The sequence below is a fragment of the Gracilinanus agilis genome, chromosome 4 (assembly GCF_016433145.1).
Source record: "Gracilinanus agilis isolate LMUSP501 chromosome 4, AgileGrace, whole genome shotgun sequence".
NCBI lineage: Eukaryota > Metazoa > Chordata > Mammalia > Didelphimorphia > Didelphidae > Gracilinanus > Gracilinanus agilis.
The window spans coordinates 475,053,381-475,174,417 of record NC_058133.1 but is presented as its reverse complement, the minus strand read 5'-3'; the positions used below and the strand labels follow the sequence as shown (position 1 = coordinate 475,174,417).

Genomic DNA, 121,037 nt, shown 5'->3' with positions numbered 1-121,037 from the left:
AGAAGAGAGGGAGTGGGGAGAGGGAGTGGAAGAGAGAAGAGAGAGGGAGGGGGAGAGAGAAGAAGAGAGAAAGAGGGAGGGGAGAGAGAAAGAGAGAGAGAAAGAGGGAGAGAAGGAAAGAAGGAGCGAGAGAGAGAATGCAATGTCATAAAAATCAGAGAAGCAAGAATATTCCAGAAGAAAGGGTGGTCAATATGTTGTAGAGATAGTTTCCAGGAAAATGGTAACCTGAGGGAGAAACTTAGCAAGAAGGTTGGTATGTTCTTGCTACTGCCATAGGGTTTAGATGTCCTTAAGAAGTGCTATAAAAACTAATATAAACTAATTATATAAACTAATTCCATGATGTTTGACCTTCTTTATAGTAGTCTTCAAAACTTGCTCTCTTTCAAAGGATATGAATAAGCAATTTTCAGATGAAGAAATCAGAGCCATCTTTGGTCATATGAAAAAAGTGATGTAAATCACTCTTGGTTAGAGAAATGCAGATTTAAACAACTCTGAGACATCACCTCACACCTATCATATGGCTATTATGACAGAAAAGGAAAAATGATAAATGTTGGAGGGAATGTGGGAAAATTGGGACACTTAATGTACTCACTTTTGGTGGAGTTCTGAACTGATCCAACTTTTGTGGAGAGCAATTTGGAACTATGCCCCGAGGGCTCTAAAACTGTACATGTCCTTTCATGCAGCCAATACCACTACTACGCCTCTGTCTCAAAGAGGGAGAAGGACTTATTTGTACAAAACTATTTATTGCAGCTTTGTGGTGGCAAAGTGTTGGAAATTGAGTTGTTCATCAACTGGAGAATGGCTGAAGAAGTTGTGGTCTATGATTAAAATGAAATACTACTGTGTTATAAGAAACAATGAGCAGGATGATTTCAGAAAAATCTGGAAAGACTTACATGAAATGATGCAAAATGCCATCTGACTCAGAAAGAACTGATGGTGTCAGAATGCAGACTTTTTTTTTTCTCTTCCTTTTCTTCTTCCTCCTCAGTAAGGATGGATGGGAAGGAGGAGGGAGAAAATTTGGAACTCAAAATTTAAAAAAAATGCATGTAGATTGTTTTTAATGTAATTGGGGGAAAATAAAATATTATGAAAACAAAACAAAAATTTATCTCTTTCAAACAGAAAAATCTCAGGAACTACCTCTAGGAGCTGTTAATCAATGGCACCATCATGGAGTCCTGAGTTCTATATGTCAAATCCTCAAAGGTAGTTCAGAAGAATGGGAAAATTAAGATATATATGTATTTCTGGGCCTTATGGATAAGGGAACTAAAAGAATATGAGGAAGGAGGGAATAAGATTTTATTAAATGCCTACTGTTGAGATAAAAATTTTTGATGAAGAGAAACTGAGGAACAATGAACAACTTTAGCAGAGTTGCAGGATACAAAATAAACCTATGAAAATCATCAGCATTTCTCTATAATACCAATAAAGTCCAACATCGAGACAGAGAAAGAGAAATTCCATTTAAAATAACTGTAAACAATATAAAATACCTGGGAGTCCATCTGCCAAAAACAACCCAGTATTTATATGATCTCAACTAAAAAACACTTTTCACACAAATAAAGTTGGATATAAACACTTGAAATAACATTAATTGCTCATGGATAGGCTGAGCCTATATAATAAAAAAGAAAATTCTACTTAAATTAATTTACCTCTTCAGTGCTTCACCAATCAAACTACCCAAAAATTATTTCATAGAGACAAAAAAAAATCCATCTTGAAGAACAAAAGGTCAAGAATATCAAGGAATCAGTGAAAAAAAAATGAAGAAAGGTGACTTAGCTGTACCAGATCTCAAAACAATCTGGTATTGACTAAGAAGTAGAGTAGCTGATCAGTGGAATAGATTAGGCACTCACTATGCAATAGTAAATGACACAGTAAAGTAGTGTTTGATAAATCAAAAAATCCAAGCTTTTGAAAGAACTCATTATTCAACAGAAACTACTGGGAACAGTAGAAAACAATATGGCAGAAACTAAGCACAAACACCTTACATCATATATCAAGATAAGGTCAAAATGGATACATGATTTAGAAATAAAGGATGAAACCATAAAAAAATTAGAGGAGCATGGAATAGTCTGACTGTCAGATCTATGGGTAAGGGAAGAATTTACGTCCAAATAAGTCATAGAGAACATTATGAGATGTAAAATAGAACATTTTGACTACGTTAAATTATAAAGGTTTTGCCCAAATAAAACCAATGGAACTAAGATAGAAAGGAAACAACAAACTGAGAGAAAAATGTTTATAGCAAGTGTTTCTAACAAAGTCCTCATTGCTCAAATATAGAGAACTGAGTCAAATTTATAAGAACACAAAGAATTGACAAATGGTCAGAGGATATGAACAGGCAATTCTTAGATGATGAAATTAAAATCATCTTTAGTCATATGAAAAAATGCTCTAAATAACTATTATTTGGGGAAATGCAAATGAAAACAACTCTGTATGCCTTATACTTATCAGACTAGCTAATATGACAAAAAAAGGATAATAATAAATGTTGGAGAGAATGTGAAAAAATTAGGATTCTAATATACTGTCAGTGGAGCTATGAACTGATCCACCTGTTCTGGAGAGCAATTTGGAACCATGCCCAAAGGGCCACAAAACTGTGCATACCTTTTGACCCAGCAAACCCACTACTAGGTCTATCCCAAAGAGGTCAAAAATAGGGGTAAAGGACCTACTTGAACCAAAATATTTATAGTAGCTCTTTTTTTGTGGTGGCAAAGAACTGGAAACTGAAAGGGTGTCCATTATTTGGGGCATGGCTGAACAAGTTGTGGCATATGATTGTAATGGAATACCATTGTGTCACAAGAAATGATGAATAAGATGATCACACATACACATAAAAAAAAACCAAACCTGGACTTATATGAAGTGATGCAAAACCAGGAGAATGGTGTTCATAGTAACAGCAATATTGCACAATTATTGGCTGTGAATGAGTGAATTATTATCAGCAATGCAAGGATCCAGAACAACTCCAAGGGACTCCTGATGAAAAAGGCTATCCGCTGTCATAGAAGGAATGCCATTCTTCACTTTATTTTCTCCATGGGTTTTTCTCTAGTGTAAAGGATTTGTGTCTTATTTCACAACAGGATGAACATGGAAATATGTATTGTATAATAAAACATATACAACTTATATTATCTGTTGTCTTGGGGAGGATGGAGGGAAGGGAGAGAGGGAGAGAATATGGATTGCAAAATGTCAGAAAACAATGATTAAATATTATATCCCCATGTAATCTGGAAAAAAATTTTAATTTAACAAAGAGACACAAAGTTCCAAGCACAACCAGTTTATTAGCAAGGCTAGTAAGTGCCACTAAATGAGGTCAATGGCTCCTCAGTAGCCAGAGACACATCTGACAATCAGAGAGGCTTTTTATACAGTTGGTTACGGAGGGTTCAGTAATGCCAACTAAATGAAGCCTGTGAGTGGTTCAAAAGAAAGATGAAAGGTGGATCTGCATTTTTCTTATTCATGCTGACTTGTAAGAGGGGTCTCCAATGGTAATGGGAAAGCATAGCTGGTTAACATCCTCTGGAAACTCCCATGTCAAGCATCACTTACCACCAGTTGTCAAATTTGTGGCTTATAGGCTACGAGGGCCCATAAAATTCCTGAGTGCCTCTTGAATCAGATTAAAATTTAATTGGGAAATGTTTAACAAAACAAGTTAAAATATAACATAGATAATGGTAACTTGTGGTTTTCTAGGGATGTTCCTATCTGAATTCAAAACTCTTACTTTAGAAGACATTCCACAAGAGCATGAGAAAAGGATACTTTTGGGGATTAGATCATCTAGAAGCTGTCTAAAAACAGTCAATGGACCAGTCCTAGTTATGTTGGTCCTCTGTCATGTGGCAAATTCTGTGGAGGAGCTGACCATTCCCATCACTTCTACCACTAACTGCTGACCAACTACTATTTTTTTTTGTTTGTTTAAACCCTTAACTTCTGTGTATTGGCTCCTTGGTGGAAGAGTGGTAAGGGTGGGTAATGGGGGTCAAATGACTTGCCCAGGGTCACATAGCTGGGAAGTGTCTGAGGCCAGATTTGAATCTAGGACCTCCCGTCTCTAGGCCTGACTCTCAATCCACTGAGCTACCCAGCTGCCCCTGACCAACTACTATTGATGGGGCAGGCAAACCAGTTTGGCTGAGGTAGCTAGGGCTGTGCTTAGTGGAGGCTAAAGGACAGTGCTGGCAGAAAGCACTATATAAACAGTGAAAACTTAGTAGTGCACCTCAGGTACTTCCTAACTTCCAAGCCAATTATTCTAAGATATAAGGGAAGGGTTAATTCTGTCCCATAAATCTGTAAGACAAAATGCAGTAATATTGCACTTACTCCCTGGCAGCCAAGACTACAGCAAGTTGCTATATCATAAAAGAAAAAAGGACTAGATTTTTATGTAAAAGGGAAGTGTCGTTTCCTGGTCTGATTTACCTTCATTCTCAGGGATGGGGGAGCCACAATGATGGTACTTGACTGGTAGTGTGGTATGAAGTGTCCTATGACTTAACATATGTCAAGTGTCACAACTTTGAGTCTCACACTAGGTTCAAGTCCTTTAGTAGTGGCATAAAAGTTCAACAATCCTACTTGGATTGGTATGGTCTTTTTTTTGACTTTGTGCTCCATGGCACTATTCAGTTTCTCATCAATCCCAATGGGACAGGTTGGTCTCCATGACCTTGTGCTTCTTGCAACTGTATGATGGCTCTGTTGTTCCCTTCTTCTGGAATCAGAGAGAATCATTAATCACAGTCTTATAAAATTTAACAATAAATTACAGGTTATCATAGTCTAAGGCTTTGTGGGTATGCATTAATATTATAGCAAATATATTTTAAACATATTACTACAGAATCAAAACTCAATATTGATTATATGTACTTTAAGTATAAGAAATTTTAAAAAAAGGAAAAAAATCAAATATTCCATTAGAAAAGTAAAAGGCAATAGCAAAATAAAAATTCAGGAGTTCAATGTGTTCCCAAAATTGGTGTCCACTTTTCTATGGACTATTATCTCCAATGCTTGTGATAGGATACAGTCAATCAGTTTCAACAGAAGATACAAATTGTGGTAAATGTTGGTGATGGAATGCTATTGTGCTCAAAGGAATAATAAACTGGAGGAATTCTATGTGAACTGGAAAGACCTCCAGGAATTGATGCAGAGTAAAAGGAGCAGAGCCAGAAGAACATTGTACAGAGACTGATACACTGTGGTAAAATAGAATGTAATGGACTTCTGTACCAGCAGCAATGTAATGACCCAAGACAATTCTGAGGGATTTATGGAAAAGAACGCTACCCACATTCAGAGGAAGAACTATAGGAGTGGAAACACAGAAGAAAAACAATTGCTTGAACATATGGGTTGATGAGGACATGATTGGGGATGTAGACCCAAAAAGACCACACCAATGTAACTATCAATAATATGTAAATAAGTCTTGACTGACCATACATGTTAAAATCAGTGGAAATGTAAGTTAGCTATGGCGGGGGAGGGGGGTTGAGGAGGTGAAGGGTAAAGTAAAAACATGAATTATGTAACCATGGAAAATTTTTCTAAAAATAAAAAATTATTAAAAAAAAAAGAAGATGCTCTCTTTACATATGAGCAATGAATCCAAGAGTCCTTTCCTCCAATTTTTATAGCTGTTGGAGTGGTTAACAATATTTAAAATGGACCTTCCCAGGAAGCCTGAGTTGCTCCAGTGTGCTGGAAATTTTTTATATACACTTTGTCTCCTGGGTTCAGGTCATGAAGCAAAAAATCTATTGGTCCTGCTTGTACTGCAGCTCCAGATTCATGGAGTTCATGCAGTTTGTGCTGTAATTCCTTATTATAGGAAGCAATAGAAGTATCTCCTCCTACTAGTGATGTATATGCAGGAGAAAAAGGCTTAGCCTGTAGAGGGGGATGTCCAAAAAGCATCTCATATGATGAGATGTGTAAATCTCCTCTGGGCCTGCTTCTAAGATAAAAAAGTTCAATTTTGGATGTTCTTAGGCCCCTGAGGAATGGATCCCCCCAAACTACCACCTCACCACTGCCTAACCTTGTATCCTGCTGGAGACAAGCCAGAACTCTGAGCCTAAGACCCGACATCTCTTCACATATATTTCTCCTCCTGCCCCTGCCCTGTTCTGCTTCCAACCATACCCTGCACCCATGAAGGAGGAGAGCAATCAATAGATGCTCCATAGGTGATCTGGGTCCTTCTTCCTCAGGTGCCAGTTACTGAAGGTCTGAAAAAGAAAGTTCTTACTTCCGAGGTAAAATGGTTCAACGTTAGAAAGTTCTAGTTCTATCATTGAAAATAACATTAAAGAAGCATACCATATGCTTTGTTGCTGCCATCTTGGGTCCTCTAGGCATTTCCTTCTGACAACTCAAGTTTCCTATATGTACTGTTTCATTTTTCTATTTGTATTCTCAGGACTTAGCACAGTTTTCTGCACATTCTAAGCACTTAATGCTTTTTCATATTCATTCATTCATGTACATAGGCTACATAGTATCGTAGGGTGGGAGGGTGGAATAAGTCCTGACCCTGAGAAAATAGAAATGCTTATCATCTGGCAAATACAAAGTCTTGACAAGGATTGAAGATGTTTCTAGAATTTGTGGCTATTACTGGACATTTGTGGAAAATTGTGTCATCACTGCAAGTGATGACTTGCAAAAAATTGATGATCTCACTCATGAATATATTGTCGAGAAGAACCATAAGCAGAAAAGTAGAAAGGTAGAAATCTGGCCCGTGGTACACTCCCTGCCAGCTTTTGGAAATCACTGGGATAAGAGGCGATTAGGCATTTAAGAACTGGTTATCTGGCTGAACCAAGATGCTCCCCTCATGTTAGCCTAGATGGATTGGGGGTCAATTTTGTATCAGTAGAGATATGGTTACTAGAATCCTGCTGGGTACTCAATGGTAGTAAGACTTATCAATCAATGGGCATTTATTAACTATTAAATTTTTCTGACCAATGAAAATCCAACTTTTCCCCTTCTCTTTTCCTTCCTCCACCTTTCCTTCCAACTCTCCTGAAGAAGGCAAGAAAAAGAGCACCTATTTCAAACATGTATAGTTGAACAAAACAAGTTTCCACATTGGCCATGTCCGATGCAGGAGAGAAGAGGAAACAGGTCCCTTCTACTAGGATATTTGGTGCCTTGTTTAAAAAAGGATTTAGGCCAAGATATATGTAAAGAGGAAACTATGGGATATCTTCTTAGGGGCTGGGAAAATCTACTCAAATGGCTATACCCTGTGAGGGTGGTGAATCTATAAACTATCCCTTTTCTGTCCAATACTCCGGCTATGGACAAATGGAAAGTGACCCCTCAGAGGCTAAAGATGGCATCATTCAGCCCAAGTTCATGCATGGACACAGAAAACTGGGGCTGCAGGTTAATGGGCTGGAGATAACCTATTTTTATCATGCCACACAGGGAGAATTAATGGTCAGAAGTAACTTCAGAGCACCCTAGAAATCTGGCTGGTGATAGATACATGATGGATGCATTGAGGATCAGAGGCTGAGATGTACAGGGGATGTTTCTGCTTTATGCTCTTGGCCTGGGATGAAAGGACCTCATTAAAGACAATGTCAAGGGGCCACAGAACTGAAGGCAGTGGTGATGGCAGCAATATGGATGGCAGACAGAGCTGTCAAATAGCAGTGACTGGTAGAAAGGAGGCTGGACTTTTACCTCCTAGGGGACCCACAACTGCGGTGTACCCAGGCTTCTTGGGAGTTCCCTGGGATATCCCTTCTTGGTGTTGTGAATCTTTCTGGAAGTGAAATTATTCTGTGGGAAGAGGGAAGGGCAAGAAATGGCATTTACCTGCAAGTGAGATAGATATTCAATATTCTCTGGCTAAGAGGCCAGGATCCTAGCTCCATCTCTGTCAATTACCATCCGAAATTCTGAGTTTAAAGGCTGACTGGAAATCTTGGTTTATTACTTGTGGGAAGGAAATTAACTTATCCCCGGAAAAAAAGTAGAAATGAGTCAGATTCTGGTTTTTCCTAGAGTGATTCTGGAAGGGAGCACAAACCAAGGATATCAATTACAGAGAACTTCCAAGATCGAATCTGGGGCCACATGAGCCCAGGTCTGTGGGAAGCAGGAGATGGGATAATAGTGTTTTTGCTTTCTGTTTGTGTTTGCTATTTGGTGACTTGGGTGAAGATAGGATTGACTCTCTAGCTGCTAAAAGTCACTTTTGATTTGGGCTGTATTAATTTTAAAATCAGTAACCACAGTATTAATTTAGAATTCTCCTATATTTAGTCCAACTCCTTAATTTAATTCTTTACACTTGTAAGGAGTCTTGGTCCCAGGCAGGGTTATTGTCATTGAAGAACCCTCATTTTCCAGTGGTTCCTATTGAGAAGTAAAAATGCCACTAGGAGCTGTTGTTTGTCTAGGCAGAATTTGAGTCTACCGAAGGAAAGGACCTCCTACGTGTTCACTGGAAAGTCAAATTCCCTTTGAATGTCTGAATACATGAATTAAAATGGAGACAATAAAAACAAACCTTCCACAAAACTGATTTTATTTTATTCACACATAGCTTCTCAGGGCCCAAACCAATCAAAATATGGGGGAAGAACAGTTACTAGATAGCTCTCTGAAGAGAAGCGATGCTTTAGAGTTTTCATAAATTAGTGGTACAGGAATGTAGTTAATGAAAATGAGTGGGGAAGGTTAGAAAGGGAGTGAGAGAGAGGAATGAGGAAATGGAAAGTGAAGCAGATATCAAATGCTTCCAGTTGTCACTCCTCTAGGTCTGCTGGACTGGAGTCCCTTCTTTCAAATCAGTCAATCCCACAAACCCCGTCAGAAACCGAAGTGAAGTTGTGTCAAACACGCAAAGAAGAAGAGCTTTACTGGACCATGAAAAAACTGGATTGGATGTAGACTGTGATTCACTCTTAACCCATCTCTGACAGTCCTGAAATGAGAGCCAGCGGTCCGGTGCCTGGTGCCGGGGAGAGTTCCTCTGGCTGCCTTTACACTCATCATGGTGGAAGTCCTGCGGCGGCCGTGGTGAATTGGGAGGCTGCCTCGTTCCTCCCCGCTCATCGCCTACTTGCCGGCCTCGACGTTATCTGAGCCGTCTCTGTGCTTCGCCGGGGCAGCCCCGTGGCCGAGACTTCCTCTAGGAAACTGACAGACACACGGGAGATTATTCCGGGGATGGAACAGGCCCCCGAAGGGGAGGCTCTCCTGCCCGACTCAGAAACAAGAGTCGAGTGGCCGGCGCTGTCTGGGCTGAGCCGAGCCCCGACATCTCTTCCTAGCACTTGTAGGGCGCGATACAGCACATAAATCTCCAGACCACTACGATAATTCTGAATATCTAACCTAAAATTCCAAAAGATTATCCCTTCATCCTTTAATCACTGCACTATAAATGGATGTCCAGGAGAGAAGGATGCCTACTGTGGGTCTCTCTGTAACGCAGGGAATGCTGAGATACGATTCTTTGAAAAAAAAAACCCTTAAACTTCTGTCTCAGAATCAACACCACATACTGGTTTTTAGGCAGAGGAGCAGCAAGGATTAGGCAAGGGGGGGGGGGGGTTAAGTGACTTATCCAGGTGAGTCCCAGCAAGGAAACACCTGAGGCCAGATTTGAACCCAGGACACCTTCTGTCTCTAGTCCTGACTTTCTGAGCCACCCAGCGATTTCCCTTAGACACCACTCTTACCTACACCCGGATTTCCATTTTCACAGGAGCAATTTCATAGCACACAAGGAGTGGGAAGAATGGACGCATACCTTTATTCTATTTATTAGATTTTTCCATTTTTGTGGTGCCAAGCAGCACACAGAAAATGCCAGGCAGGCTTGGAGGGCCGACACTTGAAGCTGCTCTGCAGAGGCACAAGTGGGGACAGGGAGAACAGGAGCCGATGCCAGTGGATCAGCTGCCCCAGCCTCCTTACTGTTCCTCACACAAGATACTCCATCTCGGTCTCCATGTTTTTGCCCCCCACTGCCTCCCATTCCAGGAATGCTCTTCCCTTCTCACTTCCATCTGCTTCCTTTGAGCCTCGGCTCAAATTTCACCTCCCCCTCCCGCTAGCTACTAATGCCTTCCTCTCTGAGATTACTCGCTCTATATCTTGTCTAGAACATATTGACTACTTCCACATTGTCTCCCTCGTTAGAGGATAGAAGCTGGCTTTACATTTTTATTTATTTATTTAAAAAAGCCTCGCCTTCCATCTTATAATAAATACTGTGTATTGGTTCCAAGGAAGAAGAGTGGTAAGGGCTAGGTAGTTGGGGTTAAGTGAATTGTCCAAGGTCACACAGCTGGGAAGTGTCTGGGGGCCAGATTTGAACCCAGGACCTCCTGTCTTTAGGCCTGGCTCTCCATCCACTGAGCCACCCAGCTGCCCCTGAAACTGGTTAAAAACAAAAAACAAGAACAAAAACAAAAAACCAAACCTTCTCTGCATCCCCATATTTTCAGAATTTAGCATCCTGCCAGGCAAACAACAAGCACTTAGTAAATGCTCACTGCCAGATCACCCATACTGCTACTTCAGCTACCAAATTGATAAGAAATTAGAAACTGATTGGAAATAAAATAAGTAATGAGTAGAAGTTACAGGAAGATAGGTTTAGGCTTGATGTCTGGAAAAACTAATAGAGTTGTCTAAATGCATAAGAGGTTTCTTGGGAAGAAAATGGGTCCCTTTTTATTTACTGGAAGTTTCTGAGGTGAGACTGAGTGACCAGAATCATAGAATCTGAGGGTTGGTTTGGAAGGAGCCTCCAAGAACATCTTGTCTAATCTGTGACTTGAATAAGAATCAATTCTACAACATACCTGGCAAATGGCCATCTAGCCTCTGGTTGAAGAATGCCAGGAAAAGGGAGCCCACTACCTCCCAAGGCAGCACATTTTATTTTTGGACGGTTCTCATTTTTAGGAGATTTTTTTTTCACTTTTACTATTGGGTCTAAATATGGCTCTCTGAAATTTGTACCCATTGCTCCTATTGCTGACCTCTGAAGTCAACAGAGCAAATCTCATTAATTTTCTTTCTTTCTTTCTTTCTCTCTCTTTCTTTCTTTTTTTAGATTTTTGCCTTCTGTCTTGGTATCGATTTCAAAGCAGAAGAGAAATAAGGCTAGGCAGCTGGGGATAAGTGATTTACCCAGGGTCACACAGCTAGAAAATATCTGAGGTCATATTTGAACTCAGGACCTCCCATTTCCAGGCCTGACACTCTATCTACTGGGTCACCTAGCTGCACCTCTAAAGAATATTCACTTTTTAGAGTGCCGTATCACCCCTCCGAGTCATGTAGAAGTTGCAGTCTATTAAACACTCTTCCCTCCCAAAATTTCTCAGATAGGCTATTGCTGTCTAGCCATGCTACCAACATGATGTACTTATAAAATTGATTTTTTTGAACCCAAGTTTAGGACACATTTACTCCTATTCAGTTTCACTTTAATAGATTCTGAAAATGAGGCCAACACTCCACCATTGAGTTCTGCGGCACCTTCTCGGTTCTCCCAGGTCTTTCAATAATTACTGACAGTGAATCAGTAATAATATCTATCAGCACCGTGCAATGTAGCTTGTTTGGGCCCAAGGATGGCAAATCCTTCATGGTGGCTGGGTGTTTTCTTATCATCTTCCCATTGATCTTATATATCAACTTTCTATCAGTAAATTTTGTTTGGCCTTTCCAGGGGTTCTGTCTTCCCTCTGTTGCCTGTTTTCATTGTCCCATTTGCTATATATGAGCAATAATGAGGGTTTCATCTTTGATTCTTTCTTCGCTCCCTACAATTTTTTTTTAAATCCCCCTTTTATCCTTAGTTTTCATTTTGAACTTTAGCATTCCTGCTATTATTTATACAGGGCCATGTCACCATGTGAATTCATCCTTAATTACCTGTTCTTGCTTCTCTTTTCTGTAAAGATTTCTTTTCTTTTTTTCTGGACAGCCCTTACCTTCTATTTGAATATAACTTCTAAGACAGAAGAGTGGCAAGGGCTATGGGTTAAGTGACTTGCTCAGGATCACAAAGCTAGAAAGCTGAGCTAGATTTGAACTTAGGTCCTCTAGCCTGGCACTATCCATTGTACTATCTAGCTGCTTCTGTAAATATCTTTTTATTTTTTTTAACCCTTCCCTTCTATCTTACAATCAATACTGTGTTGTTACTCTTGTATCCTCTCTTTTGGAATTGTTTCTCTTTGTATCTTTAGAATTTCAATCTTGAGACTTTTTCATTCTATTTCCCCTACAGATTAAAAATCACACCTACCCTTTTTCTGAACTCTAATCCTCTAAAAGTGTAGGAGACTGCAGTTCACTGCACCCAACTTTCTCCTCTCCTCTCATGCATTCCAAGATGGACAGTTCACATTTGCCTAGATTCCCATCATGTCAAGTCAGTAACACGTTCTCTCTCTCTCTCTCTCTCTGAGAATCTGGTCCTTATTAACAATTTTCCTCATTGGTTCCTCTCTATTTTTTTTTTAAAGGCTTCTCCAAATGTATTAATTTCTGTTGAGTTCAAAGTAAGCAAAGTTCCTGAGGCTGCTGGAAAACACAGAGGTGACTTGGATGGAAGAAAGAAAAAAAATGTGGTTTCTTGTCTTCATTTTTGGTGTTTTGCTTTTGCTTTCCTTTACAAAACACACACACACACACACACACACACACACACACACACACACACACACACACACACACACACACACACAGCTATTTCTGTTCTTAAGCACCCTGTCTAATCTAAGGGTGAGGGCAAAGGGGAGGAGGGAAATGGGCTCAGATGCACTTCAGAAGTGGGGAGGGGCAAGGAAGGTGCTGTTGCTCACGCACAAGGTTCAGGACTAGTCCTGCTGGGCTCGGTGACCTGTGGTTTCCTCCTGATCTCCTGACAAGGTCACTGGTGACTCTGCCATCATCAACCTGCAAAGGTCCTGTGTGCTCTGGGGATTAAAATATTGTCATGGATGGCTCAACTTCCCAGAGAAGCAGCTTGCCCACCACTGGCCTGGGCCTCACTGTTGTGTGTGTGTGTGGGGCCACTTCCTCAGAGTACATGCACTTGTCATAGGAGCTGTGCTGGAGGAAGAACCCAGGCACTTCTGACAGTCATCATGGGTAAACCACTGGGCAGGGCTGCCATGTTGGTCATTCCTGCTTCCTGGGTCCTGTCAGGCAGAAGACTGGAGCAGACATCATCAGTGACTTAGCATCAGGGCCACAGAGCCCATTGGTACAGAAGATCACAGGAACATACCCCATGGCAACAGAAAATGTGAGAGTCCTTTGTTTGGTTCCTCCACTTTGTAAAGGACAAAATTATAATGATCAAATGTATTTTTTATTATTGAGAACAGTGGATAGAGCCAGTCTTGAAATCAGGAAGACATGAGTTCAAGTCTTGTCTCTGACATATACTGGCTAGATCACTGGTAAATCATTTTATCTCTTAGTGCTCTAGTCAACTCTTGGATGAGAATCTGCAGAGAAGGTGCTGGCCTGCATTAGTGGTGAAAATTCTTTATAGAGCACTAATAAAATCACAGGTCTGGTCCTAAACACCTTCCTCATTCTTTTTAAAAAATTTATTATTGTTATTATTTTAAATTAAAACCCTTACCTTCCGTCTTGGAGTCAATACTGTGTATTGGCTCCAAGGCAGGAGAGTGGTAAGGGTAGGCAATGAGGGTTAAGGGACTTGCCCAGGGTCACACAGCGGGGAAGTGTCTGAGGCCAGATTTGAACCTAGGACCTCCCATCTCTAGGCCTGGCTCTCAATCCACTGAGCTATCCAGCTGCCCCACTTCCTCATTCTTAATACAGTTCTTGAAGACGTTCTAGAGGCTATGCCAGATTAGACTAGAGACTCTTTAGACCCTTCTAAGTCTAAAATCTTCTGATTCTATGAAGACTGGGGGAAACTCAACTTGGAGAGCAACCAACTTCTATACAAAGTAATGAGAAACCACTAGATCCTGCCAGAGGATCTTTGTTTCCTATTCCATGCCTTGACTCTATCAGGACTAAGTAATTAGAATTCAGTGACTTGCCTGCCCAGAGTCACACTGCCCACATCTGAACCCAGGATCTTCCATCTCCAGGCCTGTGTGTAGTTTTCTTAGGAAATTAAATTGATTTTGATTCTTGGGGAAAATGCAGAATATATCCTTAAAGGGATAGCTGATGAATATCTAGAACTGGAAGCAGAATTGGGCATGCAACATAAAAAATTAGAACTGGAAGCAATGATTACAAAGGGCCAACATAGCTTCATCAATAGGTTATGCCAGATGAATCTCATTTCCTTTTTTGACAGAGGTAGTTAGATGGCATAGTGCACAGAGCTCTGGATCTGGAGTCAGAAAGACCTAAGTTCAAAACCAGCCTCAACTATTTATTTATTTAAAATAAAATAAAAAAAATTTTTGACAATTGTTTTCTGACATTTTATGAATCAGATTCTTTCCTTCCTCCTGTCCCTGAGGCACTAAATAGTCTGAGGTAGGTTACAGCAGTGCTGTCATACAATTCATGTTCCCATATTGCTCATGCTGTGACAGAAGATACATATCACACATTCAATAAAAAACTCATGAAGGGAATAAAGTGGAAGATGGCATGCTTTGATCTGCAATCAGACTCTAACAGTTCCAGCTTTGGTGGCTCAGCCATGTATTAGCTATGTGACCCTGGAAAAGTCACTAGCCTCTTGTTAGCTTCAGTTTGCCTTATTAGCTGTGTGACCCTCCCTTAGCTTCTTGTTTGCTTCAGTTTCCAAAAGTAAAAAATGGCAATAATAATAATACTAGTACCTTACCTTGAAGGGATGTTGTGGGGGTCAAATGAAATAATATTTATAAAAAGTGGCATGAAGTAAGCACGATCTAAATGTTTATTTTCTTCCTTTGACAAGATTACAAAAAGAATATGAGGGAAATACTTTGGACATGGTTTTAAAGTTTTCGAGATGGATTCAGAGCTGGTTGGATGGGCAGCTATTAACAGTTTAATGCCAAGGAGGTGTAAGGGGGAAAAAGGGCCAGGGGGTCTCTAGCAGAATAGTGGCTGTTAATATTATTATTGATGTCTTGGATAAAGGCACAGAGGGTAGAGTCACCAAATTTGCAGATGACACAAAGCTACAAGGAATAGTTATCCCATTGGCTGATGGAGTCAGGATCCTGGATCCTACAAAGCACTGGATTAAAATTCAATAAGCTAACATAAGTATAACATGGTGGGATCATAGATAGAAGTTATTCTGAAAAAGATCTGGGGTTTTAGTGGATGGCAAACTCAATATGAATCATTAGTTATATGGAGTCAAAAGGGCTAATTTGATCTGGGATTGCATTAAGAACTTCCAGGAATAGGGAAGTAATGGTCTCACAGTCCTCTGCCCTCATTTGGAGGCCTGTGTTCAGCTCTAAGCTGTGGAGTCTCTCTATACTTAGGTAACTAAGATGGTAAAGGATACTGAATCCATGACAGATAAAGACTGGCCAAAAGAACTGCATATTTACATTGTGAAGAGAAGACTCAAGGGACATGATAGCTGTCTTGATGTATTTAAAGGGTTTAGTCATCTGGAAGGATTAGACTTGTTCTGTTTGGCCTCAGAGGGCAGAACCAGGAGCGATGGGTGTCAATTGTAAAATTTGGGCTTGATGTCAAGAAAAAATTACCTACTAATTAGAACTGTTCAAGAGTAGAAGGGTCTGCCTTTAAGTAGTTTTCTCCCTTTTTTGGTTGGATATGTTTAGAGTGGGGATTTCCTTTTGAGTAAGGGTTGGATTAGATTGTCACTGAGGTCCCTTTCAACTCTAAAATTCTGTGACTCTGAAATTATTCTTAAGAGACCCTTCTATACAAATGGGCAAAACATTAGGTCCCTGATCTCCTACATAGGCTACTATCTCACTGTACTTGTACTTCTCAGGCTGGATTTCGTTTTCTGAAGCCATTTTACTTTATTTCTTTAAAAAGTCTATTTAGAGGCCTGTATTATAGATGAGTCATTGCACAGGATGCTTAAAAAAGTTATGAGCAATGAATATGTTGGTGTTTGGACCCCAAATTTAGATCTTGTTTAAAAACACAAATAGTAGACTGACTTTTTTCTTTTTCGATTTATTTAAACTAAATCATCCTCATTTTAAAAAGAAAAAACTTATCCCCCCCCCCCCATCAACTTCTTTTCATGATACCCACAATAACTTGGTGAGGTGGGGATGGGGCATCAGAGGAAACAAAAGCCCCACTTGTAAATTCAAAAAAACAGCCTTAAAGATTACAGGATTCTCAAAAGCATATTTAAACTACTTAGAGCTCTTGGTAAGGAAAAAGGCCATAAAGCAGCAACATAGGTAGGACTAAATTTTTATAAAAATAAATTAAAATTCAAGATATATTTTCCTGTCTTTTTAGAAAACACTACTGATCTAAGCAGATACTGGCAAAGAAATTAACTGGAAGGTTGGCTAGATCAGGATTGAATGGTGGATACAGTGAAGAATAAAAAGGACCTTTTGGTTTAGGGGTTGGATGAATCAAAAGAAAAGAATCTTGGGAATTAATGATTAGGAAGAACAGAATATGCCCATTAATGGAGTAACAAGCTCCCAATTATAGCTAAATATTGTCACCAAGTGAGCCCAGGGAGCTGGTGTTTTTCAGCACTGAAAAATACTGAAGGTTGGAATATGATCTCATGGTTTGGAGGAACTTAATAGCCTCATTTTCTCAAACTTTTCTTCGTTCTTTCCCCCAACTTTCAACAATAGATGAGGGCAAGGGGAAGGGCCTATGACTTCAGCCAACCCTGGGAATATGCAACAAAGCTCTTGTAAAAATCCTCTAGGCATGTTTACATTTTACAATGGTCTACTGAATGCCTACTATGTGACTCTTTTGGGGGTATTAGTAGGCTCTGAGATTGGAGTTAATTCTTGTTTCCTGACAAGAGTTTCTAGTAATGGCTCCAGGAGGAAAAGGGTAACTGTGAGAAAAGAGAAGACAGGAATAATGGTTTAGTCTGTCACTTTAGAAGGTGTTAAATATTAAGACAGGCACACCTCTTCTTGGACCCCTACCCCACTCTTTGTTCTCACCAGGTCCTCTAAGCTCTCTACCTTTCTCAGGATTTTCTCAGGATGTCCCCTTTGAATTTTCTACACCCTCTTCCTATCCTATCAGCCTGACCTGATCCACTACCCTCAAATCCCTTGCCTTCTCCTATCACTGATCACATCCTATGAAATCCCATCTTGGACTCTCCCACCATCTGCCTCCCTTGGTCTTTTTAAAGAAACTTTCTTCCCAAACCAATTCCTTTCCTAAACTCCCTCATTACTGTCAAGGGTACCCCCATCCTCCCAGCCATCCAGGCTTGCCACCTTGGGGTCCTCTCCATAGATCCAATCAGTTGCCAAATCTTGTTCTTTCTATCTTCATGGCACCCTTGGCCATATCCCTTTCTTTCCATGCACACAGTTACCACCACAGCTGGGGTCCTCATCACCACTTTGCTTGACTGGCTGCAACAGACCCTGTTCTCAGGTCTCCATTTATTTTCCAATTATCTGACCTTGTCAGCCCCTACTCCATAAGCTCCAGTAGCTCCCCATCACCTCCAGGATAAACTATGGAGCTCTCTGGCCAGGCCCCTTCCTACATTTCCAGCTCTCTTACACTTGGATCCCTTCCCTGGCTGTCTTGCTTTCCTGACCTGACCTGCTGCCATTCTCTGTGCACTGCTGGCTATTCCTCACATCTGGGATGCTCTTCCTTGTCATGCCACCTCTCAGAATCTCTGGTTTCCCTCAAGATTCAGCTCTACTGCCACCTTCAGCAGGAGACCTTTCTGGGTCATTTTCCATTCATTCTATGTGAATCTTGAATGTACTTATTTATATACACATTGTCTCCTCTACTAGAATGCACACAGTATAGGCTACTGATGTATTTCCATTAAAGAAATCAAGTAGTTTTGGGGTCATGTGGCAAAAGTATGATGAGCTTGGCCTGCATCTTCTCCTGAGGAAACTTCATCTGCTCTGGAGTGAACAAATCACTCCTTTCAAGCAGTTAGCCACAGTAAATACAAACAGGCCACATGACACTCTTATATAAATCCATCTTTCTCACCTGGCCCAAATTGAACAAACAAATCATAGTTGATATTATTTAATCATCTCAGTCCTGTTCAATTCCCTCAAAACTTTGGGGTTTTCTTGGCAAGACACTGGAGCAGTTTGCTATTTTCTCTCCAGCTTGTCTGACAAATGAGGAAACTGAGGCAAACAGAGTTAAGTGACTTGCCTGGGATCATACAGCTAATAAGTTTCTGGGGCCAGATTTGAACTCAAGTCTTACTAACTCCAGGCTCAGTGTTCTATCCACTGCACTCTTGATTACTGCTCTGAAAGAAGGAACTGAAAGAGACATTCTAGAGGGCATTCCTGAAGACTGAGGTAAAGTCTGCTTGTTTTGTCAGCCCTTTCCACACATGCTTTTAAGACTTAAAACTGAGTAACCAGTGGCTGCTGAGAAACATTTGGGTTCTTTAATCTTGGTCCCCAGTGCAGGCCATATATAATAGTTCCCCTTTTTGCTTCACACAAATAGCTTCATTACCAGAACTATTTCCTCTATTCTAGAAATCAAGCTATCTTACATGTGCTAGGGTTTTTCTGAGGCCCTCGGATAAATGATTGCCTCCAATGACCCCATGGCATGTCAAATAATCATGGTTCTGGATGGTTTTTTTTGAAGTGACTTCTAAAATATGAGATTCTGGGGCTATAGCTGAAAAGGGATTTTAGACATGGCTAAAAGAAAAAAAGGGGGAAAAAGGATGCTCTAGCAAAGGCACAACTTATAAAGGGGAGAGATAAAACAGAGGGAGGAAAAAGTTAACCTGCCAAGGCCAGGACTGATGGGGGTTTGAAACCTTCCAGCCATTGCGAAACCATACCACCTTAAGACCTGTAGACCTATCTTGGAGAGAAGACAGAAAGGAATCAGGTCTGGAATCCTACAGTGATGAAGACAGGATGACTGTTGGCTTTTAGTTGTTGAAGGCTCCTGCTACTGACCGAGTCTGGAGTAACTAACACTAGAGGAAGCTCAGTACGAAGGATGGAAGGCCTTGTCAGTGGTGAGCACATCTGCCTTTGGGCACATAGGGGCATCCTGATTGGTGATCTCAACTCTGTGGTCCTTTAAACTGTTGTTTTAAGTGGGCCAGGTGGTATGTTTTCTTGGTGAAATCAATAAAGCTCTGCTTATCAAGCATTTTACACCAGTTATTCATAGCCTCCCACTCAAGGAATAGGGTCAGCTACGATGGAATTTCGAGGGAGAATCACTCTTCTACTCTCAGCCTCCTGTAAGTGAGGAGAGAAGGGAGTATGATTAAAAGCTGAGCCTTTTTGGCCCTCTGTTAGGAGGATTTTAGAAGGTCAGCTCTTCTAAGCTTTAGCCTCCGAGAAGTATCTACACCGAAACTACTCAAAATGATGGAGGAGTGGGGAGGGAGATAGTAGTGAAGGGGGGAAAAGGAAACTAGGATTTATCTTATTCTTAGACTCTATCCCAGGGGATTTTGGCCTTCTTTGATTGCTAATTCTAAATCACTTCTGGGAATTTTGTCCTTATCTCTAATCTAAATCTCTACTATTACAATCCAAGATCATCAATATTGAGTGTGTATGTGTTGGTGGTTTCTCTAGTTTTCTTGTTGCTCATGCTCCTAAATTTTTTTTCCTGTGATCTAAAAACAAGCCAGCCAAATGGGCCCCCTTTCTTTTACTGACTAATCCTGCTGTTGCCAGATATATTGAAACTTCCACAAGATTAATTTTATCTCGGTTGGCAAACATACCACAAAATGGCCCTATAACAAGCTTTGGTGGTATAATGTGTAGGTCTGAGACCTCAAATCAAAACGATTTGAAGTTAACTTGAATCCTTCTAACACTTCCCTAGTAATTATTCTCCTTGCCTGATATGGCTTTGTCTATATTGAAATTTAACTTTTCTTTTTGCCAGTTTAGTAATGACAAGTGCTAAGAATGAATTCTCTAGGATTTTCTTCCTAGATTGGCTTCTTGGATGGATGCCTTTATCCTTAAGTCTTGGTTTTATTTATTGGCAAAAAGGAATATTATCAATACTCACTGTGTTTCCTGAACCAGAGAGAGAGGAGCTGAGATTCAAATGACTGAGGAACAAAGGTATATACTTGGAATAATACAATATTCTGAAATTTTTAGTTAAATGTTTTCTGTTAAGTTTCATCACCATTTAAGAATCTGAAATATGAACATCCATTGATATCCTAAGTTGACTATCTGTGCCTAAATACCGTACATGCATTGTCTTTTCTGTAACCTAAGGAAAAAGATAACATGTTCGTACAGCTGAGTGCACATGCCAGATCTCTGACTTCCTGTACCCAAATACCAACAACAAATTCTACAGTCATTTCTGAAATATATCTTAAGATACCAAATATTCTCCTGGAAGCCTAAGTTCCAGGGGGACTGACTTTTCCCTTTGATACCTTCTTGGAACAAGAGAGCACATTCCTGCCTCACCTAAAACATGACTGCTCCTCTTCTCACCCTTACATGAACATGATTACAGACATCTGAACAGTGCAAGTAAAAGAAAGGAGCAGCCTCGCTGTTTGCCGTTTTCCTGCACAGAGCAACAGATGCAAAAATGTAACTAATGGCATGTACATAGAGTTCTACATGCAACATTCACTGGCATATCATGTGAAGGGAGGAGACAGATAACCCTCAAGGCCTACAAAGCCAGCAGATGGAAGGGATCCCTTGGGGAGAGGACAGCCTAAGATATCAATTACAGGGGGGCTGAAAGGAGGTTATCTCTTGGGCATAAAAATAGCTATTGATGTACTCTCTTGCCAGCAAGAATCACTGAGACAGTAACAGTTTGTTGGGACAACTACAACTTGAGGGCAGAGACTGTTCCTTAGAACAAACTAAAAAAACCCAACACAGAGAGTCCATTCAGGGGATCCTATGAAAATGGTTAAAATCCTTTAGATGTAGTTTGTTAACTCCTCAGAATGGGAGGGAGCAGAGGAAGAGGGAGAGAGAGAGAGAGAGAGAGAGAAAGAGAAAGAGAAGGAGACAGGGAGGAAGGGGGGGGGAGGAAGAGAAAAAGATAGAGGGGAGGAAGAGAGAATGTGAGAGTGAAAGAAGGAAGAGACAGAGGGAGGGAGGGAAGGAAGAGGAAAGGGAGGGGGAAAGAGAGAGGAGGAGGGAAGGAGGGAGAGAAACAGAGAGGGAGGGAGAGAGAGGGGGAGGAGAAGGAGAAGGAGGAGAAAAAGGAGAAGCAGAAAAAGGAGAAGAAGAAGAAAGGGGAGAAGAGAGAGAGTGTGTTAGTTACAAACTTCTTTTCTTGACAGTATCATAAATGCCAATTTCATTACTGTTCTCAATAAATATTTCTATTTGGGCTGGTATCGCCATCTCATAAATGACATAAAAGTCATAAAAGACTTTTTAAAATTGTGGTTTTAAACCCTCACATTCTGCCTTAGAATCAGTACTGTGTATTGGTTCTAAGGCAGAAGAGTGGTAAGGGCTAGGCAAAGAGGGTTAAGTGACTTGACCAAGGGCACACAACTAGGTGGTCTCTGAGGTCACATTTGAACCCAGGACCTCCCAAATTCAAGCCTGTGTGCTCTATCCACTGCGCCACTTAGCTGCCTCAAAGCATTACCACTTAAATAACTCCAGTGGAAGTATGGCCCAACTTGAGCCAGGTGACACCACTTCAAATCAAAATTCTAGGTTAAAATTTGGCTTGTTTCAGGGTGTCCATAATGTGATTCCAATACTTAGGAAGAAGGCTTTTTAATTACTAAGAGGGATTTACTTCTTCACCATAGTTCATACCCATCTACACAACCCTTAGTGACAATCTCAACAGTGAAAGCAGTGGCTCTGATAGCTGGTCCTGAAATACCAACATATAGGGAGTGTCCTCTGGATTTCTCTCCTTTTGAAATGCAAATTTAGTCACAGTATCCTAATTTTTCTGTAAATAATTCAGAGATTGAGCCAACTTGCGGTCACAAGAGAAGCTCCAAGTTTCTAGTATTACTTGTTCAGGTAGAGATCTACAAAGTACCTGTTGACAATACGAATTTGCTCCTCAATTCAAATTTACTTACAGTAAGCGTGTATCAGCTAGGTTTTTTTTTTTTTAATGTCCTAAACCAGTGATGGGCAAACTTTTTAAAGAAGGGGCCAAAGGAATGGAAATGCTCATTTGTCAGTCTGTTTCTAAGGCAACTCTTTCGAAGTTTCATTGTATTGTATCCTACTCATTGTGTTCGTCAGATTACGAATAATGTCCCGGCAGGATAGAACATTTCAGGGGAGCTGCATCTGCCCACGGGGCATAGTTTGCCCATCACTGCCCTAAACCAAACCCTTTGGCAAAAAGTTCTGCCTGACATCTGCCACTGTTAACTGCTACTAGTATTCAGATGACTCTTTGGGAGGCTAACCTAAAAGTGGTCACTTTTAATGAAGTTTAGAACTTTAATTTGAAAAGAATGCTTATTACTTTGCATTTTCACCCTCAATGATACCTGGAACAAAGTAAACCTTAAGATACAACTGAATGCTTCTCTATAACTCCCCTCCTCTAGGCTTTAATAACCACCCTCTGCTTTATTTACAATATTCCTTAGAAGGCAGAAAACTTAAACTGTTGGATATTTGACAAAAAAGGGGGGGGGGCGGTTTGCTAATGACATTGCAAATCAGCAAGAGATTCTTTAAAAAGGGCATTTTACTCCTCAAAAACCTTCAGGTAGGATTGGAAGAAGACATAGAACAGAAGCATCTTCCTTGTTTGTTGTCTGGAATCATTTGTTTTGCTGATAGTTAAGAAATTTAGGGTAGGCTCTTACTCCTTGTTTTCTGTTTGATTAATTGAGTTTTGGTGAGGGTGGGTGTGTTTATAATATAATCCCGCCCTCCCCCCCAAAAGCCTCTCTCTCAGCCTGCACACCAGTGCAATCTCTGTTTTTAACTTGTATAAATTCAGAGATGTGGCCAATAAGCCAAATGGGCAACAGAATTTGGCACAAATAGTTACCAACTCCTGAACACATTTATAGTTAGCCCATGAAGCTTTCAAGCTTGGAAGGGAATCCGACAAGTGGAAGATCTTTGTTCCAAGGGACACCTCCTGCCAGGTTATTTCTTTATTCCAGGCAGTTTAGTGCTTGGGAAAAGTGCTGAACCAACAGAGCTCTGAACTGACCTGCTGCCCATTTACCCACAGCTTAGGCATGATTTGGATGGTGGCGGTGGCGCAGAACAGTTGCTCTGAACATTCATCCAGTGCCTCTTTTCTCTGCCTCCCACATCAAGGTCAGGCATGGAAGGATTTCTTCCAGGGGATGAGCAGTTCTATCTGTGTGGTTGTTTGTTTTTTTTTTTTTTTGCTTCTTGGCCTCTCTGCTCACCCTGCCAACTCAAGGTGTCAACTGATACTGGCAGGGACTCTGCCTCTTTAATATTGATTGAGTTGTGAAGTGATAAGGCAGACCAGACCATCTTAAAGCCCAAACCAGGATACATGTTTTGTTGCTAGGCAGGATCATTTGATGCGGAAATATGAACTACATCCAAAATGAATATCTCTAGGGCAGAAAAAAATGAGTGGTTTCATATCACTGTGTAGTTAGGGATTTACGCTTTTACAATATGCTTAAGTCTATGAGAGATAGAAGGAAAGATTTACTGAATTCATTTTTTCTTCCTACTCTTCACGTCACCCAGGATTTTGACTTCTAAGGTTAGTATTGTGTAGGTTTATCTAGGCTGTGAATGGGAAGATACTATATATGCTCTATATATTTTACTCGCCTGGGTAACAGGCTCTAGGAGGCCTAGAGAAAAATCACATTAGTGATACCAAAGCCAGGTATAACATGAATTGGACATTTAGCAGTTTTTCTTTGTGAATATCCATCATGTAGGTTAAGGGCATAGCAGAACCGCAAGTGGAGATGGGGCAAGTCCTGAGATGCTCTAATCTACAAAGGACTCTGGGGGACCAGGGAAAGAGCTATGTTTTCAGCCCACTATCACTGAAGCCCCTACTGCAGCAGGTTCTTATCCTTGGAGGGGAGGGGGGGAAGCATGAAGGTTATATATGGAAAGCTCTGAGCAGCTGCTGTTGTTTCTTTGTATTTTGTTGTGTATAAAGGGGAAAGAAAAAACAACATGACTGTTAAATCTCTCACTGACTACACATAAAGTAGAAAATATTTATTGCCTCTGTGTTCAGAAGATGATTTTAAAAACTGATGGTCCTCAGAAGACTTCTAAATTCTGTGATATCAGCTAAGTGGCACAATGGATGGGCACTTGACTTGGAATCAGGAAGGAAGTAAAAGAAGAAGAAAGGAAACAACCATTTATGAACTGCCTACTGTGTGCCAGACACTCTGCTAAGTGCTTTACAAATATCCTCATAACTATCCTGGGAGGTAGGTGCTACTACTACTTCTCCCATTTTATAGATAAGGAAACTGGAGCAAGCGGAAGTTAAGTGACTTGCCTAGGGTCACACAGCTAGTAAATATATGAAGCTGGATTTGAACTCAGGTCTTCCTGACTCCAGATCCAGCGTTCTAGTCACAGTGTCACTTCACTGAGTTTGAATTTTGACTTAGGTACTAACTGTGTGAACCTGGGCAAGTCAATCTCTCTTAGTTTCAAATTTCTAAAATGAAGATAACAGTATCACTTCCCTTCCAGCTGTCCTGAAGATCAAATGAGCTAACATGGGTAAAGTGCTTTGCAAACCTTAAAACAGTATGCAAATCCTAGCTATTATTATTATGTATAGCTTAAAAGGAAGTAAATCATTTTACCTTCTGTGGCTTTTAAATCTGAACAAATGTAGGCACACATATACTTACTTCATCAGAGTAGTTCTACAGAAACAAATGGCATATAAACAGGCACTATTCTCTCTCCCTCTCCCTCTCCCTGTTTCCTTCTCTGGAACTCATCCTTGAACCACTGAAGAGATAAACACCTGAAGAAACCAATCAACTTTTTAAAATGGGCAAATAATACAAAACTGCATACTTTTTGATCCCATAATACCAGTACTAGGTCTGTATACCAAAAAGATCATTTAAAAGGGGAAAGGACCTACTTGTTCAAAAATATTTATAGTTGTATTTTTTTTAATTTTTTTTTTGTGGTGGTAAAGAATTAGAAATTGAGGGAATGCCCACCTATTGGGGAATGGCTGAACAAATTGTGGCATGTGATGGTGATGGAATACTACTGTGCTATAGAAATGATAAGTAGGATGATTTCAGAAAAAGCTGATAAGACCTACATGAACTGATGCAGAGTGAAATAAGCAGAACTGGGAGAACATTAACTGTAGAGTAATAGTAATGTTGTACAATGATCAAATGTGAAAGATTTAGCTACCCTCAGCAATACCATGATCCAGGACAATTCTGAAAGACTTAAGACAAAGAATGCACTTTACCTTTAGAGAAAGAATTATTGGGAGCTGGATGTAAAACAAAGCATATGATTTTTCACATTAGTTTCTTCATGGTTTTATTTTGGGATTTTGGTTTTATATGAGTATTCTCTTATAACAATGACTAATGTGGAAGTATGTTTTGTATGATAATACATGTATAACTCAGATCAAATTGCTTACCATCTCTGGGGGGGTGGGGAGGCAATTTGGATTTTATAATTTCAGAAAAAGTATGTTGAAAATTGTTATTACATGTAATTGGGAAATTAAAATATCCTTGAATAAAGAAAAAATGGGCAGCTTAATCTGCATAACCTCAAAAGGCAAATTAAACTTTGGATTCAAATAATGTACATTCTCCTTTAAAATACATGCTGTGGGGAGGGGGTGGGGCAGCTAAGTGGCTCAATGGATTGAGAACAAGGCCCACAGATAGGAGGTCCTGAGCTCAAAGCTGACCTCAGACACTTCCTAGCTGGGTGACCCTGGGCAAGTCCCTTACCCCCCATTACCTAGTCCTTACCACAATTCTGTCTTAGAACCAATATACAGTATTGATTCTAAGATGGAAAGCAAGGGCCTCAAAATAAATAAAATAAAATAAAATAAAATACACGCCGACAGAAAGCTTATACTATAATACTAGCTTATGCTAGAAAGAGTAATCTTGATGCATAGGTCTTGATTTCTTACCAGGAGCTGAATGAATTCCCTTCTGTATATGAGCAAGTATGGCTCATGGCTGAGAGTACAGGTTATTGACGTATATAGGGCAGAAACCCTATGTGTGAGGATAGCTGCTGGGATGTAAATGTCCCTGGGTGATTGGTTACTTGAACTGCAACCCATGGTGCACAGTGGTCATGTAGATATGATTTTCTGGGGACAAATGGGATAAATCTTGACCCTAGTAAAGAGAATTTCCAAGTTATTCTCAACTTCTTTCCAAATAGGGATTATACTCAATGGCTCTGGATTATCTGTCCCAAATGCTTTCAACTGGCCTTATATTCTCTCTCTCTTTCTCTCTCTCTCTCTCTCTCTTCACCTTCTATCTTAGAATTGATACTAAGTATTGAAGTATTGGTTTTAAGGCAGAAGAGCAGTAAGGGCTAGGCAATTGGGATTAAGTGACTTGCTCAGAGTCACCTAGCTCAGAAGTGTCTGAGGCTAAATTTGAACCCAGGACTTCCCATTTCTAGACCTGGTTCTCTATCGAGCTGCTCCTGGACCTTATAGTTTCTAAACCACCTCAGAAGGTTATGGGAAGATTATTTTCAAGGTGAAACAAAACATACTAAGTCACAACTATTTTATCTTGTCAGGGGCAGAACCCCACAATGACATGAGACTGAATGAGAGCCACAGGCCAAAACTAAAAACAGGGACAAAAAGGCCTCTCTCCCTTGCCCCAGTCTATTGTGGATGTTGTTTCTGTTGACAGAAGGGCCATCATGCCTATAACTCAACTTCAAAGTTCTGTTTAGGTCTTGCTTTAAGGTTCAGAGAGAGGTGAATATGTTGTCTGATCAGAGCTGCCCTGGGAAAGGGTTTTCCATCCTTTATGGAGTGGTTCCTATAGCAGCACATGAAATCCACAGCTACCAACTGTTAATTTCCTTCCTATTCACTGGGGTATCTCCCTGTGCTGACCCTGGGATCTGCCTATACTCTCCCCATTGCTCTTTGTTCTCTCCCTTCTGAATGGCCATTTCTTTGCAAAAAGTTGCCATTTGACCATAGAGTACTTATAATTAAGCCTGGATCTTTGCTAACCTGTTGAAATTGATATTCCTAATCTTCTTGTAGTTTTGCTGAAAAACAAACAAAACTTCAAAGTACTGTATCAGAATGTGACGTTGGTGTAGCACAACTAGAAATATCAGAAAATAAAATTAAAAAACCCAACTACCCAGTAAAACATATGATTACATTTTCTTTTTACCAAGATTTGGCACCTTTGGTTCAAACCAGTCCCATTAAACCAAGGTTTATAAAGTGTTATTTCAATGTTAACTTTCCTTGTTAAGGGAACTGGGAGTTGGAGGTTTACTGAATCCTAATCACAAAAGTGGCATTCATCATGGAGATTAAGTCTCAATGCTAAGAACTTCACACTACTAGCTAAAACTGCCTTGGTGTGGTAGTCAAATACTTAAGCATTTGCAATAACTGATCTCTGCAATGCATATTTTACAATTTACTGCGTTCTGTAAGAAGGAAACAGCCTACAGGGAGTAGAGATTTGCAAGTGATGATTATAAAGACTGAACAATGAGTCAGGTGAATTTATCCAAATTGACAATTATGACAATTCTTAAAAAAAAAATCCCATCAGGGATCAGTGGTTCAAGCTTGACACCATTCAGCAAACTGGAAGACTTCGCAGAGATGGACCAAAATGGCACCAGTAAGGGAAGATGTGGTCAAAAGAATGTTTGAGGTTGACTTCCTAAAAGTTATCTGTTTTGGAATTCAGGCATTTTCTTCAGGGAAAATCTAATTGCTCAGTTGTGTTTTTTTTTTTTAAATTTTAAACCCTTAACTTCTGTGTATTGACTTATAGGTGGATGAGTGGTAAGGGTAGGCAATGGGGGTCAAGTGACTTGCCCAGGGTCACACAGCTGGGAAGTGTCTGAGGCCGGATTTGAACCTAGGACCTCCCGTCTCTAGGCCTGGCTCTCAATCCACTGAGCTACCCAGCTGCCCCTAATTGCTCAGTTTTAAACTCTGATTTTAAGTGAAAAGCAAACTTACCCTTAAAAACAGGTCAGAAGGCAATGCAAGAAAAATACATCTTTGAGAGTTTTTTTTTTTGAGCAGGGAAATTATATAACTAGAGATGAATAGATTATTCAAATAAGCCTAAACATTAGGGAAAAAGTTCCTCACATACCTCTCCATGGTCAAAACCCCTAGATTCCTAAAGTGGATTTACATTATTCAGCAAGCAGGATGATATCATCCAAGCAATAATTTCAAAGAAGCATTTTTCTCTGCAAAGGGAAGCAGATGAATGGCACAATTTGGATGGCTTAGGAATATTAAAAAGTGTTCCAATTTGGGATAAAAATCCAAGTTACAACCACAAGAAATATTTATATTTGACTTCTTCTTTAAACTGTGGTAGGAATATACTTTCTTCTTTCTACCTGGCTTTGAGATTATAAGCAGAACACTTCAATCATTCTCCTAACTAAACATATTAGCTATCTACCAGTTAGAAACTGTTCCTTCTCTTTAAATCAATCAGGGAAAAACAGTCTACCTTGACTATCTGTTTCGTGGCATATTTAATTTAATTTTTAAAAAACTCTTACCTTCTGTCTTAGAATTAATACTGTGTATTAGTTCTAAGGCAGAAGAGTGGTAAGGGCTAGGCAATAGGAGTTAAGTGATTTAACCAAGGTCATACAACTAGGTCAGATTTGAACTCAGGACCTCCTGTCTCTGGGCCTGGCTCCCAATCCATGTCACCCAACTGTTCCCCACATGATTATTTTCAAAGAGAAATAAAACACACTAAGTCACAACTGTTTTTATATTGTCAAAGGTAGAACCCTCAGTGACAATTTTACTCTTTGTAGCATCCTAAAGAAATTCTGAGACTGAGCAGCTGCTGAATAACTTCCATGGTTTGGTCAGCAAGTCTTTAACATGGGTCTTTGGTTTCACCATGTTTCTACTATGGCAAATGGGAATGGGTCACCTGTTTCATTCCTTCTCACTTTCCTCTTCTGTTGAGTTATTATTACTGTCCAGCAGCCTGAATGATTTCATTATAAGATGAGGGAGTTTTGTATATTTGAAAGGTGGAGGGAGTGAAGAATGGAGAGAATCTGGAATCTCTGCTTGGTTAGCAGCTGGCAGAGGAGGGTAGAATTATAAAACGGGAGCATGGAAGGCTGAAGATACAGAATACAGCTTCTCAATTAGCCTACTATGGCCCACCCACTATCACACACAGAGTGTCTTAAATTGCTTTCCCTTAACATACTCTCAATCACCACTCTCTTAATGTTCAGCTGCTATGTGCTATGGGAATGCAAAATCATGTTATCATTAGCCAATGCTAAACATAATTAAGAACATAAATTATCTTCAGGAAAAGTAACAAGGCATTATGAAGTCAACATTTTCTAACTTTTGGATTACGTATGATACTGTTCCTATTCTGTAGTATGGGGGAATCAAGTGATGACTATATTGTCATTTACTGAAAAACCTCTGAGGGTGTTGGGGAAGCAGAACCAGATGGAAGGAAAGGATGAATAAAAAGCAGTTTGAAGTTTACCATCAGAATGGGGAAGCCCAGAGATGTCCAACATCAGCAGGTTGTAGTAGAAAGAGCACTAATCTTGGGAGTTTGCAGAGACCTGGGTATGAATCCTACTACCAACACATTTATTAACTATATAGTCACATAGACAGGAATCTGAACATTTCTTATGACCACACTTATTCCTATTTCATGGGGCTATTGTGAGAAAAGTGCTTTTAAAAAGTTAAATCGGTAGAGTATTAGAAGCTATTAATATTGCTTGGAATTTTCAATGATCTAGAGCAGGGGTCGGCAACCTTTTTGGCTGTGAGAGCCATAAAAGCCACATTTTTTAAAATGTAATTTCGTGAGAGGCATACAGTGCTCACAGTGCCGCTCCTGTAACAGCGCCTGAAAAACAACTGACTTTATGGCTCCTGCAGAAAGAGCCATACGTTGCCGACCCCTGATCTAGAGCCTGTGATGAAGTTTTTTAAATAAAAAAAATAACTTTTACCTTTTGTCTTATAATACTGAATATCAGTTCCAAGGCAAAAGAATGGTAAGGGTTAAGTAAATGGGATAAGTGACTTGTCCAGGGTCACACGGCTAGAAGTGTCTAAGGCCAGATTTGTACCCCAGACCTCCTATCTCCAGGCTTGGCGCTCTATTCATTGAGTCATATCACTGCTCAAACAATAGCTTTCTTACATGAAGATGCTGCCCTGACCCCTACACTCTAGACCTGTGCCTTAATCAAGTGATTAAGAAGAGTCTCAAAGGATAGATTCTGCCTCGATTAACTCCAAACTGTGAACTAGTCCTCCCAGTACAATTGGCTTCCACTTGAGCAAACATTTCTGGTCCAAGGGAGATGCGAGTCAGTTGGTGGTGTTGTTTTTTACCTTTTTGTGTTGTGTATTGTGGTTCCTCCCAGGACAATCCTAACTCCAGGAGTAGAGCGGTTTAAGTTATAAACTGTCAGGGCCTCTTCATAGGTGGTCCCTCCAATTATAAACACGATGATATCTTGAGGCCTGTAGTAAAGAAGAAGGTTAGTACTATGGAATAGCAAAATGAAGGCCAGATTCTACATACACACAGTCTCAATTTTTTGGAAGGGAAAAAGCTAGAGGCTGGGGGGAGGGAAGAGGAACACTAGGACACGACAGTACACTAGAACATTACAGAAAGAAAGGTTTCAAGGAAGTTTATTTATCTAAATTGGCAGGAAACAGATTGTTGGAAATGTCGAATAATCATTTACTCCCTATTTATGAGCGGATGTCCTATAATCTCTATACAGTGGGTTTCAAAATAGCACACTAATGGTTGCAGTAGCAAAATGAAGAAATAATCTTTTATATTCAAGAAGCTCCAGAGTGCTTTATTGTAATGTGGAATCAGCTTTCAATGTAAAAATAATTTATGCTTGTGCTAAACATCTTTCATGTATAAGCAGTTCAGCAATATTTGGTAGAATGTAGCAATAGCAGCCTCTATCCAAAAAACCTCAAAAAGCACTCTAGCTGGTTCTGAGGCACTTGGTCTTCCCTATGAGATAAGAACATTTATTATGTAGCAACCTCGACTTTCTCCCCAAATCATCACACTAGAATCCTTTGCTGAAATTAAAACTAAATCAAATATCCAATGCCTGGGGAATATTTTTTTTCTTTTGGCTAGCTAATGACCCATCTGTCAGGCTGGTTTAGACACCATTGAGATGTTTCACTGATTTTCCATTTTTACCAAAGTGACTCCAAATAAAATTGTTCTGGGTCTCCTGATCATTTTTTAGAGCAAAAAAGGAAAAAAAATTGGTGTGAATGTCAAAATCACCAAGGTCTGCTTTGTTTTGCCTCTCCTAGGATTACTGTTTCCTGAGCTATTGCATGGAGAGAACCACTGAAATCAAAGTGTTTGTGTCAAATCATTTACTGCACATTAATTAAAACTATATCCATGAATCAAGTGAAAAAATCTACTGCTGTAGTTATGTATTTTCAATCAAGGCTTATGTCAGCATGTGACTCAAAAAGCAAAAGCCATGACTCTCCTGTAATGGCTTCAAAAACACTTCAAAAGAGTCAGTAAGGGCATTTTGTAGCATTCATTTTTCTCTTGTCAAACTATGAGAAAATAAAAGCAATTGATGATAGCTATAAACACCTATTAAAGTGGCTACTGCCTTATGGGGAAGCCATGAAAGGAATTAGTCCTCTTGGATAAAGCTTTTTAATTTGCAAATCATAAAGGACCAGGGAGTTCTTTCTGAAATTTTGCTTTGAGACCTGAACTTACACTTATATTACTACCAATCCAAAATTTATTTCATAAGACCAAAACGAGATTTATTTCATGCAACATAGGCATGTACTTCCCATTTATTTATTTTATTTATATTTAAATTCTCATACAATATTGAAATGTTACATGGTCAGCAATTATTTTAAAAAAATACTCAAAGCTTCTTTTTCTCTTTGGTAATAACCCTATTCCTTTGGTTCTCATAGTTTTCTCCTTGGCATTTTCTCATGTTCAATGCATGGTCAAGTGTCTACAATCTGTGCCTTCGAAAGTTAAGGCTTTTGATCTGGGTTTGAAAGGACCATCTGGGGGGAATGGGTCTACAACAGCTTTGGGACTTATGAATAAATCCCTGGAATTGCATATAGCTTGCCTCTGAGAGTAAACAATGAAAAAAGAAGGCTGGACTTTGCAGAAAAACAGCTGCAAGGCTGAAATAGCAAGCTGTCTTCACCTCCACAGGCACAGAGAACAGGGGGTATGTCTCAGCACATTTTAGTTTACCAAAGAAGGGCGTACCTTGATGTTCTTCCAAGAAGAAAAGATGGCTCTGCATTTTTAACACCTCCATCCCACATACCCCACCATTTGAATTCTGCCTGAGTTTCACCTCTGGAGATCTAGCATCTTAAGGTGAGTAGCAGGAATTTGGTTTTGCAGAGAGATCTAACCACACAAAATGGTCATGTTAGGGAAAGCTAACAACCCTTCACCAGTCAGGGAAGTGCTGACACTATCATTACATAGTTTTCCTCTTGGCTGGTAAGAGAGTGCCCTTATTGAAGCTGGAGAGCTTCCTCTGGTATATCACCGGCTCTTAGTCTTAACTCAATAACTCTGGATTCTGGGTAGGTTACTTCCTTCCAAATACTCATTTTTGTTCTGTGGTTAGACTGTAATATTAATAGCTGGAACTGTTTGTTGTAAGACCTCTTAAGGTGACAAGTGCTTGTCTGCTGTCACAGTCCAAGTCGTATAGGCAAATGAGAGGGAGAAGTGACGTTTAACAAATATGAGTGGCATTTCTTAATGCTTAAGAGATATATTTTGTTCTACCCTCTAATTTGTATAATCTATTGCCTAGTTACCAAACTGAAGGGGGAAAAATCCTTATTAGAGACTAAGGTTTGGTAGTAACCTCACATTTACCCAAAATAGAACCACTAAATTAAGGGATGAGAGAGATTAAATCATTAGCTAAGTGGAACCTCATCGCAAGCCCAATGACCTTCCCCATCATGTGCACACACAGACATATATAAGCAACTTAAAAACTGTCTTATCTTGAATTATGCCTAGAACATCTCTTAAGTACTTCATAAACATCTGTGCTTCTATGGGAATCATCTCCTAAAGGTAGCCACTGAAGGGGTAAAATGCAATTGTTGTTTAATTGCGAAAGCACAAGATCGGGCCTCTGTCTGGAAGAAGAAAACCTCGTATATGTTTCCTCTGACTCAGAGTGCAAGGGAAGTCAGAGTGGGGAAGTCAGAATGCAATTACCATTTTGGAACAGAGCCTCAAATCCCAGGCTAAGGCCTTCTGCTCAAAAGTATCCCTTTCCACATTCTCCTTTCTCCTATCAAAAGAATCTTCCACCATTACAAATGACCTTGTTCTCAAAACTGCCTTGAAAGATGGCATTGTGGATAAGATATTACTGTAATACCAACTTGGGACTTTAGGCTCCAAAGAGAGAAGCCCTTTAGAAATACAAAGAAAAGCATTATTATTTTCCATGCGTCATTAACACTTCCTGAAGAATCTGGACTTGTTCCTTCCTGTTTTCCCTTTAATTACAGACAGAGCCTCTCCTTGCTCAGTGTAGTCCCACTGTAGAGTAGTATGGCTTCAGGATTCATTCTTTTTTTCCTTTCTTTCTTTTTTTCTTTCCTTGCTTACTTCTCTTACCTTTGTATTAACAAACAGAAGGGCCACCAGGGCTAGGCAACTGGGGTTAAGTGACTTGCCTAGGGTCACAGAGTGAGGAAATGTCTGAAGCCAAATTTGAACCCAGGTCTTCCTGGCTCTAGGGCCAGTGCTCTATATACTGAACCACCTAGATGCCCTGAGGAATACTTTTTAAAAAAAATAAATACTGTGAATTTGCAGCTGTTCAGGGGCAGAATTATGCTGTGATTTGTGCAATAGACCTGTTTCTTCTTTTTCCATTGGTTTGGGCCTTTTCATTACTAATTTATGTTTCCATTAGAAAGAGGGAAGAGGCTGAAACTCAAGGTCTGTCTTCAACTTCTCTAGGAACGTGAGGGGGAGTGGGCTGAATAATCAATGTTGGATTTAATTAGAAATGTCTCCATTGAGTCATGAAACCTTTACCATACTTCCTATGGCAGATGTATAGAAAGTGAATTCTCTTCATCTCTAGATTTCAAAAGTCTTAAAATTGTTTACTATGCTCATGAAATTTGCTCTGCCTAGCAAGATCATTGGCTTAGGATAGCAATCAAAATTGTTTCATCAAAAAGGACACATTCTGATTCTGAGGGTCATATATATGAGTACAAGAACATGAATGGGCCTGAAGGCAGTCAACTAGAAGTAAAATTTAGAATGTAAATATATGGGGGCAGATATCAAATTTTAAAATGATCTGTTAAGATGTTTAGAACAGTAGAAGTCTTTAGGATGCAGAACATGTAACATTAGAAAGAAGATCCCCTAGTACCATTTTCCCACGTGCTATGCTATTTCTAGTGAGCAAAAAGGCTACACTAGGTCATTAAAAAAAATTAAATCCCTACAAATCACATAAATTATTACAACGAAGAGAAAAGGAAGGATGCTTCGGTCTCTGAACAGTTTAGTGACCACTCTCCAATAGAAGGTAAAGAGTTGGTAATGACTTTACTTCATACTATTAAATTAACTACCTGGTTTTAAAAAAAAAAAGGACAAATAGCCTAATGAAAGCTGCCAGGAAACACAAGGCTAATTCTCCATGGCTGAACTCTGACAACTACCTGCTTCTGGGGTACATTTGTCTCTTGTTGGAAAGAAAGTTTATATGGAACTTGGGCATGAGAAGGAACAGAAGTGGGCTCTTCGTACCACCAGAGCATAAAGTACCATAGCCTGGTAATTTTAGGATGTCAGAGCATTTTTGTGAGTTCCATTTATTTGAAAGGGAAGAGAATACTCGGTATGGTAAACTGTGGGTGTGAGTTACATAAATGTAAGAGAAAGCACAGATACAAGAGAAGTAACAGGGAGAGGTTGGTTCCCCATGTGCCTAACAAACATGATTCTGTCACCTGATTTGGCTACAGAGATACTAACAAACATTTTCCTGAGCCTCCCACATCTTACTCAAGGGAAATGGAGGAAGAATGTAAAATAACAATGATGATAATAATAACATTCCTGTACCCTCCCACCCCACCCCACAACCTTGATAACTCTCTTTTTTATTCCCTTCTCTTGGTGATTTTAGACATGAAAGAAGATACTATCTGTGCTGATGATGCCAGGGGTGGGATATACAGTAAACCTTTTGGCATGATGGTCAAATCCAAGGAGGGTATACAAGTTCACTCCTTTGTGTACATCTCCCTGTGCTCAGTAATTTACCATGGCAACTAGAAGCATTAATTAATGCAAAAAGCAAACATCTGAAAACAGCAGTCAGAACACACAAAAGGAGTGAGCTACCAAGAGAAACACAAGGACACCCTGACAACCCAGGTGGTTTTGCATCCAAATGTAAAAAAAAAAAAAAAAAAAAAAAACCAAACCACAACACCAAAAAACTTTTACCTCCAATTCTCCTAGAAATCAATCCTGCCAAATATGGAAAACAGGAGCAGAAAGCCAAGTGCTAATGAAAAGTACCATTTTTAATAGCTTTGTGGAAATATTAATTTTAAAGATACTCATGGATTGTAAGCATAAGCACTTAACTAAAGTTGACAAAAGGTGCCACAGCTAAAAAGACTGACACTTTCATGGGACCCCAAATAAACTGACGAAGATGGAAATGTTTTCTCTTTGAACTGAATACCCCAGCAATGCATGCTCACATTACTGTATTTTTTCTGTTGGCCTCTCAGAGTGCTTGTTTCTATCAAGGACAAGTAGTAAGCAGTTTCAGAGTAAAAAAACAAACTAATAAAAAGGATTGATGGAAATCTAACTTCAGGATGACTAAGATTTTCTAGGCAGCACCTACCTCAAAACTCAACTTGTAGATGTGAATATTCTGTGATCTAATTTAATAGCTGAATGTTTGAAAACTTCACAGCAAAGAAAAAGTGTTGTTTAAAGAAATAACCTCAAGTAGGAAAGTGCCAGCACTTAAAAACACTTGTGAAGTTTCCTCACTCTCTAAAAAGCCTATACCCTAGATTTGCCCACTTGTCTTCACTGTCATCAGTCTCAGCCTAGCCTCTGAGGAATTAAAGGTGAGCTCTTCTAGTCTAGAGATGGATGAAAATCTTTCTTCCTTTAATCCACCTGAGATACAGTATTGTTAAAGAAAAAACCCCAAAGGCTCTATAGGATAATTAAGGGGGAAGGAAATGTAAAACAAAATCAACAGAGCTCCAGATGGTCACGATTACACAAGCATTATGATTTAATCCTATTCTTCCAGTGCCCACTTCATCAAATTGTTGTGGTAAAAACTTACAAAGCGTCATATAAAATGTGGGCTATGGATACTAGGGGGAGGAGCCAAGATGGTAAAGAAAAGGCAGGATCTTGCTCAAGTTTTCCCAAATTCCCTTCTAAACAACTTGAAAATAAAGCCTTGATATGAATTCTGGAACAGTAGAACTCACAAAAGGATGGGATAAAACAATTTTCCAGCTTTGGTCATAGTTCCAGGTAGAAAAGAGTGTTTGTGATCTCTCACAGATCATGATACAGGCCAGGAGAGTAATAAACACACCTCTCCTTAGATCATACCACCTTAGAGTAACTGAAAATTTACAGATCTCCAGAGCTATGTCTGAAAACAGCTACACACAAAACCTGAAGCTTGGCACATTGCCCCCTGCAACCCCAGAAGCAGAGGCCAACTTTCAATAAAGTCAAAAGTCAAGAAATAGGCTGAAAAAAAAAAAAGAGCAAACAACAAAAAAAGGAATCTGACCGTATAAAGTTACTATAGTGACAGGAAAGATCAAAACATAAACTCAGAAGAAGACAACAAAAACTGCCATATCCAAAACTTCAAAGAAAAATGTAAACTGGTCTCAGGCTCCAAAAGAATCCCTGGAAGAGTCCAGAAAGGATCTGAAAATTCAAAAAACAAAGGCAGAGGAAAAACTGGAAGAAAAAATAAGAGTGATGCAAGAAAATCATGAAAAAAGTTGACAGCTTGGAAAAGGAGGCATTAAAAAATACCGAAGAAAATAATATCTTAAAAAACAGAATAGGTTATATGGTAAAAATCTACTGAAGAGAGGAACTCCTCAAAAAAGCAGAATTAGGGGGCAGCTGGGTAGCTCAGTGGATTGAGAGCCAGGCCTAGAGACGGGATGTCCTAGGTTCAAATCTGACTTCAGACACTTTCCAGCTGTGTGACCCTGGGCAAGTCACTTGATACCCATTGCCTACCTTTACCACTCTTCTGCCTTGGAGCCAATAATACATAGTAGTGACTCAAAGATGGAAGTAAGGGTTTAAAAAAAATTAAATTAAAAAAAAAAACAGAATTAGCTAAATGGGGAAAAAATACAAAAATTTATTGAAGATAAAAACTTCTTAAAAAGTAGAATTGGTCAAATGGGAAAGGAGATATGAAAGAGTTGAAGGGATTAGAACAGCAAAGTAGGAATTGAGTGAAATACACTGACTCCATCTTGTGACTCAGTTTTGGAGCTAACTTAGTTCCTTTTCTATTCAATTATGGGTCTAGTCCAGTGATTACCAAAGTGGGTGCTACCACCCCTTGGTAGGTGCTGCAGCGATCCAGGGGGGTGGTGATGGCCACAGGTGCATTTATCTTTCCTATTAATTACTATTAAATTTTTTAAAAATTAATTTCCAGGGGGCTAAGTAATATTTTTTCTGGAAAGGGTGCAGTAGGCCAAAAAAGTTTAGGAATCACTGGTAGTCCAAGTTCTGTCCTGTGAGAAAGCTTAATTCAATTGTGAAAACTGGGAGAAAAGCTTATTGTACTATTTGAACCTAGCCCTGTGTGGCTAGAAAACTGGGCCACTTGTACCTGCTATTTTGAGATGCTTAACTAAGGACTCAAGTTATACTGATCAGAAAAAGTCAGATCTTAAGGTTAATGTAAGAAGTTTTCTCGTGATTTTACATCTCAATGTCTTATCTGAAAACTGGCCCCATAGGGATCAATCAGTTCTTGTTTTCACATTCCTTTGTTTACAGAAACTTGGGAGGAGTGGGATATTTAATGAAATAGACCAGGGGTTGGCAATGTATGGCTCTTTCTGCAGGAGCCATAAAGTCAATTTTTTTTCAGGTACTGTTACAGGAGCGCACTGTGAGCACTGTATGGCTCTCACGAAATTACATTTTAAAAAATGTGGCGTTTATGGCTCTCATGGTCAAAAAGGTTGCTGACCCTTGAAATAGACTTTCAAGCATTCCTAATGGAAAGACCAGAGCTGAATAGAAAATCTGACTTTCAAAATATAAGACAAGAAAAATCTAAAAGGCAAGTTTCTCTAATCATTTCTCAAATATATAGAGAACTTAGTAAAATTTATAAGAATACAAATCATTCTCCAATTGATAAATGGTGGATGTAAACAGGCCATTTTCAGACAAAGTAATCAAAGTATCTATGAAAAAATGCTCTAAATCACTATTGATTAGATAAACAAAGAAAACAGAAAAGGCTCTACATGTAAAAAAATAACTATAGAGCATTTTGGGGGATGGCAAAGAAATGGAATTGAGGGGATGTCTATCAATTGAGGAATGGCTAAATGAGTTGTATATGATAGTGACGGAATACTATCATGCAATAAAGAAATGACAAATGAGATGCTCTCAGAAAAAACTGAAAAGACATGTATGAACCAATGCAAAGTGAAAAGGGTAGAACCAGAATGTTGTATATGGTAACAGAAATATTGTATAAATGACTTAACTATTCTCAGCAATACAATAACCTAAAATAATTTTGAAGGACTTATGGTGAAAAATGCTATCTACCTCTGAAGAAGACACTGATAGAGGTTGAAATATACATTTTAAAAATGTGTTTTAGTTTTGTTTTTGTTTTCTTTCACAAAATGACCAATATAGAAATATGTTTTGCATATATAACTTATATCAAACTGTATGCTTTCTATAAGAAGGAGAAGGGGAGAGAAATTGAAACTCAAATTTAAAAAAAAGATTAAAATTATTTTCACATGTAATTAGAAAAATAAAATATTAAATATTTTAAATTTAAAAATATGAGTTATAAGCCAATGTTCAGCTAGGTTTCCCCTCTACCTGACTGGGATTGTTTCTTCTTGTCTATTTGGCAGTTAAAAATGTAAGTTAGTTAGAAAATTTTCAATATGTAACTAATTTTTTGGTGAAGAATTTTCCCCCTTGCAATATCTGATAATAAAACTGAGAAAGTTCTATCAGTGATAAGGTACAAAGAGAGGATATGAAAGCTACTGGAATAATATATAAATCATATAAAAGCTCACACTTTATGATACCTTCTAAGGTTTTCCAAACTGTTCCCTTCCTAACCACTCAATGAGGTCTGCTGTATAACCGTTATTATTACTAGGTTATAGATGATGTTATTATGGACTTGGCACAGGATTGGGACAATAAGAGACAAATGCTTGTTGACTAACCAAGTTCACTGATCTGCCTACAATGTGAGTTGGTAAGTGCTGGAACTGGGTGGAAGAACTCAGTTCTCTGGGTTTCAACTTCAGCACACTCACTCCTGAGCAATCTCCTGATTCCCTATACTGTACTCTCATCTAGTGTGGCCCAAGTCAGTGACTGGGATTCTGTCAAGAACTGCTGACTGTGATGGTCCAAGATGGCCCAGAAATTGAATTTGCAGTCTGAAGACCTGAGCGTGGACCTCAGATTCTACTCCTTATTACCTGTGAGGCTTTAGACAGGTCACAATCTGAACATCAATTCCCTCACCTATAAATGTTCTTTCCAAAAGACAGGAGACAGAATATAGTAGTAGACTCAGGAGAGAACTAGATCCAAATATCGTCTTTGACCTTTGCTAGTTGTGTGACTTTGGGGGAACTGCTTAAACCCTCTGAGACTGTTTCCTGATCTATAAAAAGGAGATAATAAGCTTTGTAGTATTTGCCTTTCTGGGTTTTTATGAGGATCTAATGAGATAATACACACAAAGTACTTTATATACCTTAAAGTGTTATATGTCATGAAAATTATTACTACAGTATATTATACTACAAAGATATATTATTACCATATAATATACATATTATACTATGTAAGCCCTGGGTTTGAGGTTTGACTCTGCCAGCCAACCATATGATACTGGGAAAGTGACATCCTGTCTGAGTCTTAGTTTCTTCAGAGATGAAACAGAGAGACTGATACTTGCTTTCCACATTCACAGGATTGTTATTGACTACACAATGTATGAAATGTTTGAAAACATTTTATAAATGATAAGCCTAAATAAAAACCCAACTTGTTTAAAGTAATTCTAAAGATCAGCAAAACACAATCCGGTCACCCCCACCCCACTACCCAGGATGGCTTGAAGGGGTTTCTGCTGTGTATTTTGATTACAAATGACTTAGTGTGTCTCTTGTAGTTTAAAGGGCACTTCTTTGGCTTTTAATAACACAGCTGGAAATGAGTGCCAAGAAAAACTTGATTTTGACTGTTCTGATATATTTCTCTCATCAAATTGTCTTCTAAGACTTCAAATGGCAAAAAGAATCCAATGGTAACCTTGAAGGGTGGCATGAGCGTGTGTGGCGTGTGTGGCGTGTGTGTGTGTGTGTGTGTGTGTGTGTGTGTGTGTGTGTGTAGTTTTTGAGCTTATATTTCACAATGAATGAAGAACAATGCCAGGTTTGAGGGCCCTCTGCAGACATCCTGCTGTAAAGTAGTTGTGTTATTGTCTGGAAACACATTCAGGTGAGTGGTAGGAACCAGCAAGAACTGTACATGCTGTTAGAACAGTACTACTTTGAACTTTGTTAGAAATTAATCCCAAGAAAACAGAGAGACTGGTTGACATAAACAAACTGCAAGCAAATTTTCTTTTGTGACCTAGTTTTCCATTTAGATGTAAATAATATTACTGATGTCCCATAGTTTTTCTTACATGAAAGTCATTGTAAAATAATAGTTTTTACTTTGATCCGATTAATTGTAATGCTCCATAATACATCTAGGAATAATGAATGGAAAGAAAGGCAAGCCTTATAATGTATTTCTCAAATCATCTAGCAAATGGATAACTAGACTTGGACTGGTTTCCATTCTTCCCACTCAGCCAACATTTCTGAACCTTGATCCTGAAACTAATATATTTCATCTGAATGACTACACATCCTAAATTTAACCCCCAACATTCTGCTACCAGGTCCTGGATTTATAAAAGAAGGTCATTTCCACCATCTTTCATGAAAATTGCAGAGATTTTTAAGAGAGGGCAGACAAAGCCCTATGGAGAAAAGGAATTACATATTTCCAAAAAAAAATTCATCTATGTTTACCATAATACTAATAGGAAATGAATCATGTTTTTAAAGTCTTGTTCTTTCAAGGATTTTGAACTACAACTATTATGTAATAAAAAATTATCATTCAGGTCCCATGTAAATTTCCCTGACTAGGTTATATATAATAAGCTCTATTGAGAATATATTGTACATATGATCTCAATTTAGACTACTGGCACATATTTTAGTACTAGGTATTACATGTATACACACTTTATAATTCAGGTTGGTCTAAGCTGTACTGGACAAGTTTTTGTTTTTGGCAAAACAGACCGACTACTGGATTAGAAGGATCATTTCAACCAAATGCTTCCTCGGGCCATCCATGAGCTGTGTATTTAACAACTGTGACTTCATTAAGTAGGGCTCTCAGCTTGCATGCTGGCCACATTTGGCAAAGTCCAGGCACAACCCAAAATAGCAACAACCTGCTTTGGATCATAATCAAGTAGTGAATCTATTTTTGGCATTTCTGCTACAAGCTTCAGATGCCATGGGGCTGAGTTTGAAGGGTACAAGGAGATATATCAGATTCTAACAGGTAAATATGACACTGTTTGGTGGGCTCACAGGAGTATCTAATGCTTGACTTAAAAAAACAACAACATGTGTTTGAGGACTGGGCAAATGTTTCCTGCAATTATATCCCAATCTTGGCACTAGCTCCTAGAGCCAAAAGGATTGTCACTTTTCTTGACCCTACTGGTACCAATTTGCCTTAGTTTTTTTCTTGGCTCATCTTTTCTGGTCTGGGTCATTAGGCTTTTTGATTTTGTTCTTACCTGTCTCTCAGTGTGCTGGGGCCTAAGTAAGGGTACTGATTTTCCTTAAGCTTCCCTTTGATGAGATGGTCCAGTGTCTCATATAGGAAAGGTTGATGCTGTGTATAAACATTTTCCACTCCCTAAGACAGAGGGAAATGGTTCTTATGTCACTTATGGGAATATTTTGCAATACAAACACATGAATGACACTCAGATCAGAAAGATATAGAGAGTTTTATGAGATAGTTTCAAGATTGAATTCTAGGAGCATTTTAATATTTACCTCATCATCAGGTGTTCCTACCTGTAGAAAATACTATATAATTTAGGGCTAGACATGGAAAAGGATTTCTATAAATTTATCATCCCCTCTTCAACAACTTCCCTTGGAGAAGTTATTTGGTATTAAAAATGTTAAGTGGAATAGAAGGGAAAAGGAAAAGCATTTGAGATAATTCACTATGTGGAGGCACTTTTTTACAATTATCATTTTATTTGATTCTCCCAACAACCCTTTGAGGGAGGTATTAGTGATATCTGCAGTTTACAGGTTAAGTGACTTGCCCAGGATGACATAGTCAGTAAGTGCTGAGGCCAAATTAGAACTTGAGTCCTCCTGACTTTAAGCCCTGTGCCCTTTCCAATGAGTCACCAGCTGCTTCAATCTACTACAACTTGTTTTAGCTATTTCCTACTCAGTTATTAAATCCTGTGCCAATACTATTCCAATACTGAAAACTTCTAAATAATAACAGTTAGCATTTAGATATGATGTTAAAGTTTGCAAAACACTTTACATGTTAATTTATTTTTTTCTTACAACTTTGAAAGGTAGGTGACATTACTGTCTCTATTTTATAGATGAGGTTCAGTGATTTGCCCAGAGCCATAGAACTAGTGAGTGTCTGGGGTCATATTTGAACTCAGGGTTTAGACTCAAAGTTCAGTCTGCTGTGTCCCACACTACCTAATTGCCTAGATGAAACATTCTTTTGGACATCTATTCTAATTTAACTGGCATGGTATTAAATCAAGAGCAATTTTAAAATACTTTGAAGTTTATATCTATTCATTTGTTCACTTACACCCTACACCCTCTTGACCTTCAGCTACTTCCCAACTAGGGAAACATGATAAGAGATTTTAATACCTTCAATCCTTTGAGGAACTGCTTAGTAATAGCTACAGCATCTTTAGGGCTAAACAGGTCACTTCCTCTTGCTCGTTTGCCACCGTACTCAACAAGGGCAGGTACCAGCTTTAGAAAAAAAGAAGAAACCTTAGTTATCGGGCAGTATCTTTGGAGAAATCTCACCAATGACTAGTTCTAGTCATATTCCTTTTTTAAAGGGGTAAAGTTACTTATAGTATGTAGTCATATTGTTGTCTTCAATGTATTTTTTGGTAGTTGTTTTAAATAAGTTTTTATTGGTGTATTTTGCTTTTTATGTCACCATAATTTTCCCCAGTATTACTTCTCTTCCCTTTCCCAGAGAGCTATTCAATATAACAAAGTATTTTTTAAAGACTAAAAAAGGAAAAAAAGGGAAAAAAAAATCAGCACAATTGGCAAATGTATCAAAAAGTCTGAAAATAAGTGAAATGTTCAACATTTGTACCTCTACAGTGGTAGGGGATGTCTTCTCATATCTCTTCTCTTGAGCCTATATCTTTATAATTTTGCAACATTCACTTTTGATTTTGTTGGTGGTTATGCTGTCCATCATTGTAACTAGCATGCATGTTTTCTTAGTTCTTCTTAATTCACTCTGCATTTGTTCATATAGACCTTCCCATGCTTCTTGGCATTCATCATATTCATCCTTCCTTACTGCACAGTAATATTTCATTACATTAATGTGCCACAATTTTTTATTTGCATAATTCTAAATTGTTTTCCATTAATGGTTGTATTGATTCATAGCTCTACCTACAACACACCAATCAGAGTTTCTTCCTCACTACTTCTCTAACACAAAACCTTAAAGTTGTTTTGATTTGCATTTCTCTTATTATTAAGGATTTGGTGCATTCTTTAATGTAATTGTTAATAGTCTATAATTCTTTTGAGAACCATTTGTTTATACCCTTTGACCACTTTGGGGAAATGGCTTTTCTTTTGGTTTAATCTATTAATTGTTTATATATCTTAGAAAAAAAACCTTACTCCCATTTGATTGTTTTAAATCTTACGTAGGTACTTTAATTTTGTTTGTGCTGATGCTATTTAGTTAAATATGATCAAAAGTTATTTATTTTGTCTTCTGCAAACTGCCTCTACCATTGCTTTGTTAAGAATACATCTCTTACTTCACATGTATAATCCATATCAAATTGCCTTCTCAAGCAATGGAAAGATATAGAAGGGAAAAAGAGAACTTTGAACTCAGGATTAAAAAAAATTAATGTTAAAAATCTTTTTACATGTAATTGGCAAATATTCAACAAAATAAAAAAAATTAAAAAAAAGAATACATCTCCACCCTTAATCGTGAGAGGATTATGATTTGTTTTTCTTCTGATTTTCTAATAGATCTTCAATATTAAGGTCATATCCATGTAGAATCTGTTATAAAGTGTTGGTTTAGACCTAATTTCCACCAGACTACTTTTTAGTTTTCCCAGAAATTTTTATCAAATAAAAGGTTCCTTCCTGTTTGGAAAAACAGGAAAGTAGTTTATGTTTTCCAGTTTATAAAAAAACTGGATTGAGTTGCATTGTTTCTGATTCCTCCTCCTACAGTCTATTCCACCAATACAACCTTCTGTTTTTTAACTATTACCTATGCCTTTCTTACATAATTTGATGTCTAGGATGCTTAAAAGGCAAATAATTCTTTCAGGTCTGGGTTTCTCTCTATGGATGCTTCAAATATTTCTTTTTTATTGAACAATCATCTTTTTAAATTGTTATTTAGGCTTAGATTTTCAGAATAGACTATAAGGGGCTGTATCTTTTCTAAACAAATTATTCCATTACTTCCTGTGGTTTCTAGTGAGTGTGGAAAAGTCTTGTATTATTTGAATTTCCTGGTCTCATGCAGAATTTGTTATTTGTTAATGGAACTTTTAAATTTAACTACTGTGTGTCTCATAGTTTGCTGCATAGAGATTTCTGAAATTATCTTTTTTGGAGGTCTGTGGATTCTTTAATTGGCACTTATTTTTGTTTTCATATATACATTTGGGGAAATTTTCTTGTGTTATTTTTTTGTACAGTGGTGTTCAGGTTTTTGATTTATTGTCTTCTTCTGGGAGTGCTAAAATTATTAAGTTGAGCCTACATATCCTGTCTTTGATACCAATATATATATATGTATTTTTAAACCCTTGTACTTCGGTGTATTGTCTCATAGGTGGAAGATTGGTAAGGGTGGGCAATGGGGGTCAAGTGACTTGCCCAGGGTCACACAGCTGGGAAGTGGCTAAGGCCGGGTTTGAACCCAGGACCTCCTGTCTCTAGGCCTGACTCTCACTCCACTGAGCTACCCAGCTGCCCGATACCAATATATTTTGCTGGTATAGGAATTGCTTTATTTAAATATTATTGCTTTTCTGCTTCTCTTCTTCAAGATGGTCCTTTATTTCTGTATATTTGCATTTCCGATCAGCTATTCTTGCCTTTGTTTCTTTGGTGAGACTTGCTACCATGTATTTACTTTTTAAAAAATTCTGCCATTTATTTTTGTTGTGCAGGCAATAAATTCTGCTTTCATGATTCTTATTTCTCTTTCACATCTTCCAGAAACAACCTGCTGTGGTTCCCTGCTCTCTTGGGAATCTATAGAGTCTTCTACCTCAGCAGATGTCAATATATTTTTCTTTGCCTTGTAATATTTTTATACATTTTAATTGTATTGTATTGCAATATTTTATTCTTTGAGCTTATCTGATGGACATATTACTTTTTGTTATCAATAGCTTCCCTGTTGATTTATCTGCTTATGCTCAAGTCTTAACTGAGTTTTCTTTCTCCTTAGATTTCTAGTAATTTAAGTCTTTCCCCCTTATTTTTCCTTATTGCTTACTTCTGATTCCTTTTCCTTTGATTCCTGTTTCCCTGGAGGCTGGACCTCAAAACCATCTCAAGTCTTGTGCCATGCTGAACAATTAAATTTTCACAGTCCTCAGTCTTCACTCCAAGTGATTTCTGGGGTGACAGAACTGGCCCCCAGCTGGATGCTGGGCTCTTTTCCTCAGATTTAGTAAGGTGACAGATAGCCACACATATGATTTATTCCACTTCTCTCTGTTCTTCAATTATCTAGGGGAGATCTGTTGTGGCAGAACACTACCACACATCCCAGTCTGAGTAAGATTCTGCCTTTTGGCTTTCTAATAGCACTGAGAGAAGGGATATGGTGGGTAGAGTTGAGTTCTGTTGCCAGGCCAAGGGTCTACTTGCATAGCCCTATTGGAGCTTGGGTGAAAGAGAAGGCACTGAGTGAGTCTGTCAAGGGTTAGCCTTCTTTGTAGTTCATTGAATTATTAACTCTTTAAGGTTCTGGACATAGCTGAAACTGCTTTATCTCTTGCATATAATTCTCATCCTGGAGAAGTTTGAGTAATTGTGAGAATCAGAGTAAATGTATAGTCCTCTGTCCTCTTGGTTATGTGCCCCAGAAGTTCCATACTTAAAAGATTTTCCTTATGTCTCAGTCAAATCCCAAGTCTTTCAACCAAGGAACTAAGCCCAATGCCACATTTTATACTTTTGTCTACTGGATTGTTTCTGATAACTCAGCATCAGAAAACCATGCTTCTGTTTATAAAAATAGGTATTTTCTAAGTTGGCATTTTGTGGTTAAATTATTTTCCCAAAAAGCAAGCTACTTTACCATACCTCCTCTTCTCCTCCACCCCTCAATCCAATTATAGGGCCTTCTGTAAGGGTTACCTTGCGATACTTCTCTGAAACACCTTTATTTCTGAGGTCCATCATCAGTCCAGGAAGGCTATTACTGCTATGTCGTTCATAATGCAGGGCATAAAGCATCACCAAGCGTGCGGCATCAAATTCAGTTACTTTGGGATTCTGCAGGAGCCTTTTAATATTCTGAAGGGAGATAAGAGGTTCTGTTATTTCCCTTCACTTGGAAAGTGAGATGTAGTGCAGTGTCTCAAAGGTGCTTTCACTGAAATGCAATGATACCGCTGAGTCTGTGATGATGGAAAGCACTAAGAACATGGTATGTTTCACATACTTAACTATTAAATATTCCTGCTTGGAATATACACTGCATGACTTTTGACTAAGACCAGAATTAAACAAAGGAATAAGCCTCTTTTGTTTGATATTTACTGCTCAACAAGAATTTATGAAGCACTGCTTATGTGTGAGGCACTGTGTTAGGTGCAGGGCCAGGAAGACAAAAATAAAGGAGTTCCTATCCTCAAGGAACTTCTTTATTCTAAGGGAAGACAATATGTTCATGGATAAATATATACAAAATAAGTACAAGATAAGGAGGCCCTAGCAGCTGGAGAGAATCACAAAAGACCCCATGAGGGAGAGGACGTTTGAGCTGAATTTTGGAAAGGAGAACCTCTAGGAGGCAGACATGAAGTGGGAGTGCATTCCACACACTGGGGATAGCCTGATCGTAGGGAGATAGCCAGAAAGCAGAATATCATGTGTGTTAGGTGTATCAAGAAGGCCCAGTCTGGTGAGACCTTTGGAAAAAAAGTGATTCAAGTAATCCATAGGTATTTTTTCCTCTCCTTTATTTAAGCCCACCTTTTTCAGTAAAACAAGGAACAAGTAATTGGCCCACCATTAGCACTGGCACATCCCACTGGCACAACAGTAGCACTGCCTAGCATTTAGCATGGTTAAGTCTTTACTGACTGACTGACCAGTTGAAGGGACAAAATCCATGTCATATAAACATTGGCTGAGCTTAGAGAAAGGAATATTCAAGGAGAACATGAGAATAGTCTTCAAGTATTTGAAGAAGTGGCATGTGGCAGAAGGATCAGACCAGTTCTATTCAGCACCAGAAGGAAAAATCCAGAGCAATGGATGGAAGCTGAAAAGAAGCAATATAGGCTTATTGTCGGGAAAAAACTTGCTAATACTTAGTTTCCTTGGGAAGTGGTGGATTTTCCCTCACAGGAGGTCTTTGAGCAGATGACCAACAGTCTCGGTTATTATATTAGGCCCTCCTACCACGTTTTGGTTGATTAGGTGCTTCTAGGGTACCTTACAATCCTAAAACTTAGTGTTTTAGATGTGAAAAGCATCATCTCTTCACTCAATACTGGCAATTACCACCAAATATTCAAGAGATTAAAAACAAATTCTAGAGTCAAGCATGTATTATCTAAATCTCTCAGCTTTATGACCCTTGGACTATAGATATTGTTGATGGAGGGAGCCAGAGCTTTCCACAAAGTACATATATGACATTTTTTTTTTTTTACCTTTTTAAAACCTTAACTTCTGTGTATTGGCTCCTAGGTGGAAGAGTGGTAAGGATGGGCAATGGGGATCAAGTGACTTGCCCAGGGTCACACAGCTGGGAAGTGTCTGAGGCCAGATTTGAACCTAGGACCTCCTGTCTCTAGGCCTGATTCTCAATCCACTGAGCTACCCAGCTGCTCCCCATATATGACATTTTAATTCTGCAACATAGAGAGAAGAAAGATTCTTGACATGACCCATGGATGCTAGCTGCTAAAAGATATACTTTTTGGTATACCTATCCCTCCCTAAGAAATCCTTTACTATGGTGGTATTTTTAATATGCTGAAAACCCATGAATGATTAAATAAACTTAACTGTAACTATAATGCCTCTTTCATAAAGCTCTCTTTGACACACCAAATCTTTTATATAGAAGTGGTTAAGTGCAAAATTTTGTGCCTTTCCTTTTGTTGGTACAGCACCGAAATGCTGGAGATACTCAATATATCAGAATATAAGTACAATATAGCTTCTAGAGTCCATGTTAGAAGAATACATTATAACAAAAAAAAGTTGCAGGAAGGCTCTCAAGACTTAATGTCTAGGAAATAGAGACAAGGGCCCTGAGGCAAGAGAGTATTCAACTTTATAAAAATGAGATTCTGTGTAGCACCACTCAATGAAGATGCTAATGTAGCTAGATTTTACCCTTCACATACCACTTTTATATACATGCATAACCTAATGTGCAAGGACCTTTGCCCTGCTTTCTTATAGGGTAGTCCTCAAGTAGAAGACTCTCCTCAGTTGGATTACTGAAGCTATATTCTGAGTTTACTTTCCAGTGTTAATATCTATGAGGCCAAAAACATAGAGGAATTTATTCTAAAAAGTTCTTGTCCCTGGACTTACAATCTTTTCTTCATTTTTTTATTCTTTGTAGCTGCTATTTGGCCACTGCAGTCATAATGTTCAGAACCTATTCAAGTATATAACTAAGTCTTACTCCAGTGTTTCAGGATTTTGGTATACAAACTATAAATAGCTAAGGAACATTAGAGGTATGAAATTAGCTTGCTACTGGTTTAAGACATTAAGCCATCTCGGTCTCTGGCTCTCTCTTTTATTTATCATTCTTCTTCCAATCAGCAGGTCTCTTTGCTAACCCCTATCTGTGGAGGTCATTGTCTTTCTTTATTGTCAGTATTGTGCTGTGGAAAGAATGTGCAGCTCAATATCAGGAAAGATCTAGATGTGAATCCTATATGTGACATTTAATAGTTGTATGAACAAGTCACTTAACCAGTCCTCTCTGAGTCTGTTTCCTAATCAGTAAATTATTACTTACTCCAAAGAATTTTCCTGAGGATCAAACGAGATCGTGTATATAAGGCATTTTAAAAACTCAAAACAGTAAATAAATGTCAGTTCTTTTGCTTACTTAGTGCTTGAGTCTGGGTGGAGTTCTTCCCCTAGGTCTCTTAAGAAGCAAGACATTTTTCTGTCTGTAGCCCAGGTCTACCCCTCAAATTTTAAGCTGGAAGTGCTCTCCTGGTAGCTTCTTGATTTGCTGACTGGCTGTGTATCCTGGGCTCTGCTGGCAGAAAACTGCTGACAAGCCTTTCTTTTGGTTCCAGACATTTAGCTAAGTGACTTGCTCCATCCATACATCCCAGTCTTCCTTTTGTATCCTTTATTTCTCCTCCTCAACATTTACTGAGAGTCTCCTATGCAAAGGGCATTGGTAGGTGCTGGGAATAGAAAGATACATAAGAGCCTTTACCTAAAAGAATTTAAAACCTAGTTGGGGAGATTCTGTACTCTTCTAATGTTTCACATTCAGTATTTATTAAGCACCTACACTGAGCTAGGCACTGGGGGAGAAATGAGGATATACATATGACTGGTCCTTGTCTTCAAGGATATGAACATCCGGGAGAGGGAGATAAGAAATGTGTATAAACAATTATAGTACAGATGAGAATGTTAAGTGTGGATGGAGAATGAAGTGCTGTAAGATCAGAGGAGGAAGACAATTCCCAGGCAGTTGAGATGTTGGGAAGGCATTAAAGGATATATAGGATGCCAATAAGCAGAGATCTAGGAGGTGAGAGGACATTTCAGGTGCAGGGAACAGTAAGAGCAAAGACAAGGTGGCGGGAAAGCACAAGACATCTTTTGGAGTTGCCAAGCAATCCACTTTTGCTGGAAGTGTGTTGAGGAGAATTACCACAGCAGTTCTTTGGGGGAGCTGGCAACAAGAGCTACTAATAGGAATGAAAAAGGAGTGAGGACTTTGTGCCAACAAAGTATGGAGAAAGGCAGTGAGGTGGCCCATAAAGCCAGGCCTGGAGATGGGAGGTCATGGGTTAAAAACTGGGCTCAGACACTTCCTAGCTGTGTTAAGTCACTTAATCCCAATTTCCTAGCCCAGGGGTCGGCAACGTATGGCTCTCGAGCCATATCTGGCTCTTTTGAAGGCCAGATATGGCTCTTTCTGCAGGAGCCATAAAGTCAATTTTTTTTCAGGTGCTGTTATAGGAGCTCTCACTGTTACAGGAGCGCGCACTGTGAGCACTGTACAGCTCTCAAAATTACATTTTAAAAAATGTGGCGTTTATGGCTCTCACGGCCAAAAAGGTTGCTGACCCCTGGCCTAGCCCTAGACCATACTGCTCTTCTGCCTTGGAACCAATACTTAGTATTAATTCTAAGACAGAGGATAAGGGCTTCAAAAAAAAAAAAGAAAAGTAAAGAAACAAAGGCAGTATGGAAAGCAGGAATCATTTTGTAATGATCTGCAGGGAGTATGAAATGTTTGTTCCTTTGCTATAGCCAAGTAATTTTTATCTTTATTGAAAGTTCAAGTTAGTCTCCCTCTTAGAGAAGATAAGAGATCTCCATTTTTTAGATTATCAGAAAGTATGAAGTATTCCTAGATAAACATCAATGTGAAAACAAAAAAGAGACCTGAAGGAAATCAGGAGTATCCTGTCCTTTGACAGGTACTAGAAGTTGGAAAAATAAGCAGAAAGGGAAGAAGTATCACTGAACACTTGGAGCTAAGTAATAAATTTTTTTTTCTTGATGAGCTCAATCCTCCAAACAATGGCCATGGATCCACTGGTGTTGACAGGTTAGAACTTCATTTAACAAAGGTCAAAGGAAGGAAAGTTAAGTAGTCATAGTGGTTGGTGACTCTCTGCTGAATGGTAATGAAGAAGCTATACATCAGATAGAGGTTTGTGGATATGCTGAGGCATTTATCCAAGATCTCACTAAGTGTCTCCCAGGACTTCTCAAACTAGTTGATTCCACTTCCAGTGATCCAAATGGAAACAAATGCTACCACCATAAGGAAACTAGAAATCTAATTTCTAATCCTTACAGAGTTTGGGGCAAGAAAGGGAAGACCTTAGAGGGCACAGGTGCTATATTTTCGTCACTGCCCACTGAAGGCAAGTGATTCAAAAAAGAAAAGCAAATTTAGAGAACCAACAGTTGGCTAAGATGATGATGTCTAAGAAAGGGATTTGGATTAAAAATGTAGGAATGATAGACTCCTGCCCAAGTATGGAGGTGCACCTAACAAGGATTGGTAATGGTGTATTTGCCTGGACTCTAGCAAATCTAATTAAAGAAAAGGAAGAGGTGGGGGACAGAAAATAACCTTATTATCTCCATCTCTACCACGTCAGGTAGAAAAAAATTAGACAGATTAGCAGTAAGGAATATCAAATCAAGAAAGAGGTCTATAATAAAACTCCGTGGTCTTAAATGTCTACAAACAAATGCAAAAAGTATGGGTAACAAAAAGGTAAATTAGAGGTCCTAATTCAAGGAAGCACATTTATCATCAAAGGTGTCTATGACTAGGTAGGATGGGAACTATGCCTAGAATATGGTACTAGAAGGCCTATTTCATATACAAAAGAAACAGCATAGGTAAATTGGAGAGAGGGGAAGAGTAGCAATGAATATTAAGAAGATACATTCATGTAAAGAAATAGTTTGAAAATGACTTTCCTTATAACACCCTTGTCATGTAAATAGGAGAAGTGTTATCTCCTCTATACAGATGAGGAAAATGAAGCTTGGAGAAGTTAAGTGACTTGGTTAAACCAAGTTGTTTTTTTTAAAGTAATGTATAGAATTTATTCTATGGTTTTTTTCTTTTACAGTTAAATTTCCTTAAAAAATGAACAAAAATTGATTTTCTCTCCTACCCACTTCCCTCACTGAAAAAAGAAAAGAGAAAAAAAAAAGAAAAAACAATCCTCTTCCCCACTCCCTGAGGATATATATATATATATAGTTATATAGTTATATATAGTTATATAGTCAGACAAAGCAAATTCTTGCAATGAATATAGCCAATAAAAATCTATGTCTCATTCTGCCCCCTGAGTCCATGACCTCTATGTCAGTGGGTAGATAGGAGGTTTCAGCATATATCATCTGGAATTATTGTATTGATCAGACTTTTTAAGTCTTTCAAAGTGTTCTGGACTTTCTGGACTTCAAAATCACACCTTTGATACTATTTCATACTGGAACTTCTCTCAAGACCTGGGGACTTTTTTGCCTGGCATATCCTACCATTGCCAAGGCTTGTTTACCATGGAATGACCCTACGTATGTCCTGCCCCCCATTCTCCCAGTGGCAAATTTCTCCAAGAATCTCAAATTTGGAGAGATCTAGACTGGCCTACCTTTACTTTCCTCCTGGCCCTGTTCTTGACCTTTTAAACTTCAAAATCATGCCTCTATTGCTATATCTCCCTAGAACTTGGAATGCTTGGGGTTCTCCTTCCCCTGGGGCATCCTACCACCATCACAGACTTGGATTTGTTTGTGTGAAAATTACTTAATTTTATGTAGTTAAAATTGTCCATTTGATCTTTTGTGATCCTTTCTGTCCCTTGTTTAGGCATGAACTCAGGCCAAGGTTAAACAAAGTTAAACCATGGTTTCATGACTAGAAAGTGAGGGAGCTCAGCCTTAATGCGAACCCATGCCTTTTGAAACCCGATGCTTTTTCCACCACATAAAGCTATTAAACTGAAGTCCATCAGAAGCCATACAGGATACCCCTTATAATGGAATAAATCATTATGAAGTTCTAATGTGCTAACTAATAATGACATGGACAGAGATTGTGGATGCCTTCCTATTACATAGCAGTTGTGTGTCATATGGCAGAATTTATATGACAGAAATATAACTGGATTGTACTATGGGAAAGCTTAAAATAGATGTTGGAGTCATATAAAAGAAAAAACCCAAACACTCATATATATAATAGCATTGAGTAAGCCTGAGAATAACAGCAAACACTTTTGTCTACTCAAGAAGATCCAAAACCTTCTACTGAGCCTTCTACACATGTACAAGCCTAATCAAAGAAGGGGACAAGAAAAGTCAAAGATGCTTTCTTTGGAGAGGAAGGTCTTAAGAGGAAGTAATACTATATTGAGGAGGAAAAACAATCTTCTTCTCCTCTAATGTTGGGTGATTCATCATTTTGGGTTGACTGTTTTCTATCTCTATCAAAACCATGATGAGGAGAGTACAAGAAAAAAGCTAGTGAAGATAATCACCTTTGCTATTAAAATGTTACCTTTCATTATATGATTTAGGAATGAAGTCAGTAATCAGAAGCTAGCTCTGATAAGTATTCCACATTCCCTTATTATGTAGTCATTAAAATAGGGATGCAATAGATGACAAAAAAGACATAAAAGATTAGGGCAACAAGATGAAGCTGTTCAGTATTTCTGACATTCATATAATAAAATTTGACAAAGTCCAAATCTAAAAGGACAGTGACTGGGGAATGTCCAGTCCCTATTTAATTGAAATCACCGGAAAACAGGGAAGATATAATGCCTATGATTAGATTTAACAAATACATTTGATTTAATATGTTTCTTCTTGTAAAAGTACCAGAATTCACCTTTTGACCCAGAGATCTCACTGCTAAATATATACCACAGAGAGGTCAAAAACAGGTAGAGAAGTTCCATTTATAAAAAATATTCATAGCATTTTTTGTGTTAGAACTGGAAACAAATTAGGTGCTTAAACAATGGGGGAAAGGCTAAACAAATTGTACTATATGAATGCAAAATAATAATACTGAAACAAAGAATATAAATTGAGAGAAACATGGGAAAGACACATGAATTAATGCAAAACGAAATAGAACTAGTTAAACAATATATTCAATATCTACAATATAAATGAAAAAAAAAAACATCCCTAAACTCAAAACTAAATGCAGTATGATTATTATGATCAATCTTAGTTCTCAAATCAAAGGACAGAAAAAGTGGGAGACTTCTGCCAGGGGATATGGAATACTTCATATGCTATCAGACTCAGTCGATATGCTGGCCAGTTTTTGTTTTTTGTTTTTTTTAATAACTCTTACCTTCTCTTAGTATGAATTCTAAGACAGAAGAGTGGCAAGGTGTAGGTATTTGTAGTTAAGTGACTTGCCCAAGGTCACACAGCTAAGAAGTGTCTGAGGCCAGATTTGAAGCCAGGTCCTCTTGACTCCAGGTCTGGTAATCTATCCACAGTGCTACCTAGCTGCCCCTCTGGCCAGTTTTGTTGAACTGCCTCCCCACTGCCCCCAACCCCTACTTCCCCATTGTTCTCTAATCTTTGTTACAAGAGAAAGCTTTCTTGGTAGGTAAAAGGGAAGACTTTATACAATTCCACTTACACACATCCATAATGAACACATACATATACACTGCCTTCATTTCCATATATGCATCTATAAACTATATATACAATTTAGAATATTTAAATTATATTATATATGTATATGGAAATAAAGGTGATATAAAAATAAGATATCAATACATTTTTATAAATATTAGTCATAGAATAATATTATTAGAAGGGACCTTAAAGTTTATTTAATCAATGATCTCAACCAGTGAAGGCCAGGAGGTCATCCATCTGTCAGCTTCTACTTTGAATGCCTCAAATGGGAGGGAAGTTTCTACTTCATGTGGAAGAACATTTCATTTTGGGGCAGTTTTCACAGTTAGGAAGCTCTTATTAATGCAGTTTAGGGTCACATTAGGTCTTTTTTGTTTGTTTGTTTTTCAGCAGCTTTCAGATCCAGTGCCAACCCAAGTTGGTAAAAGGAATTTCTTATAGCAAAGAAATTATGGGTCTGCACCCCTACAGGCCCTTTCTCCTGAACATTTTTAGTTAAAGATTCAGAAGACATGATTATCCAGTTTTGGGGGGATGGGGATTAGCTGATGCTTTAAAGCAGTGGTATCAAACTCAAATAGAAACAGAGAGAGCCACTACTTCATATATAAGGATCCCTATGGACCTCATATTGTTTTAAAACATAATGTTACCTATGTTTTGTTTGCTTTTATTAATTTTGCTAAATATTTCCCCGTTACATTTTGATTGATGAGGCCATGTGTTTGACATCTCTGCTATAGATACTATAATCAGGGTTCAAAAATACTTTGACAGAATAGAAGAATAGGCCAAAACTAACATGATATTTAGTAAAGATAAATAGGTCTTGAACTTTGGCTCAAAAAATAAGTAAAGATTGAGGGGAAGCAGGACTAGTATCAACAGTTATTCATGAATGAACAGTTTTGTTGTTGACCATGATCAATTAAGTCTGTGATGTAGTTAAGTGACTTCCTCTTAGCCTTTTTTGTTTTGTCCTTTCTAGTCCACAAATCACCTTCCCTAACAGACAAAACAGAAACAATGTAAGACAAACAGCTCTACCTTCTCTTATCCTCCATTACTGTCATTCCCTCTACCTGGAACAACATTCCTAACATTTTTTTTAAACCCTTGCCTTCTATCTTAGAATCAATACTATATATTGGTTATAAGGCAGAAGAGTGGTAAGGGCTAAGCAGTGGGGGGTCAAGTGACTTGCCCAGGGTCACCCACCTAGGATGTGTCTCAGGCTGATTTTAACCCAGGATCTCCCATCTTGAGGCCTGGTTCCCAATCCACTGAGCTACCCAGCTGCCCCCAACTCCTAACATTTTTGTCTAAGCTTTTCCCTAAATATGGCCTTTTTTGTTGTCCCCTTGAGTCACAGCTTTGACTCATTTTGAGCATAGTGAGCACTGTTCCAGAGGGACTGGCTGAGGAGGAGCAGACTTGTTCTTTTTATTCTCTCTTCATATTATATCCCTAAAATCCTCCTGCAATAATTCATCACAGTGTGGAGAAGGCCCTATATTCTCTCTCTCTCTCTCTCTTTTTTTTTTTAAACATTTTTTAAACCCTTAACTTCTGTGCAGTGGCTCCTAGGCGGAAGAGTGGTAAGGGTGGGCAATGGGGGTCAAGTGACTTGCCCAGGGTCACACAGCTGGGAAGTGTCTGAGGCCAGATTTGAACCTAGGACCTCCCGTCTCTAGGCCTGACTCTCAATCCACTGAGCTACCCAGCTGCCCCCAGGCCCTATATTCTCAAAGGCTTCATCAATTGAGTAATAGTTCTGCTAGATTTTATTAACCTGAAAAGGTTTAATGGATGGGTCCAGTGAGGAAAACTGGATGGCTGCTGTCCAAAGACTGGCCCAGCTCAAGAAAGAATCTATGAGATTCTGAGATCAATGAAAGACTCAAGAAAAGTTCAGGACTCTCCCCAAATGAGAAGCTCTGATGTAAGAACACGAGTAAAAATCCCAAATAAATGACATATTTTGAAAAAAATGATATTTTTGAAAATGTTTCATTTTCATGGTATAATAAATAACTCTCACTAATCAAGTGGGATTAATGACCAGAAATGATAGCTACTTAATGGATTTATATTAATGTTTAAGTATTTCAGTGTATATGAAAAATACATTATCCCATAAGATTATACTAGTCAACAACCCCAATTCATTGCTTCATGACGTACCATGAACCTAAGGTCAAGCCTAGGAATGCAAAAGCACATTTAGGGGTTGGAACACTGGGATTAACTCATTGTCAAACAAAAGTTCCCTTTTATGGGCTATTTACATCACGCCACCAAAGACTCTCTTTATCTTGGTGACTTCAAATCAACCACTCACTGCAAAAACCTACTGCCATGGGGAAGAAAACCTTTAAAAGGATCATTCTTAAAAATTGAACTGGAACATATATGGATTGGGCATTTTTAATGAATCTACCCTTTTATATGAAAACAGAAAGTAAAAATTCAAGCAAAGAAATACACTCAATCATCTGTATAATGAAACCTCCCTCCCTCCCTCCCTCCCTTCCTTCCTTTTCCAATAAAATAATCAAAAAGACAAGATAACTTAAGAATACCCCCATTCCAACTTCAAAATCCTAAATTTAATAACAGGCAGAAAATATTCACTGAAATAAATAAAATTGACTTTCTAGGGAAAATTCCTGCTAAGCTCACAGGACTATGCAGTACCTTTTTAAAAAAGCAAGTCGGTCAAAGATCCAAAACTACCAGCTGGGTTTTTGTGTAGGTTTGGAAAACCTGAGGCTAAGTATAAAGACTAACACGATAGGAAGTCTACATAGAAAACCAAGTTTATTTTCTCCTTTCTTTAATATGGTGGAGCTTCCATAAGAAGCTATGGGATTCATTTAATAAAGATTCTGGTCAACCTAGCGCATTTTATACAAAAATCTTTCTCTTCAAGCTGTATCATTATATAAAAATGAATGGCAATCTGTAGGTCATGCTAAATGACACAGCGGCTTTGAAATGCCCCCTTTTAGACTTTTTTACCTCCCAAATAAATTCTGGAACATATTATATGTAAAAGGAAAAAGAGATAAATTTCTAGGATCAAAGTCTCTATTTAATGAAAAAGGGAATCTTTAAATAAGATGCATTTTTACTTCAAATCAGTCTAAGTGGTTAATCCTTTTTACAGCTGCCCATCTATAAATGGTACTACTATTCTTCCAGGCTTCCTAAAGACCTCTAAGTTATCACTGAATCTTCTGTCTCCTTCATCACCTCTAATTAATCTGTTGCCTATGTAAGCCATTTTTTTTTCCTTTGAAATGTCTTTTGGACTTGCACCTTACCTCTCTACCTCTCATTCTTATTCCAATCCCAAGGGATGGGAATGTCTAAACTATTATTGCGATGGTCTCCCAGCCACTCTCTAACTCCCATCTCTCCTTCTTTCAAGGATATTCTCATTGCTTCTGGATTAATATTCCTAATCAACAAATATTTAATAAGTGCCTATTCTATGCCAAGAACTGTGGTAAGTGCCAGAGATACAAAAAGAGGCAAAAGACAGTTCCTCTGATCAAGGAACTTATAATTTTGGGGGAGACAACATACAAACAACTATATACAAAGAAGCTATACACAGGATGAATAGGAAATAATTAATAGAGGGAAGAGGACACTAGGATGAGGGCAGGTTGGGAAAGTCTTTTTGTAGAAGGTGGGATTTTAGCTTGGACTTAAAGGGAGGCAGAAAATCAGTAGGTAGAGTTGAGGAGGGAGAGCAATCCAGGCATCAGGGATAACCCAAGAGAATGCCTGGAGCTAAAAGATGGAGTATTTTTGTGTGTGTGTGTGGACATCAAAGAGGCCGCTAGATCAAACAGTCAGGGAGAAAGGTGTAAGAAGCCTGGAAAGGTAGAAGGGGCCAGGGCTGTGGTGGCGAACTTATGGTACACGTGCCAGGGGGGCACTCCCGCTCTGTGGGCACGAGCACCATTGTCCTAACACGGTTTGCCAGAGGGATGCAGGGCAGGCTGCTCTCCTCCCCCTCTCCATGCATGCCTGAGGACATCACCTACCCTTCTAAAAGGTTCACCATCATTGGCCCAGGTCACAGAGTTTGAAAGCCAAATAGAGCATTTTGTATTTCATCTTGTAAACAATAGGGTGCCACTGGAATTTACTGAGTTGGGGAGTGACATGGTGGGACATGTGTTTTAGGAAAATTGCCCTGGTGACTAAACAGATGGACGGGAGCAGGGAGTGACCTGAAGCAGGCAGATCCACTAGGAGGCTATCTGCTTTCATCATTTCATTCTTCTGCCCAGGAATCTAGAAATTCTGCCTATTATATAAAGTCCAAACTCTACTTCCTTTCAAGATCCTTCCACAATCTGGCTCCATTTTATATAGCAATGCCTCCTGCAATTTCTCAGCATGCATCTTTCTCATTCACTTGGGCCAGACTATTCACTCATACAGTATTCATTCCAGCCTTTGTTCATCATATAAATATCCCTGGAAAAATCCTTCCTTATTTCTCTCTAAATCTATTCATCCAAGGATGATCAACTAGAGATGAAAATACCAGGCGTCTTAAGAGGTGAAGCTCAGCTCAAGTCCCATTTTGTACCAATGAGCTTTTTCTGACAATTTTGGCCCACACTGATTTCTCCCTTCTCTGAACTTCTGTCAAAACAGCTCAGCACACAACTGTATAACCCACCTTGTACTGTTTTCTAAGAATGTCATATGTTTTCATCTTGTCTCCTCAAGTGAACTGTATTCCTTGAATGCTGGAATGACACCTTACACTTCTTTTTATATCTCCCATAGCATCTACCATGAGTTAAACACATAGTAATTCTTCACCAAACACAGGCTGATCAACTGACAGATACCTGGAGAGCAGCAGAATGATCATTCTGGCAGGCCAGCTCTTGTTCAACCTCAGAAACTTCCAGCAGATTCCTCTCACTGACCAGTCGAGACAACTCCCCTACCACAGTCACATGCTTTGACACAGTCCCAGACATCTTCTTGAACTGTGGATAATTCTCCACAAAGGCCTGTCACAGGAAAAATTGGTGGGAGATTCTGAGTCATCATTTCTCAGCAGTGGATGAGTGAGAACAAAAAAGACAATCTCTACCCACCCCTGCTGACCAGAATAAGATTTCTCCAGCTCATTTTGCAATGCATAAATACAGAAGAGCTGTTAGAGCTTGACATAATGAGTTTTAGAACTGTGCAATACAACTAATGGGTACAATGGGTACCAAGGAAATTAGGTTTTAACTGAGAAAGAGCTAGAAAATACGTATCAAAAAAGAGAGGCTAAATAGATGACATAAAAGCTATGCACTAAAGATTCTGGATTTTTCCAACTTACACCAGAACACTTATGAATTGTAACCATCTCCATAGCAACCCATTAGTCTCACATGTTTAATTTACCTTCATATCTGCTATTGATTCTAGTTTTTGTTGTTCTTTTGGTTTCTTTTTCTGGAAGTCTTCCATGAGATTCTTGATGTTGCTGCCAATTTCAGCAAAATTCAGGTACATGTTCTATGTAAAAGCAAGGAAGAAAAATGGTTTGGTAACACATGGTTTGACTATCCTATAATTTAAAAACTAGATATGACCAAGAACCATGGAAATGTAGCTGGAAATGAATGGAAAATAGAATGCTACCATAATTACCCAACTAGGACTTGGGCCAAGATATCTGAAACCAACACCACTACTATTCTCCCAAAGTGCTACTGGATCATGAGGGACAATATCAATATGGTTTACTGAATTCATATTGCTTAATATAAAAATTGATTTTTCAGAGTATTATTTTTCTAGAATTTTATTCAATATTATGTATACAGTTGCTTCTCCAAGAAATGGTGTTAAATAGGGTCAGGATGATAGTTTAGGTTTCCTTTGGAGATGCAGATCACATACACACAGATACATAAATACATATATATAATATATGTTCATATATAATATATGTATACATATATATAGCTGCATTGCAGATTATATCTATTTATCCTTGCATATCAAATCCTGCCTGCTTCTACTAACACCCACTAACAATCCAATGACACTCTTCTTATAATTGAAAAAAAAAACCACCTACATTGGCATAGAATTCATCATTGTCAGCAGACAGGACCACCTCTCTCAGGTCTTTACTGATCCCTGGTACTCGAGAAAGGTCAATCCGATTGTTGTTTATGCCCAGCAGTTCATGGACCATGGCCTGATATGTCCACTAAATAAAAGGTTTATGACAAGAAAATAAGTAACTAATATAAACCAAAGAAATCTTTAAAACATAGCCAGCTCAAAAGGGCCTTAAATTAATAACTCACTTAGAACTTAAAGTATATATATAACTTGTCAATGCAGATTAACCAGCACTATTTGTAGTATAATGAACATCTACATTGTCATTTGAATTGGTAAAACACTAAAAATTCAAAGTGCCTCTATATTTTGTATTTTACATTTCTAGAAGAAGGGCAACAAAGATTAGCCTCCCTGAAAGAAAATAAATGCTATATCTAACATGAGTTCCAAATCTTTGCCTGCAAATTACACATCTATTTTTGGTTTCACAGACAGAGCTATACTGGTCCTGCAGTTACAAGCTGTACCATTTCCTGTGAGCTTTTGTGGTTTTCTGCCGCACGAGGAGTGTGCTCTTGCAGATCTGTGTGGTGCTATATTTATCCTGGGAACACTAATATTATCAGAAGGAAGCTCGTGAGTGGATCAAAACACTGGCATATTCGGAAGTTTGCCTTTGCATCCATTTTATTTTACATTTCTGTTAAATTTTAATTGAGAGGAAAATACAAATGCTTACTGAGTGTGAATTTATCTGGTAAAATTGGTCAGAACCCCTGTCCCTCTCCTGCATTATTGTTATTTGTAGAGAGCAGATTATTGCCCACGAACAATATTCAAGTTCCTAGGAAATAGAGTTTGTCCATCAGCTCTCCAAGTTATGGATATATAAAGGAGCATCTAAACTTAGTACAAGTCTTTTTTTTCATTTCACATTACATTGATTAATCACACAATTAATATGAATGATGAATTGTGTGAAGTAGCTGAATTATTCTAATTTGCATTAGAGATTTCCACTGGGCTTGGGCTAATGATAATATTTTACATAATTGTAAGTTTGAAGAGTACAAATTTGAATTTATGCAGCCACTCCACAGGATTCATTAATCTCCACTATTGGGGTCTACTTATATATTTCCAATATAACAAACATAAAATGCCCGTATATTAAATTTTAAGTCTTGATCCCACTAGTGAGTGCAACTTGGGTATACTTCACTTAAAATAAAATTGATATATGAAAATCTAGACTTACCAAAAATAAATCAGGAAGTGATTAATCATATGCATTCAGGGAACTTGTGTTTGATAGAAATCTTATGACTAGCTATATTTTAATAAAACTAAGATCAAGTTTATAGTGTTTGAATCATTTATAGTCCTTTGATTTGCACATAATAACTCAATCACATACACCAATGTAAATTTGTACTATAGATGCTTCATTTATCACAGCAACAGATTCATGATTTCATGAGGTGGAGTTTCTCCTCACATCCAAATCACAATCCAACCACTGTCTTCATCAAAGGGGTGTTTAGCCATTCTTTCTGAAAACCCACTAGAAACTTTCCTATGTTTCTTTTCTTTTTTTTTTTTAAACCATTATCTTCTATTGTGGAATCAATAGTAAGTATAGGTTCTGAAGTAGAAAAGTGGTAAGGGCTAGGCAACTGGGGTTAAGTGACTTGCCCAGGGTCACAGAGCTAAGAAGTGTCTGAAGCCAGATTTGAACCCAGGACATCTTGTCTTCAGGCCTGGTCCTCCATTCAGTGAGCTACCTGGCTGCCCCCTTCCCCTTATATTTCTTTTAATATTTTCTGGATGCCAGTGTAACATTTTAGTTGTCCATCTGTTATCTGTCACTCTTGTTTGATGATCAGCTCATTTTCTTTTCTAAATAGAGATATCCTTGATGATGGCTCTTATATCATTTCTTACTGGCAATCAAAGCTGGTAACATTCTGTAGAATCTTGCGCCTATTGTGTCTTCCTTCCTTCCTTCCTTCCTTCCTTCTTTCCTTCCTTCCTTCCTTTTTTCCCCTAAAACCCCTACCTTCCGTCTTAAAGTCAATATTGTGTATTGGCCCCAAGGCAGAAGAGTGGTAAGGGTAGGCAATGGGGGTCAAGTGACTTGCCCAGGATCACACAGCGGGGAAGTGTCTGAGGCCAGATTTGAACCTAGGACCTTCCATCTCTAGGCCTGGCTCTCAATTCACTGAGCTACCCAGCTGCCCCCCTATTGTGTCTTTCCATTGCTCACTGGGTGATCTTGTAATTGTGATTCTTTGGAGAATATAATATTCCATTATTTGCAACCATATAGCATCACAAAAAGAATAAATATTGGCTTTTCTTTAAAAAAAAATAGGCCTTTGTGGCAATGAATAGTATGGAATCATTGAAAGTCCTGTATAATTTCTGCAATTACAATCCATCCTGATTTTGTCTTTTGATCAGTTTTGAAACTGGTTCACTATTCCTTCAAAGTACCTATTTAATAATATGCGTACTGGTGGACTAAATTAAAGGGTTGCCTGTCCAGTTGCACATTACAATCTGGTTAATATGTGCTGACTTGTTTTTCCTCTCTAGACAACCAAGCTGACTTCTGCAGTATCCTCTGATTTCAATTGTAACATTCTGGGGCTGGATGAAATCAGCACAATATGTTAGAGAAACCTCTGCAGAAACTCCTTCAAAATGGAATTCCTCTTCCATTCTAACTAACCCCCTGCAACCCATGAAACAGATTTGACTTTATAGCTACAAATTCTCCCTTAAAAATCACCGTATAATAGGAATAAATTGATGTTATGCCTTTGATGACAAACTATCAGTGGTGTCAAAGCACACAAAAACAAGGACGGCTGAGAATTAAGGTGGCAAAAATTGGGTCTCTATATCTACTCTCAGTTTCCATTTCCACATCTAATTGCCAGAAAGTTCAAGAGCTCTTGATTCTTCCCTTTTCATCTGCCCACAGAGGCCATAGCACCTGGTTTAGCAGTGGGGTTATGGCATCATCGCAGCGATCCAAAATCAGCAGCAATGGAGGGACTTCAGTTCTTCGGAATTCAAAAAGCTCATACTCTTTAGTTATCACTTGCTGTGTGCAAGAAAAAGAAAGTTTGGTCACCAAATGGCTGTAGATGGAGATGATGTAAATAGGAAAGGAGTGAATAAAGAACAAAAGTGCTGCCTGCACCAGCATGGGCCTTTCAGACAATTATTCATAAACTCCTTACAAAGGGAATATAGTAGCAACCTATTCACATGAAACTGAGGGAGAAACCTTGTTTTATAGTTAGTTAATCTGAGATATAAAGAAGTAATATAACTTGTATGTTGTCAATAGAACCAGAAACAGAACTAGGAAGTTTAATTCTCGTTTTCTTAGTTTTAGTCCTTTAGCTAGGAATATATTACAATCTAGACTCCTTTGTTAGTGAATCTAGGTCATATTTTTAGTGACTGTTTGGAAGTAGAGCCACTTAAACCTTTACTCTAAAAGTCTGTTTCTTCACAGAAGAAAAACAACTGCTTGAATACTTGGGTTGATGAGGACATGATTGGGGATGTAGACCTGAAAGGACCACACTAATGCCAACTATCAGTAATATGTAAATAAGTCTTGATTGATCACACATGTTAAAACCAGTGGAAATGTGAGTTAGCTATGGGGGGGGTAGTTTGAGGGGGTGAAGGGGAAAGTAAAAACATGAATCATGTAACCATAGAAAATTTTTCTAAAAATAAAAAAAATTAATAAATTGAAAATAAAATTAAATTTAAAAAATAAAAGTCTGTTTCTTAACTAAGAAACAGGGTATAAAAGAATCTCTTCAAAATCAACTTCTGTTGACAGCTGAAGAGCCTAGAGAAGGGATGATCTGGCACCCGTCCTGGGCAATGGCTCACCTTCACACATTCGGCAAGTCTTTTTGCTGAGTCTGATGAAAGCTGGTAACGTATCATGGGACATTTCTTCAGGGACAACAGAAGAGCTGTCAGTCCTTGGGTTGTCCTAGATAGCTGGGCTGGATCCCAATTACGACCCTGCAGTTTAGATGATTGGCCCAAAAAAGTCATTTTCATTCCTTACACGCCCAACTTCTAGCCCTGAAAGTTCCCATCAGGTAAAATAATGGAAGTATTTACCCCTTTTCATACCTGGCAACAACCCAAGATATTGAGGGAAAACAAATGTGGATTCACGGCAATGTAATCACCATAAAACTCCTGCAAAGAGAGAACACCAACATCAGTCTTCACACCAACACTCCTAGGCCTTGAAGTAACACAGCAAATCAGAGGTGCAGATGTAAATTAGATTGATTCAATATTTATTATGAGTCTGTTATGCCCAAAGCATCTTTCTCATGCTGGCAACACAAAAACCAAACCATCCTGGCCACAGGAAGCTTACATTCTACTCAAGTCATGAAATGACCTTCCTTGGGAAAACAGCAATGAATAAGAATAGAAGAAGTAGTGAGAAAAGTGGCAATGTAGAGAGAGTAGATAAGGGAGTCAAGAAGACCTAGATTTGGGGCAGTGAGGTGTAGATAGAGTGCCAGGCCTAGAGTTGAGAGGGCCTGGGTTTAACTCTGGCTTTAGACACTTCCTAACTGTGTGCCCCTGGGCAAGTCACTTGACTCCAATTGCCTAGCCTGTGCCCTTCTGTCTTAGAATTAACAGTAAGACAAAAATAAGTGTTTAAAAGAAAAAAGATGACCTGGATTCAAGTCCTACCAGTGACAGATAATGACATCTGGTCAACCATAGACAAAAGCTTAATTTTTGGGTGACCCAAGTCTTTTATATCAACCAACAAGTACTTATTAATATTTACTCTGTGCCAGGCACTGTGGTAGAGGCTGGCAGGATAGAGACAAAATGGAAACAGTCCCTTCCTTCAAGGAGTTCCAATTCTATGGAAAATGACAATATGCACACATCTAAGTATGTACAAAATGCATGTGAAACCAACTTACATCAGTTTGTGGGGTTGGTCATTTGATGAACTTTCACTAAGTGCTTTCTGTCTGCCAGGTTCCTGGGCTGAGTCCAGGGAATACAAAAATTAGTGAAAACGGTCCCTGCCCTTAAGGAGCTCAGAGTCTCCTGGAGACAAACATGACAAAAATGAAATACCAATAAGGTATAAAAGAAGAGAAATAAAGGAAGGGAAGGCACAAGCAGCTGCGGGAACCAAGAAAGGAATCCTGTAGAAGGGAGCATCAGAGCCAAGTCCTGAGGGAAACAGGGAGACTAAGAGGCTGAGGGCATGGCAGACAGTCAGTGGGATTGGACTGTGGAGTTGGCCAAGTCCAGGAAATTGTAAGCACCTGGGCAGGCAAGGAAGGCCTGGGCTGGGAGGAACTGTAAATGCCCAAAAGAGGATTTTGTACTGTCTAGGAAGAATTTAGGCCAAGGGTATGACTGTGAGTGTGTGTGTGTGTGTGTGTGTGTGTGTGTGTGTGTGTGTGTGTGTGTGTAAATGGTCAAATCTTGATCAGAGCATGATCACTCTGGCAGCTTGGTGCAGAAGGGATGTGAGTAGGGTTATTCATGGGACTGGATGACTGACTAGATGGCTACTGAGAAGAGTTCAGGGGAGAGGGAATGGATGTAAACCTGGGTGGTGGCTGTGAATAGAAATAAGGGGACGTAACAAAAAGAGAGAGTGATGGTAGAAAGGACAACATCTGGCCATGGTCTGGGTAGGTATAAGATGAAAGGGAGTGAGGAGAAAGGCTTTGAACCTGGGTGTCGGGAGGATGAGAGTACCTTCAATGGTAACAGGGAAGTTCAGAAGAGAGGAAGGGAAAGATAATGAGTTCTACTAGGAAAATGTGAAGTTTCAGACATCTATGGAACATCCAGTCTGAGATATCTAAAAGTTAGTCAATGATGAGGGACTTGAGCTCAGGAGAGAGACTAGGGCTGGTAATGAAGATTTGAGAATCCATTACATGGAAATGATAAATGAATCCTTCGGAAGCTCATGAGATAGCCAAGTGACACAGAAAAGGGGCAGAAGAGGGCTCAGGAAAGAGCCCCAGGAGACATATACTATTTGTGGGCATGATCTGGATGAAGATCCAACAAAAGTAGTCTGAAAAGGAGCAATCAGACAGAGAGGAGACCAGGAGAGAGTAGTGTCATGAAAACCTAGAGAGGAAAATGTATCCAGGAGGAAAGGGTGATCAATAGACTTCAAATCTACAGAGATCAAGAAGGATGAGGACTGAGAAAAGGCTTAGATTTGATGATTAAGAGAACATTGATGGGGACAGGCAGGTGGCTCAGTGGACAGACTGCAGGCCTGCAGTTGGAAGGGCCTAAATTCAATATGGCCTCAGGCACTTCTTAGCTATTCTATCCTGGGCAAGTCACTTAACCTCCTCCATTGCTTAGCTCTTATCACTCTTCTCCCTTAGAATTGATACACAGTATTAATAGTATTAATTTTAAGACAGAAAGAGTAAAAAGGGTTTAAAAAAAAAGAGAGAACTTTGGTAACTATGGAGAGAACATTTAAGCTGAATGATGAGATCAGAATACAAATCACATAGGTTTTAGAAGACAATAAGGAGAAAGGAAATAAAGACACCTAGTGTAAACGGCTTTTTCAAGGAGTTTAGCCAAGAAGGGGAGGAGAGATACAAAAAGATAGCTAGTGGCAATGGGCCAATCAAATAAACATTTTTTTTCTTTTTCTCTTAAAGAATGGAGGAGATACTCCCCCAGCCCTCCACACACACACCCGCCCCCCCAGTGGCTCAGGGGATAGAAAGCCAGGTGGTCCTGGGCTCAAATCTAGCCTCAGATACTTCCTAGCTGTATGATCCTGGGCAAGTTGCCTAACCCCCACTGCCTAGCCCTTACCACTTTTTGACCGTAGAATCAATACATAGCATTGGTTCTAGGTCAGGAGGCAAGGGTTTAAATGAAAAAAAGAATGGAGGAGACATGAGTATATTTGCAGATAGCAAAGAAGGTGTTTAAAGATGAGAGAGAATGGGGGTGACAGGAGGGCAATCTTTAGAAATGTGGATAGGATCCAGGGTGCACACACAGTACCAGGAATCAGCAGAAAGTGGTGGAGTATGGAAAAGGCTTCATGTCTGAGCTAAACTTTGAAGGAAATGAAAGATTCTAAGAGACACAGCTGTGGAGGGAGCACAGACTATAAGTTTCAGCTGAGATGCTGATAGTATCAGCAGAAGGAGGGAGTTTCCATATCAGGAGTTCTTCGCAGTGATGAAATCACAGGCTCAGACCAAAAAAAAAAAAAAAAGAGTGATCAAGAAAAAAGTAGTAACAGCAGCAGTAGTAGTAGTTGTGGTACTAGTAGTGATAGTGGTAGTGGTAGTAGCTGTAGCTGTAGCAATAGCAGAAGTAGTAATGTATTCAGGCCAAGCAGAGACTAAACTGAGCAACAATGTGCCTACATATAAATGATTTTTTCCATTTTTTGTGAACATCCCATTTTCAGTGGATAAAAATATAAGCCATTAAATAAGCTGTCCAATTTACCAGCTTAAAAGAAGAACAATGCAATCCAATGCATCCTCTTGGGAGGAGGGGAGTGAGTACACTCTCCAGAGTCACTTATTAAATTATGCTCTTCTAGAAAACCAAAACAGTTACTTTTCTGCCTTTAAGGTACCATATTCTTCCCAAGGTGCCCATATCCCAGGCTTATTCAAGGGCCTCAATACTATCTGTGAAGAAGCAGTGCCATGACCCTGGTCTAAGGTAGTGCATTATATAGCAAGTATTATTATTGCTTAGGAATCTCTTGGCTTTGATCTAGGTTGAGAGATCTAGTTTTCCCCTGGTTCATTACCTTGTAATTTAGAGGGAAAAGTTCTTTAAGGAAGCATAAAAGATATGTAGGGAACCCAGATGTTTACCTGAACCTCAGCCACAACTTCCTGTTCGTCAGCCTCGGCCAATGACTTCACATCACTCTTGCTGATCACGTTACTGAAATCTGAAACAGACACAGGACAGGAGCTTCAAGAGACTCACAGGAGAGCCACTCTTCAGCAATCAGGCATAAATGAAACTGGCAGTTAAGGCTTAATGAATAAACGAGGTTGGGTATGCAAATACGCCAATGTCAAAAGTTTAAAAATTAGGAAAGTTTATTATGAATAAAATCATAATATATATTCATTTGAATTTGTTATTGTAAAAGTATTACAACATAGTAAGACAGCAATAGTCTTTGGGCTAATAAAATGTTGAGGGTGACTACCTCACACATTAACGAAGGTAATCTTTTTTTTTTAACCCTTACTTTCTGTCCTAGTAACAATTTCAAGACAGAAGGGCAAAGGCCAGGCAATGGGGATTAAGTGACTTGCCCAGGGTAACACAGCTAGGAAAAGTCTGAGGCCAGATTTAAAGCCAGGTCCTCCAGGCTTGGCTCTTTATCCACTATGCCATCTAGCTGTCCTTATAGATTATCTCTTAATGGATAGTAATCAACAATGTGCTAAGTACTAAAGAAGAATAAGCAGGACCGTTCTTGCTTCATGTTTTCATAGTCTAAATTGGATAAACCTACAGAAACGAAATAACGTAAGAACTCTTAAAACAAAGCAAAATAAGTATCAGACTTACTGTCCCATATCTGTCTTAACCCAAGCATGAAGGAGCTCTCTCTAGAGCAAAAAGGGAAATTTCCTTTCAGGACCCAATTTTTAGCCTCAAGGCTGAGGCTTACTGCCAGGAGACAAAGCAAATGAATGGTTCTATTACACACGAATGCTTATGTGTTAGAGAATCTCAGCCCAATGTTTGGAAAGCATTGGGGAGGAAATGCCTACCAAATCCTATGAACCTGATGTATTAGCAACCTGGAAAATTCTGAGAGGACAGGCTATGATGTTAAGCTTAATGCTAGGCTTCTGAATTATTATGATGATTAGCTTTAAAAAAGCAGGATGTTCTTTTTAATGACAATGTGCATGTACATAGCTGAATATAACTGAAGTCTCTAAAACCCCTAATACTGTTCTGATGTCCCAAAAGAGTAAGCTTTAAAACTGGCTGAGCAGAGTTTTCTGAAGGCCCACATTTTATTCTTCCCCTTTGGAACTTCATCCACTAGATTATTTTCCTCTAACTGTACAGATCAACAATGACACCTAGAGGCGAGAAGATATAATTCAATTAACTTTATCAAGTGCCTACTATGTGTAAGGGGCAGCTAGGGTCTAGACAAGGTACTAGAGTCAGGAAGACTGGAGTTCAAATTGAACTTCAGAAACTTATTAGCTTGTGTGACCTTGGGCAAGTCACTTAATCTCTATTTACCACAGTTTTCCATCTGTAAAATGGAGACACACTGGAGAAGGAAATGGCAAACCACTCCAGTGTCTTTGTCAAGAAATCCCCAAATAGGGTCACAAAGAGTCAAACGCAACTGAAGAACAACAGCTATGTGTAAGATACTGAGCAAAGGACTAGGGATACAAAGACAACCACTTGCTTTTTAAAAAAAATTTAAAAAAAATTTTATAGCCTTAACTTCTGTGTATTGGCTCCTAGGTGAAAGAGTGGCAAGGGTGGGCAATGGGGGTCAAGTGACTTACTCAGGGTCACACAGCGGGGAAGTGTCTGAGGCCAGATTTGAACCTAGGACCTCCCGTCTCTAGGCCTGGCTCTCAATCCACTGAGATACCTAGCTGCCCCCACACTTGCTTTTGAGAAACTAATTCTATTTGGGGAGAAGGGAATATAAAAGGCATACAGATAAGTAAATATAAGATAATTTGAGGAGAAATCTAGCACTAACATCTGGGGGGAGGAGAAGGCTTTGTGTAAGCATCACTTGAATTAAAGATGAAGAAAGATAAGGATTCTAAAGGGTGAGAAAGGCAGGCATCTCAGCCTGACTAGGCAAAGACACCAAGATAGAAGATGGACCGTTGAGTCTAAAGAACTAGCAGAGCTGTCAGGCTGGAACACAGAGACATCGTAGGGAAGTCATATAATATAAAATACATATGGAAACATAAGTGGTAGACAGACTATAAAGGGGTCTTTAAGAAAAAGAAAAAGAAAGCTTTATTGATGGGTTTTGTTTCATATGTCACAATTATTTCTTGAGCTGAAGTCCAATGCCAACATTGAAACCTCTCTTTAAAGCAAAACCAAACAAAGCCACTGTGCCCAATGACAAAGCCAGACTGAGCTTACCATCTCTCAAGTGAGAGAATCATGTTTTATCATCTCTTCTACTGGACCATTTGGTCCAGCAGATTGCCACTGTGATCATGCCTGCTACCTTTCAGTATTGTTTTTGCTTATATCACTTTGTATATAAGCATATGTGTGCTCTCTTCTGCTTCTGCTTCCTTCCCTCTGCATCAGTTGTTCTAGTTTTTAATGAAGGACTTTAAATAACAGGCTGAAGAAATAGAATGCTATTCTGGAGACAAAAAGGTGACACTAAAGATTTCCAAGATGTCAGCCCTATAGTTGAGAAACAGTATTTGGAAATATTTGTCAGTTCTGTGGAAGACATATGGGGAAGTGAGAGAATGGCAAATACATTCATTCAGGTTATTTTGGTGGCCCAGATAAGAAAGTGATCAGTCTGATTGAGAGGAGTATTTGTAAAGAGAAGGTTATAGATAATGGAAGGAGAGAATTAGCAATTCTTGGTAACTGATGTGAGTAAGGGGAGTCAAGAATAACTTCAAGGCTATCAACTTTGGTGCCCAAAAGGGTACCATCCTCAAAAGAAACAGAGATTTTTAGAGGGAGAGAAACTTGAATTAAAGAAAAGAAAATGAGTTCCATGATTTTTAGAAATGTTGAGTTTGAAATGCTAAGGAGTTGTTGATAGAACTAGTTTTGTTTTGTTTTTTAAAAAAAAGGACTGGGTATAGAGATTTGAGAATTAGCCTAATTAAAGCCTTGGGTGTTGATGAGCTCATTAAAAGAGATAGGGAGGGTAGTGAAGAAGGCCCCTCCACTTAGGGGACACACATGCTTAGGGAATGAGAGATGAATCTAGGATCATCTAGGATCTAGCACAAGAGACTGAGTAGCAAGACAGAAGAAGAGACCCAGCAGGGAAAACTATTTTGGAAACCAGGAGAAGAGATTATTAGAGGGAAAGGATGACCAATTATGTCAAAAGCAGGAAAGAGGACAAACAGGATTGGGACTTAGCAGTTACAGGATCATTAGCAATTTTGAAAGAGCAGTTTCAATTGGTGTTAGAAGTTATAGTGCAAAGGGTTGAGAAGTGAGAGGTGAACAAATGGAAGCAATGAGTGTAGAACACAGCTTCCTTGTCTAGCTGTGAAAGGTAGAAAAATTACTTTGGGTTTGGCAAGGCCAAGAGGAAGTTTATGGATGGGGGTGGGGAGGGCACGGTAGCTAGGTAGTACAGTGGTTAGAGCACCACCAGATCATCAATTGGCCCTCAGCCCCAGCTGGGTGACCTTGAGCAAGTCCCTTAACCTAGATGGCCTAGCCCTTACTGTTCTTCTGTCTTGGAATTGATACTAAGGCAGAAGGTAAGCGTTTAAAAGAAAAAAAAGGCAGTTTATGGATTGGGAGATATAGGCATGTTATAGGAACAGAAAAGAATCCCATGGACAAGGAAAGGTTTTAAGATGAAAAGAAATGCTTGAGAGGGCAAGTTTCACAGGAGGTGGAAAAAATGGAATCAAGGGTGTAAGTGGAAGGGTTAGCCTTGGGAAGAAGGGCCACTTCTTCCTTAGAGACTCCACACTGAGAACCAGAAACAAGAGCTTATAGAGCTCCCAGACTCCGCCAGTAAATGAAGTATACTTTCTTTTATTAAACATTATTTCAATTTATTAATTTATTTCTAAATTAAATTTTATTAAAATTAAATTTTTATTAAATATTAAAGTGTACTTTGTTTTGCAATAATTGTACCTCAGGTAAATCTTAAGGCTATGATACTGCCACTCTATGTAGACCTTTGGAGAGGGAAGAATCCATATAAATCCTATATAACAATTCTGGCTTATATCTAAACCTAAGAATTGCTTGGTGATAGGCGCTTATGATATGTATAATGATAAATTTATACTTCCAGTTCACAAAGAGAAAAACCAAGGGAACAGGAATTAGTTTTAGCCTTGTAGGCAAAGCAAAGTCATTTAACATAGACTTTTTTTGCTATGATGTTTATTAATATCAAAAAAATTATCGATTTATATATTTTGGTAGGGGTAGCTCTTTAACCTTAAGGTGCAAGAATCTGCAACGGTCTCATGTAAGAGGAGGGATCAGGGATGAGTTCTGAAAGAAATCAGCAGATCTTTTAAGTCAAACAGCTCTACCTATATAGATATAATCTTGTATCTCACCTGGAGTCTAGCACAGTGCCTGGCACACAATAGGCCATTAACAAATGTCTGTTGAATGGAGCAAAAGGGCAAAGCAGGATAGGAAAAAATTGTCCAAATTTTGCTGCATTCTTTCCTACTCTCCCACACTAAGGAAGGGACACCTATGCCTCAGTTTATAAAAGCATAATATAGATATATTTCTGATCAGTGGCATGAAATGTGACCACTTTCATATTCTGAAATTTGCAAAATGCCTCAAAAAGAAATAAAAAACTTATTTTTGACATTGTCATTTCTTTTCTTAAATATCAATAACTGATGGTGATCATATTTAGCTCTCTACATTAGGATGATGGTCACTTGAACTTTTAATACTCAAATAAAAGGCAATAGAAAAGAGAAAAGCAAGTATATAATGATATGTTTTGAGGATCATTTAATCCACAGAATGACAAGGTATATCTAACAAAAAAATTAGCTTTGACAGAACTAAATGTGCCAAAAGGAAAATGATATACTTACAAATAAAATACACACTATATTTTGGTCTTCGGAGCTCCTGAATTAGGTAATCCACATTTTCCTTGTCAAAAAAACAATGTTAGAATAAAGACTTCAGTAAATAAATAATCCATTCAATTATTCATTAAGAGATTACTGTCTACCTAGGATTATAGTGGATGCAATGAGAGATATGAAAAGGGTACTGTATCCTGGGAATATACTTTTTTTTTTTTTAAAGGCCAACGTTTTAGATTTTAGAGGCCAGAATGAGGATAGCACACATACATCAAAGAGTAACAATCCAAATTGATCTTGACTCCTCTTTGTGTTCTCTATACTGTGTTCTGTCTTGAATACAAAAATCTGCATAGGCCTGGCTATAAGGTCAGGGTTTATAGTACCTTTGTAGGTCGAAGAAAACAAATGGCTTTCAGGTGTTTCATGGTCTCCCGATTCAGAGAATCGATACGTTCAAAAAGATACACTTCCTTCTGAAGAATCTCTGATTGTGTATACACCATACTCACAATGCTGGTCTAGATATAAAAAGAATTATACAGTTCAAGAATGACAAACTCCAATTTTACCAAAGAATTCTTTCTAATCTCTCTTTGTGACTACTTAATTGAGTATTAACATGCCATCAGATTGAATCAATCAACAAGTATTTAGCTTTGATCCAGGCAAAATAAAAAGTCCCTGCTCTGGAGGAGGTTATATTTATTGGGGGAGACAAAATATACATATGTACAAAACACAGATAGGATGACAGTCCTAATGTTTTTTGAGTACTAGCAGGCTTTTTACAGAAACTATGCAGTCCTGTTTTATACTAGAAAAATATGGACTCTCTACATATTTATACTTGAATTCCAGATAGACTTTCTGCCATTGTAAGAATAGCTGTCATTATATACTACTTCAAACCTTACCAAAAACCAAACAAACAACAAAACACACTTACCATACATTATCTCATCTATTCCTCAAAAAAAACCTGGGAGGTAGTCATTAGTGTCTCCATTTTATAGGGAAGGAAACTGAGACTCAGGTTAAGTGATTACTTATTATTACACTATGTTAGGTTTTGAAACATGGCCTCTACAGACTCAAATCCAATACTCATTTCAATATACTACATACCTCAAGTTTAAAAGACAAATTTAATTTGCATTTTAAAAACTTGAGAGCAAGGGGCAGCTTTGGCTCAGTGATTAATAGCATTGGGCCTGGAGTTAGGAAGACCTTAGTTCAAATCCAGCCTCAGACACTTTCTAGCTATGTAACCTTGAGCAATTCATTTAACCTCTGATCGCCTAATAAAAGGATCCACAGGAGAAGGAAATGGAAAACCACACAGATATCCTTGCCAAGAAAATCCCAAAGATAACTATGTCTAATCGGTCACAAAGAATCAGACACAACTGAATGACTGAACAATAACAATGGAACAATAATCTGTAATGTGAATTTCTAAAAAAGCTCCAATAAAAAATGAAAAGTCTGAAATGAAATAACCAGGGCAGCTAGGTGGCTCAGTAGATAAAGAGCCAACCCTAGAGAAGGGAAGTCCTGGGTTCAAATCTGCCCTTATAGGCTTCCTAGCTATGTGACCCTGGGCAAGTCACTCATTGCCTAGGCTTTAATGCTCTTTTGTCTTGGAACTGATACTTAGTATCAATTCTAAAATGAAAGGAAAGAGTTAAACAAGATTTTTTTAAGAACTACATCCCATTCACCCATGCCATCTGCCTTGAACCTTTGCAGCACCTGGCATACCTGACTTCTCAAATTCATATCTCCAGTCTCTGGGGAAGTTAATCTACTCAGTTTTGGAACTACCTGGAGATGAGCCATCTTGATAAGTGACTGATAATTAACTATATTCACTCCAACTTGATGACCCTTTACATTTCTCTCCCATTCCCCCTTTCTGATTTGTGACTCGGGACATAATACTTAAATCAATAGTTCTGTTGCTTTCCAAAAACCCATATCAATTGCCTTCTCTATGAATCCTCTCTTCCCAGCCCTAGTCTAGCCACCACACTCTTAGAGACGGGAGATCTTTTTGTCTCTCCAGTTAAAATATAGGTTCCTCAAGGGCAGGGGCTGTGTCCCTTTTGGTTTTTGTATTTTCAATTTTTAGCAGTGCCTGGCACATAGTAAGCAGTTAATTGATACTTTTAAATTCATTCATAAATGCTTAGTTTCATATCTATTGACCTTTTCTTGAATGGGACTTCTGATAAGCAAGGCCTGGGCCCACTAGCTAGTATTTTCCTGGTCATAACAAACTGCTTAGTTGACAGGAAAACGTCTCTAAGAAGTTTTAAGTGAACTTATTTAGTTGGAAACCCATTGGGCAAGGTATATCCAACTTGGTCCTGTACAGAATACAAATCCCACCTAAAGGAAGCTAATTAATGTTAGTGTCTTCCCTTTAAGATTATCTCCAATTTACATGTACATACACACAGGGCAAATTGGAGATAATCTGACATACATGATAATTTTGGCATGTATGCATATATTTATACATAGATGTATATCTATATATCAGATTATTTTCAATTTGCTCTGTATATGTGTACACATATACTGTGCACACACAATGTATAATACACACATGTATGTATACACACATGTACAATACATAGATATTTACATAAATACACACAGGGATAAATTGGAGATTATCTTACATATATACGTATGTCTATCTATGGAGAAGAAAATGGCAAACCACTCCAGTATCTACGCCAAGAAAACCCCATATGGGGTAATGAAGAATCGGACACGCATACTCAACAGCAACACCGCACAGATATTATATATATAAAATGGGACTTCCGATAAGCATGCATATCAATTGTATATTGGAGTTTTCATATTGTCTCCCTATTACACTGTAAGCCCTTTGAGAGCAGGTATCTTTCTTTGTATCCTTAGTACAGTGCCTGGTACATAGTAGGCGTTCAATAAATGCTTATTGACTGTAAACATTTAATGAAATACTAAATCATCGAGGAGAGCCCAGCTTGGGGAGAGCAGAGAAGGGGCGGGCTACGGAACCAAAACCAAACTCACCGTCTCCTTATCCATGAGAAGTACTTTCATGCTGGGCCCACTGTCCTCTATCATTTTGGAAATGTACTGCTTCACGGCAAAAACCACGTTCATGTTGGCAATAGGACGTTTTCTCCACAGCCGTTCTCTCCCACTCTCCTACAACAGCAAAGAGCCGGTCTGTTTATTTGGCAGGGCCACCTTCCTGCACTTAGAGCTTTTTCTTCCGGGCGTGTGATCAGCCGCGAAGACTGCTGGGAATCGTAGTTTTACGCCAGTAGCTTGCGGGCCAGAACCTGTTTATCCGGACCATCCCCTGCGGAACGCGTGGTCTCGAGAAGCCAATACTTTTTTTTTTTTTTTTCTAATCGGTTCTAAGGCCTATTTTTTCTTCTTTTGTTTGCGCTTTCTTGTCTTTCCTGATGCTCGTTTGGGAATGGCGTTGGCGGCCTCCCAAATTTGGAAGGAACTAGACTTACCCGTGGGCCCAAATGACAATTTTAGGTTTGGGAGTGGGTGGGAGCAGGGCGGGATATAGAATTTCCCAATGAGCACCACCCTCCCCCATGGCTCCCCGTTCCAAGGGAAAGGTATTGCTATTAAAAATAAACGAAAAGGGCTTTTTAAAGAGGGTCTGCCCACAGAGGGAAAGGCCGCTCAGGGTAGTGGAACTAGCACCAACCAACATTAGGAGGCATCCATTCCCGAGTTTGCTCCCTGGGAAAAATCGCTTTACGTTTAGGGACTTAATTTTCTCATTTCAGAAACTGAGGGATTTGATCCAGGTAGATCTCTAAAGCCCCATCAGACAAAGTTCCAGGTTCTAAGAATCATATTTGATGATATGTTTAAAGAGAGTCCACATTGGCTTTGGGAAAAAATTGGAGGCTGATGAGAAGAGACTTCCCCGCGTCCCCTGTAGAGGTAACTGCCTATTCTAGTGAGAAGAGTGTGTGTGTGTTATTCCTGTTGGCTCCCAGAGAAGCAGATTGCCCAAATGCTGAGGCCTGGGATGTAAACTACTGACTGGGGTGAGGGTGGGGGTGGGGGGGTATTGGGGGCGGAGCAGAAAAACGAGCGCTTTGCTTTGGGGGCGGGGCAGAGACCCTAGCAACCCGACTGAGAGCGAGGCTGGGACTAAGTGGACTACCGAATTGGTAGTGGGCGCGCTGGGGGCGGGGCCACAGCGTGAGAGACTACTGGGCGAGGGATTGAGACTAGAGTTCTCTGGCAGTGGAGCGAGCTACTCTTACTGGAGGCGGAGCAAGGATTTGCTTGGGGGCGGGGCCTAGATTCGAGCTACCAGAAGGAGAGCAAGGCTGGGATTTGGACCACCGAACTGACAGATGGCGAAAACTGGAGGCGGGGCTGGGGCACGATCTATCCATTGGGGGGCAGAGTTGAGAGCAGAGCTCTTTGCCTGTGGGCGGGGCCGAGTCTGAGATCGAGGTTGAAACTAACATTGGCGAACTGGGATCGGGGCTGGGATGCCTAACTAGAGGATTCGGGGGCGGGACTCGGGCTCGAGTTTCTCTACTGGGGGCGGTCCTGAGTCAATCCCCGGCTCCCAGACTGGAGTTCGGAGGTGGAGCGTGCGCGCGGGATTTGGGGGCAGGGATTGTAGTTGCCTGACTGGCCGACTGAGACCCTCTGAGGGTCGGTGTGGGAGGGGCGCGCGAGCCCGCGAGGGCGCTTTGGGCGGAGGGGAGCCACGCGCTGCCTTCGCCCCGGATGCAAAGACCAGTTAGGATTTGAATTCCGTACCCTGCGCTCCCAACGGCAGTCGGGCTGAGGGGATACTGGAGGAACCTACGTCCCGTATGCGCTGGAAGGAAAGGGAGTTTATCGGGTCCGAAATGGGTGGTGGTACTCTGCATTCCGGGAGGGCGAGAAGGGATTTTTTTTTTTTTTTTTTTTTTTTTTTTGCTCCTAGTACGGCGGGGGAAATCTCACATATTTTGAATTATTTATTAACAGGGAAACTTTGCAATGGAAACAAATCTTCTAGTGCCCAGAGGCTAAATGTATGCATTTCTGTGTTTGTACCTCCAGGTCTCCTCTTCACCATGCCATTTCTTGAAAAAGAGGGTAAATGTTTGTCCTTGCCAAATTTATTTAAGATGAGATGTGAAGTCAAACATTGGCAAAAAGTATTTCCCCTCATGTATATTGTAGTCGTTCACGTGCAATTTATTAAGTGGTTTTATATGTAGTATTTTGGGATATAAAAAAATCCATAAACACTTGTATGAAATCTGTCAAGCGAAAACTTGAACATACCAACACGATGGCAGATGTAGTTAATGTTAACTTAAGGAAATTCCATTATTTATTTTATAAGACTTTATTGTATTTAAGACTGTTCAGATTGTAAATTCTTCCACTGAACCTTTTAATACCATCAATTAAACCGTGAAGAACATACTTTTAGGGAAATCAGAATACCACAGAATTGGAAGAACTCAGTGTGTACAGAATTATTAGTATCATCAGTTTTCTTCCTTGTCTAACAAAAAACACAATTTTGTTTTTTAAAATATCTTTGGAGATTTAAAAAAATCCTTATTGAAATGTTTAAATGACAGTATTAAACTAAAATTATTTGGGAAAGGTCTGCTCATAGTATATTAAAATGTATTTAACATAAAATATCCATGTATTATAGAAAACAGTGAACCTGTGCTGATGAAAAATGAAACACGCCTGCAAATCTTGTAAGTTAAGACTAACTACCTCCCAACCTCTAGTGCTAGATTTTTTCCCTGAAATTTATTCTCTAATATAATATATAAGATTATCCTGATTTTTTTCATTTTTAGAAAGAACAAGGAGCAGAGAAAGAGACTTGTTCATGAAATTTGTACTTTTTTAGATAGCAGCCAGTCTGTAAGTAATAGTGTCTTGTATAGATTTGTGGGGGTAGGAAAAATGCCTGTTTTCCATGTCTTGCAATTTTCCATGGAATGATCATTGACCTCAATTTTTACATGATATAGGCATACTAGTATATATACCTTAAATGTTCTAATGGAAACTAGAAATAGTTACTACAAATTCAGAGAATGGTTATCATGGCCCTTTGTCAGCACATTCTTTTTCTGAAGGAAATGTAAAATTAATTTAAAAATATTTTTATTAGGAATTTAAAAAATATCAACATCTTTGCAAAGAGGACTGAAATTAATGATAAAATTGGAGTAGGGGTAAGGAAAAAGGAAGGGAATAAGTATATCATGCTTACTATATGTCAGCCAGGTCCTGTGCTAAGTGCTTTTTACAAATATCTCATTTGAGCTTCTCAGTAACCCTAGCAGGTAGGTGCTATTATTATCCCCATTTTACAGTTGTGGAAACTGAAACAAACAGGTCATTTATGACTTGCTATTCATTCAAAATAAACTCAGGGTTACTTGTTTTAGTTGCAGATATGATACCTTATCTTGCCTTTGGACTTGATTCATTTTTTTCTTTTTTTAAACCTTATTTTCTGGCTTAGAATCAATGCTAAGTATCAGTCCCATGGCAGAAGAGCATTAAGGACTAGGCAATTGGGGATAAGTGACTTGCCTAGGGGAGCACAGCTAGAACTATCTAAAGCCAGATATGAACCCAGGACCTTCCATCTCCAGGCCTGGTTCTCCATTTGATAGTTTCTTTTCAACCAAAATCAATAAGTAAAATTATAACTAAATTTTGGTGTACTTTAGGCAATACTCCTAAACAGTTGCAAAGTGTTCACTCATGTTTATGTATCATTACATCAATAAAATTCCAATATAGTTATCAGAAAAAAACTTCTTTTACTAGGTCCAGGAAATTGATGCTTTAAGGACAGAAAACAGGAAATTAAAAAATGCGGTATTTATATTCATATATTTTCTTTAGACTTGTAAATAGCATGTGTTAATAAGTTAGAACATGATTACTTGAAATTTTTTCATTTTTTCCATTATGTTTTTAAAAAACAGTATTGCCTATTTTATATTTATTCAAAATCATCTTTCTTTCCCTTAGAACTCGAGACTTCGATATAAGACAAAGGGTATGTAATCTGAAATGAGCTATATGTTTCTTATTGGAATTAGACAATACTGGCAATTCTTGGCTACTGAAGTATATTGATTAACTATATATATTTTATGGATTCTCCCCACTCCTTTCTTTTTATTTCTGCTTTAATCTTTCCTTAAAGGACCAACTAGTACATGAGTAGAACAGAAGTAAAATGTAAGCCAGGCAGTTTTGTTCCTTTTCAGCAGCTCTAGAAAAATAATTTGAATACAAATTAATATAAATTAATTACTAAATCTTTCAGAGCTATGAATTTCATGCCACTTATGGTTTCTATCAATAGGAACTATCGAAAGGTGACTACTTTCAGTATAATTACAAAATATCTCTTTATTCACTATGTTCATTTTATATCAATTTATACTGTAATTTTTTGAGATTAATGGAAAGTACTTTCTTTGCTTAATTTTTGAATTATGTGCATTTTTAAAAAGATAAATGTGTCCTAGAAGATTGTATTCCAAAGTGATTTTTGAAAGCTAATTTGCTATAATAAGAAACAGGAAGACTTTGTCACATTTCTCTTTTTTCCCCAGAAACTCTTATGTTCTGTCTTAGAATCCATGTGGATTCTAAGACAGAAGAATGGTAAGAGAGAAGCAGCTGGGGTAAGTGACTTGCCCAGGGTCACATAGCTAGGAAGTATCTGAGGCCAGACTTAAATCCAGATCCTCCTGATTCCAGGCCTGGCCCTCTATCCATTATTTCTATCTATTAGTTGCACCCTATATAATTTATTTATTGATGGTATCTACATATAGTTTAGTGGAAGAATTTACTGATTGAGAGACACTTACATAGGTAGGTCTTAGCATTAGAAATTATACCATTTAGTGAAGTCAGTCAAATAAGTCAAGCATTTATTAAATATCTAATAAGTACTAAACAAGTAGCTGCAAAGACCAAAAAATTAAACAATTCTCTACTTTTAAGAAACTGAATTCTTTCAGGAGAGACATATAGAATATATATGTGCATATATATATATGCACGCATATATAACATATATAAATTAAATACAAAATAAATATGAGATTAGATGCAAAATTAGGAAGGAGACTAGCATTTGGGATCAGGGAAGGCTTTGTGTGCAAAGTGGTACCAAAGCTATGTCTTGAAGGGAAAAGAGAGATTCTGTGTGGCAGAGATGAAAGGGCAATGTGTTTCAGGCATGGGAGTTGACATCAAAGCTTGGAGATAGGAAATCAAGTGTGAGCAACCAAGAGGAGACTAATTTGGTCAAATTGTAGAGTATTCAAAGGGAAGTTTTAAGTAAAACTACCCTCTAACCAAACTGTCCATCTTTGTCCTCCTCAAACTTAATTTCCCATCTCCATACCTTTTGGAACTGGTCAATTTTCATGCCTGCAATGAATCACCTTTCATCTCTGCTTCAGACAATCCCCTTTCTCTTTTTTTTTTTAAACCCTTAACGTCTGTCTTAGAACTAATTCTAAGTATTGGTTCCAATGCAGATGAAAGATAAGGGCTAGCCATTTGGTATTAAGTGACTGGCCCAGGGTCACACAACTAGGAAGTGTCTAAGATCACATTGAACCCAGGAGCTCTATTTTCCTTGCTAACTGCCGCTTCTTAAGCTTTCAGTAGGACTTTTTATCCCCTACCCCAGTGATGGCAAACATTTTAGAGACTGAATGCCAGACCTGCAACCCTTATCCTGCATGTGAGCCGCTGCCTTTTCCAGGAGGAAGAGGTCCCATTGGCTGCTGGGCAGAGGGGCAGGTCATGGGAGAAATGTCTTCAGGAGCATGGGGGGGTGGGGGTGGGGGTGGGAAGAAAGCATCCTCCTCCGGCACATGTGCTATAGGTTTGCCAACATGACCGTACCCTCTCATATAATGATCTTATCCTTATACTTTGCCATTAAAAAAAGAAAGATTCTTTTACTGAGAGCTCTCTTCTTTCCTCCTCATTTCACAAACCTGTCCTGTCCCCACCATTTACCCCACTTTGATGAATCGAGTCTTGTGGCCCTAGATATCATCCCCCTTTATAGACTTCTCTGTCTTAATCTTTACCTATCTAATGCTTTCCTCCCTGCTGCCTACAGATATACCTGTCTCTAGTTCTTAAAAATCTCATGAGACCCAACTATTCCCTCAAGCTATCGCCCTTTCTGAGCTAAACTTCTAAAGTTCCCTTTTCCTTTTCAGGGTACCACCATCTTTATGATCACCCAAATTTTCAACGACCACTCTTTACTTTCCCACTAGATATATTGTAGACATCTTAAACTCAATATCTCCACAACTGAAATGACTGCTCTCCCTCATGTCCTCTCCTTTTCTTATATTATTGAGGGTATCACTTTCCTCCTAGGTACTGTAGTACAGTTAGGCCTAACTGTCACCCTGCACCATCTAGACAAAGGCCTGTGGAAACTAGCCAGCAAATGACAAGAGTTTGTAACAAATTTAATTAAGGGAACTCTCTGGTAAAGGATGGGAATAGGGGTTTCTACACTTCCAGACTAAGGGCAAACCACAGGGTCAGGGGAGGGACTTATCTACACTGAACTGAGACCTAAAGCAAGGCAGGGCCCAGAGAACAGCAGGACTGAAGTGGGAATCCTCACAGCAGAGTCCTGACACACTCCAGAGATGTTGCAGCTCCTCTAGGATCACTAGGTGTGCTCTTTCAGGTGGGTAGATTCTTGGAGCTAACCCAGGCCAAGTTAACCTGCAACTCAGGTTGGGATTAATAGTCTCTACCAAAATCTCCCACAAGTAGATAGATGACAGTCTTCCTTCAGGATCTCAAGAAATCTGGGTGCAAACTCCACTTCCTCTGAGGTCTCCCAGGGTCAGTTACAACTTGTCCCAACCACCATGGAGTCCGTCCCAGACAGAGAGGCACACTTCCTGCTTCTGAATTCCATTTGGAATTTTCTAGCCCTTCCTGTTAGGTCTCCTAAATAATAACTAAGTAATCCTCCTCACAACAGTTCCCAGATTTGTGAATTAGGTGTTGTCCAAATTTCACCACTACATTCAGTCTGTTGCCAAGTCCCATCAATTTTATCTTTGTAAAATCTCTTGTGTAACAACCTTTCTCTCCTTTGACACTTCCACCTGGACTATTGCTTTTATTATTTTTTTAATTAAAATTTTTTCAATTAACATGTAGAAACAATTTTTAACAATTGTTTTCTGATATTTTTTGATTCAGATTCTCTTTTAACTCTGTACCTCCCTTTCTAAGGTGGTAAATAGTCTGATTTGGTTATGCTAGTACTTTCATGAAATATATATTTCCATATTTCCCATGTCATGATGGACATTTATCACATATACAATAAAAAACTTAGAGGCAACTAGGTAGCTCAGTTGATTGAGAACCAAACCTAGAGATGGGAGGTCTTGGGTTTAAATCCAGCCTCAGACTCTTCCCAGTTCTGTGACCCTGGGCAAGTCACTTAACCTCTACTGCCTTACTACTCTTCTGCCTTGGGACTAATACCCAGACAGTATTGATTCTAAAACAGAAGGTAAGGGTTAAAAAAAAAAAAAAGTCTTCCCTTCATTTCCATATCCTGGTTTCAAGTTCCAACTATAATCTCTATCTTCTTCTCTAATCCTTTCCCGATTCCTCTTAACATTAGGACTTCCTCTCTGTTGATCATCTCCAGTTTATACCAAATAGCTTTTCCTAAAGTGAGCACCTGAACATGTCACACAAACAACCCCCCACTCCCTACCCCTTCCACTGGCTCTCTATTTTTTTTTTAAACTCATCTGACTTAGTATCAAATCTATGACAGAAGAGCAGTAAGGATCAGGAGTAAGTAAGATCAGGGTCATACAGCTAGGAAGTATCTGAGGCCAGGTTTGAACATTTAAATATCTTTATATTCTGAACCTTATCTCTTTCCAGTCTCTCTATACCTTACTCCCTTCTTTGAACTCTTTAGTCCGGCTCTACTGATCTCTCTGTACAAGATATGGATTATCTAACATTATGTCTCTCCATTTTAGATAAGAATGTATGGCTCTGGCCTCCACTCCTAATCTCTCTCCTGTTGCACTCCTTGCATTATGAAATCCAATTTTCAAGTAGTTGAGCATGAAGCAGGGGCAGAGGATGCTTCTTCTGGAGTCTGCCTTTTAGATTTGATTTGGATACAAGCACAAAGCTGGGGGGGGGGATGGTTTTTGTTTTGTTTTTGCTCTGTCACATCGACTACAGAGGGAAAAAAGCTTCATCATTGGTATAGACTCTTTGATCATCTTCTTTATCTCTTCCCTGTACTTCCTCTTTAACTGATTTATTGATTAATTCCGTTTTTGTCGAGCTCCCGTATGTGTGTGTGTGTGTGTGTGTGTGTGTGTATGTATGTATATATATATATATAGTATATGCTCTACATAACATACTCTGACTCTGTTTGCACTGGATTTTTATAAGCAAGTTAGTGAATGTTAATCTTTTCTATCTAGATTGGGCATTAAAGAAAGAAGAATATGAAAAGTAAGTATTGCCTCACGTTCATTTGTTTCCTTCTGTGTTGGATTTTTTTTTTTTTGAGATTGATTTTCTCTTGAGCTGGACATGGCAGCAACCACTCCTTGGCTGGTCACACCACTACTCTGCCTGGGAGAGCTTTTTGACCTTTTCCAATCTGTGTTGGTTCACTCCTCCTTTGGCAACCTGGTGGCTCCATGCTGCCAAATTTAGTAGGGACTCCTGATGGGTTTTAGACTTGGTAGGACTCAGAACTCTCAAACGTTCCCTTCCCAATCCCCAACCCCCAATAAAAATAATAGATATGCCCAGCCTAGTGTTAATATTCTCTAAAATGACTGAGTAGCTGTCTAGAAATACTACTCTAAAACATTGTCCTAAGAATGAGTGTGGAAGGTTCGGTTTTGAATCCTGGCTCCAACACATACTAACCATGGGACCATGGACAAGTCATTTTAACCATACCATTCTGAGTCTCATTTTCCTCATCTCTAAAATGAGAGACGTGGACAGCATTTCCTCCAAGCTCTCCTCCTTTAGAGGTTTTGGTTCTATGATTTTTGTAGATAGGCCAAACTGGTATAAAAGAAAAAATGCTATCACAAATAAGATCAATTATTCAAAATAACATAACTCGGAGTACATTAAATATTACATTAAGATGAAGTGTCTATTATGTTATATTTTCATTTCCATCCACAGTGAGATTGAGAGGCTGTCTAGTGAGATATCAAATTACTTAAATGTCACCAATTTTTGGGTAAGTTATGATCAGTTAGTCCCCCCTTTTTTTTAAATGCCTTAGTCACATGTGTTAGCAAAATGAAGATTAAATCCGGGGAGGGAGAAAGTGAGAGAAGCTTGTCTGTTTTGCGTTCCTTTCATACTACTATCCTTTGGCATGTTCCCTCGACCCTTTTTGGTTTAATCTTTTATCCATTTCTTTCACCCTGCCCTTAACCTCCCAAATCCCCTTTTCTTTCCCCCCTCTCCAAACCAGGCTCATAGAGCTCTAAGTGCCTGCTAATAACCCTCTTCAGAACTAGGCCAGATATCTTTTGGTGCTATGTTCTAATCTTAGGTTATAGGAATCCTGGGTGGGTTCTCCCCCAGCCCCCCATTATTAAAAACTGAAGTAATACTTCCATCTCTTACAGTGGCATAGTGAAGTTTGATAAATTTACATGTATAAAGCATTGTGATGGAAAATTGACACAGTATTATTACATATTAAAATGTAATGTTTTCCCTTTTAGTATCAAGACACAGAGCTTCTTAATGATGAGCGTGAGTTTCTTTTAATGATTGAAAAAGTGGACTTAACATATCTTTTTAATTATAAGTGGTTCTCTGAATCATTTTATTATGATTCATTTATTTACTGTAAATTAGAACAAGAAACCTTTTTATATTATTAGCCAGTCCTATTGTAGAAACATCTTGACCTATATTCTAGTAAAGAGCTGTGAAATTCCAGAGATTTCTTCCTAGCTTTAACACTGTCTTCTCCCAGACAGTTTTAATGTTTTCAGACATTTTTTACTGAATTGTCATTAATTTGGACTACTGGGAGAAAGATATATTATGAAAAATCTAAATTATAGCATGTTTTAAAATAAATGGCATCTGTTTCTCAGACTTGGCTTATAGCAAATGTTTCTCTCAAGTAAAGGACCATAGAGAAGTGATTTAATAAGATTGAGTAAAAGTATATACAAATTGTGCATAGAAAGTATTTTTATATAACTGAATATTTTAAAGTATCTCACTCAACCTTGTCTGACTTTCTTGTCAATTGTTTGTTTATAAAATTCTTTTTTGGGGGAGCTAGTAAATACAAAAAACAAAATAGATGAGCTCCTATGGGAATTAATACAAACCTCTAATTTCTAAAGTTTAGGTTAATGCCATATAAAATGTCATCTATTAAGTACTACTATAAAGAAGACCAATTATGTTCTAGGCTATTTGCTACTTTAGTTCCCTGCTTAAATACAGTATTCTAAAATAGTAACAGATTAGAATGTCTATATTCATAAACACTTCAGTTAAAATTAGTCAATTAGCTGGTATTTGTTTAAAGAAAATAAATTGTATTGATATCTTTTGTCTTTAATCTCACCTAAATTTCTCTCTGTGGTCTTCCTCCTCTCCCCCTTCCCAGAAAGGCTAACAATAGATAGATGGAGAAAGAAAATTTTTTTTTTAAGAAAAAAGAGGAAGAAGGACAAGAATCACCAAAAATGAATAATACACGTATAACCTAGATTGAATTGCTCGCCAGCTCTGAGAGGGAGGAGAGGAGGAAGAGAGACAATTTGGATCATATAACTTTGAAAAACTTAAATGGAAATTTGTTATTATGTGTAATTGTGAAAAATAATAAAAAATTTTTAAAATGAACAATACATTGGGGAAAAAAATCTGAAAATATATATGAATTGTTCCATACCTATTAACCTCCTACCTCTATAAAGGAGTGTTGCAGGTGAGGGGAGTATTTTCTCATGTTTCTTCTTCAGGACTTAAAAATTTTGTAACATTTATTTCCTGTTCAACAAGCATTTGACACGCATTGTGCTAAGTGCTGACGATACAGAAAAAGGCAAAACCAGATTCTGCCATTGAGAAAATAACTTTCTGATAGGGGCAACAACATATCAATAATAGAAGGGAGGTAATCTCAGAGGAGGAAGGAACTAGCAGCTGGGGAGGCTAGGAACTGGTTACTTAAGAAGTTGGGATTTGAGCTGAAATTAGAGGAAACCAGGGAAACCATGGGGCAGAAGTGGGAAAAGGAAGTACAATCCAAATGCATTATTACATTTAAGACTATAAATATTTGGAAGATTTTTTTTGTGTTGAAGTAAAGTTTTCTGAATGCTTTCTATGTTAAATATATACATAATAACAGTGAAATAATTTTTACCATTTTAGATAATAATATACCAAGGGAACAGGCAAACAATGTAGGGTAAGTCCTAGAAAATTCCTAATTAAAAAATTTTTTTTTAATTTAAAGTCATCTATGATAAAAGGGATTTATAATATAACGTTTCTCTTTTGTAATGAAGCAAATGATAAAAATGTTTTGGTTAGGACTATTAACAGGTGTTTTTTTCAGTTTCTAGTATTTTATGATCATAAAAAGTTATCTAACTGCTTAATAATAATAGCTTCCATTTACATATTGTAAAGTTTGAAAAACACTTTATAAATTTATTATATGACATGCTATATTTTTATGTTGTCTCTTGAAACAAAGTTCACTTAAGGGAGGCCATCATTGTGTAGAGGAGTACATTCAGTTAATAGTATGGAAGCATATTCTCTCAAATTTATTTTTAAATAATGTATTTTAATGTCACTTATTAAAGTGCTTAAGTAAAGTGCTGAGAAGTTAGTAGAACAATAAAGGCTGTCAGATCCTGAAGATGGCTATGTATTATAAGCTCCTTGAGGGCAGGGATTGTTTGTTTTTACCTCTGCATGCCCAGTTCCCAAGCACAGATCCTAGGTACTGGGTAGGCTCTGGAGATTAAAAGTGGAGAAAGAAGACTGCCTAGAAGAAAGCCTATTAGTAAATATAAAACCTTTACAGAGTAATTGGAGTAGGACCTAGCAGCTAGAAGAATCATTGCAGGTTTCCTTTAGAGTGGTTCTTAACCTGGGGTCTCTGAACTTGTTTTTAATGTTTAGGTAACTATGTTTAAGTATAATTAATTTCTTTTGTAGTATATCTTATGTTTCTTATTTTATGCGTTTAAAATATTATTCTGAGAAGGCATCTGTAGATTTCACCAGATTGCCATGACACCAAAAGAGTTAAGAACCTCTTTTAGGAAGAGGCACTAGAGTTGAGTCTTAATAGAAGTTAGGATTCTAAGAGGCAAAGATGAGGACAGAGTAGCCTGGCCAAAGGCATATTGATGGAGAATGGCCCATTGGTTCAAGGTACAGCAAGTGGGTGACTGGAAGATAACTCATATTAAAGAGAGAAATGTGTAATAGGCCTGGAAAGCTAAATCAGAGTTATATTGTGAAAGATTTTAAATGTCAGAGAAATTTATATTTACTCCTAGATGCAATAGGGAACCACTGGAATTTCTTGAGCAGGGAAGTAACCTAGTCAAGACCTGCACCTGTGTGGGAAAGTGACTGGAGGAGGGAGAGATTTGAAGCAGAGTTATTGCAATAGTTCAGGAAAGAAGTGATAGGAACAGTCAACAAGATTTAACAACTTAGAAACTGATTGAATATGGTTTGAGGAGGAGGGAGAGTCATATGAGAGTAAGGAAGGAGTTGAGGATGATTTTGAAGGATGATATGCTTAAGAAAGAAGTTAGGGAGAGGGAAAGTTTTTTTTAGGACAGACACTAAGTTCTGTTTTGAAAATGCTGAATTTGAGATGCCCGGAGCAGCCGGGTGGCTAGTAGAACTGAAGCTCTGGAGAGAAAAGAGGGCTAATGATGTACATCTAAGTGTCATTGGCCAAGAGGAAATAATTGACCCTATGGGAAATAAGGTCACCTAGAGAAGAGGGCCAAGAACAGAGCCTTGGAGAATACCCCCATTTAGGGGGTTGGACATTGATCTTGATAAAGGAAAACAGATTGAGGCAGAATAGCCAGATAAGAGCAATATAAAAAGAATCATGTCATGAAGATACAACACCAGAGAGGAGTATCCAACAGTGCCAGATGCCACAGAGAAGTCAAGAAGGATCAGAGCCAAAGGAAGGAAAGGAACCAGCATTTTATTAAGTGCTCGTTATGGGTCCAGGCACAGTGTCATTGGAGAGTCATTGCTAACCCATCAGGGAGCCGTATTAGTTAGGTTAGTGGCATGTTTCAGGAAATGAAGGAAAGATAATGGGTGTAGTAGCTTTTTCTATGAGTTTGGCTGGAAAAGGGAAAAAGAAGTAAGATGATGAGGGGAAAATAGGATGGAGTATCTGGACATCTGTTGTGGGCATGGGGGAAGATCCAACAAAACAGGAGAGACGAAAAACCAGAGAAGGGGGCTGGTGATTGGGGGCTCAACAGAAGAGTCAGTCTTGGCAAGGAAGGTGCCATCTTTTTTGTAAAGATTGGCACAGGGTGGGAGGGAGAATGGGTAAGAGGTAAGAGAATTTTGAGATTTAGAATAGGAGAGCATCCTTGACTTAGGCACTTTATATAAACATTTGTTGAATTTAATTAAAAGTCAATGACATTTAGTAGCCTATTCATTTAACATTAAAGATTAACTACTATCTATATGCCTTTTTCTACTCAACTAGATTATAAAACTCCTGTGAGGAGCTCAGCAATCATGTTTTTTACTGCCTCTGTCGCCAGCACCTAGAACTGCAGCCTGTATTCAGTAGATACTCAGATGGTTCATTATAATAATGATATTCATTTTTCTGCTGAATTATGGGGGTTCAAGTTCACAATTACATAGAATCAGAGCAAAATGTGAACTTAATTAGATTAGGTTCTTTATGGCAACAATTTCATTATTATGTGGTGGTGATGAATTACCAAAAAATAAATCTGTTTAAAGCATGGTGTGTTTTTCCCAGAATTATTTAGATAATTAGCTATGTGGGCCTCACCTTGGTATGTATTGATGAAGGGGCCTACAGTTTGTGGCCGAAAGAACAAAAGAGTAAATTCTAGCACTCTTGTTCTAGATGGCCTCCTTGGTCACCAATGAAACAGCTTTGGTTGTTTTTGGCAAAGAACTATCTGTGTCTTAAAAAAAAAAAAGCAAACCCTCCTTATGGCATTGTACTTAATAGTTTTTCTGACTCTCAAATGATTTCATTTGGCTTTGAACTTTTTTCAGCACTCAGACAGAGGGCGCCCTTGGACCAGCAAAAAGGTACCAACTGTACTAATGCCTGTCCTTTACATATGGTGCTAACCCAATAATTATTAGTTATATAAGTGAAGAAAAAAAATTAAATATATTTGTTAAAGTCAGAATTTTTTGCTTTTAGCTAAAGTTGATGAAAGCATTTTTATTGTACTACCAGGGAGACAAAATATTTTATATTGGTCTTCAAACTGTTGTGACTTCAAACCTGTCTAATGAATTGTCTAATTTACTAATTTTTTCTTTTAAATGTTTTCATCTATTGAAGATTGGGATCCAGGCTCTGTAACTTACTATATATATATATATATAGTATGACCATAGGAAAACCATTATCTTTTCTGAATTTTAGTGGCCAACTGTATATAAAATGGGAAGGGCTGGTTTCCAAGGCCTCTTATGATTCTGTAATAAGACAAAGCTCAAAGATTCTGTAATAATGACTGATGATTTGTCATTACTTTAGGATCCACGTTGGGAGACATTCAGAGAAATTTTGTGGTTAGTGTAACACTTAGAGTCACACTAAAATCTTCAATTTTGGAAATCTGTATACTGACTGTGTCAGCAGACAACAATTTCACCTCTAAGGCATAAATATAGTGCATAATTGTCAATGAAATATGAAAACTTGGACGGTTTTTTGTCAGCACTGAAAGTTTGGGACAAAAATCTGGATTAATTTAGTTCAATAATTTCATTTATAATAATCTAATTTGTTATATCTAAGGTAACCGTTTTAAAGAAATGGGAATTATTTTCATATGTCTTCCTGTCTCCAAGCTTGGCATCCTAACCATTGTGCTACCCAGCTGTCTCCAATTATGTAGGGACCATATACTCCTGGGAATAAAATGATAGCCCTAGTTCTTAAAATAAAGAGAAATGGTATTCTAGTTCTTTGAGAGAAGCAGGAATGGAGTGGGATATAACTTAATTCTTCTACTTTCAGGAGTGAGTATGAACATTTCCTTTTCCCTCTAATTTGAGAGCAGTACAGGAACCATCTCAAGCCCTGAATGGTCTGTCACTTTAGTGACTTCAGTTTTCTGGATGATACTTAGAGGCAGGTGTCAGAACTACCTGCAAAGGCCTCCAGCAAGCTCTCCATCTGAAGAGAGAATACTAGAGGGCTTGTGGGCAATGTGATTTTATTCAGCAAATAGGTATTTTTCTGATGTATGGGAAATTATAATTCTTTGTATTTGTATAATACATTTCTGCCCACTAACAAGCCATATTTTTTCCCTTTTATTCTCCTAGTGTCTCTGTGAGGTAGGTGCAGTCACATATTATTCTTGTTTACTAATAGAGAAGCTAGAAAAAAGAGTGCTTGTGGGATTTACCTTAGGGGTCACAGAATCAATAACAGAAACTTAAATTAGAATCTCTGTGTAATTTCTATTCTACAATTCCTATCCTTTCACTCGACTATTCTAAATATTTTTATACCACGAAGAAATAGATTACATTACTCTGAGTGAAGTTTCCCATGAATATCAGAAGCACCAGTGGTGTAGGGTACAGAAAACTGATTTAGAACCATGAAGTTCTAGGTTCAAACTCCACTTCTGCTGTATACTATTAGCTATGTGATTTTCACCAAATCACTCAAAACTGTCAATGCTCTAGATAATTCTCCAAGTCTAGGTTGCAGAGAAGGTGCCATCTTCTATTGGTAGAGGGATTTCCTTAACTGGGAGTTTCTTATACTAATGAAATCATAATTTTAGGCTTTGACCCCATTATTTTCAGAAATAATAGTTTTTATTCCAAATAAAATGCTCAGGTAATCTGAAATTGTCTCTTTTGAAACAAATAGAACATAGCTAGGTTTTAAGGCTATTTCTTGTTTAAGATGAACTGTAATATGACTTTGTAATCTATTAATCTTTCAATTTAATTCTGGAATCATTATTTTTCTTAGAGAATTTCATTGAGATTTTAAAGCAGATATAGGAAAAGGGGCTCTTGATGTCAGTATGTCAAAGTCTGGCACTCTGAAACACGTGCTACTTTTTTACTTTCTTAATTTTTTAAGTGTTAAGTTCATGAATAACTATAGGGAAAACCAAATCTAAATCCCTCCCTGGGGTGTCCTGTACTGATAATAAAGGCAGTGGGAGGGAAGGGAACAAGCACTGATTAAAGGGAACAGACCTACTATGTTCCAGAAATCATGCTAAGTATGTTACAATTATTATCTCATTTGATTCTCACAGTTCTGGAGTATTATCCCCATTTTACAGTTCAGGAAACTGAAACAGATAGTGCTTAAGTGACTTACTCGGGGTCATACAGCTAATTTGAGGCTTTATTTGAATCCAAGTCTTCTTGATTCCAAGCCTAGTGATGTATCCACTGTGCTATCTACTTGCCAGAAATGGTTCTTGGGGTGGTGGTGGGGAAGGTGGACAGGGGACTGGTGGTGGTGGCAGTAACAATGATCATCTTTTGTAATGGTAATCATCTTTTGGCCAATTTATGAATTTGCAAAACATTCTCTGCCTCCCTCATAGATAACTTTCTGTTTAAGTATGATCCTTATATAGACATTTCAGTTCCCACAAAAGGCAGTTCCTCAAATTTGATCTTTAAAACATATAAATAGGAGTTAATTTTGAAGTTTCTGGACAGTTATGCTCCCCCATCAGATATCAAATATTCCAAACTAGTTTCTAGAACAAAGAAAATTAAAAAGTACAAACATTCTGAATAAAACTTTCTTCTATAAATAAGTAAAACATACTTTTATAAAACTACACAATACTTCGCAAACCAAAATCCCTGCTTCTCTTTCCCACATATTTTGGTTGTAATTTCTCAGTAAATAATAAATGCCTTTTTCTCTCTGTCCATATTTCTTCCCTTCTTTTTGTCCCCTAATTCTGGATGTTTTCCAAAGTTCATTTGCCATCTCATTTCTCTTCTGTGTATGTTCTCCTAAAATTAACTTTTATACTCCTTAAAATTCAAGTATTATTGCTATTAAGTCAATTTTTAAGCACCCAAGTTCAAGGTACTGCCCTAAGCCCTGGGGCTACCAAAAAAAACCCCCAAAATAAAAGTTTATGCCCCTCAAGAAGCTCATAATGTCCTACAATATATGCACAAACAAATCAATTCAGTGTAATTTATGGACAAAGAGAATATTAACAATCAGGGATTGGAGAAAATTTGTATATTGGGCAGTTCCTGAACTGATCCTTTGAATGAAGATAAAGGTTCAGAGAAGTAAAATAAAGGAAGAAGGAATAAAGGACCCTAGTTAAAGAATAAGGAATTAAGGAGATTTAGAGGGTAGGGAGGAGTGAAGTTGAGAAAGGCCAGAAAATGAATTGGGAGAAATAAAATTTGAGGAGCCTGAAGGAGAGGAGGAAAAATCTAGAATAGAAAGAAGCAATTTGAGCTGAAGGAAGATGAGGATGCACCCTGAAAAGGAAAAATAAGATTCAGGAAAAGGACAACAAAAAGACTGAAAGAAGGATCAAAGGAAAAGAAAAGACCAAAGATGAACCTGAAAAGGGAGGAGGAGGAAGAACAGAAAGAAAAGATTTTAAGGAAGATAAGGTAAGGGAAAGGAAGTTTGCCATGATTATCAAGGCTCTAAGGAACCGAATTCTCCAGTAGATTTGGCCACTAGAATTACAAGCTGGGCCAGAGTCCAGGACTACTTACAAACTACATGCCCCATGGCAAGTTCCATAACCTTTTTGAACTTCGTTTCCTCATCTATAAAAAGAGATAATGATCCCTATGTATAGGGCCACCCAGGAGATTAGATAGCATGATGTATGAAAAAGTGCTTTCAAACAACATAAATGTGAACTATTTTTCTAGAAAGTATACAAAGCAGGGAAAACTTTGCAGTATGGTTTGTAAATTTTTTTGTTAGGACCAAGTAAATGCTATAATCAAGGTTTAAGTCTTAAGAAGAGAAGCTAAATAAAGGTCAAAAAACTACCTTCTGGGAGAATAAGTTTCTTTAGAAAATGGAAAGACCAAGACAAGAAAAAGTAATGGAAGAAAGAATACTTGGAGCTAGGGTCTTCTGAAGAGAGGGATCTGGATGCTCAGAAGAGAACACAGTTTTTTTTGTCCTTCAGGGAATGATTATGATGGGGGGCGGGGGGGGGGGGTGCCGCGATTGGTGACTTTTTGCCGACAGTACTGAGGGATCTGTTATCGGATAATAGATCTACCAATTAGGGCATGTATTTAAGACAAGACAGCCTCCCAATACGTTGCAATCCAGAAGACTATTTGTCCATTTCTGGAGATTCATATTGACACAAATAAGTCAAAAGCTTCAGAAGAGAAAGGTAAATTTGGGAAGTCAACAGATCGTGTCTGGGATTTGTATTTAGGGTCCACGTATTAAAATGCAGTACTTGACAAGCTCTTAGTCAGATATAGAATACACTTAAAGGTTGGCTTTAAAAGTGTTTGCCTCTGGTAGTTTGTGAATCTTGTGAAAAGGTCTTGAACTGAAAGAGAAAAGGGAAAAAATCTCCCTATGGGTAGTCACCACGCTAGATATCACAGAGTGACTACAGTATCAGAAAAAGCTGAAGAGATACCCAGAAATTCAGAGGGGTTAAAAATCTTAAGAGCTAAGAATAAAATTGATGGTCTCATTGAAGTGTCTTTGTACATACATCCTCTTTTGTTTATTTTATTGCACACCTCCCCCCAACTTTTGTCTTAGTATCAATTCCAAGAATTGAAAGGACTAGGCAATTGGGGTTAAATGACTTGTCCAGGGACACTGAGGAAGTGTCTGAGGTCTGATGCTCTATACACTCCTAGCTGCATCCACCTATACTACAGTCATTTCCTAATATACCACTCTCCATCCCTTAGCATCCTTTCTTTTGACAAAAAGTTAACCAAAATCTACTGACATTGCAACCCCATCTGACAACATATGCAGTATCGTCTTGAAAAAAAAAAGTCCTCTCCAGGATAAAGATTTGTCCTCGCATTTGAGTTATTTGGTTTTGCCTTTTAGCGTTGTTTTGTTTACATTTTTATAATTGTATATGTTGTCTTCCTGGTTCTTGCTTTGTTCTGTATCAGTTCATACAAGTTTTCCTAGTTTCTTTGTATCATGTCTGTCATCTCTTGTGGTATATACTATTTCATTTTTCAGACCGCCCTTTACACACCAAAGTAATCCTCTAGAAGCAATGGTGTGACTATGGCAGTTCCATGCTCAAAACCCTGTGGCTTCTTAATGCTTCTAGGATTTAAAAAACAACAAAAATGCCTTTTGCTGGATATCTAAAGCTCCCTGTTGCCTGACTCCCTTTCTAGCTTTTTTTTATATTACTTCCCTTGATGTACTTTGTGTTCTAGTCATACTAAACTATTAGGCATTCCTTTAATTCAACATGTTATCTCCTACTTCCATACATTTGCTCAGGCTGTGCACACCCTCTCGTTTTTAACTTTTAGAACCCTTTTCTTCAAGGCTCAGTTCAAGGACTTACCTCCTAGAAAAAATTTTTCCCGATCCCTTCCCAGTCGATAGTCTTCTTCCCTCTGTAAATTTTCCTTGAGCACTTTGAATCTCTTTTTTGCTCCTGTGACTCTTTTTTCATTAAGCATCGTTTTTTTTTTTTTTTGTGGTATGCAGCAAGTCCTCCACACTTGCCCTCTCCCAGTAAAATATAACTTCCTTGAGGTTAGAGATTATCTTTGAATCCCCAGAACCTAACATGTCCCCTGCATATAATACCCACTTAACATTCGTCAAATGAATTGTATCTACTGAAAAAGATGCATGTTACCCAGTTGCATGTAAAAATGAACATTTATTCTTTATAAAATTTTGAGTTCCAAATTCTGTCCCTCCTCTTCCCCTTGAGAAGGCAAGCATTATGATATTGATTATACATGTGAGATCCTGCAAAACATATTTCCACGTTAGCCATGTTGCAAAAGAAAACATTGTGTGTGTGTTTTAAACAAACTAGCTAACACTGAAGAAAGCTAGTTCTAATATACTATTGGTGAAAAGAGAGAGTTAGCACTAGATGATTATTTCAAGGGAAAAATATTTCCAATTAGAATTGGAATATTACCAATAGGCAATAAAGCGAATTTAAAATGAACTTGACACAAGTCATAACAGTTTTAACATTTGTGGAGTTAATAATCTAAAATAATTAAACTCAAGTCGCCTGTCCAAATAATCTTTATATCTCTTAAGATTTTTATTGTCCTTTTTAAAGAAAACACAACTAATTGATTATGAATTTATACAGGAGAAAACTATAGCTGATCAAAGGTGGGGAAATGGCTTAAATTTTCATATGGAAGATTTGAAAGCTAAATTTTACCAGCAAAAAAGATGCTTTCATTGTACTTTATTGTTTTGCAGAGAGAGTCTGTGTTTATTTTTTTAAAGTGCTTTAGTGCATTAGCCAGAACAGGATTAACAATATAATTATTATTTCTTCTGCTTCATTGGAAATACGTTAATAACAATGTTAGCAGTGTTTTAGCTAAATAAGGTTCATTATAAATTCATGTTTATGCCTTCTATAGAATGAACACAGAAGTTCACTTATCATGTCCTTAAGAATACAAAAATGTTCTAAGATTGTAGAGTAAATTTTAAAAATGAACACTATAGTGCTAGATTAAGAGTTTATCTTAATGCTGTAATATACAGAACTGTTCTGCAAAACATGTAATTATTTTGCTTTTACTGTTTTCCTCAACATGTAGGAATGTTACAACACAGACTGGAGAAGATGACACAAGGTACAATAAAACAAATAAGGCAGATTAATATTGAATAAAAACAACTTTGTTAGCAAGACTTATTTTTCCTTTGAAAAGATGATTAGCTTCAGTACTTCCTTTTTTGTCTTTTGTCTTAAAAAATGTGAAAACAAAACAAAAAAAAGCGCTTTTTAACCCAATCTGCTATTGTTACATAATTCTGATTTAAGCCCTTTAAGATAATAGCATATAAAGAGATTATGAAGAGGCAGCTAAGTGGCTTAGTGGATAGAGCCAGGCCTGGAGTCAGGAGATCCTGGGTTCAAATATGACCTCAGATACTTCCTAGCTACGTGACCCTGGGCATGTTACTTAACTCCAGTTGGCCAGCCCTTCATACTTTTCTGCCTTGAAACTGATATTTGGTATTAGTTGTGTGAATTTAATATAACTTGTTATCCCTCTTTCCTACATAAAAGAAAAGTTTTGAAAATCCATTTTGGTCTCACTCCCAAACCATTGATTGGGTTAGGAACTTGAGGCCTTAGGCTTATCTGTATATGGAGAAGCCTCTGGTTCCCTGGTGTTCTTGAATAGAGACAGGAGGTGAGAGGCAAACTCAGATTAGTGAGGTGACTGGCCATGTGATTATGTGCCTTTATTTTCTCCATCTCACTTTCACTATTTATTAAATAGTTTTAATCCTAACACACTTCTAATGTGTAAAGTAGAGTTTATTTAAAAGGTAAGGGTTTATTTTTTTAAAAGATGCTATGAAGCCAACATTCGAAAAATAATGATCCCGGCAATTTTTTGTTTTAATAATGAGCTATTTATATATACATATATTGAAAACTGTCAAATATGAGAATGTTTGGAATCTTGAGATTTCAGTGATTTTATTGCTGACTCTTTTGGCAGCACTGGGCAGCTCAGTCTTTCATTGTATTTGATTTGCCTTTTTGGAGTATTGAACAACATTAACACATTATTATATAATTATTCTCTTTTTTAAACAGTTTCTTTTCTTTTTTCATCTAATCCAGACACACAAGTGAAGAACCCTTATCAAAGGTAAACGATATATGTTGCTTTGTTTCATATTTTAAAGTTATTTCTTGTCCGCCATTTGGAAAGATTGCAGATGGAAATAGTCTTGAACAAGTTTGCCCCAAGAACAGATTGTACCCCTTTAATCCCTCTTTTTAAAAGCAAGCTCATAGGATCATGATCTAGAGTTGGAAGAGACCTCAGAGGTGGTCTTATCTGATTTACAAGAGGCAAACATAGCTGCCTACTCCCAACACACAAAACTGCACATACATGCATACATACTTATGCATTTGGCACACCTCCTTAGCCAAGAGCCCATTTTTACTATATTTTAAGCCATGGTCAAGTCAAAATTAATCTCCCTTCCTCAAGATAACCCCTCACAACTTTGAAGATGATTAGTCATACCTATTCTTAAATCTTCTTTTCTTGAGGTTAAGCCTCCCCCTTTCCTTCAGCTGAGCCCCCCATAGCACAGTTGCCAGGCTTCTTGAGGCAATCCTGATTGCCTGCTCTGGATGCTCTGAACTCTTCTAAAATGTGGCTTTGAGATGATGTGCTCCAGATGTGAACTAACCAAGTCAGAGCACAGCAGTTAGTGTCTCCTTTCTGTCCTTGGACACTCAGTAAACTCCATTTACGCAGCCACACGTGACAGAGTGATTCACTGAGACAAACACAAGACGTGAAACATTGAAATCTTCTGCAGAGATCCCACTTTTCTCCCTGTACCTCGTCCCATAGCACTCAGACGCCACTATTTCTGCCACCATTTCCTCCTTCACGAACTCTGACTACCTGAAGAGGTGACCCTTCTCCTTGCAAAGCAAACCCCTCTGCATTCTTGAGTTGAGCCCTTTCCATCCGACTTCCCTAGCGGCTTGCCCCTTCTGTCATCCCCAATCTTCAATCTATCCCTATCAATTGGCTTCTCCCTACTGCCTACAAATATGCTCATATCTCTCCCATCCTTAAAAAACCCTCAAATGAACCAGCCATCCTCTGAACTCTGGTTCTATAGCTTTCCTCCTGCTTGTGGCTAAATTCCTTAAGGGGGCAGTTTATAGTAGGTGGCTCCACTTTCTTTCCTTTCTCTTCTTAACCCTGCAGTGTACCTTCTGACCTCATTCAGCCAAAGCCAAGGATATTAATCTCCTAATTGCCAATTCTAATCATTTTTTCTCCATCTACATCCTAGACTTGTGTGGAGCTTTTTACATTGTTCGTTGTCTTCCTCTCTACTTTCTTCATTTTGGTTNTGTGTGGAGCTTTTTACATTGTTCGTTGTCTTCCTCTCTACTTTCTTCATTTTGGTTTTTTAGGATTCTGCTCTCTCTTGGTTCTTCTACTTGTCTGGCTGCTCTTTTTTTGGCTCCTTTGCTGAATCTTCATGTCTTGCTCACTAACAGTGAGGGTCCCCAAGTCTCTGTCCTAGGATCCCTTTTCTTCTCTCTCTGACCTATTTCACTTGGCAATCTCTATTCAATTAAAAAAAAAACCCTTATTTTCCATCTTAGAATCAATACTGTGTGTTGGTTCCAAGGCAGAAGAGCAGTAAGGGCCGAATCATTGGGGTTAAGTGACTTGCCCAGGGTCACACAGCTGGGAAGTGCAGGAAGCCAGATTTGAACCAGGACCTCCCCTCTTTTGGTCCACTGAGCCATCTAGCTGCCCCATCTCTATTCCATTTAATTTCTATGCAGATGACTATTAAAATCTACTTAACCTTCCCAGTCTTTAATCTTAGTGCCTTCCCTCTGAGATGCCCCTAAATTTATCCTGTATGTTGTTTACATGTTTCCCCTCTTCACTATAAGCTTCATAAGAACAAGGACTGTTATTTGCCTTTCTTTGAATCATTAGCACTTGGGCACTGCCTGGCAAACAATCGATACCTTCTAAGTGCTAATTGGCTGACTGACTGTCATCCCACTCACATGTGTGCGTCATATTTACAAGGATGTCATAAGACATTCATTCATTTGACGATGCACCTATCCACATTTCTCCATCATATCCTTGATAAAAGTTAATGTGAAACATCTACATTATTCTAGGCATTGATCAGCCTAAAAACCTCACCAAAAAAGAAAAGTCTTGATATGAATTACTCTTAGCAAAATCATGCCAATTCTTAGCACACACCATTTTTTTTCTAAGTGCTTATGCTATGTCACTTCAGCAAATATGATACTGTGTGCACAACCCTGCATTCTAGGCACTTGGGGAAAAAAAATTTAGATATGTTCTGTCAAATTTGTTATTCCTCTTATACAACTTATTAAATAGGATTATGTTATAAACAGCTATATAAATTATATATATGAAATTTGTGATAGGTGTATTTACTATGTGGTAAGTGTATTTGTTATCAGAAAATGACAAATATGTATCAAAGTATGTTGTGTGAGTCAGTACAGGTGAAAAGTCATATTCTAGAATGATCAAAGAAAGCTTCCCAGAGGAGTTTCACTGGATCTGGTTAGCAATTCAAACAAAGAGGGATGTGGGAAGAGCTAGAGAAAGCCAAATCTCTTTCCTTCCTGACTCTAGTAAAACATAAAAATGCACCATTTATTGGCAAAATAAGGAGAATCTCTTATAGGTGGAATCCTGTGGGAGCACAGAGGTGGACAAGTCCAAAGCATGGTGCAATTCTAGGGCAGCCGGAGAGGTCCAGCATAGCTCAGAGCACGGTGGCAGAAGGGCCCTATACCCTGAATCCTTGCACCCAGCAACAAGGGACAAGGCCTCAGACGGAGCCCAGTGCAGGGGCTGGCCTCAGATCCCCATAGCAAGAAGAATAACCTAGGAAGAACATAGTCTAGAAGAGCATTTGAGGCTCAGTGACCTTCATACTCGGGACCAGAGGGTCTGCCCTCTATTCCAGGAGTGTAGAAGTGGAACCTGACCCCAAGCACAAAGGTGAACAAACCATGAAAAACACTGAATACGATGAGGAAATACCATAGACTGAGAGATACCCAGGAGGAAGCACCATGGAAGAAAATGACTCCACAGCAAATCCAAGTGAAGCCTGGGAGAAAAAAATGGCCTGGCTACAAGGACTATAAGAATTATTGAGGAGAATGAAACAAATACAAAGTAGCATGGCTGAGGGGGAAAATTGTCCACAAAAACTGGCACCTTGGAAGAGAAGTGGAAAACCTGAGCCAAGATTTGAATGCCCTAAAAACTAGAGTGAGCAAAACAACTCAATGAGATAATAAATATTAAAACACAAAATTGAAAAAAAAAACCCACAAAAATATAAGCAAGTGAGTTGGCAAACGGCCCAAGAAGAGATAATCTCTGAATTTTTGGAGTATCTGAAAGCAAAGATTGAAAGAAAAAAATGAAAATTTGGGAGTAGGGGTGGGGTAAAGGGAAGAGAAAAGCTGCAACAGAGCAGCTACTTTATGTATAGATCACAAATGTCAGGCAAATTTCCTCTCTTACCACTTTCTTTGTAAGGAGAAAGGGATAGAAGCTGAGAGGAAGAAGTACAAGAAGACAAGATGGAAGGAAATACATAACTATCAAGACTATGAACGTGAGGAGGGTAGCAAAATGACAGAAAACAATAGTTTATAAGAAATAAAGATTCATATAGAATTAAAATGAGGGAATGGATCACAATTATGTTTCACTTGAACTCAAAAGAGGGATTTTAGTGAGTTTACATAAGGCCGTAGTCATTTAAAAAGAGAGAAGATCATGTAACCATGGAAATTTTTTCTAAAAAAAAAATAAAATTTTAAATAAAAAAAGAGATAAGCAGTGTGGTTGGGTTGCTGGGTGTCACAGTGGATAGAATACTGGGCCTGGAGTTTCATCTTTCCAAATTCAAATCTGGCCTCAAATACTAGTTGTATGACTGATGGTGAGTCACTTGGCTTTGTTTGCCTCAGTTTCCTCATCTATAAAATGATCTGGAGAAGGAAATGGCAAACTACTCCAGGATCTTTGCCAAGAAAACACCAAATGAAGAGGCAAACAAGACTGAACAAACAGGGTGGTTACATTATGCTTCAGGGAGCCATAGATGACAATTCAATATCAATAATTTATATGTACCATATAGCATAGCATTTAAATACTTAAAAGGAAAAGTTAATTGAATTACATGGAGGAATTATAATAGTGGGGAATCTCAATGGACACCTTGCAGATCTAGATAAATTTAACCACAAGTTAAAAAAAATTAAGAATTTGAATAGAACTTTGGAAAAATTAGAGATGATAAATCCCTGGTAGTTACTGATTAGTAATAGAGATCATTTTACATACTTTTCAGTTGCATCTGGCACCTTTATAAAAAACAATTGGAATCCTAAAGATCCTCATAAAAGTGAAGCAAGGGGACAGCTGGATGGTTTGTGGATTGAGAACCAGGCCTAGCAATGGGAGGTCCTGGTTCAACTCTGGCCTCAGATACTTCCTAGCTATGTGACTTTGGTTGCCTAGCCCTTAACACTTTTCTGCCTTAGAATCAATATATAGTATTTTATTTTATAGTAATCAGTAAATTTTATATTTGGCATTTTTGTTTTTCTGCAGAAAATAAAGGTTTTAAAAAAATAAATAAAAGTGCAGATAAACAAAAATGCCAAATATAAAATTTAGTGGTTACTATAAAATAAAATTATATTCAATAAAGAACCGTTGACTAAAAGTAATTGGAAGTTTAATAATTTTAAAGAATTATTGGTTTAAATAACAAATTATAGAAAAAATAGAAAACTCCGTGAAAGAATATGACAATAATAAGATACCCTACAAACCTTTAGGGGATATAGCTAAAGCATCTCAGAAACATTTTTATTTCTCTAAATGTTTTAATTAATAAAATAAATAACATCAATGAATTGGCCAATCAACTAAAAAAATTTGAATAATTGCCCAATTAAACAATCTAGAAATTCTGAAAAGAGCATAAAGTTGAAAACAAAAAGATGATTGAATTGATAAGTGAAAAGAATATTTTTAAAGAAAAATCTAGCTAATGTAAAAAATATTGAAAATGAAATATCAAAAATGAAAAAGAAGCATTCATAACAATCGAAGGGGAAATAAAGGAAATGATCAGAAACTAGTTTTTCCAGTTGTATGATAATAAAACTGGTAATTTAGGGAATGCTTCTGAAAATATAAAATTTGCTAATCCAGGTAAGACTTAACAAAGAAGAAATAACTTATTTAAATCTAGTTTCAGAAAAAGAAACTGAACACACCTTAAATGAATTCCCAAAGGAAAAAACTCTAGGGCTAGATGGACTTACAAGTGAATTCTAACAAAAATACAAAAAATAATCCCAATATTGCAAAAACTACAAGAATAGAAAATAAAGGTACCCTTCCAATCTATGGTTGGAAACAACCATATGGAAAACAAATATGGTTTTAATACCAAAACCAGAGATAAAAGAAAATCATGGACCAATATCCCTAGTAAATAGGGATAAAAAAATTTGAAATGAGTATTAGCAATCTGACAATACATTAGAAATATTATATACTATTACTAGATTGGATTTATATTAGAAAGGCAGGGTTGGTTGAGTATAATAAAGACTACAAAAGTAATGATATTAATATAAGCAAAAACCACATGACTATTTCAATAGAGACAGAAAAGTCTTTTGATTGTGATTAGGAAGTATAGGAATAGATAGACTTTTCCTTAATATAGTAAATAATATTAGTCAAAAGCCAAGAGCTCACATACTAGGATTAGGAGTAAAGAAAGGAAACCGATAGTCATGATTGCTATTTAACTTTGTCCTATAAATGTTAAATAGCAATAACATAAATGACATTGAAGTAATAAGCATAGGCAAAAAGGAAACAACATAATTTTATGTAGATGACTATTTAGAAAATCTTAAAGGATCAACTGAAAAGTTAATTCAAACAGTAACTTCCACAAAATTGCAGGATTAAAAAATAACTGGTAACTGGGAAAACTATTTGGGATAAGTTTCTTTGATAAAAGTCTCATATCCAAGTTATATGAGGAAATGATTCAAATTTAGAAGACTCGGAACCATCCCCCAGTAACCAAATTGTCAAAGAATTTGAATAGGCAGTTTTCAAAGGAGGAAATCCAATAGCCTTGTGGAAAAAAAGTGTTCCAAATGACTAATAATTATGGGATGGAAATTATAACAACTCTGAAGTTCTGCCTCACACCCATCAGCGTGGTAAAGATGATAAAAATGACCCATTGGGAGAGGCTGTAGGAAAACAGACACCAGTATATTGTTGGTAGAGCATTCTGGAAAATGATTTGAAATTAGGTTCCCAAAGTTGCCAAATTAGGTATACTCTTTGACCCAACTTATACCATTAAAAGGCCACCAAGAAATCAAAGATGGAAAGACCCATATAAACAAACATTGATGGCACCTCTTTTCATAGTATCCTCAAACTGGAAACTAAGGGGGTGCCCACCTATTGGGAAGTGTCCAGGCAAACTGTGGTATAGAAATGTAATGGAATATTATAACATAAGAAATGATGATAGAGTGTCAGTGGGAAAAGTTCCGACACTCGTTTCCTGTCACAGCAGTGATGGACTTAAATCCAGAAAGATGCGTGCATATTTGGACGTGGCCAACACGAGGATTGTTTTGCTAGGTTACGTCTCTTTATAGAGGGCTTTAAAAAATGTGTTCTCTTATAATTACAGTTAATGTTGCTTGATATATGCTTAACTATTATATTTTGTTTTTTATAGGATGGATATGAACAATAGAAGAGCAGCTAACTACTATTTTTAAAGGCCTGGACAACAGATTGTTTTATGTTGTTTCAAGTTTGTCTTCTCATTGAATTACTCAATTCTATGAATGAATTAAAGAGACACGTTATCTCAGTTCTTTCAAGTTAGTGTAATTTTGGTTAAATGTTTATGGGGCGTTTGTTGTTCAGACATTTCAGTTGTGTCTGAGTCTTTATGACCCCATTTGGGCTTTTCTTGGCAAATATACTGGAGAGTTCTCCATCCCCTACTCAGACTCATTTGTCAGTTGAGGAACTGAGGCAAACGGATTAAGTCTTCCTGACTCTAGACCTGAAGCTCTTTTCATTGTGCCACTTCTCTGCCTTTCTGGGGAGTAGCTCTTAAAATACTGATTGACAAGGGTTGTGTAGTGGTTAGAAAACTGGCCTTAGCAAGAAGAAGACTTGGATTCAAATCTCGTCTCTGATCCATCTGAGCTTTGTCCCCCAGGAAGGAGTGGAGAAAGTACCATTTTTTTTTTTTGGCATTTCCTAAACCAATGAGATCCCAGGTCCATTCATTTAGTAGGCCCTTCATCTAGGCTTAACTGCTCCTTTAGATCACTTTGTAGAAAATTTCTGAATCATCTGGTTAGAGCAATATGACCTTGTAACATCCCAGAAACAACAGCAACATTTTAGCAATGATTTCTTCCCCTAAGGAAATGTTTGTAAGTGTACCTATATGAAATACAAGCTACTTGAACCACCTAAGTGAAAAGGGATCTGTATATGTTTTATTATTTCCTGCTATTAAAAAATAAATGTCAGAGGCCTTTGCACTTATGTGATTGATTTAATAGCATTCACTTGTAGGCTCAGCAAAATATGAGGATGAACTGCAGAAAATGAATCTAGAAGTCTTCATAAATATACTGTGAGACAAGTTAAAACCTGTGTTTTACAGCAATGAGAAATAATGACTATATTTGCTAATTTATTTTTGATTTCAAAAGAGCCACAAACGGCTTGTACAAATAAATCCAGGCCTTTTTTGTTCAGGCATTGGGGAAATATATTTCTAGATTGTTCTGACATAGAGTTCTGCTCTGAGCCAGAGGGATGTGCAGCTTAGAAAGTTGTCAGAAATGACTGTTTTATTTAAAACTAGCTCTGTCAGCTGGAGAGCAAGAATAGAACAAGAGCAGACTTGCTGAATGAGGATAAGAGTTTCTGCTATCAGTACTCCATAGCAGCCAGGGTATGCCCAATGCCAGTAAAAACTACAGACTTGGGCATTATCTGCATAAGAAACACAGAATGCTGTTGGAATTCAGACAGATAATGTCCTAATTTGAGGCCAATTGCAACAAATATGCAAATTATTTTTTGTGTGCTTATTTTAATTGTGTGTATGCTTTAGTTTTTTCTTCCGCCAGTTGAGGATAATATCTGCTGTGCCTACCTCACAGGGTTTTTGTGGTGTCTTTATTTTGCTCCTTTTGATCATCTACTGACATTCTTTGGGGCATAGAAGTATATCTCTTGGTCAGAGTCAGGAGCTATGTTAAAGTAAGTATGCTATACTTTAAAGGGGCATGATTGGATTCATCTCTCTACCAAAAAGGATGCATTTGCTACTTTTCTACCATTTCTAGGACTAACGAGTTTGACATAAAGGCAAGAGGAAGATAACTGTCTTCAAAAAGATAGTAAAAGTTCCCTGTAAATCCTTAGAATGAATTAGTTGACCATTTTAGCTAGTTGGCCTCTTACCCCTTGAAATAATGAAATGTAGAAGGCACAGTCACAACAATGGCAAAGTCTAGGTATGAAGGACAGTATAAGAAACGAGCCAGGAAGAGCAGGATTAGATTGATGAGATACTTAAAATGAACAATTAGCATATGATGATCATTTTATAATATTCTTAGGGCAGACCTTGCTCCTGGTTCAAAGGAGACTGACAAAACATCCATTTATGCCATTTAAGATTTTATAAAGGTACACGATTACAAATGTTTGTTTTTGCCATAAGAAAATCAGTCTTACTCATCAAGGAATATAGGGTCACGTAATCCTTTAGCCTATTAGACAGTTGTCAAAGAACTTTTGATAACTGTATTGTACATAACATCAAATAAGTGGAGAACCGTATGCTTTGCATTTTTCTGTAATTAACTTAATTATACCATGGGACTAGTAAAACCAAAATTATGGCTTTGATCCTTGATATGGACCAATTAACTTTCCTCTATGCCTTGGTCATGGACTCTAATCCTTATTAATTGACATCCATTTCTGAGTGGAACAAGAGGAACTGGATAAAGCACTAGGTATGAATAGAGTAAAGTCATCACTACTATAAAAATAACTCGAGGTACATGTTTTATCGACATTTTTGTCAGCATCATCTTTGAAAACAGTATGTTCTTTATGTTAATTCTGCATGTTAAGTCTTAGATTCTTTGTAAAAGAATAAAATATCACACAGAGAACAGTAAGTCTGGTACGGATGGTACGATTGAATTGAAAACAGGCTAGATTAGGGATATCGAGATGGATAGTAAAGGTTATATAGTCCCCTCCCAACTCAGACTCCATTTCAGGGGTCCCCCTTTTGGAAGTCACCTATCAGACTTCTGATTTGAGATCCTTTTCTAACATGAAGGAAATACTGTGTCAGACACCTTCCTCCTTCCCTCTCCTGCAAGCTGTTAGCCTACTCTGATGGAATCTCCTGATCTCCACTATCTTCTGTAACCCTGTTTGACTTACCTTGTAGAAGGGGCAAACAATGTCTGAAGTTCTAAATAGGCTGCTATCCAGCAAAACATTTGTGCACTCGTCACCAAACAGTTCTGGGGTCCAGTTCACCACCTCCTCCTCTTTTTACACTCTCTTTGTTCACCTAAATGAGCATCTATAGAAAAAGAGCGGGGGCTATCTTATCTGTGTGCCCAGGAAGCAAGTTCATTACTTCTGATAATTTCTCATCTGAACTAGGATTAGGATCTTTTCAAACAAGTAACTCAAAGTCCAAATGCAGCATACATAGTTGCCTATTCCTTTGATCCTACAAATATAGCCACTGTAAATTCGGAAAGAGTGTGAGTGTGTGTGTGTATGTGTGATTGTATTGCTCAGACGTATGATTTCATTGGTACAGTGACCTGGCTGATGCAACTTCTTACCACTGCAGATGGCAACTGCTCTGCAATTTTTAGTTTTAGTTGTCTGGGGTGAAAATCGCACAAACGGGCCAAGAAACAGAAGGTCCTAGCTTCAAACATGGCCTCAGATACTTCCTAACTGTGTGATCCTGGGCAAGTCACTTAACCCCAGTTGTGTGTCTCTTACCACTCTTCTGCTTTGGAACCAATACTTAGTATAGATTCTAAGACAGAAGGCAAAGATTTAAAAATAAGTAAAAAATATAGTGAGGATTTAGTATTTTCATGACCCTCAAGACTTTTGAGTGTGCAAAGCACTAAAAATGCTATAAGGAGCCCAAGTACATAACAAAAAGCAATTCAAATTTTATTTTCAATAGAATAATTTAAGATGTCCTTAACTAGTCAATGTATGATTAAGTACTGAATGAATAGTATAGACAAGTTTTAAAGAAAGGAGAAAGATAAATATAAATGATGGCTGGGGAAGATTTCTGTTTTAGATTCCAAGAAACAAAATTATTCTTTTTTTTTTTTTAAACCCTTAACTTCTGTGTTTGGCTCCTAGGTGGAAGAGTGGTAAGGGTGGGCAATGGAGGTCAAGTGACTTGCCCAGGGTCACACAGCTGGGCAGTGTCTGAGGCCAGATTTGAACCTAGGACCTCCTGTCTCTAGGCCTGACTCTCCATCCACTGAGCTACCCAGCTGCCCCCAACAAAATTATTCTGACTTTTGCCTACACCTTTTCCAACTTTCTCTATCTTCATTATATTCTTTTATTTTTTTAAGTTCTTAACTCTTAAGACAGAAGGGTACCAGCGAGACAAAAAAAAAAAAAAAAAGTGACTTGTTCAGGGTCACACAGCTAGAAAGTATTCAAGGCCAGATATAAACACAGGTCCTCCTGTCATCTATCTACCTTTATTCTTTTTCCTGATCCTGAACTACAGGATTCTTTAAAGCTTTGTCCTTAGCCTCCTACCTTATACTTTCTTCCTTGGATTGCTTTTCTACTTGTCTGGCTTCAGCCACCCCTTCTAAGCTGATGACTACCAAACATCAAGCACCGGTGACTCCTTGCACTTAAATCTTGTATTTCTAAATAATATGTACCCCTTGGGAGTCCTACCTTTTAAGCTAGAGAAAAACATTTCCAGAAATTTTGGGAGATTTTTGGTTTTGTTTCTCTTTGAGAAAAAAATTTAAAATTTTGGAAGTACCTTAAAATATATGCAATTTTTTTAGCCAAAGTCTGTTAGTGCCAATTTATTAACATACAAACATTTTTACTTGGAGAGGGCAGAGGTTCACCCTGCTCACAAATTTTCTACTTCCAAAATAATTTACATTCATACTTTTTTATATTAAGCAAATATATACAAATTTTAACACACTACAGATTTAAACTAATATTGTTAGTATAAGAATCATAAAAATTTCTGTGGAACTTTATCCATAAAATTATCACGTTTTAATATGCCTTCATCTGTGATTTCACTGATGTGGTTACATCATCTTCCTTTATAAATCATGATCCATCTCATGACCAACGTCTTCTCATTCTTTAAAATTCTTGTCCACGTCCTTCCATAAATCCTTCCCTGAAGATCAATGTGTTAAAAGCTTTCCTTCTAGGCTTTTAATATTGTATGAACATCAGTGCAGTTTGTCTGCTCTAACTAGCTCTCATTTTTCATCCTTTCCTTGATAAAGCCTTAACACAGCTGTTCGGGGCGCACAGTGGGAGCTTCTTGTTGTTGAGTTGAAATGGCTCAACTCTTTGTGACCCCATTTGGGGTTTTCTTGGCAAAGAAATTGAAATGGGTCGCCATTTCCTCATCCAGCTCATTTTACAGATGAGGAAATTGAGGCAAATGGGGTCAAGTGACTCGCCCAGGACCACACAGCCAGTAAGTGTCCGAGGCCGGATTGGAACCCAGGAGGACGAGTCTTCCCGACTCCAGGCCGAGCCCCCTCGCTTCTCTAGTAGGTGCTTCATAAAGGTCTGACTGAGGGATCTTTTATCTCTCCTCTCATGTGAGTCATTGTTGATGATCGGTGCGCTGCTTCACCGTATGACTTTCCATTATCTTACGGGAAATAAAAGAAAGCACAGCGAATGTTGACTGTATTTGGATGAAGGGTGGATATAAGATATATTTGTGTTTTAAATTTTGAAATATAGTTTCATATAATAAAAATGTCCCATTATAGCTGCTTTCTTAAATCTAACAGTGCATTTGTGCACGTTTAGAAGCATCGGCCCTCTGGCACTGCCCAGCTGTCCGTCTCTTCAGGTCCCTGCTCCAACCTCGTGAGTGCCCTTTTGGGCAGTCGGGCTAAGCTGCGATTTGGGGAACTTTCAGGAGGCCTGCCTCGGGTCACAGAGCTCAGTACCGAGCCCCGTCCTTGCTGGGACCTGGACCTGGGGCTGTCCAAATTCTATGGCCTGATCCTCTTGGTGCCCAGAACCTTTCCGGAGGACCCAGCTTTTTGCTCTCTAGTCTTGTCAGAGTTTCTGGGTCGCTCTCCCCTGCTGGCTCACTTTTCTGAACCCCGACGGAGTCTTTCCTAGCTGTTTCTCCTTTTTCCTTGAATGATTTCTGACTTGACCCCTTTCCTGCTGGCATCAGTGGGATTTGCAGGTCCTCATTCTGTATAGTTCAATATCCAATTGTAGCGCCACTTAGCTGGGGCAGCTGGGTGGCTCAGTGGATTGAGAGCCAGGCCCAGAGATGGGAGGTCCTGGGTTCAAATCTGGTCTCTCACTTCCCAGCTGTGTGGCTCTGGGCAAGTCACTTAACCTCCATTACCTGACCCTTACTGCTCTTCTGCCTCAGAAACAATACACAATATTGATTCAAAGATGGAAGGTAAGGGTTAAAAAAAAGAATGACTTGTCCTATTATCTTCCAATGTGGCACAGGTAAAAACTTGAAAGTAATTAAATTCAACAAACACTAAACAGAAGAAACCAACCACACCGTAATAGAACAGAAAGCTATTTTTTTTTCTAGCCTTTAATGTTCACAGCTGCAAGCAGATAAAGAACATTAAAAAAAGGAGCTGGAAAAAAAAAAGTGAGGGCGGGTCCCATTTATGCTGCAAAGGTTGCAGCGTGTTTTTTGTGTGCTATCTCATTGATCCTCATAATCCTGGGAGCCAGGTGCTACTTTGCCCATTTTACAGAGGAGGAAACCAAAGTTCAGGCAAGTGACAAGAAGAAGGTGGGGTCACCGAGCTCGTTAGAATCCAGGGCAGGATTGGAACGGAGATTTCTGGTTCTAAGTCCCAGGATTCTTTCCCACTTAGGCCAAGCACAACTTTTGCTCCTAGGAGCTTTGATGATGATTATTAGCAGCAGTTTTGCTTCTTCTCATTAATTTTTATTAACTTTGTGGATTTCTAAATATTTGCTCAGCTTGTTCCAAGCTGCTCTTCCTCTGTTAATTTCTTAAATAGCCTTCTTCAAACATAGACCAGTTTCTTTCACACAATGTAGAAGATGGAGGAATCTAAAGTAGAAAAGAAAAAAAGAGGATTAAGGCAGAAGGTAAAAGGTTTAAAAAAAAAAAGGTATGAGAGATCTAAGAAGGGAGAAGAAATCAATTCTATCTAGCGGATTTGATGTTCGGTGATATCCCAATTCCAATCCTAGCTCTGATACTTTTTTTTTTTTTTTTAAATTTTAAACCCCTAACTTCTGTGTATTGACTTATAGGTGGAAGAGTGGTAAGGGTAGGTAATGGGGGTCAAGTGACTTGCCCAGGGTCACACAGCTGGGAAGTGTCTGAGGTCGGATTTGAACCTAGGACCTCCCATCTCTAGGCCTGGCTCTCAATCCATTGAGCTACCCAGCTGCCCCACTCTGATACTTTTTTAACTGACTATTGGCAAGTCTACAAACCTCTATTTCCACAGTTGTAAAAGTACTCAGAGCTACCTTGGGGTCAGTATCGAGAATTCATCAGAGGAAAAAAAGCTGGAAATAAAGGAGAGCACTGAGGAGACCACTATTATAATTGTCCAGCTGAAAGGTAAAATCTATGATCTACTGTCTAATGAAAACGCAAACTATATTAGTATGGGAGGAGAGAGAGAGAGAGACAGAGACAGACAGAGACAGAGAGGTATTACTGAGGTGGAGAAGTATCTTAGTGTAATGTAGAGATGACAAACAGCCCCAACTGGGATCTGACTCAGATTAAATGTAATTGAGATAGAGTTAAAGCACAATAGAACATATGGCTGGTTTTCCAAGTCAATATGCAGACCTTAGGAATCAGTTTAAGGGCCCCCATTTCTATTTTGAGTTTTGACACCATTGGTGGTGTGGATAAAGAACTAGGCTCAGAGCACAGAAGACACAGGTTCCAGTCCTACCTCTATCACAATTGCAAGTGATGCAAGTTCAGGCAATTTTCTAAGACTATAAATTAGAGAAGAGTTGCTGATCTCTTTTGAAAGAAGGAAGTTCCTTACATCAATTAAACCACAAGCCCAGACAAAAATAAACAAAAACAATTAATGGAGCATGACAATTGTTGAGGAAATGGAAAGAAAGCAAAAAAGATAATAGGCCTCAAGTTTGAACAACCAAGAGAATTCTTTTTCTCTTAGAAATTCTTGAATGTGTATGGCTATCAATAGAAATAGGGAAGTTTTAGGGGGAAAGATAATGGGATTGCTTTTGGACATATTTAAGGCAATGATAGGGTATCAATTATTTACTTTGTACCTAATCATTAAGATTAGGTACATATTACCTTATGGCAAGCCCTGGGATGCAAAATAAAGCAAAAACCCTTTTCCAGCCCTCGAAGGACTTTTTATTGTCAGAAAATAAAATGTATGTACACAAAATGTACACAAATACAAAATAGATAGAAAATAGATGCAAGATATTTGGGATAGGACAGGAGGGAATGGTGTCTAGTATGGGGGGCGGGGATCAGGAAAGGCCTCATGTAGGAAATGGAACTTTAGCTGGGCCTTAAAGAAAGCTAGGGATTCTAAGAGGTGGAGGTGGGGAACCTGTTGTGCAAATGGACTTAATTCAATGGACAATTGGAAATATTTGACTTTTTTGTGATACCCGATTCCCAATAATTCCCTCAGCACATCTTCTCCCTAATGACCCAGCCATTTGGAGATACTGGCATACCATTTGACTTCCATTGCTAATTCCAGATCATCACATATACTATCTCCCTCCTAATTTTGTTCTTCAAAGTCATGAAGTTCATTTTTGCTAAATTATTGTGTTCTCATCTAGTGACTTTTGGGTAGCTTTCCCAATTTTAAAAAGAGATTAGGATCTGGCTTATGGTCTTCTTCTCTACCCCACCCTCTACAATCGATCCCCAGAACTTTTAAGTATTTGTAACAGTACTTCTAACGTTGACAACACATTTCCTCAACTCTGGTGACCACCTCCTCAATACTTCACCAAATTTTTCTAATCACATTAAAAAAAATTTTTTTTTAAACCCTTACCTTCCTCTTGGCAAGAAGAGTGGTAAGGGTAGGCAGTGGGGGTCAAATGACTTGCCCAGGGTCACACAGTTGGGAAGTGTCTGAGGTCACATTTGAACCTAGGACCTCCCGAGTCTAGGCTTGGTTCTTAATACACTGAGCTACCCAGATGCCCCTTCTAATCGCATTTTAGTCATCACTATATCACAAAATTGGGTCCCCATCAAGATCTGGAACTTCAAAATTCTGTTCTCCGACCATGATTTCCTTCCTTTCTTCCTTCTTCCCTTTCTCTATGCCCTCTCTCTGACTCTCTGTCTCTGTCTCCCTCACTTTCTTTCCTTTACCTTGTAAGCCTTAGTAGAATCAATACTTGTATTGGTTCCAAGGCTAAAGAACAATAAGGATTAGGCAAAGGGAGGTAAATGAGTTGCCCAGGGTCACACAGCTAGGAGGAGTTGGACGCCACATTTGAACCCAGGACCTCCCATCTCTGAACCTGGCACTCAATCCACTGGGCTACCCAGCTGCTCCTATTGACCATAACTTTCTTCTACCTCATCGGGATCTCCTATCCCTTAACCTAGTCCTGGTCTCTTTCCCTGACACTGGCTTCACTTCTCTATACCCAGCTTTTATCCTTGATTTGCTACCACCTCACTTTCACTCCCAAGACCTTCCAGTATTCCAGATCTGCTCATTCTCAACCCTGGGCAATGCACAATATTTACTTCCTCTATTCTAGTTCTCAAGCTACTGAATTTCACTGGAGCACAAAACAATCCGATATCCAACTGATTACAATCACTAGAAATTTATGATGCATAATAACTGGGTACTCTCTGTTACCTGCTAATTCTTCTGTTCCATTTTTATTACCTCCTAATTGTATTGCTCCTAGAAACTAATTTAACCCTTTTCCTCTTTCCCTTTGAACCCCCAACCATATGGCAACCCTCCACAAAATATAATTTAGCCTGTGTCACTGAGGACATTTAGACCAGACAAAGAGAGCTTTCTCAACACCAGCCTCTCCTTCACTTTCCAGGATTATCTGTTTTTCTCTTTTTTTCCTCTTAAGGCTAATTCTTCTCATACATCACTTTCCTACCTCTTGGGGACCTTCTCCAACAATCATCTCGTCCTGCTCGTGCATCTTTGATCTCCCTCTCTGTGTGAGGATATCTACAAACACGTTTAGGTTCTCCCCAACAGAAAGAAGCCTTCCTTGACTTTTCTTCCATCTCTCTCTTACTGTAGTCGTCACCCAGCTTCTTGAAAAACTTGTCTACACAGGCACGTCGTTGCATTGTTGGTGGAGTTGGTGGAATTGGTTCTCTAAAGCAGTTTGGAATTATGCTAAGAAGTGACTAAAATGTCCATATCCTTGCTGCTAGTCCCATCAAGAGGTCAGAGATAGAAATGTTCCATATACCAAGCATTCATTATTATAACACAATATTATACTATAAGAAACGAGTATAAAGACTACAGAAAAGCACGATAGGATCTCTGTGAACCAATGCAAAGTGAGCAGAACTAAGAAAACTCTGTATAATTATTCCAACGATGTAAGGGGAAATAATAGCTAGCCGAAATACTGAAAACCTATTTATAATGATCAAACTTGACTCAGGAAATGAAAATGTACCTCATTGTTGCCTAATTCGGAGGACTATAGGTATAGAATGTTACATATACTATCATAGCTGGTTTTTTAGTTATGTTTAGTATTAGTTATTTTTAAATTTTATTTTTATTCTATATATTATATAAAGTTTAAATTAATATCCCATATCTCTCTTATATTTTATAAAGTTTATTAATAATCACTTTAAGTAGAAAGAAAATAAACTAAAAGAAATAGAAGTTCAAACCTAATTATCTAACAAGAAGTAAACCCACGTGTGTAGATTCTCCTGCCTGGCATAAAGCCCCCTTTCCCAGCCATGATTATGGTAAAAGAGAGCAAGAGGGAGGAGCTACCCAAAACTTCTACCCAAAACTTATATCCTCCCTACATTAGCATGTGATGTGAGAAGGAACATGGGAAGCTGGGATTTAGAGTCCTGGGGAGAAGATTCTAATTATACGATTATTGCTAAATATATATTATATGCTATTTATAGTATTAGTTAATTTTGCTGAACTATTTTTCCTCTATTTCTTTAATCACATTAGTTCTTAGGGCACAATAATACCTTCTGTCTTAGAATCAATATCGTGTATTCGTTCCAAGGCAAAAGAACAGTAAGGGTTAGGGAACTGAGGTTAAATGGCTTGCCCAAGGTCACCCCGCAGGGAAGTGTCTGAGGTCAGATTTGAACCCAGGATTTCTCATCTCTTTATCCACGGAGCCACCTAGCTTTCCCCAGGATGGTTACATCTTGATGGAATGGGATAAAGAGCACAGATGGAAGAAATAGCTATAGTCAGAAAGAAGACTGCTTCATTCTGAGACATGAAGATCGTTTATATGATGACTGGGATTTTGTGAGTTGTGGAATAGAGCAGTTGAAGATCTCGTCACATAGTCTTGGTCCCCTTAGAAAAGTAGGAAGCAAGGTCATCTCCTAGGAGAGGATGTTGGGTGGGGGGTGAAGCAGGAGTTTTACCTTGAAGGTAAAACGAGAATAATCTCTGCAAATTCTGCAGCTCGAATTTGTCCCCACTTCCAGTGGGAAGGTAGGAATCTGACTCGGTTTAGCTGCTCCCAGGGATGTTCACCTCTTCTTATAATCTCCCAAGGCTCCCAAGGCATGTGGATCAAAAGCAAATATGTATAAGGCATGTGAAAAGAACAGATTAGGGGATTTGTACCCAAGTCTCTCCAGTAAGGGAATAGTTATTACTTGTTTCTCAAGGAAACCAAATGTCGTGATAAGAGGAAAAGCAGGTTTAGGAAGAGTCAAGGAGTAGGAGGAGAGACTGAACATCCAGTTGAGAGCTGGGGGTAGAGCAGTTCTGAAGTCTGAGGTAACCCCTGAGTAATCCTCACAATATAGTCAGAGAATATGGGTTTAAGTCTCGATTCTGTAATCTGTATGATCTCGAAGAAAACGTTCCACCTCTTTGGATCCTAGCTTTTTCTTCTGTAAAAATGCATTCATTCAGCGGTTTTCTCCCAAATGTCTTTATATATCTTATGATATTTCTTTAAATTCTTCATCACATTAGTTCTTATTATTTATAGGCCATAATTTGCTCAGAAGTTTGTTTCAAGTTTTATTTTTCTGCCATTATAGTGCTGTTATTCCTTTTGTCCTTTCCCCACCATCGATAATTTTCTTGGTTCAAAGTCTCAGAAGTTCAATCAACCAAAAGGTATGGGCATTTTTATAACTCTCATTGTATAATTCTATTAATATTATACTTATATCTATGTAATAGTGTATATGTTTCAACCATAGCTGTGCCAAGTTTTAATTTTGCCTTTTTATTATTTTTGCCAACTTGACTGGTTTTAGATGGTTCCTCAAAATTGGTTCAATTTGCTTTTTCTAATTACTAGAGATTTTGAATATTTCTCATGTTGATGTTGAAAATTTTTGTTTTGTTTTGAGAATTACTTTTTTATGTATTTTGACCACTTGTCTTTCTAAGAGAATGGCTCTTTGTCTTAGTTTAGACGTCACACTTCTATCATGAATGTATGACCCAAAGTTTTCCCTGCTCCCCTCAGTTTTTTCTTTTCTGTTTACCTCTGGATATATTGATTTTTGTTGTGTGCAAACCTTTTTTATGTAATCTAATTAATACCTTTTATTTTATGATTGACTATTATGACTTACTAAGAATATATTTCCTCTATGTAGTTGTGAAAATGCACTTTCTTATCCTTTAGATTTTTTTGTCTTTAAAGTACCTTTTATTTTATTTATTCTTAATTTTTAAATTTTTTTCCCACGGTTACATGATTCTTCTTGTCTCCCTCCCCTCTTTCCTTTCCCCTCCCAGAGCTGACAAGCAATTTCACTGAGTTATACATATATTATCTTTGTGAGTGCATTTTAAAAATGTGTATTGTTAATATCACTGGAATTTATCCTGTGTATGGCATGAGTTTATTATTTCTTCCCATTTTCTATCACACTGTTATTCAGTTTTTCCAACCATTTTTCATTTAATAATGAATATTTCTAGGGGCAGCTGGATAGCTCAGTGGATGGACAGCCAGACCTAGAGATGGGAGGTCTTTGGTTCAAATCTGACCTTAGACACTTCCTAGCTGTGTGACTCTGGGCAAGTCACTTAACCCTCATTGCCTAGCCCTTACCACTCTCCTGCTTTGGAACTAACACACAGTATTGATTCTATGAGGGAAGGATAAGGGTTTAAAAAAATAATTAATATTTTTTTGTTTTGTTGATCATAGATTTGTTGAACCCCTGACTGCTGTGTCTGGTTCTAGCTGATGATTATATGGTTTATTTCCCAGATCTATTTTTCTATTTCTTTTCTAGAACCCATTAATTTTCATAATGTATAGTTTTAGAATATAATTTTTTTTCATAACTTCCCTTGATATCCTTGATCCTTTGTTCTTCCATATAGATTTTATCTTTTTTTTTTTTAAGTCAGTGGAAGGGGGTTGGGGTGGGAAGGGCTGCTAGATAGCACAGTGAACAGAATGCCAGGCTTGGAATCAGGAGGATGTGGGCTCAAATCTGGCCTTAGACATTTCCTAGCTGTATTTGGGTAAGAATTGATACTAAGGTAGAAGTTAAGAGCTTAAAAAAATTAGTCAATGGAATGCATAGTCTATATTAGTAATATGGGGATATTTGTTCATTATGATTTCTTATTTACTTTTCATATTATGTGCATGAATTGCCAATCAGCAAAGCAAACAATTTGCTGCTTCAATTCTTCGGTAAACTTCAGATTTTCTAACTTTATAGTGGGTCCTAAATAGTGTGCCCTATTCTTTCTTTTTTCAATGAATGTATAAAACTTGTCGGAATCATTATCATAAAGTTGTTGATTCTTTCTTCTTACACATTTATCATCTTTTATTTTCAGTTACCTACAAAATCCCTTACATAGTAGGCACTCAAAAAATGTTTGTTGATCGACTCAAGTTGACTTTATTCACCCCTCTATAAAGCCCTACAAGATGGTGTTGCTTATTTCATCCATCCTTTTTTAAACACATTGTTCTATCTCCTCAGTTTGTGTCCATAAAACAAGCTTGCACATGAATTGTTGGGAGCAAAAAGTAATATGGGTCTTAGTCATTTAAAAATTTCCTGCCAGTATGCATTTTTAGTTATTGACTATGATGTTCCCAGAGAATATATTGCTCTTGTAAGAGCTTGGTCAGTTTTTTTCCTTTGATTTCATTTGTGATACAATCTATAAATAAAACCACTTAAAATTTTTTGTATTCAGTTACTTGCAATATTTGGTTACTTGAAGATGTAGACTGGTAACTTTTAATGCTGATGTCATGGAAACAGCAAGAAAGAGCTACTTTTATTTTCTTTAGCTTTATTTATTTAAGACCAGTGAAAAGTTTTTAAATGTCTCCAAGAGAATTTCTTTAATTAAAAAAAAAGTC

General features: G+C 38.2%; 2 protein-coding genes across 9 annotated transcripts; one reads left to right on the top strand and one right to left on the bottom strand.

Moving 5' to 3' along the window:
* Positions 1-8,645: 8,645 nt before the first annotated feature.
* Positions 8,646-78,518, bottom strand: VPS45 (vacuolar protein sorting 45 homolog). Its single transcript, XM_044672602.1, has 15 exons — positions 77,928-78,518; positions 75,239-75,373; positions 74,856-74,916; positions 69,900-69,979; positions 66,148-66,216; positions 65,896-66,033; positions 64,973-65,083; positions 61,979-62,113; positions 61,297-61,410; positions 60,741-60,908; positions 47,617-47,775; positions 43,870-43,977; positions 42,738-42,859; positions 30,871-31,002; positions 8,646-9,267 (listed from the first exon to the last, which is right to left on the bottom strand). Exons 1-15 carry the CDS (start codon positions 78,018-78,020, stop codon positions 9,180-9,182), a joined length of 1,713 nt encoding a protein of 570 aa, XP_044528537.1. The 5' UTR covers positions 78,021-78,518; the 3' UTR covers positions 8,646-9,179.
* LOC123244250 lies at positions 32,845-106,983 on the top strand. 8 transcript variants are annotated; one of them, XM_044672603.1, is made up of 16 exons: positions 32,845-32,908; positions 78,671-78,830; positions 79,959-79,994; positions 80,572-80,620; positions 80,726-80,792; positions 81,714-81,764; positions 81,921-81,948; positions 86,435-86,465; positions 87,162-87,219; positions 87,716-87,746; positions 89,397-89,433; positions 92,292-92,327; positions 93,585-93,596; positions 99,057-99,092; positions 100,100-100,127; positions 106,846-106,983. In XM_044672603.1, the coding sequence occupies exons 2-16, from the start codon at positions 78,746-78,748 to the stop codon at positions 106,861-106,863; spliced, it is 603 nt and encodes a 200-aa protein (XP_044528538.1). In that variant the 5' UTR covers positions 32,845-32,908; positions 78,671-78,745; the 3' UTR covers positions 106,864-106,983. The 8 variants fall into 8 exon arrangements, with proteins under 8 accessions (XP_044528538.1, XP_044528540.1, XP_044528542.1 ...); XM_044672605.1 differs by having other exon boundaries at positions 100,073-100,127; XM_044672607.1 differs by lacking the exon at positions 81,714-81,764.
* Positions 106,984-121,037: the final 14,054 nt, after the last annotated feature.

What these genes read in the sequence shown, in the direction of transcription:
- LOC123244250 (XM_044672603.1), top strand. Translation starts at nt 78,746, where the DNA reads ATGATATGTTTAAAGAGAGTCCACATTGGCTTTGGGAAAAAATTGGAG. An exon ending in ACAGGAAATTAAAAAATGCG is followed by an intron (nt 81,765 to 81,920) that starts GTATTTATATTC and finishes TCTTTCCCTTAG; the next exon opens with AACTCGAGACTTCGATATAA. An exon ending in ACTTCGATATAAGACAAAGG is followed by an intron (nt 81,949 to 86,434) that starts GTATGTAATCTG and finishes TTTTCTATCTAG; the next exon opens with ATTGGGCATTAAAGAAAGAA.
- VPS45 (XM_044672602.1), bottom strand. Translation starts at nt 78,020, where the DNA reads ATGAACGTGGTTTTTGCCGTGAAGCAGTACATTTCCAAAATGATAGAG. An exon ending in ATATCTTGGGTTGTTGCCAG is followed by an intron (nt 66,034 to 66,147) that starts GTATGAAAAGGG and finishes TCTAAACTGCAG; the next exon opens with GGTCGTAATTGGGATCCAGC. An exon ending in GACTTGCCGAATGTGTGAAG is followed by an intron (nt 65,084 to 65,895) that starts GTGAGCCATTGC and finishes TCTTGCACACAG; the next exon opens with CAAGTGATAACTAAAGAGTA.